This window comes from Sceloporus occidentalis, unplaced genomic scaffold, assembly GCF_023333645.1.
Source record: "Sceloporus occidentalis isolate IW3139 unplaced genomic scaffold, rSceOcc1.0.p SCAF_30, whole genome shotgun sequence".
In the NCBI taxonomy this organism is placed as follows: domain Eukaryota; kingdom Metazoa; phylum Chordata; class Lepidosauria; order Squamata; family Phrynosomatidae; genus Sceloporus; species Sceloporus occidentalis.
Genome location: NW_028317010.1, coordinates 3,671,938 through 3,783,794, shown reverse-complemented (window position 1 = coordinate 3,783,794; position 111,857 = coordinate 3,671,938). Strand labels below are relative to the sequence as shown.

Genomic DNA, 111,857 nt, shown 5'->3' with positions numbered 1-111,857 from the left:
CCTGCCAGTTATACACACAGATTCATGTAGCTGTGTCAATGACAATGATGGCAGTGTGATCTGTTTGATGATGTGTACTTACCCTATTTAAATATTTATGTTCACAAGCAGAATTCTACAGATATTATATTAATATTAAAATATGTATTATTTGTATTTACCAGATTAATTATGTAGTGATGCGTAAAATATAGACAGCACAAGAGGAACAGATACATATCCTAATATATAAAAAAATTAAGCATGTCTACATGAAGTGATAAAGAAATTGCTTTATCAAATAAAGTGACATCATAGTGCATATATTCAGACTCCATTGTGGTTCTGTATCGATATAGGGCTAGGTTAACTAGGAACTGAGTATTATAACAAAGGCACACAAATTGATAAACGTGTTCCTTTGTACTGAGGTGTGATCATTAAAAAAATTCCCTCTTATGTTTTAAATTTTGGTAAAAGTTAAAGAACTTGAAGATTTGGAAAAATTCCTGAAAGCCTCTACAGCTTTGACAAAAGAAGCAAAAGTAAAACATTTACAAGAAAAGTTTGACATTTAACATTAGTGGACTAGATCATAACAGTAAAGATGTGTTATGGCCATCTGTAGGTAAATGGGTTGCTGGAAAACAGCTGCCACCAGCACAGAAGGTTCAAAGTGGCCCCTGTATTGTGAACACCTCATGATTTGGTGGCACTACCGTACCGTATAGGTGCCAGCATTCCTGTAACTACTGTCTGGTGTCCTGTACTTCTTCCTATACATCTTCTATTTCACTTGCTTCAAGTATTTGTAGCGGTAGGGGCTTCAGTTTCGGTATAGCTGAGGAAGCAGGTGTTGGTTGTAGCAAAGTGAAAAAACTAAGGAGTGGCAATAGTTCGAGCTGATGTCAGATGCACCGTTGCTGCAACTAAGACACATTTTGCTACTTTTGTGATATTAAGTGGCTTACGTAAGGATGTTTGATATCATTTGGGTCTTAAAAACGTATGTGATTTCGTGTGATGCAGTTGGTGTCATGTTCAGATCTCCAAGAGCCTTTCAGAATGCGAGGACTAGCTAACAAATAAGATTGAATTAAGGGTACATGAACATGAAAAATAAATTATAAAGTTACTATTTATGTGACTTTTTTGGCATATATTACATACAATTTGCTCACAACCATAGGACAATAACAAAAGGATATGAGTGTAGTGGGAGTTCCCCTGGCCTGGCCCAGCTCATCAAGAGTAGAGGAGTTCAATCTGGAACCAAGTCATCTCAAATTCTTCCTCTAGTGTAGTATTCTATACTTTTACTTATGTTGTTTTTTAGTCTGGCAACTCAACCAGCTTAGTCTGGGTTCTGGTTCATGCTACGCTTCCAGAAGGTTCACTGACCTAAACTCAGTGTTAAAAATATGGGTTGGGGCAGATAGTAAAGGGAAGTATCTACGCTTGTTTGATAGTAGGACAGTATCATCAGCCCAGACAGACTTAATATATGGGTCTTTATTTCAGGTTTTCTTTGCCTTGTGTGACTGTCTGTAAATGCATTTCCAGTTATGTGCATGAGGCGCATTCTAAAAGATCTATTTGCCCTTTAAACTGATGAAGCACTTTGCCCCGGAATTCCCTTTTAAAAAGGATCATATTGTTCCTTCTTAATTGAGTCTTATATTCTGCTGTTGCAAATAATTATACTACAATATCTGATTTTCTGGTCAACTAAATCCTACAGCTACCCTCATTACAATAGCTTGGTACTGCTCAGAAAAGAAAAAAAAGTGTCAAAAGGCTTTGTTTGCAACAAGCATAAATTATCTTGCCCGTTTAAATTATTCTACTGTCCTCGGATTCAATGACAGAACATGGAAGGGTTCCAGAAAAAGGTCTCCAAATTATATGAGGTCTAGAGATGACGCTAGATCTCATTCTATGAATTTAGACAAACAAAATACAAACAGCTGGGAATTACTTGGATCTCAGGCTAGTGCCTGGTGGATCATACATAAGGCTCACACTTGAACTGTGAAATGTTATTCCTTCATCTACCTGCCACTCAAATGTGCCAAACTCACAACACATAAGAGTATAAACCAAGCATGGAAATGTCTCCCAGCAGTACACAGCAGTTTCCTTAATTTTATAATATTTTACCACTTTTACTGCTACCAAGATGTTATTAAGTTACGGATATCAATTGAAAAAAAATTCCTTTATTTTAGAAAATGAAAATGTTTTTCTCAAAACTTATGCTTTTTATTTATTGTTAGAATACACATCATTTATTAATACACAAAAATACAAAACCAATGTATTTCTATTTTACAGAATCAAACCAATAATTACCGTACATTAAAAGTACTATCAAATGTTGAATTACATTGGTCAGCAAATCTGAAACAGGATTTGTAGTTTTGGGGCCACCACAAAATATTAGATTTCTTTTATATAATTTACTTGCATCTCAATGTAACTTTTAGGGACTATAGAGTATGACATTCAGACAGCATGATTGATGTTCTTTTTATTCCTTTTCTGTGCACAGTAAGTGTGCTGTAGGTATAATACATTTTGGACTACCACAGGCCTTAATAGGCTTTTCTATGTAGACTCTTCCCAAAATGAAAAGTTGTGAACACTCCATCCCCCATTAAAAGCTGAGATATATTACAGTTTTCACAATCATTTACCATCTTTGTATTTGTTTTCAATTCTGACTTTCCTGGGTGATAAAAAAAGGCAGTGCTTACAAATCCAGTGCATACAAATTTATATATATGATTACAACCAAGTCTGCTAATTTCATTTCTATGATTAGTACATTTTCAGGTAAGTTGTTACTCTAGGTTACCTATGTTTGCCAGCATGTAGAAGTTAACAATGAAAAGAGATTTACATGGAGCCTCCAAACAACCATAGGCTGTACAGAGTCAGTATGCAAAAACATGATCATTGATGAGGATTTTTACCTTCACTGCTGATTGTCCGGTGATTTAAAGAACATGACCTGTTTCTGAGTGATCTTTAGCCTAATGGGAAAACGCATGTGGAATAATATTATCGCAGGTTCTTGTGGATCTTAGTTCCAAGTAACTCTGATCTTGCTGGTCTAGTCCATAGTGATGTACACTTGTCCAGTCCCCATCATTTCTGTATATCTCTGCTTCTGTAAGGATCCTGTCCAATGCCATGATGTAACTCAGTGCCATTTGAAGGGTCTCATATTTGGAGAGCTTCTTGTCTTCTCCCCATTGGGGAACAACTTTTCTTAAGCTGTCAAAAGCCGTATTGAGTCCTTGCATTCTTCTCCTTTCCCTGGCATTGGCAGCCAGACGCCTCTTGGTGGAACCCTCTACTCTGCCTGGCATGCACCTAAGTGGACATCCTTGAGTTAACTTGTCTTCTGAGTGGCACTCAGAGGATGAATCACCATCATGAATTGATGTGTCTGACTTCATGTCTGCGACAGACCAAGTTTATTTCCAAAATGAAATGACTGAGAGCAGAAACTGGGGGGCAATAAGGCAGGTGGATCCTCAACACATGCCAGCTGTGTCAAGATGCTTTTTCTCTATGTTCTAATCTTCCTTCAAAGTATTGTTTCCTGGGGTGGCGAAAGACAGCAACTGCAGAAGTCCTTTAAGAAGCAGAAGCTGCACTGGGTAGCAGAGCTGGGATCGCACATAAGACTGAGATGCAGATAAAACACCTTCAGGAAGCAGAGCAGGGTCCCTGACATCCTGCATTTATATAAGTAGGGATTATAAAGCCCAAACAGATGGTGACAGGTGGGCAGGCGTCCCTATGCTTGTATACCAACTCATTCCCACCCTGGGAACTAAATGCTGGGAATACAGGGGATCTGCTAATGTACAGCATGTATCTGATGTTATGTATTGCTGAAGCTGTCCAGCCAGTCCTCTGCCATCTGTGGCACTCATATCTGGCTGCAGAATAGTTAGTGTAATCTCATTAACAAACTAATTAACAGCACAACATACCACCCTGTAACCTTTCATCTCACAGCATTATGCTACAAATGTGAAGTTATTTTGTTAACCTACAGGACACTTATATAAGAAACCATGTAATGTCACTCTAACTGGGAATAACTGGGAATAACTTTAATTATAAAGCCACTGTATGAATATTGCATTTTGTATATAAGTAGGCTCCCATCTTTTCACACCTCTTAAACCTCTATAAAAACAAACTCATAACAGGAGATACTTGCAGAGAGAAAGCAAGTGTGACCAGTTAGTTGGTTAGTAAAAAGAAAGATAAATGAATGTGAATGAAAAGTATTTTCCAAGACATTGTCCCATTAAAGGTTTAAAATGTGTGTTCTGTAACTTGAAAGCAACTTTAATATTCATATGCAATAGCCACCAGTTACCCTTCTAACCTTCTAAATAGAAGATTTGTCTTAATCTGGCAATTCTAGTCTTGTCATACCCCCTTTGTATGTAATGTATGTATTGTAAGAAGTGCTGCATAAATTGTTGGTGCTATATAAATAAAAGATAACAATAATAATAATAATAATGATGTGTGTATGCCCCCATATGAATATATATATATATATATATATATATATATCATACAGAAGTAAATAAATCCATATTCTGATTAACATTCTATGCTACACAGGAAGGCAGCAGCATGTTTATACAAGGATCCATCTTTTGCCATTTGGAGCGCACATGTTTACAAAGCCATGATTCCTCTCCTTCTAACTTTTTTCTTCTAAGCGACTTTTTAATTTAATTGAGACATCAGGACAATTGTTGCTTAGTGTGACTCCCAAATATTAGGCTTTAGTAAACAGATCATTACCCCCAGAGAAGCCATGACATGTGAAATGAGGCTTGATAATCCCCAAACAATTGGATGCACTTGAGAAATAATTAACTCTAACATGACAGATGTTGAATTGAGGTCATTATTCTGCTGCTGGACCCTCGTGCACTGGAAGTTTTATTATAGTTTCATTAGATAAAACTGGATAATTTAGCATTTGCTTGGGGAGTAATTCCCAAAATGTAAATACCAATCATATAATATTAATATTTACCTGGATATGAATCATAATTTTAGCCATCACTGTATTGGAAATACCAGTATAGTAAACTATAGTTATATTTTGGATTTTATCTGCTACATGCTGATAATACAATATACTATATATATTAATGAAAACTTCCCAAAGTTAGCTCCAGTAAAATAGCCTGATAACCCAAATATTCCATTGGCATGCAGAGTTTCAAACTACACTCTCTGATTAGTTCTGATCCATATCAACAAGGAGTCACTATCAAGGGTTCCTTAAAAACAACTCCTGTAAAGTAGGCTACGTGTTAGGCTAAAACGTCTCTGTGATTATATGTGGACTTATTAAAAACATATTTAAAGCAAACTATTCCCTCTTTCCATTTGCAAACTTTGATAGATTTTCCCAGCCAATTGCAGCTTAGAAAGTATCCAGGAGATATAATTTTTATATCAATAAACTAATGGCATTAAAGATTCTTCCGATTCCGCATATAACCTAACATAGGCCTAGTCCATGTTCAAAATACAATTAAACTTTGGCTTTATTTGAAGTAATCGGTTATTTTTACAATTCACTTGGACAAGGGAAGTTTGGCATCATCAGGACCAGGGGCAACCCAGCCAGGCGGCCCATTAAAGCTGCAGATATAAATATAGTTGACAACATAAAGCCGTCAAAAAGGGGCTACCTAGAATCGGGATCCCATAAGAAGAACATGGAAAGGATCCAGACATGGTGCATACAATCATTGTTCATGTACACAAAAAAAGGCTTCTGATAGCAGACCAGTATGCTCAAATGAGAGCAGCCCAGTGGATAATTGCCCCTCTTCCCCTCCTTGGCAGTACTCCCTTGCACTTGAGATCATAAGAAAGCAAGCTTTACTCACCCCTTGGCCCTGCTGAAAGTCATGAATGCTTAGGCCTATAGCATCCATACAGATATAGTAAAATAACTTTACTCTTCCCCAATAAGACACAAAACGCAAATATGCAGGCAAGGGCTTGGCCACAGCTTTATTGAACACATTCACCGCCACGCCAACTTGAGGACATTAACCACCTGCCAGCTGATGGCTGATTTAGCAAATTTTTTTTTTTTTTGGAAGCCCGAGGTGCGTGCTCCTTTGGTGCCGCATTCTGTGCACAAGGCAGCAGAAGCCAGACTACGATACCGAGTTCCCTCACGGAGAACTCGGACAAATTCCAACCCCCCCCATGGGAGGGTCGGATCTTGAGTCTCACCCCGAAGAGTGAGACTCCTTGCTGGCTTTTTTGAAGAGAGGAAGGGGCCAGAAGGCTCCCAATCCTCCCCCAGCAAAGTCCAGGCTTCACTGCCTCTTAAAAAGAAAACAGTGTCCAAAACGTGGTTACAAATGCGTGTGCCGTAGAATTGTGAGGGCCAAGCCGTGAATTTCAAACCGTGAATTCAAAAAGGGGGGCAAATTAATCGTCACTCGTGTAAAACGAAGTGAATTAAATAAATTAAGAAAAATAATTTAGGGACAGGCCATTGCTGGCCTGCCGGATTCAAAAATAAAATCTTAACCCCAAGACCAGAAGGTACCTGGGGAAAAGGTAGTGCTGGTAGGCCGCCAGTGAGAACGTGCGCTCATCGTGTGCAGTGGCGTGCAATACCACACACGGTGACTCCAGCATTTCTGCCGGGGCAATTCCACCTCAGGCTCCATTTGCTATCCCGAACCCTAAGGCCAGAGGATCAGCATAGTCCCCCCCTTCCCAAAGGGGAACTACACTTGATCTTAGCCAAAAGGCTGATTTAGCACATGGGGCAGTAACACCCAACGAATACACCAAGAGCTTCAAACCAGTATTGCACCTCAGCCCACCCTGGCTTGGTCTCTACCAATTTCCACAGTTGCGGATACCATCTAGTCCTCTTAGGCGCTGGCAAGGTGACCACAAACCGCAGCTGTGACTAAACAGAATATTAATTCCATGTTAATCACCAGAGAAATTGAGGAGTAAGCCACTGCCATCTGACGACCAAGTTAGCCCGTCAGGCAGATACAACCATCCTATTCACCAAGAGGGCCACCACTGCCGCTGTTGTGGAAATACCAATATTAGTCTTCTTAGCAATCCATTCCGGGCGGGAGGGTGGCAAAGCTCCAGATCTTCTCCCCGCCTGATCCTGGTTTAAAAGGAAGTAAGAAAGAGCCACCACCGTTTATATACCTGCTTGATACAAAGAAAACATGACCAATGAATGAGGGGGACACAAAGCATTCCTGCATAGGCCAGCAGTCATATCCCTTTTCCCTATTGGTTCAGGGGGATCATCATTTTAGCTACAGTGTTGGGGGGTACTAAATACATTTTCAGTGATCAGGAGTTAACTACAATCCAAATGAAATGTCATTTCCAATATATGTTACATTAAAAATAATATATATTTTGTAGAATTAAAATGTAACCACAATTTCAACAAAAATACAGTAAGACCTGAAATAATACATAATTACATAAAAAACACTTTAATTAAATTATCGTAAGTCACGTAAACAGCTATTTGGGACTCATATTATTTATACATTATTTTACATAAAAGGAGATCTAGCGATGTAAATGACCCCCACATTTATAAACAAATATATATATTTTTGTTGAAAACAAATCTCCTGTTTGCCAAAAAGTAATTTTATTGACTATTTAAAATCATCCCATAAAAACGCTACATGAAAACTTAATTCTTTTAAGGTAATTAATAAATTTAGTACAAAAAGTGGGGAAAGGGGCAGATGAAATGATAGGCAGTACATATATCTGGAACATAAAAAGATTGGGCCAGTTTATTTTTAAGATATCATTTCGCTTTGAGACCTAGATCCAGATGGACCTTCTGCGAAATGTGAGAAAAAAGTCCTGCATACACCTGCGCAGGGCTCAGTGCTCCTATTTTCCCACGCTGATTACGGTAAGGAGATCAAGCCGGCGTGATAAGAACACATTCAAACGTGTCTATGTTAATAAGCTGATCATTTTTATCTGTTAACATGTGCTCAGCTGCTACATTTATTTTTTGCTATATCAGACAGAGTTTAGAAGCAAAAAAAAAAAGATTTTTTAGCAAGTCAGCGCTAACTAAATACACTTGTCACAGTAATTAACCATTTGCATGCCACATACTACTAGGAAGTGACCTGTTTCACAAAAACGCGAGTGTTCACTGTGGCGATTTATGGAAATTACTTTCGTTCACTCGAGAGTCACTTATTATACTGTAACATTCTGGGGGGGGGTTATATAGAACAATTATATATATATATCAAAGCGGTCGCACCACCATATAAAAGATGAGTTGTACGGTAATCGACATTATATTACGTTACATTTTATTTATAGAGCACCAGCAGATTCTGTAACGCTACTAGGACATGGGGGAGGGGAAATTAGCAATAGCATTAAAATTGACTATTTACAAAACTAATAATAACATTAGGACATAACGGTACAGAAGGAGAGAAGAGTCCTGCTTTTGCGATTAGAAGTTTAAAGGGTGAATGACTGGGTGAGGATGGTTTGATTGTAGTGCCGTTGTTATAGAGGCATTGAAGGTGGAGAGAATGAATGGTTTCTTTCCGGATGCGGGTTGTGGGTATTAAAAGGTTTCAATTATATGTGTCCCTGGACAGGTGGGTTTTTAGTAAGGTAGAAACAGTAAATGGTACAGTGACCTTTTGTGCTTTTATATTTATTGTTATTATTGTTGTTAATGTTTTATATAGCGCCATCAGATTCCACTCCTGGGTGGAAGTCATATTGTGTAAACCGTGTGCATACTGTATGTTGTAATTTTTTTTAAATACTCCATCTTTAAACAGAAATAGCCTATTTTGCCCTTTGCGGGTGACATTATATAGGGCAGTGATGGCAAACCTTATTGAGCCCAAGTGCCCAAACTGCAAACCAAAACGACTTATTTTTTTCAAAGTGCCAACACTGCAATTAAACCTGAATAACGAGGGGGCGTGGCCAGGGGAGGGCTGGCAGCCTAAGGCCTGGGGGGCAAGTCAAGTGAAGTGGCTCCGCCACCTCGCACTCACCTTTCACCCCTCACGCTGCTCCCATCACTATGCGGCCATCAGACTGCTGGAAAACTTATCTAAACGGCCGCTGGGTGCTGATGCCACCGGCCGGAGCTACTTTAATCCTTTTTTTTATTTATTTAATATGCCGGATCGGCTTGCCATATTAAAAATAAATAAATAAAGTATTAAAATAGCGCCGGCCGGCAGCATCAGCACCCAGCGGCCGTTTAGATTCGATTTCCAACAATCTGATGGCCGCATAGTGATGGGAGCAGCTTGAGGGGTGAAAGGTGAGTGCGAGGGGGCAGAGCTTTCACCCCTCACGCTGCTCCCATCAGAGAACTGTGGGAGATGTAGTCCGCGGGAGCCGACGCCATGACTACAGTGTATGACTGTAGTCATGGCGTGCCCACAGAGACGGCTCGGCGTGCCAACAGCGGCACGCGTGCCACGCGTTCGCCATCACTGATATAGGGCATTGCGCATGCTTGCACCATCCTGCCAAAAACTACTCACAGAATGGCTGTGCTTTTTAGTTGTCCATTTAATTGGCCAAGTCAGTGCTAGGAAATCCTAGAAATGAAACTGTTTTGTGTCCTTTTAAGGACCGGCAGTAAATTCCCCCGTTTGCCCTTTCTGCACTTAAATTTGGATGTTAAATAACATTGATGTTTAAAACCCCAAGATTATTGGTTCTGCAGCTGCATTTTAGTGATCAATATGTTGATTTCTCTTCAAAGGAGAAGAGATAGGCGCTATTGATCATCCTGTCTTTCATCCCAATTATTTATTTACTGTAGAAGTATTGAAATTCCATAGATAACAGAACCGCAAGCTTGTAGGCAATCTGTAGTGGAAATGTAAGTATAAAGCAATATCATTAATAATGCAGAACATTGCGAGTGGCCAAGTTTCTTCTTAAATATATTGCAGTGAGTAAATTGTGTTTTTTTAAATATTAAATTACAGATTTCACTTAGTTAATACAATATTAATGGTAACGTGGTCCTGGTTTGGAGTTGAAGACTAGCTGGGATGTAGCGTTTTGCATAGACTGGCTGGTGTAAACATACATTTTCAGATATCTATATGACTCTGCCTGTTAATCTGTGGCACATAGGTAGATAGATAGATAGATAGACAGACAGACAGACAGACAGATAGATAGATAGATAGATAGATAGATAGATAGATAGATAGATAGATAGATAGACAGACAGACAGATAGATAGATAGTTTAGGTTTATGATAGGGGGTCCAGAAATCGAAAGAATTGCCTATCAGCCAAGCTCATAATGTCAGAGCAATGGGACAGACTGGTTTATTGGCATGACACCTAGTTTTTGGTGTTCTCCTTCATGGACAGCCCTTGAGGTTCACGTGCTTAGGAGAACTATGCCTCTAGTGCCTCAAGGCATTAGCCTTGTTCTACACCATTGGCAACTACCCAGTTTGCCCATATGGTCAGTTGTGTTTGGACGCTGACTTCCGTTGTGGACCTCAAAGCTACAGTGTTGTTTTTGCCATGTGTATTGTAGCTCTTAGACTCATGCAAAACCCTTTGTGACTGAGATTTGAGATCTCAGTTTTTTCTGCAAGTTATCTTTAAAGTTAACATGGGCAGCTCCTACTTCTCCACCTGTACCAGTACGTCATATAATTGTTGTTTTTGTACTTAATTGCGTGAAAGTACTAGGTAATCTATTCTCAAAATAAAATGTATATATAAGAAAAATAATCAGATTATTATGATAAAATGGTTCATTTTATTAAAAATGTAATGTAATGTGGAACCTCCATTTGTCTAATGAAGATTTGTTAGTGGGAAGTGTTGGGATAAGCTGGCAAGCTTATCGAATATGTACTAATATGCAATAGATGACTGAAGATCTGATGAGCAAGGGAGATGACAGCTCCACACCCAAGCAACTCATTGATTGCTGGTTGTGCTGCTTACCATATGCTGTCTGGCCTGACGTAGTCACTGCCTCTTACCCTGTCTTTTTTATCATGTCCTTTTTACAGGTCCCGGTGGATATGGGTGGCTTCATTCTGTGCTTGCCCTGTAATGGGTGTCCATGCATGCTAATAAGTAAGAAAAATAATCCTTTAATGGATCTTAACTGTCACCTTCAATTAGTCTATTTCTTTACTTGAAATGGGTAAGTATGAAAAAATTAACCTCCATTATCATGATGGAAGCGAATAACTAAAATAATGGGTTGTCCAGTATAGATTTACCTTATATAGCAGATTAAAAAAATTTACAGTTTTTTTAATAGATGCTGTTCTTACACCTTCTACAACATGTAAAAGATGGACATAATCATACCTTGGGGTTTTTGCCCCAATTTCAGGGCGAAGGGGCAAATTCTCAGGGTGTCACACAGTCTGAAACTGACTCCTTCCTAATCTACACTGCTGTAATCATATATAAGACACCCAGTATGTTATGGATGATATTCCTGCTTTCAATGCTAGTGACTCAATTAAGGTTTCCATGAGGACCAGTATTAGACCAAAAGTATATGGACACCCCTCCTAATTATTGAATTTAGGTGATACGGCTATACCCATTGCTAACAGCTGTATAAAATCATAGGTGGCCATCTCCATAGAGAACATTGTCAGTAGAATGGGTCGTAGTGAAGAGCTCAGTGACTTTTAAACATGGCGATGCCATAGTTTGCCGCCTTTGCATTAAATTTCTGCCCTGATAGACCTGTCGTTGGTTCACTGTATGTTCTATTATTGTGAAGCGGAAGTATATAGGAGTAACAACAGATCAACCACGAAGCCATGGAGCGGGGCTGCTGAGTGTGTAGTGTGTAGCACTGAACAATCGCCTGTCCTCTGCATCACTCAATACACAGTTCCAAACTGCATCTGGAGAAAACATCAGTATAAACATTGTGTGTCGGGAGCTTCTTCTTCCATTAGACTTGTGCATTCGAATTGGCATGACAACGAGGCCAGACCCCCACAAATCCTTTGTTTTTAATCCCTGTTTTACTTTCCTTTTGTCATATACATATATATAAAAAAGTTTCTCCCTCTTTTTTTTCTCTTCTGCATCTGATTTGGCAGCTCTTATAACTTGCTTTGCTTATTTCTGCCTAATCTTATAGACCTGTCTATTTTCCTCACTTTGGGTATTTTTGTATTTACTAAAGGCTCACTTCTTGTTTTTTTTAAGATTTTGGCCACGTCTCCGGTGTACCACAGTTCTTCTTTTGCTCTTACTGACCAGCCTAATACAATTTTCTAATGCCTTCAATAATTCAACTTTTAAATAATCCCATTTCTCATGGACTCCATTTAAATGGCCCCAGTCTGATAGTGACTCTTTTACACATATTCTCATTTTAGAAAAGTCAGCTTTTCTAAAATCTAAAACTTTGTTTTTGTGTGGTGTCTCACTGTTCGTGTATTAAACCACACAGACTGATGATCACTAGATCCCAAACTTTCCCCTACAGTAATAACCGTGAATACTAATACTAATATGGCCTCCTTACTAGTTGGCTCCTCAACTACTTGTTTTAAAATTAATCCCAATAGGAAATTTAGAATATCTTCTTCCACTTCTTCTTCATCATCTATCATTTATTGTCTCCCTTCTGTGCTATCTTCAATCTGCTATCTTCAGGGACAAAACCGAGCAAGAACTTTCGCCAAAATGTCAGCACTTGCGGTGACATCCTCACCTTGATCCTCCAATTGTGGGAGACAATGTCACCACAAGCGCCGCCATATTCACCTGAGTTCAAGTAAGGGTAAATGACTGCGCTTATGGTGGATCAGGAAAAGGGCAATACTACAAGCGCTGGTATTTGGGTTCCCACCAGGTTATGTCCGTAGAGATGAGGACAGAGATAGCAGAATGAGGATAGCTTATTGAAGATAGAAAATTTGATGCAGAAAGATGCAGAAGGGGTCGGCAGAGAAGGTAGGGAAACATTTAGAGACCGTGAGAGAGAGTGAACGAGAATGAGAGTGTGAGTAAGAGTTAAAATGGGCACCGGGTAACAAATGTTGTCCGGGTACCCGAATTAAAAATGCTCCTGAATTTTCAGGTGTACCGAATGGGCAGGGAACAAAATTAATTGCCCGAAAAACAAAAGGGGCCAAAAACGAACCAAAAAATTGTCCGATTCTTTTTTGGTCCATTTGCACATGTCTAGTTTCCATGTCCAGACAGCTGCAGACATGCCAAAGATCAGTATTCACAATGCAAAGTGTTGGCTGGAGTGGTGTAAAGCACACTGGACTCTGGAGCAGTGTTCTCTCCTAGTTGGAAGTCGGATAGATGAATCTGAATCAAGGAGAATGCTACCTACCAGAATGCAGAGTGCCTGCTCTAAAGTTTGGTGAAAGAGAGCTGTTTGGGCCCCCTGGTTCCAGTGAAGGCTAATAATATTGCCGTAGCAAAGATATTTTAGAAAATTGTGTGCTTCCAACTTTGTGGCATCAGTTTGGGGAAGACACTTTCCTGTTCCAGCATGTCTGTGCCCCAGTGCACAAACCAAGGACTATGAAGACATGGTTCGATGAGTTTGGTGCGGAGGAACTCGAGTGGCCTGCACAGAGAGAATTATAATGTTTTGACTGAACCAGAAAAAATACCACAATCATTCTGCATACTTCAGCACCATTCCCTATTTTGCATATGGTTGCATCTGTAATTAGTGATCCTTCTGTACACATCTGCAATTAGCACAGTGGTGATTAATAAAATTACTCGCCAAGCTAATAGAACTGCAAAATAAGGTATAATTAATTTGCCATTAATAAATCATGGCTTAATTAAAAATTCTCTACCCAGCTTCCCACCTGAGCACTCATAATTTGTCTATGCTGGACATTAATTACTTATAATTTGGAGCAAAATACTAAAATAGATGTTTAAATATATATCAGTGACAACTGTTTTTTTCACATTTGAGGCAAAATACATAATGTAACGGGAACCAGGGGGACATCCCTAGATGGGTAGCCTCTGTGGTTTTTTTAGAGTACAGATGCTACTCCCAGGAAAAAGGGTCTCCCAAAGAACCGTTCCATCAGTCATGACACGACACACCAACCAGGGTGCAAGAGAACACTTTATTAGGACTTGACATGGTTTATATAGTATATCTCCATCTTAGCAATGGGAAAGAGAGCTAACTTAGACGGGAAACCCAAAAGGATTAACTAAATTAACACATAACATACTAGCAAAGGATAATGCAGATAACATCGGCTCCAGACTAATATCCTCACACATTCAACGATGGTGAATACATAACAGATGAAGACGGTGAGTCCATCTGAACACACATAGAAATGGAAGTGATGGTTAAAATATAAAATGTTACAGTCCCAAAAATATTACCAAAACAGGGGTAATTTCTACATAAAAATATATTCTGAACACGACAGAGACAATGGAGTAATATGAATTTATCAGAAACATTTACCAAAATGTGGATTCTGCTATCATGGTGTAAAAGGTATATTTGCTGTCTCTATGTATAGAAGATTCTGTAATATGACTTAATCAGCAGTAATATGTACAGGAGTAGCTGGAGATATCAAGCAAGTATTGACCCAAGGCTACTATGGAATTGTGTCTTGTGCTGGACACTGACATTTTGTCAAGTATGAAAGCCCATCATCTGAGACCCTCAGCAAGTTTGCCGTACTTAAGACTAATCAAATACTTTAGAGCAAAAAATAGCAAGAAGATCATGGGCATGAGACCCAACACAGTAGGTCCAAAATGGTACTCTTTAAATCTTGGTACTCAAGAAAATCTCACCTGGTTTGTATGCAATTTAAATCATTTTTATAATTTCTTCTATTTGCATCTTAATGGAGCATAATGTGGGTTGAGGTAGGCAATATCTCTGTGTTTTGAGCTTTGTTATATACCTTTTTATTATGAATGTAGCTGGATCACCGTTTTACATCACTTTGATGAATCCAGAAGTGTTCAATTTTAGATAAAGGCTGTTTCAACAAACAAACATTTAGATTTATTGAAGACATGCTGTTACCAGTTGATAACAATTCTACAGTGAAAAGCTGTAAAGTAATGACTGCCTTTTTTGCTTTTCACTAGTCCTTTCTCCTATTGTTTGTGGATACAGGTTGGACTTATCTGTTTTGAGTGTGTTCTCTTTGATAAAGGCATGAATGGGATTACTGGCAGTAAATTGGCCAATATATTTGGTATGGCTGTCACTAAACTGAGGGTGCTTATAATGAGTAATCATGGCCTGTTCCAGAGATTATGCAAAGACTCAAACATAACAGAAAGAACCACCAGATTTAATTATGGAGAATGAGTCTTGGTAAAAAAAAAACCAAAAAAACCTGTTTTCATCCTTCTACATGAACAATGTAAATAAAAAGCCAGCTTTTAATGGGCAGTAGTGCCTTATATATTATATATATTTTTGGTCATCTATTGTACCGTATTTCAGATACATCAATGGCTTGATTCTTATTTGGCAGGGCAGTGAATTAGAAGCCAGCAAATGTGTTTCTTTTCTTTTTTTTTGTTTAATGTCTGTTTATTGAAAAATGTTCACATTTGTCACAAATCACATAAACACATTGGTTGGAATGTTACAATAATTTATTATTATTATTACTAGTGTTACCCATTCGTAGTGAAATCAGGTTACCTCCCCATACATTTTCATCGACATATGTGTTTTTGCGAGCATGTATGGGAAAAAAATTATGTCAATGTGTACCAAAAAGATAATAATAAACATCAAAATAACATAAGCAATACAATAATGTATAAGAAATAAGAGGGGAGGCAAAATATCTCCACTAGCATAGTAGCGTGGTTCCAATGAACAAAGTTGTGTATTTCAGATGAAACTCTATTTCCGTTTATAGCACCTTTTACTCACGTCTCCTGGTATTTTAAGGTATTCCCCCCCCTTCAAAAAGGATGCCCAGAGAGCATCCATTTGGAAAGTTAGATGCACCATTACCTTGAAAGAATGCTATCAAATCCTTTGCTGAACGGATGGAATTTGCTTCTTTTCTTAACAATAATAAACATAATTAAAAAAATGTATTTATCTATAGTTTATTATTTGGATGTCACACTGGAGGGTGATGCTGCCACTGGCTAGATCACCACAGATGTGTACAGGAAGCCTTGGTCTCGTAACACCCAGCTTCATGCCAAATCTTGTCACCCTAACCATCGTTTTAGGGGTATTCCTAAATGGCAGTTCAGCCTTGTTACCAGAAACAAGCTAGAGACCTAATTGGAAGATTACAAAAAATGAGATTATCCACCCAATAATATCATTTTGGCCAACAGAGTGGTAGATCACATTATCTGTACCAAGCTACTTAGTGGTACATTTAGGAGTAAAAAATAGGCAACAATCATGTCCCATTTTCATTACCACCTATAGTTGGGAATTTGATGAGATTAACCATATAGTGAAGAAACATCCTCCGATGCTACTTGTGAATCCTTGTCTGCAAACCATTGTTAGTAATAGATGTAATTTCTTGGCTAAAAGAGTCAGAACGTTACGTACTCTCTTGTCTCCCAGTATGTTAACATCTACCATCAATAGCAAGCCTGTCCACCCGTGGTTGAGGGTAGTCGGTGACTTTAGGTGTGGCCATCGGGTTTGCATTTGCTGCAGTCACATTTCTGTGGGTAAACAATTTCCCCCCACGGTCACTGGAGCACAATTTGGCCTAAAAATATATGCTAATTGCTGCACTAAAAATATTGTTTACCCTATAACCTGCACTGTCTGTCGAATTCAATATGTTGGTTAGACTGGCAGACACTTTAAATGCAGAATACCAACTCTGCCATTGGCGGGCATTTTCAGTCCTAACAAGAAGGGTCAGGAGTGTTTGGGTGCAAAATCATTGAGTACGTTAGAACACCGATAAGCTTTGACTATTATGGCAATGAGAGGTCTACTAGATTTTTGTTTTGATGACAAGACAAGCCTAGGGCCTAAACTCTTGCATACTTTTTTGAGCCTTTAGTAGGTTTTATGTTACTTTCTATAAACTTATACATAACTGAGTATTTACTTTTATACCTGTTTGAAAAATGTTTAGTGGAATTGGACTCAAGTGTATTGGCTAGTATCATTTTATTTTGAGTAGGCTTGGATCATACATTGGATCTCACAACAGTACATACAATTTTTAGACCGAGAAAGTATATGGTTTAGTTTCTATCCTAACACTACACATGTAGCAAATGCAAATATATAACATTGACTCATTCTTTGGTTTGGTAGGGTCTCTATTGAGATCCCATTTTGTATAATACAATAACAATACTTTTTTTCTCATTTATTTGCTTTCAATTTATTACACACTGTGCAAGATTTCCATCTCAAGTTAGTGTTCTTTCATTTGTAATACATTTGTAATGTTTATGTATTTTTCATTTTTTTTATTTATGAAAAACAAATTTCTGCCTGCGTTTTTGAGTTTGAACAAACTATGCTATAGTTCTGTTTTCCAGGAGTATTTATTTCTTGGTGTTTCACATATGAGTAGGTCCAGTCTTTGGTAGCTCTGTGGGCCAATGCACAATTTAGGAATTCTAGAGCTGACAGCTAGTGACAGTATGTGTAACAGTATGATGCAATATTAGTGAAAACATTCACTACAGTGTTAGTAAGGAATCTGTGAAACTAAAATTTACTTAGGCTTACATAAATTAATACCATCTACTATGTAATGGTTATTGCAGAGTTCAAGGTTCAAGTAAAACAAGCAATATATACAAAACATAATAAAGTAAAATATTTTATGTCTAAATAGGTGTGCTGTAACTAATTTCCAAAAATTACATTTTTGCTTAAACTTTTACAAAGTAATTTCTTGTGCAGAACAATAAATGAACTTACTTTTTAGAATAGTTAAATAATGGCTCAATGATTAATTGGAAGACATTTGTATAGTGTGTTATTCGCCAAGGTACCTCATGAGACTTCAAAAGTTTACAACTTTAAAAAGTACTACATTGCAAAATTAAAATATGTAAAATCTGTATTGTGTTTAGAAACTCTGTTTCTCTTCCACATATTAGCATATTTTATATTCATTTTCCATTGTCTGCAGGTGACCCAAAGTGTCAGGTAAGGTAATAGAGTGTGAACTCCATGTTACTTCCCTGCAAGGAGATTTATTGGAGCAATAGGCAACCAAGTGGAGAGTGAGTTTAAATGTTGATAAATGTAAAGTTATGCATTTTGGCAAAATAAATGTGTAAATGACACCTTAAATGGGGTTGTGTTAGGGAAATCATTAAACAAAAAGGATTTGGGAATAATTGTAGACAATAAACTTAGCAATAATATATTGTGATGTATCAAGAGAGGTATTGAGTCACAAAAGGATAATCAATGGTAAGACCCGACCTTGAATATGCAGTACAAGTTTAGGCACCTGTTCTGAAGAAGGACATTATCAAGCTTGAAATGGTGCAAAGAAATGAAATGGCATATGATATTAATATAAAAAAACACACAAGACTATAACAGCCACTCTCTGATGACCTGTTCATTTATAAGATTATAAGACACTAAGGATGTGGAATTATTTACCTAAATATGTTGTGCTATCAAATTCTATAGATATCTTTAAGTATATTTTTGCAACCACAAAAAAATATGCAGGGATATAATTGTTCATAAAAACAGTCTTAGTTACAGCTTGTTGATCCAGTGAGATAACAGATTGCTGGTGGCATCAAGAAGGAAAGTCTTTAATTAGGGGTTTTTGCCCTCTTCTTGAATAGCAGCAAGGTTGAACTTGATGGACTTGTGTCTTTTCTTCATTCTGAAATACTATGTCACTATGCAGTTAGTTTTAAAAAAAACAACATCATTCTAGCCTCATTCTATGACATCATTCATCTCTTTACCTATATAGTGCTGATCACATTTCTAGGAAATTATTTTTCTATAAGATGTTATAAATAAATCACAAATCCACAAAATCTCAATGGACAAACCTCGCTAAAAATCTCCTGTCCTCAATTGGAACACTCATCACCGCATTTCAAACTGCCCATGGAAGCAATGTCTTTTGAGCCCGTACATGCACAGGCTTTGTCATTAAGGGGTTAAGAACTGTTCACCTTGAGTATCATCAAGCTGGTTTTCTTTGCCCAAGTAGCCACACACAAGGCTGACCACACCATGGAATACGTCAAGCATTAGTTTGGAGTAGTGTAAACCGTGCCATCATTTGACTCTGAAGAAGTAGAAATGCATTTTTGGTACAATTGGCAGAATCCATACCTCTTCTTCTATTTATACACACAAGGTAGAGTAAAGAAGGCATGCATATACACAAAAACCACAGGAAGGAAAATGAAAAGGCATAGTATATGAAAACTGTGCCTGACATATGAGGACATAAAATTAATTGCAGGAGCCAAGAACAAATTTATTTAACATTAGTACAGGAAAGCAATAACAGGAAAACCACAGCTAAAATGTTTGTGGCCAGCCTGCCACCGGTGCTGTTGGATTCAGGGAATACGCAATGTTAGTTGCTTGTTTAAATATCGGAAAGAGGCTGAAGACGTTTTCAAGGTCAGCGTCAAGGTGATACAACATCTCACATTTTATCAAATTAAAATTAGTAACATTGTAAGAGTTAAAGTCTTGAAACGAGAGCCAGGGTAAACTAACAGCCCAGAGCTTTCTACAGATAATGCACATTTAATGTGTGGTCAGAGTGTCTACTGAAAAACAATACATTAACATTCATTTATTAAAAACCTCAATTACTCATGTGACCTTTTGACAATATATGTTTATATTATTGTCATAGTCTTCTTTGTTGCGGAAATGCAATAGCGTATTCAAATTCACATGTATTATTTGTAAGAAATTGATGCAACACAACCAACAACGAACCACGGTACATACTTAATTAGCCACCAATGCTCAAAAAAGAATTGTAAATATGATACAATTGCAGAAAAATCTTTAGAGCAACGGTAGATTTAACCACTAAATGGACAAGCTAGAGTAGAGAGGGAGAAGAAGAGGGGAGTGAAATGTGTTAGAAGAATTCACAGGATTTAGCTTGAGAGCGAGGGTATACAGGGGAGAGCAGGACATTAATTGGTAAGAGTATTGATGGAATTTAAGTGAGTGAAGTAGAAGAAAGGAGTTAGAACATAGAACGATGGACAAAGAGAATGGTGAGAAATCGTTAATAAAGAGATTTGGAAAGGACATGGGGACAGAATGGTTAGATGGAAAAAATATTCATGATATATATATAAGAGAATCTAAAAGCATATGATCTGAGTTGCTTTATATGCTGATAATCATGAGGACCACACCTTGCCCCAGAAGCCAATTTTCTCCCCATGATGTACATACTTTACATTCATGCAAACACTTTACATTAATATAAGGTGGAGGGTAAGAAGAATAACCTTCTTGATCTGGGGATTTGTATGATCAAGAAATTTACATAATAATGGGGCTGTTTCATTATCAGGTATTAGCTACATTTAGATTGTTTTCAATAGCCAATGTTAATTTACTGATGATGTGATATACATTGTATAGTTGACAGAAGTAGATGACATTTTGCATGCATATACAACACTCAATTCATTATGTGAACAGCTGACATGTACGAATATATGTGTTCATTTTGCTAGCCTGCACAGATTTTACTTTGGCAAGACATTTTTTCCTAAACATTCCAAGATGGCAGAAAATGTCAGTTTCCATTTTACAATAACCTTTTCAGAACAAAAAATGTGCTGCTGCCTATGGAACACCTAGAGAAGTAAATAGAGTTATTGTATCAGCAAGATGTTTCAAAAATTCAAAAATAGTATTGCAGTAATAAAATGTACGTCTTGCCCAGATTGTATTAACTGTCACATTAAATCCTTTGTGGCCCTAAGCAGGCAGCTATGGACTCCCTGAAGGGACCCTGGGCCCTGTGCATCTTCCCGTTTGGTCCAACGATGACGAACGGTCTACCCTAATAACTTAGTTACCAGCAACAGTACAACTACCTACCAAATATTCGTTCAGCTAATTTGCTTCCTTACTCAGAGTATTTAGTGGAACACCCAGCACACTTGCTTCAGATTGGCTTTATTATAAAATGTAATGTATGGAAGTTTTACTTTACTGAGAGGTAAAGAAGTGGTAAGGGTTAATACGGTAAGGGAATTTAAACATGTGTAAGATAGGCATTTGGCTAGATATTCAGTGGAGACCAAACGACTAATTAACATTTGATTCTTGACATCAGGAATTAAACAGGCAGACTAGATGGGTTAAATGTTTCTTATCTGTAGTCAAATTCTACGTTTCTATATCATAGCATAGATTTATAGATAGATATGAGTTACTACATAGAAAGTACATCTCATCCATATATGACCTATGTAATAGTGAAAAAATAATTTTAAATATTAAATTTTTCTGCTGCTTTCATACATCCTATTAGCATAAATCATATACATTTGTTTTAATACTCTGTGTTTATATTTAGTAATTTAACACATTATGCAATCACAGTTTAAATTGATATCTCATTCATTGTCACTGGAAGTTGGCAGAGCAAAACACTGCCTGATAATTACTCAAAACTGTACAGATATTATGATGTAACTGAATACGATGAGGCGTATGCCATTCATTGCAATTACTATGTGAACAGTGAAAGCCAACCAGTCTCCCACAATTGGCTGCTCTGTCCTGGAGACAATATAACATGTCTGAATGACACTATATAAAGACCTGTGCACTCCCAGCACTGTCACATCGCTCTGTGTTAAGTGGTAAAGTACTTCCTCCGGTGCTAGAATATTTTTACCAGCTGAATATCTGACCTATTATCTGATCTATTATCAGAGAAGAAGGACATGAATCCTGCCAAACTTAGAAGCCGAACGGAAAATCGTTTTAAGCCTGAAGAAGAACAAGAAATGGATAATTTAGGGAAAAAAGCATGGGATAATCCAGCCTTTGATGGTTCTCCATCCCCACAGATAAAAGCAATCTACAATCCCAAAACCATCGTGGAGAATCCCTATGACAGTATGGATCATTTGGGGGATCCGCCGCCCTATCAAGAGGAACAAAAAAATAAAAGGTCAAATTTATGCGTAGAGTTCTTCGTCAACGTTGCCAGAGGCATAAGAGGTAAGAACAATATTGGACTTTCGTATATGATGTTTGTACCATAAATGTGAGCCAAGTGGAAACCGTGAGGTTGTTTGGAAAACTTTACATTTGAACATTTAGATTTTTTATTACATACAAACAACAAATGTTTGTTTTGACAAATCGGCCAGCAGCATACTAATATATTCCAGTAAAGAGGTCTGATAATATTAAGATAATATCAAGAAATACACCTTAATGTTTATAATATACATATATCTGTAATGCATAAAATTATATTTAGAATTTTAAATTTGCACAGAGGCTATATATATATATATAGATAGATATACGCTGAGTAAATTATTGGCGCTATATAAATAAAAGATTATATATATAATGGTGTACTTGAAATGACACAAGTTATACAGTGCACAAGAATAGGCAAGTGTTTGGATTATGAATCCTAAATCCTTTAGTGCATTCATAGTGTCTATGGTGTGTTAAAATGACTCTTAAACCTATTAACCAGTGCTTTTCACTATTTCACAAATTCATTTGGATATATTGATTCATTCTCAAAAGGCATAGCTTTGATTAAGATATAATAAATGACAACATGCGTAATAATATTATTTACATGATTCCATAAAAGTGATATCATACAACACAGCCTCTCAAACTTTTTCTGTTCATGAGCTATTTTAAAAAGGCATTGGACACCAAGGACAGTTTGAGTTGCGCTGCCAAGGAACACATCACTATTAATTGGAACCTGAATTCAAACTTGTGGTTAATCAATGTTGATATGTTTGACCAATGTAATCACTTAAATGTACTTTATTCAGAGGTTGATTGTGCCTTTTTATAAAACATAAGTTCTGCTCAGTGTATCACCCTGTGATTTGTTAAATGGATTTTGCAGAGAGTTTGGGTTCCATGGTGTTTGCCCTTTTGCTGGCATGCAGCTTCCCAGTTTTGATTTGGTTTCCTAATTCTGCTCACCATAGTGCAGCAATAAAAAGTCCTGGTATCTTATCGATTAAATTAAAATAAGTCCAAAAGTGCCATCTTGTAACACCTCCCTTTATACACATATCTAGATTGTAAGCTGGTTTGAGCAGGGCCCTCCTCATCTGTTGTCTCTGTAAGTCAAATTGTTATGTTATATACTACTTGTGTCCTGTCCACCCATTGTACAGCGCTACGGAATTTGATGGCGCTATATAAAACAATACATATTAATAATAATAACCTTCTAGGTACACAAGCCCCCCTTTAAGCTTCAGCCCTGGAGGGTAGGGGGGTACATTGGCGATCCGGTTTGCTCTATGACATCCGACTACTTTGGAGCACGTACATCTTTTTTTCTTCACACAGCGTTAGGGAAGCACAGGTAAACTCTGGCTTCAAGGAAGAAAAAGCAATAGAAGAGTCAGCCAAGAATTCCACAGAAATTTTCTGTTGTGGAAACTCAGATCTAAAGTGGAGTTTGTTGCATATTATATTATTACACAGTGGACTGTGAGAAAAAAACACAGGCAGTATTATTAATCATAAAGTCAGGCTGGTGTTCCATATACCAGCGTGTTTGGCCTTCTTAAGCAATTTCTGTATTAGCCGTGCAATTTGTAATAGTCAAAAGCAACACTATTACTTTCTATTTAAAGAAGGCATTTGGTATTTTTTTCTATTTAATGTATTTCAAAACTAAGTAAACTTCAAACCAAAACACCACACAGTATGAACCATGTCTTTCGTAACACACTCATGCTAATACTTTTGATGTCAAGCTTTTCGTTGCTTTTCATTTTTTTATTAATGATAAAAAGTACATTTCAAATGATCATATGTAGCAATTTATCGGAATGAGGTTTTTTTTAATCGAAATACTCAGAAGGGCATTGTCAGGGTTCCACCCTGCTAGCCTGGGCTATGTGATAATTATAACATTTTCATGTCTACCTGCAGCCACTAGTGGCAACCCTTCCCTTACTTGCCGAGCCACGAGTTTAGCCCTGCCCTCATATACCTGCTCTGCCTTTCAGTCTGGGCCTTTGCGTTGTTTGGCTTTGGTTCCTGCTTGGAGCTTAAGTTTTGTGTACTTTGTTCTTATCTCCTTTGTATGACCTTGGCTACGTTCATGATCCAGCTTCGTGTACCAGACCCTGGTGTGTCCCAGACTCTTCCTCCTGTCCAGCCGTGTGCAAGCCGTGTGCCCTGCCTGAGGGCTTCCAAGCCGTGTGTCCCACCTGAGGGCTTTCAAGCCGTGTGCCCTGCCTGAGGGCTTCCAAGCTGTGTGCCCTGCCAGTGGGCTTCCAGTCCTGTGCCCTGCCAGACCTTCTGTACCCCCTGTGCCTGTCTGTATCTACTTACCTACCTACCTACCTACCTACCAGTCATGATGCATCAAGGGGTACAGACAGAGCCCCTAGTATCCCCTGCAACTGGGCTCCTACCCGACCTGCTTGGCCAGGTCCTGACAGGCATATGGTTTTAGCAGAGAATTCTAAAACTTTTGGTGGAACAAAAAAATCTTTAAAATGAAAGAGTCATTTAGTGTTCTTCTAGTGGCTTCATGAGGGGCAAGTCTATCTATGGATGAAAGTGGGCTAGTCGCACCATGGACATAGTTAGCCATTGGGTGGACATGGCTAGGTATAATCAAGAGCAGAGAAAGCTCCAGATAGCATCTCCATCAGACTAATCCGTCCCAAAATTTTGAAGCATACTAACTCAACTAACAATCAAGGGGGGTGGTCTATTGCTCCCCTGGCCGATTCATCAAAAAGGGCTGGCCTGAAATGGACCACCCTGATTTGTGTCAGCCTGGTTGCAGAGGCAGGTTAGTGAAGGTCACGGAGTGAGGAAGTCTGTGAGAGAGAGTGTTAGACTGTGGTGTAAGAGCAAGTGTGGGTTTAAGACTGAGTTGTTAGTGTGTAAGAATCTGTGTTAGTGTTTGTGTTAGTTATGGAGGATGAGGGTCTTCTTGGCTTTACTTGTCCCCTGGCAAAAAAAGTGACAGCCCTTCCCTGCTAACTTACTTTATCTTGTACTTATTTGCACTATAAAGTGTGTCCACGAGGAAGGTAAAGAGGAGACAAGTGTAAAAATAGCTTCATAATCTTTGCATAGGTTCTTAAGTAAATACTAGTGGCAGAATAGAGAGTGATGTTTGTTTATACAGTAAAGCCACATGGTTTTGTCCCTGAAAAAGAAATAAAAGCTTTTGTGTCTGAAAGGAAATGATGCCTTCGTACATAAAGAGAATAAGAGCATTTGGATGTGATAGGGCATCCACGCCTATGCAGGCTCGTCAAGAGCTCATTGCATTATGCTGTGCAGTAGTCAACAGAGACGTGCCATACTTACTAAATATCAGGATAGGATAACACCCAGCTGTATTGTTACCAGAATAATTCAAACCAGGGCAATAATACATTGCTGGCACGAGTATGATGGGTACAGAGGACAGAGGGGAAAACTGTTTATGAGGGGCACTGCCCTGGGTATGGCTAAAGGCAGGTACAAGCCTTCATTATAATTATATATAATTGTCCCTTGAAAATATAATGTTGAATGTGCCTTAAAATACAATTAATGAACAAACACAACCTGTTTTAACTAGTAACACACAAATTATTGTATTGTTCTGATTCATATTGAATTCATAATTCAAACATTCACAGTGAGGGTAGGAAAAGTATAGGAACCCCTAGTAGACTAATGATTTCAACTAAAGCTTTTTTTTTTTTTTAAGTTTTGAGCATTTGTGGATGTGAACCATACCTTGCAAAAAAAAAAATCTCAGAAGACCTTTGATCAAGTATGATTGTAGATTTGCATAAACTTGCACTACGTATGGCGTAAAAAGGGCACTGCATACCAACATGTAAACATCCAACGGTGAAGTAGGATGAAGGGAGCATCATGTCTGCCAGCTGAAGCTCAGTAGAAGTTGGGTGAAGCAGCAGCACTTGTTAACTGCATCACCCAGTAAACAAGTAAAATAAAGTTCATCTCTTTGAGTGGTCCAGAGCCCAGACCTTAATCCATTAGAGATGGCGTGGAATTACCTCAAGAGAGTCATTTACAACAGACATCCAAGAATATGGTTGAGCTTAAGCAGTTCTGTTGGTTTAAAATCCCTTCTGAACATTGTACAGGTTGGATCCTCAGCTACCAGAAGCACTTGTTTACTGCTGCCAAACGAGGTTCGACCGGTTATTAAATCCAAGGGTTCACTTAATTTTTCACCAGCCATGTGAATTCTTGATCGATGTGATTGATTCTTGATCGATGATTCAACTAAAGACTAAAGATAGTAAAAGATTATTATTTGTTGTGTGCTATTAGTTTAAATAGATTGTGTTTGTTCATTATTGTAGATGAAGATCAGACCATATTTTGTAACAAATGTATACATAAATGCTGGTGATTTCAAAGGGTTCAGTTTTTTCTTGTCATTGTATTATGATGAACTTAGAAGACCTATATTTAGATCTATGTTCCTTTTAATGATATCAGCCACAAATGTTCATGAGTTTAATGACCTTCAGGCTGATTTGGCAACAAAAACAATGATAATTTAAAAAATGAATTAATTAAGTAAATATTCCGTGTTTGGATAGTACTATAGCGGCATATAACCTATTTTATATACATACAATTGTATCCAATTACAGTATCCACAGCTGACCTTTCAGGATCTACACGAGTCCAGATGTACAGAAAACCATCCAGGGAGGCATCATTATAGATCTTATAAAACAGAAAGTTGTCTAAATTTAGGTACCAAAATCCAAATATATATATATATATATGAAAGAAATTGATCACAGTGCATCTATATTATACCAAGAGTATGGAATAACACAGACAGCTATTCTTTTTAAGCTTAAGTTATTTAAACAAATCCTTGAGCAAGAGAAATAAAAGATATATCTATATATACACTATTTGGACAAAAGTAATGGGACAGCTGACCATTACACCAACAGGGACTTTTATGACATTTTATTGTCAATACATAGACAATAATATGAATTTGGTCCCTCTTTGGAGCTTCTCAGCCATGGAAACCCGTTCCATGAAGCTCCTGCTTCACAGTTTTTGTGCTGATATTAATACCAGTGCTAGTTTGGAACTCTTCAGCTATGGAATCAGCAAAGCCTCAGACCCCGCTCTGTGACCTTATGTGGTCTTCCGCTTCTCGGCTGAGCTGGTGCTGTTGGGATCTTGTGCAAAAAGCTAGATTTTTGACATGCTTCTGTAGTAACTCCAATGGAAGTGATTATAAGTGCTTTTTACCGATGGCATAATGCACAATTTACCTAAAACACTGGGTGTGTTGTGATGTAGTCAGAGGTCACATGACTTACTCCATGACCTTCATGAGGGATACAAGGAAACACAGATGCAGGTATAGGGTTTTTTCCTGCAAGCGCTCTCCACATTTTTGTTTTGACTAACTCTAACACAAAGCACCTAAAGCACCTGGACGTAGAGCCAAGTTAAAGAGTCATTTAGGTTTTTATCCATAGAAAGAGAGATATCTATACATCTAAATTGTCGTGATGGGACGTTATATGCCATGGAGAGTGGCTGAGGGTGCTGCCTGGGTGAAATGTAGAGCTGCACCAAACTTAAGTCCATAATTGATATTTCCTCAGAGGCTTTGGGTATCATAGTTGGGGCAGCCAACATGTTGGATGTTAGACAGTAGTGCTTGGAACTGTCCATTTTCTCCACCTTAAACCACCAGGGTCCTATGAAGTTCTTAGATACAATAACATGAGAGAAACATATAAAGAGAACATCAATAAAACATTTTTTAGTAGAATGCTGTACAAATAAAATTCTAATTCCCATGTCTTTCCTATTCTAGGCCTTTGGGGAACAACATTAACAGAGGATACAGCCGAAAACCGAGAACTTTATGTCAAGACAACACTGCGAGAGCTTATGGTTTATATAGTCTTCTTAGTGGACATCTGTCTCTGTAAGTCTGCATGATGACTTTTGAATAATATTTTCAATACAGTGCAATATGAATTTGGAATAAAGCTATAATTGTTATGGCAGATTAATTTGTGATGTTAGTTCCCAAGGTTTAATTCATCTGTTCTATTAGCCTAATTAGCAAACCACTGGTCATTATACTCTTCCGGTGTGAGATTAAATATAAAATGTAATCAACAAATAATCTAATACATTTTATATTTATTATCATTGCATATTACACTTTTTAAAAGATGTTCACAATTACCCTATATTTTCTGAAAAACTAATGTAAAAACAGTATTGTGAAAGTTTTAGGCAGCTATGAAAAAAAATGGTGGAAAGTAAGAATGCCTTGCGCTTGCACAAATTTAGGGATTTTGTGGGCATATCGATAGGTATTTGAATTATACTAACAAGTGCTAATGATCATCAATTTAATAAGTAGGTTAAAACACAATCCTTAAATGGAACAGAAACAGCTGTGTAGGGGGAATAAAACTGAGTGAGGGACAACCAAACTCACTAACAAGGTCAAAAGTCATACACGATGGCTAGGCTGAGCACAGCAACAGGACACAAGGTAGTTTTACTGGATCAGCAAGGTCTCTCCCAGGCAGAAATGTTAAGGCAGACAGAGTTTCCAGATGTCAAAGCTCTTTTGAAGAAGCAGAAAGAAACAGTCAATATTGAGCATCATAGATGCAGTGGTCAGCCAAGGAGACTTGCTCACTTCTCCTTGCAATCGGACTATGTCCAGCAGTGCCATCAGTTCAGCATTGGCAGAAAACAGTGGGACTCTGGTACACCATCTACTGTCCAGAGAAGTCTGCTCAGAATTGGTCTTTATGAAAGATCTGCGGTCAAAAAGTTATACCTCTGACATGGAAACCAGGCCAAACTACTCAATTTTTCACGGACACACAAGAACCGGGATTAAGAAAAAGGGCAGCAGGTGCTCTGGCCTGATGGATCAAAATGTGAAATATTTAGCTGTAGCAGAAGGCAGTTTGTTCATCGAAGGGCTGGAGAGCGGTACACGAATGAGTGCTTTCAGGCAACACTGAAGCTTGGTGGAGGTTCCTTGCAAATTTGGGGCTGAATTTCTGCAAATGGAGTTGTGGATTTAGCAAGAATTGTCTTCTCAATGCTAAGGAGTACAGGCAGATACTCCTCCATCATGTAATATCATCAGGGAGGCATCTGGATGGCCCCAAATGTATTCTGCAGAATGACAACGCAACCCAAACATGCAGCCAAAGTCATAAAGAACTATCTTTAGCGCAAGGAAGAACAAGTAGTCTTAGAAGTGATGGTATGCAACATCATTGAATCTATTTGGGATTAAATGAAGAGATAGAAGCAACTGGGGCTGCCTAAGTCCACAGAAGACAGGTGGTTAGTATTCCAAGATGTTTGGGACAACCTACCTACCAAGTTCCTTGAAAAAAAACCTGTGTACGAGTGTACCTAGAAGAATTGATGCAAAGGGCGGTCATACCAAATATTGATTTTATATTTTCTACTGTTCACTCAGTTTGCATTTTGTTGAGGATGAAATTAAACTATTGCCATGTCTATTTTTGAAAGCATTCTTACTTTACAGCATTTTTTCACACCTGCACAGTACTGAACATTTTCCAGTGACTAGATTCTCTGGTCTGTTCACAATCTGAGTAACATGTATCAATCATGTTTTATCCTGGAGTCTAATATCTAGGCTCTCCTATGTATATAACACTTTATGTATGATCATGACTAAAATCTGAAAGTCCTGTCATGCAAAGTTCCTGAGCACTGAAAAAAAAATTCCGGTTCTTTCTGGTTTGTATAACATTAATTTGTCATAAATGTTCCTAATAGTGTAATATCACAAAAGGACTTTTGAAAAGCTGACCATTTACAGAGGTAAAATACTTGCTGTACCAAAAAGACTGATTTTCTAGGGATAGAATTACATGGTTCCTTTTTGAATTTACAATGCTGTGTATTGTACAAACATTTTAAAGCAAGCATTATTGAATAAATGGGCTTACATGTTTTTGCTCTATTGTACAGACAAAGCACCTGTTTAACTCCTCGTGAATGGCTGACTTGACATTATGCAATATGTTTATCAGTTATATCAACTTTGCCACTAAACATTAAAAAGATGGCAGCTCCAACACTGAATCCACAGGGGCTGAAACGCCATGTTTATTTTGAAAACCATGGACCATTGAGCTTTTAGATGGCATTATAAATGTATTTTGACTGTTGGAGACAGATGGATATATTGTAAGACACAGATGATGAGAAGTTCACAAGAAGATGGTTTTAAGAATGTTAAGGTTTATACTGGGACTGCTTGAATATCCAGTGAAACTTTTACCGCCTATTAAATTTGTCATTTTTAAAGATTAATTCTAGATTGGCTGGCCATTATTATTATTGCCTTAATATTATGGCTATTTTGTTTGTAACCCTAGCTCCCAAAGCGCTCAATATGTATGTTTCTTAACAAGGCGCCTCTTTCCACATACATGATGATGACACCAGCAGCCTCACATGTTTTATCTGACATTGAGTCTCTCAAAGAAAATGTGAACGTGCAAAGGCTGTCTGCATAATAATTTACAGAAAAATAATAAAATCTGCAGGACCTTACACCCAACAAATCACCTAGGTTGAGTGATTCCCAAATGTAGTTGCCAATGTATTTCATTCTTGATTTGCTCATCAGTTTTGACCAGGCAGATTTTCTACCAAACAGATTTCTGATTTTACTTTCCATGGAAGTGGTAAAAAAAAAGTTTTCACTGCTTGGAGTGGTCGTTCCTTTTCAAAACTCTGTACTATTTCTGATCTACCATTACCTTCTTAAGGGCTAATAGGGGTGATATTCTTGCTGCCATCAGCAAGCTTGATAATCCTGCCTAGGTAACCCAAGCTTGCTCATGACTACAAGTGCACCACCCAAATAGCCCTTAAAAGGTCTCCTCTTCTGTTCATCCTTTCTATATTATACTGGGCTACCCCCTGATATTCTTAACCTATATCGGTTGGTTTTCTTCATGAAATTCCTCTTTTTGTTACCCCAAAAATCCTCTCTACCTCTCTGACCGTGTAGATAAATACTTTAAACAGGGTACAGGTTTAAATTCTCTGGAACCATTGAAATTCATGAAATTCTTAAAAAAGGATGGTAAACCATCAACAAGGGCGGGAAGATGAGATACTATGTGGTGGCTGTTCATCAGTAGTTGTGTGGCTATACAGGTTTTGCCCATATTTTATATTCTTTAGTTATTTAGGGTTAGGAGTTGTCCATCTTAGAGGTATTGTTGTTTTGTTCTCCTCTTTCTTATTCAAAGGCATGTGATGCTGTCTTGCTCTTAAGAACTTTTTGCAGTAAGCTGCTGTGAATTCCAGGAAAGAAATGTTTAAAGTTCTGCCCGATGGATTACATTTTCTATTTATGAAACTGAATTTCATTATCACGAAGTTCTATTTTTTTTGTGTGCATCCAGTAACATATGCTGCATAGGGAGTATAGGTTGATGGCAATTTTGGCTGCCATTGTGCTAGACAGGTCACAGGGCTAAACTCTGAACCTTGCCGGTAAGGATGAATGAATTGGGAATTCAGGAGTGTTCCTCGTCTTTTAAAGGTAAAAGTGAAGGAATAAATGCTGCACTCAAGGTAGCTGTGATGCATTTTAACATATTGGATGGATATCTGTAGGAAATATCACATCATTATTACTATAATTACATCATAATTGTATAATATTCCATAAATAATGTTTAATTGCATTTTAATGTGAGATTAGACAGCTATCTTTAATGGTCCCTTACGTGATTTTTGTGTGAAACAATGTGATTAATCTTAATTACAATGCAGCTATAGGAAATGAGCTTTTTAGAAATGCATAGTCACAATTTAGCAATGATGTATTTCAAGAGTAATAGTTATAGAACTTGTTGTTTACCCTGTTTTGTAACCTGGGAGATTTTAGTAAAAATACTTATATTGGAGATATATCCTGCATATTTGCCTAATGGTAGGCCTTTTTTATTTTAAGTCTCTAGTGGGGACCTATTTTTTTTCATCTAAGAACTTCCTCATCCTCAACAACCTTAATCTCCTTCCCCCTTTCTTCTTTCAAAGTAAGAACGCTTTCTTCATCCATCTCTACCTCTTAGCTCCCATTTATCATTTTCACAGATAGGGGAACAAAACAAACCCAGCCAGTTTCCCTTGTCTTAAGCAGGGCCAGTCCTTGACCAAACATAATTCCGAGTAAGAATCCCGTTCTATTGCTTCATACACCATGTCTAAATTCCAGGTGCTATATAGCATTTTTTGTGGGTGGCTTTTGGTGCCACGATGACCCAGGCATCCCAGGCAGCTACCTGACTCACTTGGCACTAAAATCAGCCCTGGCCTTAAGCAAAACCTTGACTGAATCAATTAGCTTGGTTTTCTTTCAGAACATTCTCAAAACACATTCTGGTTGTTATATACACAAAATAAATGAAAATAGCTTTACAGTTATGATCTGTTGATGTTAGCCTTGTGATTGAAGGTTATAATCTTTGACATTGCCTTGTTTATTGTCCTACTTTTATTATTTATTGAAGATGAATAAAAGAAAATGATCTGTTGATTATATATTGGCAGATCCAATGTATACTAAATAACAAAGCTGTATAAGCATTGCTAATTCTGGTTTACAACATATTGTATTTCTAGTGACTTATGGAATGACAAGCTCCAATACCTACTACTATACTAACGTCATGTCCAAACTGTTCCTGGACACACCAGCAGACAACGGAGTTACATTCAAAACTATCAGCAGCATGGCGGACTTTTGGTCGGTGAGTATAAATACAAAGCAATCAAAGACCTAGTCATCCAAAGTTATCCTGGAGCTAATACATGACTTGCAACACCATTCAACAATACTGATGTTCCGAACCAGTTAGAGGAAGGAAACCATCTAATTAATTAAAAAGTGCTTTCTGCAGCAGTTGCCGGCATGGCTCCTATGAATTTACTAACATTGTAGGATGGTGATATTGTTGTCTGTAAAATAATTTTACTTCTGATGGATTTGTAAAGGATCATGCTCAAGATTTTCACTTATATTGAATTCACAATTATCCAGACTTTATCTAAAGTACACATTTTTTGCCATATCCAGACTCATGGCTAAGAAGCAGCTTTTAATCATGTATTTTTTTCTGTACTCTGCATATGGCTTAGAAAGGGCTGGGGTTGATTACAATTTTTGGAGCCAGAAGCCTTGTTTAATTCTTTTGTTGTTGTATTTGACGTTATATATACATAGACATCGCATGTTGACAAATTGTCATCTCCCTAGCACTTGTCACAAAGCTTTTCTCTGCCTCCAAGACAGCCTTTTAACAGCCTGTAGATGTATTTACTGCAGTCTCCTCTGCGACATTACACAAAATAGTTTCAAGACTGCAATGCAGCAGAAACACAATTAAAAAGGAAAAAAGAATATCATGTATCCAGTTTTGTTGACACAATCATTTCTGGTAACTATATGATTTCGGGGAAATAGAGGGTATTTGAACTTGCAATACTAAGCCACATTTAAGCGATTCCTTGTTACAGCAGGAAAAGACTCAGGGGGGATAAACAGGACACGGTGGCATAATGCAGAAAAGATGCCCCCCAACACACCAACCTTTGTGCACCAAAAGTCCTAGGGGCCCCTAAGACCCTGCACCATATGGGCTGCAGTGATCTATGTGGCATCCATGTCCAGCAGCTGTTAAAGGGAAACCTCCACATGTTCCTAAAACATTCATGGGTACTTTCAATGTTTGGGGAAATAATCTTAAATATCTATTCAATGGAAAAGTGAGGGTGTATTGGTCCCCAGTCCACACATATGCGACCATTGTACAGCGCTACAGAATATGATGGCGCTATATAAAACAATAAATAATAATGGCGTTGCTGCCGTAGGAGACCTGTTGCCTGGTGTGAACTCTTTTGACTGTCCTGTTCATACAGCATAGCATCCATAAGTTGGTTGTTTATACTGGAGACATTTGTTTTTCGTCTGATATTTGTGGCTTTTTTTAATATAAAGTCATGTAACTGCTTAAAAATAAATTCTGTAAACTCTCTGTTTTATCTACAAAAAGGACATGGTCGTCAGAAAAATAAAACAGTGACCTTGTCTGTAAAATGTCATAAAAATATGGATTTTAGTAATATACGTATTCTCAGTTAACATAGTACTTGCAAGCAATTTTATTACAAAGAACACGCAGAAAGTATCGTAACATCAGGCAAATAATAAAAGATGAAAACGGCTGGACCATAAATACCATTTTACAAACATATATCAGGAAAATCCAACTATATAGACCAAAGCAATAATCATAAAAGACTAAACATTACACTAAAATAGTATTTGTCCTGACAAAGGTTACAGATCATTGATCTAGATTATAAAAATAGACCATTCTGTTATGTAGCATTTTCAGTTGTGTACATAATAGTGATGGCGCTTTAAAGCGTATTATACTAATCCCATGCTTTCTAGTATTCACAGGGTCCTTTACTTGGTGGTCTTTATTGGACCAAGTGGTACAACAACGCATCTTTAGACAATAGCCCCAATTCTTTTATCTACTATGAGAATCTTTTGCTTGGGGTTCCACGTCTGCGTCAGCTAAAGGTAGAGAACAACTCGTGCGTTGTACATAAAGACTTCCAAGAAGATATTACCGGATGCTATGATGTATACTCCAAAGACAAAGAGGACAAAAGCCCGTTTGGACTTTTTAACGGGACTGCGTAAGTACTGTACTTTCTTCTTCCACTGGAATAGAAGAACCGCATATTGTTTTAGTGGCATGTTTCACTTATTTGCACTATTTAATATAAGCTTCATATGGACAGACGGTAGCTCTCATGCTGTTAAATTATAGCCCTCACGAGTGTGTGGGGTTAGCTGAAAATACATAGTCAGTAATTATAATTGGGTATTTGTTCAATCAATAAAAGTTTGTGTGGGATTGCAGAAGATTTGGTAAATTAACTTTCCTCTTGAGATAATTCCTGCTTTGACTTTTTTCTTCTTTACCAGTTGGAACTACTTCACAGAGGACGAACTCGGAGGATCATCTCACTGGGGAAAAATAGCGACTTATAGTGGAGGAGGATATTATATAGATCTGGAACGTACCAAAAATGACAGTTTCAGGGAGCTACAGATTTTGAAAAGCAACCTCTGGTTAAATAGAGGAACACGTGCGGTCTTTGTTGACTTCTCAGTTTATAATGCCAACATCAACTTATTCTGTGTTTTAAGGTAAGTGGCTTACTTACTTTTTTTACACAAACGTATTAACCTTAATGCCGAATGGCAGTGACTCCAAAAGTAGATATAGGATATGCACGCTAACTTAAATATTCCAGTACAAAAAATGATTAACAAGGTGAATAGGCTAGCGGCACTGGCGACTCTAGAAACAATATATAGGGGGGGCACACAAGACACCACAGTCAAACTGGGGGCGCATTAATAATTTCCAAAAGTAATGTACTATGGAATTATACTTTTGTTATTGGGCTAAAATAATATCATTCAACATGGGAAGCCTGAAGCCACAATTGAGTGCGACTAATCCTTGAAATAAATATTATAACACAATAAATAACTTTTCCACTAAATGATTTCAAGTCACTACAACTTCAAGAGGGCATTTTATCTCTGGATAAATATAAATTAAATAATTCCTACTGAAAGTTAAGTGCCAGGAAACAGATGGCCAAACACACACACCAACACAGGCTCTGTCACACCGACACCCAGACACACACACCAGGACAGGCTCTGCCACACCGACAACCAAATACACACACCAGGACAGGCTCTGCCACACTGACAACTGAACACACACACCAGGACAGGCTCTGCCACACAGACACCCAGACACACACACCAGGACAGGCTCTGTCACACCGACAACCAAACACACACACACACCAGGACAGGCTCTGCCACACAGTCACCCACACACATCAGGACAGGCTCTGCCACACCCACACCCAAACACACACACACCAGGACAGGCTCTGACACACTGACACCCAAACACACACCCTAGGACAGGCTCTGCCACACTGACAACCGAACACACACACCAGGACAGGCTCTGCCACACCAACACCCAAACACACACCAGGACAGGCTCTGCCACACCAACACCAATACACACACACCCGAGGACATGCTCTGCTACACTGATAACCAAAACACACAAACAGCAGGACACAATCTACGTCACAGACGTTTACATCAGAATGGATTTTTCACACTGCATTGTCGTTTATACCCCCCTTAGTGTTTTTGCCCCTTGTGTATTGATGCCCCTGCTGCCCATATATATTAACATTAGCCCCAGTTGCCGATAGCAGGTATAGATCAACACATTAACACACAAACCAAGCTTTGCATGTATAGATCAACTGAAATTCACTTGTGATCTCAAATAAACAGAATCAGACATACAAATCCTGTATTTGCAGGTATACAATAATAATATATGAAATGTAGCATTGCAGGTATAGATCAAATAAATACATGGAAACAGCATTGCAGGTATTAATCAACTGAATAAGACATATTAACCCTGTATTTGCAGGTATACATAAATAATGTATGGAAACATAGCATAGCAGATATGGATCTACAGAATAACACACAAACCCAGCTTTGCAGGTATAGATCAATTGGAATTGCTGGCAGCATCAATACACAAGGGGGGCAGCTAGCTAGGTTTTGGCATGCACTGGCTGACTTGGCATGATAGGAGTGTGATTGCTAACAGCAATCAAAGTCCCATCATGCCTAGGTTCCAGCACTTACACATCCAACCAGTAAATGCTGGAACCTAGGCATGATGGGACTGTGATTGCTGTTAGCAATCACACTCCTATCATGCCAAGTCAGCCAGTACATGCTGGTACAGGGTGGCTGTAAGTAATGTGCAGACCCCATACTGCTGGCAGCATCAATACACAAGGGGGCACAGTCCCATCATGCCTAGGTTCCAGCATTTACTGGTTGGATGTGTAAGTGCTGGAACCTAGGCATGATGGGACTTTGATTGCTGTTAGTAATCACACTCCTATCATGCCAAGTCAGCCAGTACATGCTCGAGGTGCGGCCCGCGTAAGATCGGTTGCCCTGGCTGCCGATCTTATGTGGGCCGCACCTCGAGGTCTCGCGGGCCGCATTTGGCCCGCATGTTGGACGCCCCTGCCTTATCACTTTCTAACCCCCTCTCCCTCCCTTATCACTTTCTAACCCCCTCTTCCTCCCTTATCACTTTCTAACCCCCTCTCCCTCCCTTATCACTTTCTAACCCCCTCTCCCTCCCTTATCACTTTGTAACCCCCTCTCCCTACTCACTATCTACCCTCCCCCTTTGTAGTTGTCTCACCTTTAGGTCCAGCAACGGGAGCACGAGGCTTCTGTCTTCGTTCTCCGCTGCGGTGGCCGCTGCTTCACCGCTGAGCGCCGAAATATGACGTCATATTTCGGCGCTCAGGATGAAATGCTGGCACCGCGACGGAGGTAGAGGCTTCGTAGAGGAGAATGGGGGGCGCCGAGCGGTTGCTAGGCGCCCCTCTCTCTCCTCCGCTTAAAAAAAAAAAAAAGACGGGATTTAAAGTCGCATTGCGACTTTATTCCAAATTCGGCAGGGGGGCAACAGGGGGGGCAAGGATTAACCTAGGGGGGGCAATTGCCCCTCCTTGCCCCCCTGTAGCGACGCCACTGGCTAGCGGTGTGTCCTGTATGGGAATAAGCCACCTATATATAACACACTCTAAAAATATAAGAAGAGCCATTATGTATTAATGGTTTATTAATGCCAACATTTAAACCCTCATGGATTCTACATCTAGGCATACAGTATTCCTAACTAAGGCATTAGTACACTAAGGCCTTGCAACAAAACATAAACAAAAACATGGAACCTCAAATTCAGTTAGTAATTAGATATTAAAAATTAAAAAGTATCATGGAAGCATTAGATCAATCAATCAAGGACTTTCAAGGACCATCAGTTGTGACCTTTCACCTGCTCCCAAGCATCTTCCTGTCAACACAACTGCTCACCAGAATTTCACAGTACCCATATACAGTACCGTTCAAAAGTTTGGGGTCACCTAGATAATGGGCTCATTAAAATAACATCAGATGGATCAGAATTAAAATGAGACGTTGTTTACATCGTAAATGATTATTGTAGCTGGAATCGGCTGACTTTTTATGAAATATCTTCATAGGTGTACAGAAGCTCTTTTATCAACAACCATGACGCCTGTGTTCTAATGGCACATTGTGTTCGTTAATCCAAGTTTAAGAGACTGATTATTGGAAAAACATTTTGCAATTATGTTACACAGCTAGAAATTTCCTGGTTTTCCATTAAAACAGCTAAGTGACTCTAAAGCATTAAAAGGTAGAGTTTAGTATAAGCAGATAGATATCAATGATAACAAATATACACAGTTTAATTTTAAGGTACTCAAAATATGTTTTGTGAACTTCTGCAATGCTTTTTTTTTTAACTTTAGTAAACTTATTATGTGTTTTTCAGGCTTGTAGTAGAATTCCCTGCAACTGGTGGAGCAATACCCTCCTGGCAGATTCGCACCGTTAAGCTTATTCGATATGTCTGCGGATGGGACTATTTCATCATCGCATGTGAAATTATCTTCTGTGTGTTTATCTTTTACTATGTGGTGGAAGAGATGCTGGAATTAAGGATTCATAAATTCAGATATTTTACCAGTATTTGGAACATACTAGATGTCGTGGTTATACTGGTAAGGATACATCCCACATGCCTCTAAATAATTGTACAACATTCATATCTGGAAATTAAGGTTTTTATACACCTGTAAGTAATTGATACAATTATATTTAGCTTTCTCTTGTAGCCATTGCATTTCACATCTTTCGAACATTGGAGGTGAACAGGCTGATGGGAACACTGTTACAACTGCCTACCATATACGCAGATTTTGAATTCTTGGCTTTTTGGCAGACGCAATACAACAACATGAATGCCGTGAATCTCTTCTTCGCATGGATTAAGGTAAGTGTTCAACATGTGCCAAGCTAAAATATAATGAATATAATTGTAAGGCTTTTGAGCGTGTTTATATGAATTTATTTTCAGTTTTACCCCAAATGGTTGCAAACAGGTGTCAAAAAAAGAGTCACAGTTAACATGATCATCAGACAGGGGTGGGCTGGCCCAGGTGGCAGGTCAGACTGGCCCTTTGTGAACAATTTTGGACAAGCACAGGGAGGCAGGAATGCAGCGGGGTCACGTAAAGCAGCGTTATGTAATAGCGGGGCTGCACACACGGTGTGCCAGAGAGAAAGCTGCCAGTGAGGTAAGGGGGTTCTAAGAGGGAGCAAGTGAGTGAGGGGGAGGGAGTATGTATGTATGTATGTATGTATGAATGTTAGAATGAGAATGTTTGTATAAATGTGTGTGTGCAAAGAATAAATGTGCAAGCATAAATGCGTAATTGTGTGTTAGCATGCGTCTGTGGTGTGAGTATGAGCAAGTTTATGTTAGAGTAAGCATGTGTATGTGTGTTAGAATGAGAGTGTTAGTTTGTTTAAGTGTGTGTACATATGTGTCCCCGTGCGTATATTGGGGTGGCAAGGGGCCACTTGGCTTTACTTGCGCCTCAGGCTATAAGGTGGGTGCCAACCCTCCCCTGTCATGAGACTACATCACATATCTAGTTCCTTACTATAAAACATGCAAATCATGTAGACTGTGGTATTTCATGGTTACGTTCTATTGTATTAAATGGGTTCAATTATGTAAATGTTATGTAACACTCTCTTTTTTCTATCAAAGAGCATTTAATTATACACATATACACAATCAATACATGAAAAATGTTTTACTGTTATTTCTTCCAGATCTTCAAATACATTAGCTTCAATAAGACAATGACCCAGCTCTCTTCTACCCTTGCTCGTTGTGCAAAGGATATTTTGGGTTTTGCAATCATGTTCTTCATTGTATTTTTTGCCTATGCACAACTAGGATACCTTCTCTTTGGAACCCAAGTGGAAAACTTTAGCACCTTTGTAAAATGCATGTATGTATTTTTCTTTTTATTTGTAGAATGTATACCAAAGTATAGGGTCAAAGTTGGCATGGGGCATGACTTTCCTTGGGAAGCCCTTTAGCTCTGCCCCCTCTGCCTAAAATATTACAATTAAAGGTTGGGTCTGAAACAACAGGGAACCCATAAGCTAATGATTGTCAGTTTAATTAGTCTTAAATATATACTTTGGTCCAAACTGGTTCACAACTCTCCTGCACACGTCAAACCCATATCTATGTTTCCAAGAGCTAAATAAAACCTCCCAAGAAAATTGCAGTGTCTTTCTTAAAAGGCTTTGGAGGGATATTTATATAGAGGTTTGAGTCACACTTTAAAAAAATGGACTATTAATATGAACTGAGGAAAGGGTGAACAACATATGAAGATAGTAAATCTTGGTTTGGACAGATTCTTGTATACATTCAGGCTCACTCATACTCAAGAACATAATAAAATCAGGCTTGGGTAGATTCTGCCAGCAGAGAATACCAATTTAATAATAACATAAAAGTCAGACTCTTAGATTCTCAGACATGATAAAGAGATTGGGTACAGTTTGAGACATGATAAAGTTAGGCTCTTGTAACTTCTAAAGTTAAGCTCACGTCAATTCTGAGACCAGTAAGGCTTGGATAGGTTCTTATACACGCTTAAGTTAGGCTGGGGGGTGCAGTTTGTTTAGCGTGGGTCTCAATGGCATATAAGATGGTAATCAGATGTAATTTCTACTAGAGGACTTATGTGCCATTGACATGCTGAGATTGTAAACTCATCTGAGCAGGGCCCTCCTTATCTCTTGCTTCAGTAAGTCAAATTGTTATGTTATTCACTACTAGTTATGTTCTGTTTACCCATTGAACAGCACTGCAAAACATGATGGCACTATATAAAACAATAAATAATAATAATTTACTTGCTATTACTGGTATACAAATTAAAACCCTATATCTGATGTTTAAGCTAAGATTTTTCTTACTTTTGTTTTCTAGATTTACTCAGTTCCGAATTATCCTTGGGGATTTTGATTATGATGCCATTGACAATGCCAATAGGATATTAGGACCTATTTATTTTGTTACATATGTTTTCTTTGTCTTCTTTGTCTTATTGGTAAGTACTGTTAGCAATGTTAAATATTCACTTTTTATGCCGATCTTTGTATGTGTCCCAAATGCCTAGAACCGTATTTATGTTCTCGCGGAGAGGGTGTTGATGCCATGGTACGTTGTCACCATCTACAGGCCAAAAGTGGCACTACATCAGTTTGGCTCCTTTTATTTGATTCTAGGATGAGAGCCAATCACAGACATCTCACATATTTTCTAAACAGGGCTGCCTGTCTAGTGTTCTTGTGTCTGTGTGATGTCATGAAAGCCGGGTCTAACCCTATGGTCTAATGCATGGTACACTGTAGGCTGGGTAGTGAACATGAGCGCTGAGTATACACAATTGAATTGAAGTTAATGGCTTTTTTTAATATATGGTTAGAAACTCAAGAATATTTGTGTAATTGCACAATAATATCATGTTTTTGTCTTTTTTTAAACTAAGAATATGTTTTTGGCAATCATCAATGATACATATTCTGAAGTGAAAGAAGAGCTTTCAAACCAAAAGAATGAGTTGCAGTTTTCGGATATATTGAAACAGGTATGTGTTACAAATTTAGTAAATATGTACCCTTAGGATATATCCATGTCTGCTGCTTAACCATAGCTGATTGAAATACTGTCCATCCTTTTTTCATCCAAATCTGCTAATTCTAAATGTATCAGTTCTGTCCATCAGTTTTTCATCCAAATCTACAAATTTTAATTCTACCAGTTCTGAACCACTTTTTTGTTTATCCAATAATGGTCTGCAAAGCTCACGAAAACAGGGCCCTCTTCTCCTTTTCTTATTGTCAATTTTATTATTGTTGTTCATTTTCACTGTCTATTATTGTAATTGCTCCATGAAATCTGCTGATGATCTATGACTTAAATTTAACGTAATAATCATTTACTAAACACAAGGTCTTACGTTTGTAGGGCTACAGGAAGACATTAATGAAACTGAAACTGAAGAAAGAGCGCATATCGGATGTTCAGAAAGCTCTACAAAATGGCACAAAGGAACTTGAATTTGAAGAGTTTAAGAACAGTTTAAAAGAGTTAAGTATTGTGATTTGGTTGTCAACATTTCAGCCCAGTTTACTCCAAAGTCACTGGTGTAACTACAGGGGCTGCAGGGGCCCGTGCCTCTAGGGGGGGTGGTCAGTGCAAACCCCTTCTTCTTGTCTCCTTGTACCGGTTCAAAATTGTTTAGAAAGGGCCCTTCCTAGTCCACCGATCCAGGTCGGAAGGGCCCTTTCTAAACTATTTTGAACAATTGTAAACACAACCCAGGTTTATCCCCCCAAACAAGTTAAATATATGGGTAGCACAATTAATGGTACCATTTTAGTCACTTTAGTTACTTTGTGGACTCTTCAGTTCACCCCACAGGTTGTCTATGGGTCTCAAGTCAGGGGACCAGGATGGCCATGGTAGGACCTTGATTGTGTGGTCAGTAAACCATTTTTGTGTTCATTATGATGTTTTGGATCATCGTCCTGCTGGAAGATCCAACCACGGCCCATTTTAAACTTTTTGGTAGAGGCAGCCACGTGTTCATTTAATCTGTTTGTATGTGTTAGAATCCATGATGCCATGTATCCTAACAAAAAGTCCAGGTCCACTGGCAGAAAATGTCCCAAAACATTAAAAAGCCACCATCATATTTAACTGTGGGCATAAGCTAGTTTTCCATACGGCTACCTCTCAGTGTGCACCAAACACACCTCTGGTTTCATCTGACCATAGAACCCAATCTCATTTGAAGGTCCATTTCCATGCTGAAGGGGACATTTGGGGAAATGCTATGTTTCCAACTTTGTGGGAACAAGTTGGAGAAGGCCCTTTTCTATTCCAGCATTACTCTGCCCCAGCATACAAAGCAAGGTCCATAAAGACATGGTTGAATAAGTTTGGTGTGGAAGAACTTGACTGGTCCACACCGTGCCCTGACCTCAGCCCCATCGAACAACTTTGGGGTAAACTGGAAAGGAGATTGCGAGCCAGGCCTCCTCGTCCAACATCACAAATGCTCTACTGGATGAATGTGCAAAATTCCCCCAGAAACGCTCCAAAATCCTGTGGAAAGCCTTCCCAAAAGAATGGAAGATGTTATAGCTGCAAAGGGGTGACCAACTACAGTGGATATAAAAAAAAATCTACACCCCCTGTTAAAATGCCAGGTTCTAGTGATGTTAAAGAATGAGACAAGGATAAATCACGTCAGAACTTTTTCCACTTTTAATGTACTTCAAAAGACCATAAATCACAACTGCGCTGGAGCGATGCTTCATTAAGCAAGTCCTAACCCAAAGTGTTTACTGGAGAAACAATAGCTTCAGAATGAAACCATCTTTAAATTAAATAATAAAAATGCAATTGTTTGCTATGCATAACAAATTAAAAGGTATGTAAATCACTCATCACATTGAAACACAAGAATAACCACACACAGAACAGACCACCCTTTTTGTAGATCTAGAAACACGAATCCATTGTTTGTGTGGTTTTTGTTTTTAGAATGGGCCATGAAGACCATGAAATCACTGCAGCCTTTTCCAGATTTGACCAGGATGGAAATCGGATTCTTGACGAAGAAGAACAAAATAGAATGAGAAATATTTTGGAGGAAAGACGGGTATGATTATAATAGGGCTAACAGTATTGCAGATTAGTTTTAACATAGTAGCTTACAAAAAGAGTACAAATATTTGGAGCCCAGACAATCCACGTGTAAAACAACTATTCTTATTCAATGTGAACCAACTAGCATTTCACCACAGCCTTAAAAGGTGAAGTTTATTTTCAATTGTATATTGTAATAAAATAACACATTTTCTTTATCATGTTCTAAATGTACAGATGGCTCTGAATGCTGAAATTGAGAATCTGGGACGGTCATTCGGGAACAAGAGTTTAGAAGACGGGGTGAATTTAGCCAAATTCAAGGATAAGGTCTCTGCTAAAGCCAGTTGGGTCTCGCAAGAAGAATTCACAATGTATGTATCTTTAAAAAAAAATATCTACAGTTCTGAGAAAATAGACTTTCGAACTAAATGAGTCAGACACATATACGTGTGATATGTGAACAAGCTAGTTGAATAAATAACTATAACAATGAAATGTGAGGTTAACATTAGGGGGTACATAGTCTCCCTGATACCAATCCAGTGTTGCTTAACACAGACATACGCTGCATTGCACTACACAATAAACTAAGGTTTTCCGTTTAAGAATGGCTGTTTTTGTTTTTTTTTAAACATATTAAAGAAATGGTTAATGGTCTGAACAATTTAGATGGAGTCCAGGAGAAATGGGATTACTAGAAAGGTGTTTTACTGAATGCCTCAGGCATTGAATTAAACCTGTCAGTAAGTTAAAACGAATAAAAAACTAAAGGGTAGCATCAAGGACCTCTATGGAGATTTAGAATGAAGAAGAAAGGAGTAACTGCAAGGTATCAAAGCACCCAGAAGGGAAGAAAAAATAAAAAAAATAAAAAACCCAGAAAAATAGAGTTTGACTGCATATAAGAATCATTTGGCCCATTTTGTACTTTCTTTTTTCCTGCTGTAAAATCTCGAACCTTTATCAGCTTTTTAGATTCATGAGGTCATATGCTAGTAAAACTGACAGAACTATTTAACCAGTCACTATTGACAGAAGCAGATCTTGTTTTTAATGTGACAATAATAAAAATGTAGTATGAGTTGAGCTTTTAAGATAATTTCCCAATATTCTCCAATGTAATGTTCTCACATTTAATAATCGCAGTTAAATCAATGCACATCCATGATTGTCTTGCAGATTTCTAAAGCGTCTTCAGCAACTAGAACTGTCCATTGGAGGAATCATGAGAAAAATTGAATCTGTGGAACTGAAGTTAGAGACCATGGAAATGAACAAAACAAAACAGACAAATCTTGTGGATAGTAGACAGAACAATATTGTAAATGTAAGCAACAGAATTTTGTCTTGATTTTTATACAAACACCTCAAGGACAAGCATTTTAGTATGTGTACAAATATATATATATATATATATATATATATATCACACACACACACACACAGCAAATAAAGTTGATGCACTCAGCAGGTCTTCTTTTTATAAAATGTATTGACTTGGTGAAGGTCCCATTATATATATATATATATATATATATATATATATATATACACACATACACACACGCTATATTGACAAAAGTACTGACACCTGACCGTTACACCAACAGATTGCATTCTAAATACATAGGCACTAATGTGTAGTTGGTCCCCCTATTTGCAATCTCCATTCCAGTCCATCCCAAAGGCGTTGGCGGGGTTGAGGTCAGGGCTTTGTGTGGACCAGTCAAGTTTTCCACACCAAACACGTCATTGTGGACCTTGCTTTGTGTACTGGAGCAGTCATGTTGGAATAGAAAAATGTCTTTGCCAAACTGTTCCCACAAAGTTGGAAACATTATCCAAAATGCTAAAGCATTAACATTTCCCTTCACTGGAAGTAAGGGGCCTAACCCAAACCCAGTATTCCAATACCCAATAAGAGGTACGTCCCAATATTTTTGTCCATATAGTGCACAAAGCTAAGTACATAAAGACATGGTTGGATGATGGCGTCCATGAACTTGGGTGCTGCTTAGAGGCCAAATTAAACGAGACTATTGTAACTTGTCCATACAGACAAGAGTGATAACTTTTTTTTTTTGTCCCGGGTATGAAGGGGTGTTATTCATGCAGGGAAGAATTATAATCAAACCAATTGGGAAGAATAAAGTTTTCGTTAACCTGTTGATCTCTGTATTTTGTTTTTCCAAAGGAAGAAATTCTGCATCGCAATCTGGTTCCAATCGTGAAACCAGAGAAAGAAGGTTGGGAGTCAGCGTACAAGCCAAGAAACGTTACAGACCCATCTTTTAGGAACAGCAATGCCCTCTACCCAAATACAACTAGTGCAGACAATTCATTACATTTCTCTCAGAACTAAAACGCTTACTGTCTTAACGTGTATAATTTATAACTATCACCTTCAAAATGCTTAAAGAATGTAATTTTAAGTAAAGTCACAATGTAGTAGTTAAACTTAGGTACCAGCTAGTGAGATCCCCAGAAAAAAAAAGGCATTCCAGCATTTTTACAAAGTGAGTTAAAAAACAAAAACAAAAAAAAGCCACTGAATTTTCTATCCAAGAAATCCACATCGTATTTATTGTTTAACCGCACTTCTTATGGGCAGGGTAGAATATAGTGTGAAATATAATATATAATAAAACAATGTTAAAATACAGCGCTAGCTTTACAGAAGCTGTTCGGTACTAGTCGAAATTTTCTATTGTGGTAAAAAAGGTCCCTACAAGGCATTACTAAAGAGAAGGGAAGAAAACATGGAAATCTGGTTCCCTAAGGCAAGCCGCACATTATTTGCAGCTAAATCCACGCCTGTGACTTGTGCGATACCGCCAGCTGTGACCAACTTAAATACCAGTAGAGGTTCAATTTGTCTCAGTCAGCGTTTTAGAGAACCTTGTGATTTGTTCTGGATTTTAGATAAGATACAAAAGCAATATTAATATACATAGTGTATGTACATAGAATGTTTCTCAAACAAAAAATGAAATAAAAACTAAAATGAAGATTATATAATAGCGAATTACAATAAATCAAGTTGATGACATGATCACGGTTTGAGGCTTCGTGGATTTATTGGACTCCTGGGTTTCTTAGGGTTAAATCCCAAGTATCACTAGTACGACTCAAAGGGAAACTGTCTGAAACAAAAACATTTTGTAATGCCACTTACTGGGGCAGATCTAGCAGGGCAAACATTTCATAAACGGACTTGTGGCACCCTATGACACCGCCATGTTTAAAGCCACTGAGCTCTTCAGCGCAACCCATTCTACTGCCAATGTTTGTCTATGGAGATGGCCCCCTATGTGTCCACATATTTCTGGTCATAGTTTATTGCTGAAAATAATTTTCAATCTCATTGCAACATAGATTTAGGGAATAAACCCTAATTTGCGGCTTCATTGAGCAGAGGAACATCAATACAAGGGGAATAATAATAACTCAACATTTGGTAGTGTAGCAATTTACTTTTATACACCTTGTGCAGGCAAATGATTGGGATTTCCAGTCTCCCGAGCCTCTCTACATCTTAGAAGCATATTTGGGGAACGATTAGTGTCAGGTAAGCATGTAAACAAACATTTTATACATAATCAAAGACGTGTATAAATTCAAAAAAAACCAGTTTATTTTCTCTAAATTATTACAAAAAAAAACAATAGCTTATTACATTATAGAACTTTATTTTACCTGCACTTATAAAGACAGGGGATATCACATTATAAAAAACAGTGCTAATGTTAGTGTGCTGTAGTTAGAAATGTCAACTATAAAACCTGAGTGGCTGATGCAGCCATTCCAAAAAACAGGCGGTCGTCTAACCATCTCAAACATTGGTTAGACCTTAAACAACATCCTGCGTCATGTACAGGAAGATATTTGTGAGCAACAAAGGCTCTGTAGTAAAGGCTGGTGTATACGGCAGATTATATTGGCCGACTAAACATCCCGCAGGAACCTTGATAATGTGCCTGAAATCCATATGGGAATTACAACAGCCATCATGTGAGAGATGGCACACGCAGATGATATTCCCAATGTCAGAGCACCAAAGTTTCTGTAGGCAAGATCTGGCAGAATGATGCAGTATGGCTCCTTTGAGGTCAATATAAATTCAGTGACTTTCTGCTTCTGCTGAATCCAGCTAGAAGGCTATAATACTGAAATGAATGGGTGCCACAAGTGACTTGTAGCTTATTATATCTACCAAGTGAACTCACACCACTGACTAGTCAGTAAGCCTTGTGATTTGCAACGTTCACCATACCTAAATCATGGAAACACAATTTTGTCCTTTTCTGTTCAGGTAATTCATGTCAAAGGCTAACTGCATATTGCCCGTGTGAACAGCAACATAACGTCCGTCTCAGAGCCAACGTCGATGTCCAAAATGAGATGCACGGCTCAAAGAGATATCGACTAAACAAGACTCCAGCTCCAACTGATCTGTAGTAACGCGCACTGACATGGATTAGACGCCGGCACTCATCCAGGGAAATGTTCATGGGCTTTCGGTGGAAGATTAAAAATGTTCAAGTGTCAAGGAAACTCAATGCAGAGTGACGCGTATAATATATATAAGCAGCACAGATGAATGCGTTAATGGTAACGCCGCACACGAACATGCTAATGTTGAACAAATAGAATTACCAGCTTCGTTATTTGGTCTTGCACACTACAAACACAAGCAGCAAGACGGAATCCATAATTCGCGAATTTCAGCTACTTAAACATAAGAGCGATCAGCCAAACAAAATCCACAAGACGTACAGATCTCATACATGCTATACTCTGCCCACAGCACGATGAAGTATTATTATTAGTACTTGATAGGCTATGCCTATCTCTACAAGAAGAACTGCAGTGACTAAACACATATACAAACCTGAACAGGCAATATTATATATATATATATATATATATATATATATATAATATTGCTAATTATGCACTTCCATTGTATTTATTCTATTTTAAAAAGGATATGAGGTTATCGCTCTTGATAAAGGTTATCAGCTTCTCCAAAGACTCAAAGCGACAGAGAGTTGGAACGCAGCCCAACATGATCAGCTTGTGTTTGGCCCTCGTGAGAGCCACATTCAGCCTCCTCCAGTCTTTTAGTAAGTCACCCAGCTGCTTATAGGGAAAAAGGACCTGGTTAGCCTATGGACTACACATTTAAAGCACAAAAACCACTAGGAGGCATCGGCAATTAACTTACTCTTCCATCAATATTGCTTCTAACAAAGGACACCATGATGACACTCTTGTCTCTTCCTTGGTATTTGTCAACTGTATTCACTTCTACTCCACTGCAGGACAATGACGTCAAATAACTAGAAATTACTTTCAATTGCTGCCGGTAAGGAGCTATGATGCCAATGTCGGAGGGCTTGCAGCCAGCCTTTTCGGTGAAAACAAAATAGACATGACATACTAAGTAGAGCTTACCCATGTACAAATATTATTGTGCGTTATAACATTATGTTTGGTACAAAAAAAAACAAAAAACAACAATCTTAGGATCTCAAAGACTTTGATACAAGGATGATTGCAATATTTTTAAGGAATCATTGAATATACCTTTAGAAACAGGGACGTCAGGTGGAACACCAGCTTAGCTTCAATCCAGTTACTGACACCTCCCTTTTCTTCTGTTTCTAGAGCCGGGATCTAGAATATTGGAAATTATACATACATACATACACACAAAATTGTTTCCATTTAAGCTGAAAACAACTTTTATTCAACATTTACAGCCATTAAAAATACTCCTGATGTGCTGCGAATGGTTGAACTTAACTAATGCATTAATGAATGTATTATAGACAATAAAGGTACTTTCACATTGCTATAATTCAGACCTAAATAAGATGCGGACAAAGATCAAAACTAAATCTGAAGAACATGCCGGCCGCGTAGACAGAAAGAAGTCTTCAAGGGGTTTCGTAAATACCTTCCCTCTTAACTCTCTTAGTTGAAGCATTAAGAAAGTTAGGTGTGCTCTAGTAAACAAATGACACAAGACACATATTAAACGTACCTCCTCTGTATTTAGAAAGCAGACAGGATTGGTAGGCTCCAATACATTTTTAACCCATGACGATTCAAGACTCTCCTTAAATTCAAGTTCCAGCTTTAAAGTCTTCAAATGAGGCAGCTGAACTGTTGCTGTAGACACGCGATCAGAGGCACATTCTAGCCGTCCTTCATATACCAGATTATTGCTCAGAGCCATTATCTTGCTGAAGTGGACACAAATAGTAGTGGACGTGAATATTAACTCACCTTACCTGTGTACTTGTGCGAAGACACATCGTAAGTGATTACCTGTTCATGCGATACTGCACGGTCAACTCCACAACAGCATCTTGATTCTTCTCCAGTCTTTTAAACAAACTCTCACTCATCCCAAGGTCTCTGGTAACAGGCAAGTAAAGTTTAGAGGAGACAGACGGTCACAGTATAAAAAGGTCTACCAGAGCCACTAGAATACAATGCATGGGGATCAGATCTGACCTATAAATCATCAGTAGCACAATCCAAATAAGCATGGGCACCACTAAAGACAAGAGGGAGTTTTTTGGATTATTCAATGTCCCTAATTACTGCAGCAGAGACATTTGACTTAAGTTTATAATGTCAGACATAACATCTTTCAATGACTCTACACAGTTCAGCTTCTGTTTCGGCTATAAAGAGGGCTACAGTTAATGTTTCCACAAAGGTTAAATAGTGGTTAGATTAAAAATAGCATGTCATTTAATTAACCAGGGTTTTGCCATGGATATCAATAGCATCAGTATCAACATCAAAAACTACTTGCCAATTACTATTCAGAACAGGAGTTTTTATATTCTTTGTAATCCATATGCAATATAAGAGTTTTATTTCCTCCTACTTAAGCACAGTAGGATGAGAAAAGCCTTCTATCTACACTTGTCTGGGATGTCAACCTTTTCAGCATCCCCCAACAAAAAAAGAACAGACTGAAGGATTTGAGTAATAGATTAGATTTAAAATGTAATTTCCCGGATGAGTGCTTTTAACACATTTAATTTATCTTTAAAGCACGATATTGAAATATATACCGGGTCTCTCGTTGGCTTCGTGTGTCTGTAAGCATTTTAGGATTTTGGTCACCAAGTAGTCTACATCAAAGTTTCTTTGCCTGATCTAATCACCAATAAGCATAACTATATCACAACTAGCTCAAGTCATCTCTTTGCCCATTCGGTATACATCTCTGATTGACAAGGAGGGACAATGGTAATAAGACATTCAGTATCAAGATTGTGTTACTAGCTAGCAGGAAAGGTTATGAATCAAGAGGCGAAAGGTCACTAGTTCATCCAAAAGCAAGAAGAAAAAAAAATAAAAATCTTTTTTACTTATCCACTAGGTTTTCTTAGTCACATGCACACTGGTAGAAATATGCTAGTAGTGGATTGTAAATATTAGGTGTAAGAAGGGCATTTTAAAAGTCAAGATAAACATCCCCAATGGATCAATTCAGTCTAACACTTATAGCCCTGACCACGTTATTACCTTGCTTCGGAGCTCTGAACTAGGGGTGGAAGCTGTTGATGATCTCCCACTAAGACGAATCTGTCTGCAAAGAATAAGGGGCCAAGGCAAATCGGCTGACTAATCTGCGATGCTTCATCCACAATGCAAAAGTCAAATCGCCTCTGCGTGAACACTGGATGGTTGACGCCCATACAGGTTGTTGCAACCACAGGCTAAAAAGGAAGAAATCAGTTAAAGAAAATCATACAAAACAATGTTAAAATATTCTGTTAACTTACATATGATACAAATATGCGAGTTGAGAGACCCGTTTACAAACATTATTGTAATTAAACAGCTCTAAAATGATGGCCCAAAATGAGACATCTCGTAGCATAAAAACCATCTACTGTGACAAACCTTTGCAGCTTATCTTCACCCCAAGAACTTGCACGTTACCTGCGCAGATCAGGCTGATTAACGTACCTGACTGTTGTAGAGTTCTCGTAAGCCACTTAAAGATTTTATCGACCTGGCCTTGCATATTTCTTCTTCACCAAACTTCTGCACATCCGGGTGTATTTTTTGTGTCCGCCCTAAGCGCAAAAACCCCACTTGGAACTTTTTTAGCTTCAGCAGGATGTTATCAACCGCAGAATGCGTGTAACTAGTCAGAAGCACGCTGAAACCACACGCATAAAGAATTCGGACCTAGGAACAAAGGGCACAGTGGCGATTATACGGAACCACGTGTTATGAATGACAGTAACAGATCAAACCTAACGCTGCATTTGCTGCCTTGTGCCACCAGTAATACTGCGTTGTCCAAACACATTTACAGGGCAGATAAAGCCTGGACATAATGCAGAGAGAGCTCAGGCAGTTGAAGCTATATCACCCCACAAACTCCCCCTTTACTGAATAAAAAGGTAATGTTTGAGAAAAATAATATGGTATAACTCAAGTAAAATGTTTGTGCTGGTGCTTTAAAGTAAGATTCCAGTTATTTACCCCGACTTTCCGATACACCAAGTATGAAATATTAGTGTAATCATCTTACTAGAGTGCAGATTGTAGTGGTTTTGCCTGTCCCTGGCATCCCAACAATAAGAGTGTAATCTTTAGACAGTAGGACACGTTTCATGGCTTGCTTCTGAGGCTTATTGAGACCTGTAATTAAAATAAAAAGGTTACCAAAAGATGCATGTTTCATTGCATTAATTCAATGTTTTTATAAAAATAAATCAGTTCTAATAATGAGACAGATATAATAAGATTACCTTTTAATATATTGGCGACGGTGTCCTTTGCATTGTGAGGGAGAACAGAACTTAAATGCTGAACAAACTGAGGTCTGCTGAAGTCAATGACCAAATTCCTCAGCTTCTCGCTACACCATAAAAGTTGAAGAAAAAGTGATTTTGTTGTTTATTAAAACCAATGTTACTACATTATGAACATTCAAAGCAAACAACTGTATTAAACAATGAAGTACTTTGATTCCTAAGGGAACCTCATAGAGTCAATAAGAAATGGGGCTCTGTGACGGCAGGAAGTGGAGTGTAAGTCCAGAAGGGTGGAATAGAAAAACAAAGTCCCTAAAACCTCGTGGCTTGACTCGTCCACACACGGTTAGTTGCTGTGCCTGCTAACTAATCACAGGATATTAGAAAGCTAGTTATCTAGCATATGCCTTTAATGTAAAAATAGAGACACTTCCTGCTATTGGTCACAACAACCGTACCGACAAACAGTGCCGTATACGTATTCCAAATATGTTTAGTGGCACATCAATATTTTGATGACATCCAACGCACTTACCTTGCAGCAGAATTTTCCATCAGCTTTGACAAATTTCCCAGGTGGGCATCTAAGCCACCTCCTCCTTCTTCATGATCCAGTCTAAATAATGTATCCTCGGGAAGCTTCGCTAAATTCCTAGGAAAACCCATACAAAATCAAGTTATAGCAAAAAATAATAATTTGAAGGGAAAAATACTGTACTGCCAGGAATACGTCCAGATTTATTGAATAGAAAACCAATGTACAGCCTGTAATAGGAGGCCGGCGCATCAATGTATCAGACACTACTGGAAAATCTTTCGGTTTTGGCAAAAAGCAGCAAGAACATCGCCTCCTACATTTTAGCTTTTAATCTCATCATAAATGCTGATAACGTAATAAAGCAACGGCAAGAACTTCTCCACAACCTCAAATATAAATTGATGAAACGTCTTGGAAACCTACCTGTCCAAAATGCAGGTAATGCTATCGGTGCTCACTTCCCGGATGTAGCCAGCACACAATGCAAGCAACCGACTCTCTTCTCCGCTTACTACGACTCTGTCCCCAGATATCAAGTTAGTTCTGGGAATTGTATCGGTTTTGCGTTGAAAGCAGTGCAAGTACTGTCCATCAGAGAAAGGCTGCACGGTACCGGTCCTTAAAAGATTTCCAATACACTGTCCATCCTCCTCTCTGAAAACCCAAACAAATGACATTTAAATGAGAAAATGTATTACAACGTACATTCCATGTAACACTATTTTAAAACATAACTATTTTTTTTTTTGAAGAAAGAGAAACCTAGGAGGGAGTATACATATGAGTCTGCCAGATAGCCTAGTCAAAACAGAATGCTAGTATCATCAATGTGCTCTAACAGGGAACACTTCTTATAGGATTAATAAAAATATAAAAATAAATAAAAATATCACATATTATCGACTGTACTTTCCCGACAGAAGAAGCCAATGAGCACCAGCACATTTGTACAGTATGAAAACGTGATCGGCCATTCCTTCTGCAAGATGTAAATGCCGACACCTGCCAGAAGAAGTGATTGATCCCCCTGCAGGCTGATCACGTGCTTTGCAAAGCTATGGAGCCATGCTTTCTGATCACAGTGTGATCAGCACAGGAGAGATAAGTGGGAGCCATGAAATCACTAGACTCTGTAAAGGGGGAATATTGCAGAAAAAAGACAAATATATTTATTACACACAGAGTATATCTTGTGGGAAGAGAGAGAAACATTGTGTCTCACTCTCTTCCCTTCAATCTCCCCCGCACGGATTACAGTGATCAGCAAGCAGCCTTGCTGATCACAATGTGTGCCATCAGCTAGCAGGGGGAGCAAACAGAGATTCCAGCAGGGTCTAGACAGACCCTGCTGAGCCTCGCCTGTCCTCCAGTGACCTTCCAGTAGGTTTTCTTATATAATACTATTGTCCCCTGGAAATATTACTGCCGGCAAGTACCCAACCACTTACACCGATGAACATACCTTTCAGATGCCGACATCAACCAAATATTGCGGCGTCCCATTTTAGATTCCTTTAAATGTGCCTCTAAAGAGCACATGAGGTACCAGAGACTGAAATATTGAAGATGAGATTCTTTCAAGTGTTCAGTCTCCTTCTCAATGACTGGGATCATTTCAGAAGGGACAGAGCAAGTTTCATTTTGTTGTTCCACAGACCTATCCAAAAACAATAATACATAAAAATTCTGCCAACAAACATTAAGCTTAACAGTATGAAACAAGCACTTCTTCGGAGATACCTCTGGTTCAATGGGTAATAAATGACCACCACCTTTAGACTATTACAGGGATAAACATTTATGATACAGAACAAAATGCCAGCGACTTGGCTATACCTGTTGGTAAAGGCAATAATTTGAACCAAACATTACATTTTTATCTAGGCCATATGGAAAGTTAATACATGCAGTTGGTTTATGTAAACTGAAACATGGGCCACAATTTACCTGCTGTAAAGGGCACAGTTCCTCTGTTGTGAGCAAAATTTGCAGGCTTGTCTATCAGCGATTACTGGAGGTAGAGAGGCTAGTTTAATTTCCTTACTTCCATTATCTGATCTGCGTATGACATTTGTAAGGTAAAAGGACAGTCCATTTCTAATCTTCAAGAGTTCTGTAAACAAAAAAAGCAACAAGAATTGTGTTTTCTCTAAACCTTTACAACCGAGTACTTCTACATTCAACATGAATTAGAAGATCCCAACAGACAAGCCTTTTATTTTCTCTAAAAGACATTCTATTTTGTATGGATCCCAATGCATTTTATACTGCATGCCAATTGGTTAATTCTTCAGTTATTGGGGGTAACACAATTAGACTTTTAGGAGTCCTCCCCTGGCTCCCGCTACTGAAACCAGTAATAGTAATAAGGAAGCATTACTTCTTGCACACGGTCAGTAGGACTTTCACCGAGGTCAACAGAGCTTAGCAGCAGTCAATCGCATGCATGATAGCAAAACACCAATGCTTGATAGCATACAAGCGATCGAGCCTGTGCCCCCCACTGACTAGGACGGGGGTGCATGCAAGTTTACACACAAATATTAGCCACTTTCAATAGAGGCAGCTGGGGTAGGAGCCTAATGAAACGGTCACATTCTCCAACACCAATAACTAAAGAATTCATGCAGGAAAAGTGGACTCCAATATGCATCTAACGTGCAGATAGTGCTGCAGGGCTCCTTTAAGAAAGGAAGGAAAACACCCAGTAAGTGTAAGGTTCCTAGATATTCTAGGATTCTTGTTTTAGGGTAACGGTAACTCAGATATAGTATGGTAGGATGACAATGAGTCCCCATCACTAAGGGTCTATCCCCTGAGTGAAGTCATCATACCACTGCTAATGAGGCTTCTCTTTTTTTATACATTATGTGCGGTCAACTCAAGAAGCTCCACTGGTCGAAAGTCTACATAAGTACAATCTAACAAATACAGACAAAATGTTTACACATGTAGTAAAATGATCCATGTAAAAATTTCAACAGTTAAGAAATGCGTTTAAGGGTCATGTGGACAATACCCATACAGGACTGGACAGGGGAAGAGAAGTGGCCCTGGCGTTTTAAGGCCAGCAGCTACTTAATTATGTACACTAGGACACCATTGTCATTAAAACACACAAAAAAGAAAAAGTATAACACACTATGCTGATTGGAGGATTCCAGCTCTAGAACTCTGGCTACTCTGTACATTACTAAATCTTTCACAGAAAATAAAGTGCCATTCCCCTCATTTGGAAGCATTGCACAAACTCATCCCCCAATAGGTTACCTCTTCTATCCAGATGGTTTCCAGGCACTGCATACATAGTTCCTGTTTTCAGATACAACAGTAAACCAGCTTCCGGGTCTTCTCTCCTCTGCTGACTTAGTAAAGTGTACAAAACCACCTACGTAAAAATAAATAAATATTGCATAGATAAATCTCGCTCAATTGTATACCGGTGGAGAACTAAAAAAAAAAATAGTATAATAGTCTAAAAACTGTTTCACCTAGAAGGCATTTAGAGATCAAACAGATAGAAGCCTAATAGTCATCGTCTTGGCAATGTAGAAAAAAAAACAAAACCTTATTAAAATAAAATTTAAGAATGTGATACTGTTACTCAAATCATGAAATACTGGGATGCAGACTTTAAGGAGGGATGTAGGAGGATTCCATCTAGAGAAGAGACATCTGAGGTCTTGAAAGCTTTTGTAACATGCCATCTTTTTGTATGTTGGCCCGATAAAAACAAATAATAAAAAAAATCTATCAACTCTAAAGACTCATTACCTTCAGATACCACCATATCCATTTTCCTATCCCAGGTTAACCTGGATACAGCGGATTTTATTGTTTTTTCCCTTTGCCTTTCTCTGACTCAACATTTGCTCGTTGTGAGCAGCACAAGTAATGTGGCAATGCGGCCTCCTGCCGAAGGCTTTACAGGAAAGTTGCACAGTAGCAGCAGTGAATTAATTGGGGGGGGGGGTTTATATACAGGACAAGAAATCAATCATAAGATTTTCCATCTTTAGCACTCTCTACATCAGACACTGACACTCACATAGACGGCCCAGGGTTATCTTTCTGTACATCTAGATATAAAAGTGCAGACACTTTCAAGCGAACTAGATTAACAAGCCTATTCCCAACATTTCTGTCAGTTAATTAAGGTGAAGACCAATATTTAATGTTGTATATATGGAAACACCAGAGGCTCTCTTTGAGATCACATACATACTGCTTTCCTCTCCATCATCAAATCAGCAACGTTGTGTTTTTCAAAATATTAGTTGCCGATTACCCTAATTAAGTTAACTAATCATAGTTTGCCAGCATATGCAAATTAAATAAGTGACCACGTCAGATATATTTTCTCAGCAATCAATAAAGCAAACAGAGCGTTTTAGTGAAATGTGTGAAGTGTAACCGTTGCTGTATTAGCTTACTAGCAGCTTCCCCTGACATGTATCATTTGGACCTCTGTTTGGCAGAGCCTTGCCAACTGAGTATATCCATGTAACATTAATATACTCTGCCATAACTCAGTTGAACATTCTTATACTCCAAGTTAACCATTTCTTTTAGACCATCAGATCTAAAAACCCACCTGACTTCTGTGTTCAATGGAGTTTGACTCCTTGCCGGTTTTCAGTTCCAGAGGCATGGTTTTAAAATAACTTTTGGATTTCTGATGAATTTTAACTTTAGCCGTTACATCAATTTTTCCCTTCAAGCCAAACCTCGGGGACCAAATATTTTCCTCTATGTCCAAAAACTCTGCCACTTGTTTGTCACTTGTCACGTGCCTTTGCTCTTCGGATTTTGATCTGAAATAAAACAGTAAAACATTTTATTAGAGGCAGTGCAATACTACTGCAAATGTAAAATAAAAAAAAGGCACCTCACAATGAGAAAATCAGCAAATTAAGGCCTTACAGTTTATATTTGCCTTGAGCTGGAGGAATCATGCAATCATCGGCCCACTTAATGAACGACGGCAGGTATTCTTGCACTTCATCCATAATTTCAGCTTGATTTAAACTTAACTGATACCTGGAGACAGAAGACAAATGTATAATGGACAGATTAGCAGTAGAATGTCAAACTGCATCAAAGTGAATTAGGTATATAATATGGTCTCTAAATATAATCGTTAAGTTCTCAAAAAGGTATTTGGCCACTTAATCCAGCAGAGCCTGATGGGTACATTTTGGTGCATGAAGTACAGAGTTAAACAGTCTGCCTCGATGTGTGCTTTAATAAATAATTCAGGTCAAGAGGAACATTCTTAGAAGCAAGGATCGTAAAATAAGAAATTACCGTATATATTGTTAAATCATTTTTCAGAAATACTAATTTACATAATCACCAAAGGAAGCGATGAACAGAAAACTAGCAAAATACAAGGATGGCAAGCGCTACAGTAGGCCGACGCTGTGTCTCCATTACCTCTATTACGGAGGAACAAGGAAGCAGAGTATGAGATGAATGTCACAGGGAAGAGAAGTCTCTGAAGTCCCCGTGTAGCAGGTGCTGACCTGCTGAGCCTCTCAAGACTTATTGTTCCAGCAAGTATCCCAACATAATTTTATAGCAACTAGGGCTGCAACTAACGATTATTTTCATAATCGATTAGTTGGCCGATTATTTTTTCGATTAATCGGATAAAAAAATGAATGTAAATTTTTCATTTATTTAAAATAATTTAACAAATTGTTAAATACAAACATCAGAATAAAAAAAAACTTTGATAAAATACATTTCTTGTCTTTATTTCCCAACCAGCCCCCCCCAATTTATGCACGTTTGAGCCCAGGCTTGCCACGCTGCCTCCCACATATGCCACGCCACGCTGCCCCCCACATATGCCACTCCACGCTGCCTCCCACATATACCACTCCACGCTGCCTCCCACATATACCACTCCACGCTGCCCCCCACATATACCACTCCACGCTGCCCCCCACATATACCACTCCACGCTGCCTCCCACATATTCCACTCCACGCTGCCCCCCACATATACCACTCCACGCTGCCTCCCACATATACCACTCCACGCTGCCTCCCACATATGCCACGCCACGCTGCCTCCCACATATGCCACTCCACGCTGCCTCCCACATATGCCACTCCACGCTGCCTCCCACATATGCCATGCTGCCTCCCACATATGCCACGCTGCCTCCCACATGTGCCACGCTGCCTCCCACATATACCACTCCACTCTGCCTCCCACATATGCCACGCTGCCTCCCACATATACCATTCCACGCTGCCTCCCACATATACCATTCCACGCTGCCTCCCACATATGCCACTGCACGCTGCCTCCCACATATGCCACTCCACCCCCACATATGCCACTGTGCCTGATACGCCTTATACCCCCTGATACACCACTCCATCCTCCCCAGACATGCCACACTACCTCCCAGACATGCCACGCTGCCCTCCCCACATATGCCACTCCAGTCTACCCCCAGATATGCCACTGTGGCCCCAGATATGCCTTATACACCCTGATACACCACTCCGTCCTCCCCAGACATGACACACTGCCCTCCCCACATATGCCTTATATACCGTATATGCCTTATACCCCCGGATATGTCTCTCCGTCCTCCCCTGATATGCCTTATACCCCCCAGATATCTCATGGTGCCCTCATAGAGTCACAGACCCGTTCACATCACACTGACATCATACTTTTTTAAATAAGTACTGGGTTAATCTTCACTGCCCCCAGGATTTAGATTCCCCTTAGTTTGGCCCCCCTTTATCTCTAACTGCACCTTAAGTTAACTTTATTAAATTAATCAAATTAACCCTCAGTCCTCATCATTAAATTAACCCTAAACACCCCATTAACCATAACTACCCCTAAATTAACTCTAAATACCCCATCAAAACAACTACCCTAAATTAACCCTAAACACCCCATTAACCATAACTGCCCCTAAATTAACCCTAAACACCCCATTAACCATAACTGCCCCTAAATTAACCCTAAACACCCCATTAACCACAGCATCCCCTAAATTAACCCTAAAGACCCTGTCAACCACAACAGCCCCTAAATTAACCTTAAACATACCATTAACCACAACTGCCTCAAATTAACCTCAAACACCCCATTAACCACAGCTGCTCCTAAATTAACCCTAAACACCCCATTAACCATAGCTGCCCCTAAACACCCCATTAACCATAACTTCCCCTAAATTAACCCTAAACACCCCATTAACCATAACTGCCCCTAAATTAACTCCCACTTACCCTAACTTTCAGCAGCCCAAATATTAATTTTATACTTACAGTTAGATGAGTGTCACAGCCATGTGGTTCTGGCCTTCTGGGAGAAGGAAGGGGGCGGGGCCAGTTGTCACAGTGATTACAGGGAGGGGCTGGTAAGTAGGAGCTGCTGCTGTGAGTCAGACTAAACGGATTATATAATGAGGGGTATTTTTCAGAGCGTTTGCTCTGAAAAAACCCTCATTTTATAATCGATAATAATCGATTCAACTAATCGATAATGAAATTCGTCGGCAACGAATTTCATTATCGATTATTATCGATTTTATCGATTAGTTGTTGCAGCCCTAATAGCAACATACAGATAATTTATAGGCGATGCCACTTACATCTCTTTCAAATATTTTGGGCCATGCACTGCCTGAAGGGCAAGCTCTTGCAACATTTCTTGGGTAAACCCCTGTGTCGTCGCTCTTTGGAAAATATCATGCAGCATTGTGCCTATCAGCATCTGACGAGATCCTTTATCACAAACCTAGAAAGAAGAAAAAAGAAAACATACAAAAAGTGTGAAGAAAAACGCAATCTAAACTGTTGTGTCATTGGCCAGCATAATACTCAGCATAATACTCACCTTGAATTTTTCGCTTAAGACTGATCTTCGCAAACACCTAATTGCATTTGCTATACTGGTGCCAGACACAAGCATGTCAGGGTACAAAATAATATATCCTGAGTCTCTGTTTATAGTCCAAGTATTGTCCTGCACACAACTTCCTTCCAAGTGAATAATATCTCCAGGGTTTATTTGAAGAGTTACCCTAAAAACATGGAAAAGGGTATATAAAATAAATGGCATCATTTTGCAATCAGATCTATGGAAAATACTACCCCTTATCACTATTTCAAATAGGAGGGGACTCTTGCTCAGCTCGTGGCAGCAGGTGGAGTGAGGTTACACGACCTCGTCGTATGTATGTTAGAGTGAAAGTGTATGTAGAAGTGTGTGACCATCAATATGTATGTGTAAGCGTGTTTCAGCTTGAATGTTTGTGTGTCAGTGCACATGCAAGTTGCAAGGGGCCAATACGGTTTACATACCTTCACCTGCCCCTGGGCCAGCCCTTCCTTGATTTCAAATCAAGGAAATAATAAAGTTATAAAATGGTGAATTCAAACATGCCTTTTATTATTCATTAAAAGCTCATTATCTAGGTTATGACCCATTACCAATCATCCTTAAGAATACAGAGCTCGGTGTCGCTGCCCTCCTGTGATACTGTAATAGTCAGGTGTTTCTCTTCCGCCTTCGGTCCATACACTTCCTTAACATCCAGAACGCAGTATCTGTTGTTGAGGCCTCTGCATAATTTACTCCACGGGATAGTAATTTTTGGGTATCTGCAATACACAAAGTTTTGTAATCCTAGCACTTGGATTGACAGTAATTTAGGTACTCTCCCATAAATGAAAGAATCCCAGTGGTTTGATATGCTACCCATTATAAAGTTTAACCTTTTAACTTGTGGATAAAAGGATAATCCACGATTATATATACAGTGGCAATTTATAATATATAAATTTGTTTTAAATTAAGATCCGATTTTCATCTAAAACTACAATAAGGAACAAACTCAATCCATTTAAACTAATCAAATTATTGTATGGTCCTTATCCTTATTGAATGCATCATTCAAACATTCACAGTGTGGGTTAGAAAAGATATGGTGACCCCTAGGCTAAATACTTCAAGAAAAGCTGATTGGAGTCAGGAGTTAACAAACCTGAAGTCCCACCAATAAAACGGGATTACAGGTGTATTTTGGAGCCACTTTGACCTATAAATTAAACATGCAAGCAATTGATCAAGGTATCTAAAGGGTTCTCTTCATATTTTTTCATTGAGATTATACACATATACACACACTGGCCACTTTATTAGCTACACCTTGCTAGTATCATTCTTCATGCCATACTTTCTACAAGGTGCTGGAAACATTCCTCAGAGATTTTGGTCCATACGGACATGATGGCATCACACAGTTGCTGCAGATTTGTTGACTACACATTAGGGATGCACCGATACATCAGCGGCCGAAAGATATCAGCCGATATCAGAGTGCGAACAACACAGAGGGAAGCAGCAGGACCTCTGCGAGTGAGACATCTGCAGTTCAGTTAAGGGGGTGGCGGAGGGTGTATGAACAAGTATGCGTGATTAAGGGAATGAATTAGTAAATAAATGAGTGTGTGTGTGTGTCTGTCTGTGTAATAGCATAGACGTGTAGGGGGGGGGGGGGGTAGCATGGCATAGGGAGGCTGTAATCAGCCAGCCAGTACATGCCGGAACCTTGGCATGATAGGAGTGTGCTTGCCATTAATCATATATAATATTGTTATTTAATTTTTTCTGTCCATTTTTGGTGTTACTTGCTTTTAATAAGAGTGTGGTTAACACAAAAAATGGACAGAAAAAAAACCCAAACACACACATATATGAGATTGTTAACGGTAATCACACTCCTATCATGCCCAAGCAACCAGTATTATTATTATTTTTTTTTTTTATATAGGTGTGTTGGGGGGGATCATTTTTGGTTTCAGCCAAGCGAATGCTGAATTTTCGGTTTCGGTCCAGAATTTTCATTTCGGTGCATCCCTACTACACATCCATGATGCGAATCTCCCTTTCCACCATATCCCAAAGGTGCTGTATTGGATTGATAAGATTGGTACACTGTGGCCATGAAGGGATGGTCAGCAACAATACTCAGGTAGGCTGTCACGTTTAAATGATGCTCAATTGGTACTAAGGGGCCCAAAGTGTGCCAAGAAAATGTCCCCCACACAATTATACCATCTGCCTGAACCGTTAGATGGATCCATGCTTTTATGTTGTTTATGCCAAAGTCTGGCCCTGCCATCTGAATGTTGCAGCTGAAATTGAGACTCATCAGACCAGGCAACGTTCTTCCAGTCTTCCATTGTCCAATTTTGGTGAGTCTGTGTGAATTGTAGCCTCAGTTTCCTGTTCTTAGCTGACAGGAGTGGCACCCGGTGTGGTCTTCTCCTGCTGTAGCCCATCTGCTTCAAGATTTGACGTGTTATGCATTCAGAGATGGTATTCTGCACACCTTGATTGTAATGAGTGGTTATTTGAGTTACTGTTGCCTTTCTGTCATCTTGAACCAGTCTGCCCATTCTCCTCTGACTTCAACAAGGGATTTTCATCCACACAACTGCGGCTCACAGGATAATTTCTCTTTTTCGGACCACTCTCTGTAAACCCTAGAGATGGTTGGCCATGTGAAAAACAACCATGCCACATTCAAAGTCACTTAAATCCCCTTTCTTTCCCATTCTGATGCTCGGTTTGAACTTCAGCAAGTTGTTTTGACCACATCCACATGCTTAAATGCATTGAGTTGCTGTCATGTGATTGGCTGATTTGAACAGGTGTGCCTAATAAAGTGGCATATATATATGTATATATATATAATGACAAGAAGTGTCCTTTAACTGGGTAAATTAATAAAAACACACACACACACACACACACACACATAAAAGGTCAACAGCAGTTTCAGTAACTAAGTGCCTTCAAATATTATAATGTGCACTTTGCACAGGAGTAAATGTGGAGCATGCAATACATGCGAGTATTTGAATGTTTTGGTGCACACTTGTATGTCACAGGATGTTTTAAGCTTTACTAAACAGATGGATTGGTAATTTTATATATATATATATTCTATAACCCGACATGTACTCGTACACCGGTCACATACACCTCTGTGGCTGCGGGGTTACCTGTGTTTCGGCTTTTGTTCGGCCTCATTAAAACTCGTCTCCATCATCATTTCCAGCCATTCATCCTCTGCTGGAGGGGGCGGCTCATTACCCGGAAGCTCCATGCTGACAGTCACCGGCACGCAGCCTGTACACGCTCTATACCGCGATTCATTACCCGCCTATTCATAGGTCCCGCTTTGACGGGACGGCAACTCGTATGGAACAAACCTAGCAAAATGCGGGAAAGTAGGAGAAGCAACACGAGAAACAGCCTATCAGTCGCTGGGTGTTAATGTATTTACCAGTCCCATGGCAGGGGACGCAGTAACCGTTGTCCGTTGATTCTGTGAGATCAGAACGTTTAATCGGTGAGTGAATCACATCTTTGTACTGTATTGAGACGGCAGGAAAGCCACGCCTCCCTGTCACTCATCCACTCATTAAGCAGTGTGACCATTCCTGATACCTATTACCGGGTGCTCTTCCAGTCTCTGGCTGTAAAGCAAAGTGTGGTAAAACAGCATTCATACCCTGACCTGCCCTATCTGCATTGCAATAAACATACAGAATTAACTCCAGGAAACATATATTGTGGTGCCAGGTATCTAATGGAAACGTATTTACAGAATTCACGTGTGATATATTGTGTATGCATTATGCATGTGTGAAATATACATTCCATTACTGTCTCTTTTCTGTCTTTGTGCAACATAGAGTGTAATATATAGAGTGTAACATATAGCATGTTCCTAGCACAGAGCGTATGAGAAACACAGAATTTGATGGCGGAGAGAGCTATCCAGTCTGTCCATTTCTTCTGATGTAAATACTAAATCTTTAACCAGCCCAATCTTGTCTTAGAATGAGGATAGCCATATGCCTATCCCATACGTGTTTAAACTCTCTCACCGTATGAACCTCTACCATGTCTGCTGGGAGTCCGTTCCATGAATCCACCACCCCAGTTAGTAAAATGAGAAGAGAATGCAAACTGTAATAGCCTATTGGGCACAGGTGTGATAATCAAGGAGGCGAGCGGCACGGGTTGACTTACTTGTTATCAGGTAGAGACAGATTGAATGGTTGACCTATTGGTTGAGATAGAGATCTATTGCCATAAGCATTAAGTAATGATTATATATATATTACACATACATTCTTAAAGGTTCCTTACCTATATACAAATGTATATTAACAGCCAAAAGCATTTGACTGGTTTCATATATTTAACCATTTCGTATTGGGGTTTCCTTGTGCGCCACCCGCCCCTGCAGGGTGTAAATCCCCCGTCTTACACTTCATAGCGGCTTCTCTTGCCTCCGTTGTATACTATTACCTGCCTCCTCCTTGCCCCCCCTCCATTCTACAAGCCAACAATCCCCAACATTCTAGCGCAGCCGTATCAGACAAAACAAATGCATTGGGAGAATCAGGGGGTATCTAGAGTATTTGGCACCCCCCCCCCCCCCACACACACACAAAAAATGTATGTTGGCAAGAATGTTTATTTCACAAATTTGTCAAATGTATGTAAACTAGAAAAAAAAACTAGAAATCAACCACACACACACACACCAGGAACCAGCTCTCAATGTACACACCCCGTGGTGTCTGACGGAGAACGAAGAGCAAGTCCCATGATTATAGTCACCTTCTCCTTTATGCGCCAATAGAGAGGTTAGGTTTTATCGAGGCATACAACACACACTGGTTGGTTTTGTGATGGCTTTAATAACCTTTCTTGGCTTAGTGAACATTTAATTATAATTCAATTCATTTAAAAAGTACAATATTGCACGCAAGGAATTTGTTTAAAAAAAAAAATAATTTAGACCTCTACAAAAAGCTAAAAGGAAAAACCACTGCAAAATTAAGATGAGAAGAAATATTCAAACCCAACAGGAATCAAGACATCTGTGTATAAGAAACAAGAAGTGCACAATATATACAGATATATAGATAGAAAAGTAGAAAGGCTATTGTTCAGCGCTCTTCCAAAATATTTATACCAGTTTACTGTGACATTAAACATTTCTAATTGTAAATTTATCAGAATAAAATGTATCTCTAGTGCAGTATTGTATATTTCTATATCGTGAACGTTCCTCAGGCTAAGAGGTAGTGACAAAAATATGGAAAACACAAGAAAAATGGGCCTGAGATAAAGAAAAAAAAAATTCAATTTAAAGTAGGTGAAATATATAAATTATACAGCTTGGGTTGAAAAAAACAAACAAAGATACATTGTGGTTATTTTATAAAGATCCATTCTGATGTAAAGTTGCCATAATGGGAATTTCTCACCAGAATTGCCTATTATCGGATAAAAATAAATTACATTTTCTTTTACATTGTCAAAGCTTTATTTCCTTAGTTATTAAAACCTAAGCTTTTTACAATACATGCAAGTCATTTTCTTAAATAATGAAAATGACATTGTCGTGCCAAGGCAAGCCTATCCAGCTGGCTACCTGTATTTGAACAGTGGACACAAGAGACATTTGTTGCCCTGTGGCTACCTGAGAATACCATAGCATATATAGAGTAATACTGCCAAAACAAGGGCGCAAGTGCTTCGAGCGTTGGGAAAGTAAGATCCGACCTTTGCTTTCTCAAAGTATGGGGTTTTTTTATGCCAATATGACAGTTTATTATACAAACAAGTCTTCAAAAGCAATTATCCCGGTTATAAAGAGATATTTAAAATGACATTTACAAGCACCTCTGATAATGGTTATCGCTGTTCAGCAACATGCGCTGTTTATAAGGAGGAGTCCTTAATGAAAAGGTAGGATGCATCCAGTCGCCACAGCTGAAGTCTCAATAGAATCAGTTCAAGCAATAAACAGTGTGACCGTGCTGCTGGTGGAGTTTCCCCGTACACACAGGCACACATATGTATACACACAGGCACACATATGTATACACACTTACACATACTCACCCACACACCATCCTACACTCATGCATACACTCTCATTCTAACCAATATACATACACATTTATTCATACTCTCCCCCACCATCATTTCTGTCTAGCGCCCGCTTTCACAGTGGGATCATGTACCCTCATGTTAACGTGACCCTGATGGATTCCTGTCTCCCCAGGCCTGCCCAAAATTGTTTACAAAAGGGCCAGTATGACCTGAACCGTCCTGGTCCCAATCTGACAGGACATTCGTAAACAATCTTGGACCGGCCCAGAGAGCAATTGGCCTCCTGCCCCCGGGACAGTCTGCTCCTGCAGACAATTAGCACTATTATCTATTATGCTTAGCTTTCCGACAAATTTACAAAGCAAATAAGTGAGACATAAACACCCCCCCCCCCCCCCCAAGTTATCCAAAAATACATATAAAATATTGTTGTCGATTTCATTAACACCGCTTGATCCCTGGCTCTAAATAGGTTAAACAATGCAATTATAATTTAAATTACTCCGTAATTGCTTCACCACTAATAGGATATGAAACAATATTGCCACGAATTATGTAATGCATTATAAATGTGGCTAGATTAAATTAAACGAGACTCGCTGTTAAGTAAATCAACATATGGTGCGTATAAGGCGCCGATCTGACCAAGTTGGTGGTTCTCTCTCACATACTTCAATTTGGAAGTCGGAGAGAACTCCCACCGTTCACCTTGTTTCACACACATGTATTGTCAGTGGGGTACGTAGCAGTGCGCAGGTTTAAATTACTTAAAGCAGAAGTGCAGTAAAGAGTACATTTAACAAGGGACCCAGGGTACCTGCACAAAACAGACAAAAAGGTACTTTGAGACTTTTTGCAACAAATATTATATACATATGCCCTACAACCATAGGACAATAAAACGATATAAGATAACGGGAGTGCTCCTTTAATCATACTTGGAAGGAAGCAATGGTTAAAGGTTGAGAGATCCCGCTCCATCAATGCACTTTGATGCATACCCCACTAAATCTACTTTCTGGCCCAGTGGAAGCAGCTATGCTGTTCTATTCCTAAATATACACACTGATGTTTCTGAAGATCTACATTAGTTCTGTCGTTTTGCTTCCAAATAAAAGAATCGGAAGCGAGAAAGCTCTCTATGCATGTGAAGAACTACTATATAAAGATATTACCAGATGCAGCCATGCTGAATTAATCTACGGTACTCGGAGAAATCGGTAATTAAACTTGTAGCAGAAAACAGAGCAGACAATGAATTCTAGTTGCAACAACAATAAATCAGCTAAGCTTTTCGATGTTTGTCTTAGGATATTACTATTTTTAAAACCAAGTATAAATATGATTATACATAACTTTTATAGATGCTAAAAAAATAAATTTTTACATTCTATATATAGTTGAAACTAGATTGTGTTAGCTTAAATCGGACTTGTTCAAGAATCTGAAGAACCCCAGTAAGGGAAAACTCTTTCAAGGTGTTGACATCCAAGGTATGGATTACCTTTACCTTGGCCACCTTTACAAACAAAATGACATAGTACCAGAGCCAAATGGTTTACTGTACAAACTAAACAGGTTACTAGTTTAAGTATAGTATCTGTCTCATAAATTCATAAGTTGTAAAAGCCACGGCTTGCGAAGGAATGCATCGGATGTAATTGAGAGACAAGCCACGATATAGCCCTCTCCTTATCCCATGTTCTTTGCAAACATACTTTAGAGTCTGAAGCATGGTCCTAAAAACAAAGTGGAGGAAAATGCCCAATTAAAATACTTTAACACTTTAATTCTCCTTAATGTACTACCCTTTAAGCAGACAATTCACAAAGAAGCCTGGAGATTCCCCCAATTCAGCAATCTGATGAAGTGGTCAATACATGCAACATAAGGTACAGCCAGGCCAAGTTTAGCTACTCAGTGGGGTTTAGTTAGGACAAAAAAAAGCTATCAATAAAAAAATTAAAAATAAATAAAGTTTTGGCACTGCCCTTTTTTTAATTAAGCTTGAAAACATGGTCTTGAAGACAAGAGAAGAGGAAGGTGAAAGGGAAATCACAAAATATAAGGGGAGGGAGGCATTGCATAAATGTAAAAATGCATAAACCTGGTGATAATTATTTGGTCCTTTTAAGGCGACTAATTTTAGGTACCAATATTTTGACTGTTCTCTGCATATATACGTTACTAATATTGCATATACTCATACGCATTTCAGGCTTACCGACACTTTTCAGAATCTGGCAGTATTGCTGCTAACTGCATACGGCGTCTGGTTACGTCCAGCGGATAGCTACAATTTAAAATTAGATCGGTGTCATCAAACATCATTAAAGTAAAAGTTATTTTTTTCTGCAGTGCACTACCTAATCGTAAAAAACTTCAAACAACGTTAGTATTTAGGGAGCGGAACAATCCTGATCTCTGTGGTGTTGTGGGAATTAAGTTAATATCGAGCTTCACTTCATAAAAGATAAGTATTGCCAAATACATCCAAATTTAAAGGATTTATAATAGGATTAGCTATTAATGGGTCCACTTAGAGAATTCTTTAATGATTGATTGACTGTATGTTCAAAGTTCATTGGTAAACCTCTGCAGCAATGATCCGCAAAATATCTTATGGAAAACAAGAAAATAAATGGATGGCATTTGGGTAGACTCATGAGCTCCCATAGTACAGCGCTGCAGAATGATGGCACTGTATAAAATCAATTAAAAATCATAATTACAAGAGCAGGCTTTACCATCACCATGAAATACCTTTCAGTCAATTATTGGAAAACATATGGAGAAATACTATTAATGATGCACATAAAGCGTGAAATACAATTAAACTGAAGTGCTCCCAATGCATCAAACAATAAATAAATAAAAAAATAGAACTCACGAGATGGTCTGTGCGATCGCGCCTGCCATACCACCGCACAATAAGCTTGCATGCGTCTTCAAAACCAAAACATCTGGGTTATCCAAGCTTGGCTTTCCCAGTATGTCTGGTGCATGCCGAAGCCCATTAGTCTTCAAGGTCTCAAAAGTGAAGAATGAAAATCCTAAAGAAGAGGGGGAAAAAAAATGAACTAAAACCAACATTGATATTTAATTATAAGATAAGGCATTTCCACTTCCAAGTCCCCATGTACAACACACGTACACTGCTCTCCCTTGTGGAGACCAGCCCCGCTGCTGCCTATCTTCATGAATTTAACTGGGAGAAAGCATAGGGTGCCGGATTCATGATGGCAACCCTCCAAAACCCTGGGCGCCAGGGAGCAGTTTCTAGTGACCATGGTGACCGGGGTTTGACAAGTAGCCCATCAGGATGTACAGGCATATCCTGACTTTGCTGCAGCGGCGGGGACATCTCCATGCCACTACTCCAGAGATCAGGCTGCCTATTGACAGCCCGGACTCTCCCGTTGACAGAAAGAACATCCCCGGCTTCCTTCCAACTGATTGCGTGTAACGTTACTCGCTGCGAGCGCCGGTACACCATCATTCAAGGAAAGCCAGATCAGGCGGCCCCTTTTGGTAGGTGTCTCTGCTGACACGCACCGGACGTTCACTTAAGGACAGGAGTGAAGTATTTTAATAAAGAGTCCACCGAGTTAAAAAAATCACTACTAAACCTCATAAGTCAATAGTATCAAGAAATATGTAATAATGGGTAATATGTAAAGCATGGATCTGTGGGGTATGACAGTAACGAGGATATGCAGCTGAACATAAAACTTACAGAATAGAAGAAAATTTAAGCAAGATTGCAAAGATATGATTTTAGGATAGGGTTTTTTTGTTTTTATGATAATTTATGTATTCCCATTTTTTAAAAAAAAGGCCCTTCTACTTCTGAACAAAATGATGATTTGTGCGAGTTTATCAAAAATGGAAAAAGGAAGTTATGGTTTAACAAATATGGTAAAAAGGACAAAATATTTTGGTCCTTTAGTTATGAAAACCCCCTGGACCAAGGAGGTTAACAAGTAGGCTTCTCGGCATATTAAGACCAATGTAATTACTTAAGTTTCTTGCGAGCCTTACCTGCGTAGGGGGCCATTCCTACAATGGTAGGAACTAGACCTCTGTAAAACCCAGGGAGCCCTCCTTCCTGGTAAAAACAACAAGAAAAGGCAATTTACATACATAAAAAAAAGCACCGCTTAATAGGATTCATAAAAACACAGTTTTAATTCGGTACTTTTATCTTCTTTTGTGTATATTACTCCTAACGACTTAACGAAGAAAGACTGTCAGGAAGAAACTCAATATGGGTTACGTACGGAAAGTGATTCTGGTCCCAGGCTTGGAAAGTGGTCTTATCGCCATAACAACACCAATCAGAAGGATCATTTCATCCGCTGCCATTTTCACAGTTTTTTAGCATTACCTTTTATACGTAACCAATTCTATAAAATGTTACTTATTACAGCCAAGCTTCTGTTTTTCATATTGATGTATACTTTAAAGGTCACTATCTCACAGAAGTGACCTAATTAAAGCTAGAATATTCTTTTCCATAACTTAAATGGGAGGACTCGTCCAATAAAAAAAGTTAAAGTGCTTTTAATAGCTTCAACTATAAACATAAAAGCATGAAGGTCACCTAGTAAGGTATGTTGTACAGGTTGAGTATTCCTTATCTGAAATGCTTGGGACCTGAAGTATTTCTGGTAACGTATCCGTCTTCTCACACGTGTCTACTCGGTCGGTCAGGCTTCTCCCTGCGGACCCAGGGTGCTTCTGGTCTGTTGTTCAAGCTTCCTCAGGGTCCAGAAAATGGAGCGCAAGTGCTCTGGCGAAACCTGAACGGACCAGAAACGTGCTGGGATTGTGAGGAGTAGCCTGAACAACGGACCAGGAGGTGAGGAAAGGATCTAACGGCCACAGGATGGTCAGACATCTCATTCCTGCCTCCCCCCTTATCTGAATTTATGCTATCTGAAAAACAATTTGGGGTAAGGCATTTTTAGATAAGGGATACTCAGTCTGTACTGCGATGCGGGCTTCTTGCAAAGGAGTGAAGACTTCTGTAAAAGTTATTAAAAAAGTCTACCTTTGTGTATATTATTTTGAAGGCATGAATAATGCCGTTATATCGGTGTTCTCCTGTCACTTGAAACGCAAGACGTGCTCTGACCATGTCCAAAGGGTACGTGAAAATCACTGCTGTCATACCTGGAATATAAACACAATTATAGGTTATTTAAAGCAAATGTATCAGCACGTGATCATATTCTAGAAGGTTTACAAATGTATTATTACTAGTATATATATTTTTTTTATTCTACATAACAGTGCAGCTGCATATTAGACATCTTTAAGTATTCTAATTCTGTTATTCTTGGCCTAATCTACATAGACAAACAGCCTCAGGCCCAGACTGGTCCAGTGGGCCACTGGTGGACAGCGCCATATCCTCACCTGATCTGCTGCTCTAGCGGCAGATTAGGTGGCACGGCACACAGCCACTGTCTGGATGCTATGCAAGCAAAAAAGTATCCCGTGGCCATAAATATCCAGCCGTCAGCAGCACTTATGTCATCAGGCTGGCCTTAAAGTGGCAGGGGCGCCCCACCATCGCCAGTCCGGCCCTGAACACCCTGACTCCTTTATCATACTGTCTGTGATAAACAATGGAACAATTCCGTTTTAATCAACCATCCAGACATTCTGACCAATGAAAGTCTAAGGCAGAATGGACTACTTTGGTACTGCCATAAAGCAGCAGCTCAGTGTGGTGACTGAAGAAGGAAAAGTACCCAAAATATCACATGACTGACAATGGCAGCCTTCAGGTCTGAAGATAAAAACCCTATACAGTAAATAAGCCAAAGTAATGTTGCTTACTGAATAAAATGAGCAATACATACACAAAAAAATAAAATATACCGGTATATAGGATTATTTATAAAAAAAACAAAACTGTGGTTTCAACTCACTGAACTCCCCTTGCATTATAAAAGCACTCTCTCTTTGTGCATCGCTCACATCTCACAGATTAAATCTGATTTATAGAGGGCCTTTCAAGATCTTCTAGTTGCTGAAGCTCTCTGCATTTTGGTATAATATGAGGGCAGGAAATAATGCTGCTCCTGCCCAAACATGCCATAGCTCTCAGATCCCATAAGGTATAAAACCAATGTCAGACAACTATACTACATATTTATTACAATTAGATCCATGACTTTTATTTGTCAAAATACATTTAAAACTGCGATGGGGGGGGAGAGTTGCCCTTCAGTGGTGATTGACAACCAAATCATATATGAATAGCTGTAGGACACCAAGGTGCTGACACTAAAACCTGCCATTTAAAGAAAAAAAGGGGATGATTTAAATTGCGCATGTTCATGTAGCATTACCTGCCATTGATCCAGCCAATAATCTGTGCACATGCTCAGATTTTCCAATTCTCTTGCGTATTAACTGGAAAAAAATTACATTTGTAATAAATACATATACATACCTCCCAACATTTCAAATGGCCAAAAAGGGACAATTCTGGTCTGGGCGTGGCTCAGGGTGTGGTCATGGGTGTGGCTCATGGGGCAGGGCTTTACCACACCCTGTAAGGGACTTTTACTCTTACTCTTATCTGCATAGAAATATGCATGATGTATACATTTCTACTGTTTATTTATCTATATATCGATGTGACTTGTAGGGCACCGTGATATATTCATACCCAGGAAACATTCTAAGCTTCTAGAAAACAGGGACACTAGTCCAAAAGATGCACAGTCCCTCGAAAATAGGGACACTTGGGAGGTATGCAAAAGTGACGCTGTAAAGAGAACCAAAGATTCACAAATTTGAATTTGTCTTTATAATAAATAATGGAATCACAAGACTGACCATCAATGGTAGGGAGTCAAGAGAAACCTGCTGCTATGTATTCATGTAGCCAGGACATAGCTGCAGAATTGTGTCTAACCTGTGATTTTAACACAAGCAGGTTGATGATTCGAACGTCATTTATTTAAAAAATAAATAAAAGTCAAACTTTTGGAGGTTAGCGGAATTACCGTTGTTAAATTAAGCCTTTAACATAATGATTCTAAATGCCTATTATACTCTAACCCATTTCAGAAAGCACAGCTTCCTGATTCTGGCACTTCTGCTCCATGTTGATATTATTAGGTAAGAGCAGATCACGAGCCAAAAAACTAAGATATAGTCAACATAAAAAGGAGAAAGAAGATGGAGGGGGAAGCCAATGTATATAATTCTGTACAAACAATCAGGTTCATACGTTTATGACGGGAGTTTCTTGATACTTTTTTTTATGGTGAAGCTATTTTTTTTTTTGTATAGTTGCATGATTTCATAAAGAAGGTGACCTTGATGTTCAGTAAATAAACAGTCGGTAAAAAAAAAAACCTGAGGCAAATAGATTTAATAGAAAAATGTAATAAAAAATCATATAGAAAAAGCATTCCACATAGTTTTTTGTCTTGTATTATGTGATAATAGTAATTTGAATATTGTATGAAATATCATTAGAAGCAAAATAACATATTTACCTAAAGTAAATTATTAAAGAGGACTTACTAGATACCAATAATTCACATACCTGTAAAACCAAACAACATGAGCCATTTGTTGCTTCACAGAGCAGATCATCCTACAGATCTCCAAAGTGTAAAATATATATATATATATATATATATATATATCTCTATCTATCTATCTGATTCTGCAAGGATTTGGAACACTGGATAGAGCAGCTGCTGTATAAGCCCTGAGAATAGGGCAGGCTAAGGATTCAGACCAAGAATGGGGGATCCATCAATTCTCTCACTCATGTATCTATCCCACGTTACATGCCGAGTGTATTCAACACAAGGAAAAGAATATTGCATGAAACTACGAAGTAAAGATTTAGTTGGACTAAATAAATCCTGTTGCCCACATTAGACAGGAATTATACAAAAAGCCGCTTTCACCATCATCCAAACTCCTGGTCTAAAATTTGATTATTTTTTATTTATTTTTTTTGTTTTGTTTTTTTGCAACAAACTGCATTGGTGTTGGCCAAATTTCAGAATGTATATTTATAATCAATTAAACAAAAGAACTGCAAGCTCCAAGCCTGTGGGGCTCTTTGGCCCCTGCTGCAAAGCCTGTATATTCTAACCAAAGTTATATTAAATAGAGCAAGAGCAATACGAGCATGGAAGAAGGTCGAGACTTGGACGTGAGCTGCAGCCAGTCCTGGGCAGATACAGCTAGACAGTGCTCAAGGCAAAATTAATAGAGACTACATTTAAAGACAGATAGCAGTAAAAAAAAAAAACAAACAAACAAAAAAAAAAAACCAAAAAAAACACAATACACAACAACGTGTGAAGTAGTCACATTTCCCTTGTTTTAGGACAGTGAATGTTTACATGCACAATATAGCACAGTTTGTACATTCACTCCTGTGTCCCAGGAAGCATCCTGAATAAAGTCTATTAAAGTACTTTGTAGGTACTTTCATATGCATTCACTAAACCTAAAAGATAAAAAGACTTTATCTTCAGGAGAAGCTGCAGCACAATGCTTCCTCTGTGGTTTCACATGGCAGCTTCATGCAATCAATCAGTGGCAAGAAAGAGCTCCCATCGCAAAATAGGTGCACTTTCTGCACATGCGCACAGAAGCCACCCCACTCCTGGAACCCCCACTAACCCACCGCTGGAGCTGACTGCTAGTGAGATGTGTTTCCTCCATGCATTTCCAAGGGACCACAAAGTTTTCATACGTATTAAATTGCTTATGATGGCTGAAGTGTCCCTTAAAGCTCTAAGTTTAGCATCTGTACTGCACACAAACGCATAATTATACCTGGTGTTTTATGGGGTTATTTTTTAAAAAAAAATTCAATGGAACCAATTAAAATAATGGTGCATGTACTACCATGGTAGTTATTCACAGAGGTAAAAAGCAAACAAAGCTCGAGGAGACGGAGCAGTCAGCGCGAATACATACCTTTTTGTACTTGTCAAACGCCATGAACTGGATAGCACCGTAAGGAAATATCCTGACCATCATTGCCCCATTTCCTTTATACAGCCCAATAAAACCTTCCTTCTTCCTGACTGCAAATACTGTGGACAGCACCCCTATAAAAAGAACATAGGAGAAGAGAGAAAAGAGGAGAGTGTGAGCTTATTACAAAATGTAATGCGATATTAGATGTAGTTACAAAAAATTTGATTTAAAACCATGAACCATCCATTGCAACTTCGTAGGACTAAATTTAGTGGGGGGGGGGGGATAAAACACAAAGCTAAAACAATTGGAGGTAAAAAAAAAAATGTAAACAATGTTTTAAAACAAACAACTATATGGCTGCTATACCTAGGCCTGAATAAGCCATTAGGAATAAAGGACAGAGGGCTCTGCTGTGTTGGTTCATATTTGTTAAGCGCACAGCATGTCTAGTTTTATCAGGGCCAAATGCTAACCGGCAGGATGACTCGGGCCGACCAGCTATGGGTGGTGGAAGCAAAGTGGGGTCACATAATATTCTATTACGAGATCCCACAATGGCAGCAGGACGCAAGACAGGCTCTGTGTATGTGTAAGAAAGAGTGCGTGCGTGCAAGCGTGCGTAATGATGCCAGCTCTCTGCTGCAAATGCTTGTCCCTACTACTTACCCAAGTGTCTGTAATGGATGTTCTGAGCTTGAAGCAAAATCTTAATCCTGTCTAAAGGCGCTATGGTTGTTTTTGCACAACAGCTTGCAACACCTAATAAAACACAAGTACGACATATGTTTTAGTAAACGGATCATATATATTCCCATCCTTGGACAATATCTTTAAACTACGCATGCACTACTTATAATCACAAAATCTATTCCCCTAAAAAGGTCATCTATACATTTTTTCCATGGATTTATACAGTGGGCTGAACTGTAAAATTCAAGCATTTGAGAAAAGCGTTAGGACCACCTTATGGAAGAATTACAATTTCACCTATACTTTTCCAAACACGGTCTTATGACTTAACAATAATGTTTGCGCTGAATTACCTCCCGCTACGAACGAACGCAGCCAGTAGTAGTCCCTATAGCCTGCTTTAGGAATTCCAGTACTGGACGTGGTGATGGTAGCTTCAGAAGTCATCTTCTAAGTCAGGGAGGGATGATTTCTCTAGAAGAGCTGTGAAGGAAAGGAACACCATGTAAAACAAATGCTATTTCAGTATGAAAGCAGTTTCATGCCAGCTTAAACACAGATGTACTCATTTTAATAACGCTGTCAATCAACCTTCAGTGAAGAGTAGAAAAATGATTGATCCAAATGAAAATGAATAAGTATATTTAACAAACTGGCATCCTTTTACTTTTAGGTGCATTTGACATGTTCTTCATCCGCTGCATCTTGCCATCTTACACCTGCAATGCCTTGGGCCAAGTATAAAGGGTGCAGCCAGGGCCGGCCCAAGGCAAAATGCCGCCCCCCCCCCTTATCTACCCTTCCTCTCCTCCCCCCCCCCCCCCCTTGTACTTACCTTTCAGCAGTCCTGCGCCGGCACTCAGCATTACAAGCCGGCACCGAGACCGAACAGGGAGACTCGCCGCAGAGGAGAGAGCGAGGGGCGGCGAGCGGGTACTGACAGCTTGGTAAGCGAAAACCACTCGGCGCCCCTTTCTCTCTCTTTCGCTTAAAAAAAAAAAAAAAAAAAAGGGCTTGGGGCGGCAAAGTTCCGCCCCTTCAAAAGTGCGGCCTGGAGCAGTTACCCCACTCGGCTCCATTGTCGGGCCGGCCCTGGGTGCAGCCATAAAGAACCCTTTGCAAGATTTGTGTACGTAATCAAAAATGCACTAAAGCTGTTAAACGAGGCCAAGGCTCTGATCCCCCTTCCTTTGGGGAACGGGTCGCGAGGGTGGAGAGCGTGCGGGTTCTCGAGGAGTTGGTGGCCAGAGATGCGGGTTGCGGGGAAAGACACGGGAGGACGTGGTTTTATTGGTCCCGTTATGTGGCCGATCCTTCGACGCAGGCCCTTTTATATTAAAATCTTTTGTTCCTTGGGAACGTCGTGCCTTCTTTTGTTTGCGTCACCATGCTGTAACCATTTGTGTTTTTGTTTTCCAATTCATACATATTGGACTTACTGTGGCTTTTTATCTCTCTGTGTGCAGCCAATTTGCACAAACAGGACACGACACTGGAAACCTCACCCTTATCTGCCCCGGTTTTCTCTGATAAGGATGACATAAGGCAGGGGCCAGGGTTAAAAAGAAACACTTGTTACCCAATTACCTTGGCTTTAGGTAACAATTACTCCGTTAAAAGTATTTACAAAAGCTTGTCATGCTACCTTAACACAAAACGGTTTAGGGGGGGCCTACACATTGTGCCGTAATGTTACCAATCTGAAAGGTTACTGTATCTGGCATCCCTCCATCACATTAAGATTGGTGCCATGTTTGCGTACGTTCAATCGGTCGGAATTGAGCAACAGCAAGTGCTCAGATTTGGACTGTGACCTGGATCTGCCCAAGAATACATTTGCTATGTTAAAAAAACTTATCTTTATATTTTGGGTTGTCTCCCCAATGTTTATAGAATTACACGACCACATTAACATAAGTAAAAACTAAATATCGCATGTAAAATATCACATAATATTTTACCACTTATTTTGAGGAGAATAAATCTATAGAGCGAGTCAACCCAAAAAATAAATACATGGTTTTTCTAACATCCAGTCCCCGAGATCTTAGGGTTTGCGATGTCACTTTAAATAGACTTTGGCGATATACAATCACGTCTTTGCTTATAAAACCGCACTATTTTTCACTTCTTTATGGCTTGAATAAGACCCCTGTGTAGGATCGAAACATTGTCACTTACGGTGAACTAAAGGACACTACATTATGGAGTGCTGAGTGATAATCGTTACTTCTTGAAACTCTGTAACCGGATATACCGGTAGGAGTCCTACTACGGCACCCAGATTGTGAATGCTGCCCGACATTACTCGTTTACGTTGTTTCGCGTGGATGTCACCAACATAGATACAGCGGTCACAAAGAACTTGGTGCCCTCCTTCAAGGTTCAATAAGTGCGGTTCAGCTGTTCTATTTATACAGTTCATCTAAATGTAGCAGACAAATCTCACTTGTCCAGGTCAATTTGAAAAGAAAATACTGTTTCTTTTTACAAAACACATTTCAAGATCTTTACCCATTGTACAGCACTACAGAATTGGATGGCGCTATATAAAATTATAATAATAGCATAACTCTGAAAGACCTGCATTGATCAACCTGTGAGCGTTGGTGGACATTCAGAGCTCTCTCCCTGTTGTTCTAGAAGTCATCAGTGGACTTCCTTTACTACCAGAAGGACTCTTATTTCCGAGACGCTGCTCCAGCGACATGAGACTTAATTCAATGTCTAAAATCTGGATTTTTGCTGAAAATGAAGACGAAATCAGAGGTAATAGCTGCGTTTGCACTCGCTGAGTTGGTGGCTTGACACACAATCCTCGGGAGAGACGCAGTTCCTACTTGTAGAGACTGAACTATGTAATTGGCCTCGTGGGCTTTTAACATCCAACCGCGATACCAGCAACACAGAAAACATGTGTAAAAAATAAGGCACTTTTCACTGCTTAAAGTGTCAACCACAAAAAATCTCATTGTTCTCGTTCTCATTTTTTTTCCAACTTTACCGCTAGAGAAGCCCCCACAGGGCAAAATGCGTCAGGTGCATTGCTGCTCAATTTAGATTCCCGACACAGGTTTTTCTCAATTTTACTTAGGTTTGCAAATTATATATAATTTGATCAGCTTGTGTTTTTGTGATCTTAACCTGATATTTTTATAATTTACAAATAAATTGTATTTAACATGGACCTTGTCCTTTTTTCCCTTTTCTATCCTGGTCTGCATCCCACCCCAGCTGATTATATAAAATCATAGCTACAAGCAGGCAAATAAACAGAAGACAAATCCAAAAAAAGTGACCGATAACTGCTTAAAATGCACATCCCAAGTGTAATTACAGCGTACGCAGTTTCCACATCTAGACCATTTTATTTACGTTAACGCCAACTGTTGCCACAGCAGAAGCTCACTAGAATCAGTAGCATGACTACAAATAATATATCTGTTGGCAATGCCCCCCCCCCCATATTATTTATCTGATTTGTCAACTATTAAGATCTGGATGAAAGATGTTTGCAAAGTACTGATGGGTCAATAAATCAAACCCTTGGTGACCTGTCAGATGGGTTAATTGAAGGTCATATGACTTAGGAATGAAGTTATTTTTCACACATTTAGTTCAGGAATTCAGGTTGATTTGCCAATCTCTATTGAAGTTTATTACTTAAACACACACATTGTGTATATATATATATATATATATATATATATATATATATATATATATATATACACACACACATTATATATAAATAAAAAACTCACATGATCACAAAACCATTACCACCTCATTTCCTTGAGAAGGGGCCAAGGGTAGGCAAGGACTGGGTACTAGGATACGTGATGGTACAATACCATACCACGGAGCATACAGTATATTTATTATGCAAATTAGATCCGTCTTTTAAAATAAAGTGAAAGCAGAAAATGAGAATATCCTAGTTAATAAGTTATATTTCATACATTTACATATCAGCACGCCAAGTTCCACATCCAGTGATCCGCTTTAGCAGATCCCTTATATACATATTATTAATAATTCATATCTACCTCTGCCTATGACATAAGCTACGTATGTAAATGAAGGCACATACCCGTAGCCCCTGTAACGTACGGTACACGCATAACGGCTTCCTATCGGCACAATAACTTGTAATTGTCACGGACAGTGTATTTATTCATTCATTCATAAATAAAACCTATAAGCCATTTCATATCATGCACATGTCTTACCCGGAGCCTGCAATAGCGATAGGCAGGAAATGACGAGGCCAGCGGTATTCTGTGTCCTTATGGGGCACTGACCCGGCACAGCTGATCTTAAAGTGACAGCACCGGAAGCGGGTCACCTCGGTATACGCTGCCTTATTTCAGATAGTGGGCTGCATTACTCAGGCGGTAGTTAAGCCCAACTTCTCATTGCAGACCATAAAGCTCAACATTCATATGCTATATGTTTCCAACGGGGTAAACTGTGTGGACGGCCGCCGTACTTTGCGAAAGTCTAGCACCTCTGACAGATACAAAGATGGCCGCCACATCATCCATACGCTATGGTAAGCGTCGAGAGACGATGTGACGTAAAATATGCGACTGGTCATCTGATACGGTACTAGGGGCTCGTGGTTTTGAAGTGGGGATGTAAACACGGAAGTAACCTCTGTCAGGTGCGATAAATAGCCGGTATATATATATATGTATATTTCTTCTGTGGAGCGTGTGCTACGCGGAATCGTGTAATGTTTCTTCTTGGCTCTGGGTTTTTTTTTTACATTAATTACAGTCCATGAGCAGATTCCTATATTCTCTGCTGTCATTTAATGATATCTGCACTTTTTAAAACATTGGCTTTAGTATGAGTGACGTAAAGGGGAGCTGTCCCTGCCACTGAATAAGGCAGACCAGATGGGCCAAGTGGCTCTTACCTGCTGTCATATTCTGTGGTTCTAAGACCCAGAACAACAGATCGGGGGTCCTACTGAGCTAAACATACTGTACCTAAGCCTGTCTTTGTTTCATACCCTTTTATCAAATTACACTAACTCAGATTTTCACTATATCATGACTAATGTATGGAAGCTTTTCACAGTGTCATGACTGATGTATGGAAATATGTATTTTATGTAAACGTCTACGCCTCCAGTTCATATGCGCTCCAAGCGTATCCTTCAGTGGTGGCAGGGCTGAGGATAAAGGCAGCCATCTGTGCCCGTGGTACACTAGGCTAATGTTGCACCAGCTTGACTGAAGGACTGAAGCAAAACAGCTCTGCTGAGAAGTACGGCTTAGCTTTTATAGAGGTCAATTTTAGGAACAGACCTGTGAAAAAAATGACTCTCTTTGTTATGATATGCACTACTTGTTATGTCCTCTTTCCCCCAGTGTACAACATGGTGAATTATGATGGCGCCAAATCAGTAAATAATGACATCACTTTCTTTTAAACCAAACGTCGTAAATAAGTCCCCCCTAACAAAGCTGCTCTTGACAAAGTGACATGTTGTATATCTGTGGAAATTCATATACATGAAGGTTTTTTTAAATTTCAATGTGACACAGGGACACCAAAAATGTATTATTATTTTTTATTATTATTTTCAATTCATTGTAACGGTTATATTAACTTATTCACAGATTATCATTATCAGACCAACGGAGCGCCTCCTGGCATCGCTTGAAACTATGGCTGAAATAGGTGGACCAGAGAAACCACCTTCAGATGAACAACCGGCCCTACCTACTACATCTCAGCCTGCTGCATCTCAAGGTTAGCTAGTTTCTGGTTAAATGCCATCAATCTACACTTTGCTGCTGATACCACCAGAAAGAAAACCACTGTGAAATAAGAATATTTGTTGTTTAAGATTTTGTTTTGCCATCATAACAGATGCTTTCCAGTACAGTATTAATGAGGAAGGACATATTAACACGTTGTTAGTGTGATGCTGCAAAGTTGTCCTGTTCACAATTTTGAGTATTTGCTCTTTTCCGTCCTTACCCTAATGCCCCCTCCCCATGTTGCTTCACTTTTTGGCCTAAACTTGTATAAAGGCATATAGACTGAGCAGAATTAATTTAATTAGTGGAACAAAATTAAATATGTGTTCTAATAATATACTTTATCACGCCGCTTAAGTCCATAAAAATTTCTTCCAGCTCATAACCACTTGGTTCTTCAGTCACTTGCCAATCACTGTTTAAAATGTTATTTATGACTTCATTGTCATTACGGTCTTCTTCAGTGTTAACCGGGTACAAGAGTTCCACATCATTGTGACTAGTACACACACAGTTTTGTTTTCCTGTCCAATTTGCTTTCCTCTTGTATTTAGCACCCGCCATGCTTATTATCAAGGTCCCATAGAAACAAGGAATGCTTTGCATGAATATGATGCACCCATGCAACAGGGCTGTTCATTGCCTGTCTCGTATGACTGTTAAACTACAGAGAAAGCAGGCAAATCATGTTGGGAGCTGAAGGCCAACAACAGCCAGGAGACATAAACCAGCTCTTTCTCATCCACCTTGACTTTTTCTTGTATTACAGTATTTCCCTTCTTGTTTTTATCTCTTCCGTAGGTTTTTGCTTGCAAAAAAAGCTAAATAGTCTAACTAGGAACATTTTCCGTTAAATATTTCCAGAACACGTGACATCAAAAAGCTTTCTACAATAGTTTGGTCAGTTTTATGCATATTTAAGGAACCTATATCCTGAGTATATTGTGGTAACCATAGTAAAACATGATATAACCCGACTTCAGATTCTATTGCCATGAAACCAAATGAATTCATAGGTTGATTAGGCTATATGTTCATACACCGTTTAGTGTCTTATATGTAAATGCCACTGAATTAATCAAAAAGTGTGTTTACATTGTCAATTTTAGAAGACGCAACAGTTGAAACAGCAGAAGAAGCTGTTGAACCACCAGAAGCGGATATCAATGAGCTATGTAGAGACATGTTCAGTAAAATGTCCTGTTATCTCACAGGAGAACTCATAAGTGAGTATAACCTTTCTTGCACCTTTGCCACATAATTTTAGGAACTGGAATGGATGGATGTGCTTGATTTCATTATATTGCTTAGGGAATCCTAACAAGTCTTCTGTGTACGGTCTAGATCTGTCTAAATCTGGGTTCTCCACCTGGAATTTAATGGTCTATAGTATGTACATTGATCTAGTCACATCATAGTTGTACTTGCGAAGGTGTTGTAAGCAATTGTTACCAGGGGATTGCGTCAGAAGATGTAAATCCAGAAAAATTCAACATATAAGTGAATTTTTCATTTATATGCAAATGATAAGACGTTTTTAACTGTTTACTGTAATCAAATCAATACAATAACTTAGACAGCTATGTTGGGAAGTATATGTTAATTATCTTGCGTCTTTTCTGGTGGTGTTAACTCTGAAAGAGGTTGTATCGACTTGGGGTTTAGCGATGTTAATCAGATCCGGGTTTTTGAATAGAATGTGTCCTTTGCCGTGTACGAGGCATTGCAATCTTGTAGTTTACATACCGCATTTCAGGTATTCATTCAAATCTCCAGTTCTCTTGCAGGAAAAGGTCACCTTTTTAACAAAGCAGCATATGCGTACAAAGGGATTTTGGGGCAGAGTTTGGGATGTTGTGTTATCGCCATAGCAACTAATATAATGGTCCAATCAGCAAGGTGGTTTTATTACTTGCTATCATGACGAGACCATTTTTTTCAGGTTTGTAAAGCCATGAACAACAACTCCGAGTATAATATAAACCAGAACAAAACATCCGGTGGTTAAAAGCAATGTGTTGTAGAACGCTGTGGTGATCTTTTGCTGTAATGGAAACTAACACCTGTATTTCTTTAAAGGTGCAGTTCCTATTATGCAGAATGTAACACTTGTGTAGGCAAATCACGATAAGAAATAATATTATTATTATTATCTTTTATTTATATAGCGCCAACAATTTACGCAGCTCTTCTTACAATTCATATATATTTAAGGGGTCTGACAAGACAAGAATTGACAGACGAAGACAAACCGATACATTAGGTGGAGAGAAATATCTTGCCAGTTGCCATTTAATTCCCTACCCATTCCCGGAAATAATTCCTCAATTGTGTAAAATGTTGCCTCACTAATCATGATGTACTGTGCGATAGTTTTAGGCAGGCGTGACAAAATGCAAATGCACTGTGAACAGAAGACAAATCTAAATCAATCAATCACCCTTTTCAAAACAGCATCAATTCTTTTAGGCACTTTTGCCCGAAGTCAGGGATTTTGTTGGCATACAGTTAGGTTATAATTAAACAATTAGACCAGACATGTGCTAATGGTCATCAATACTTAATTTGAATATTAACACCACTATGGTCAGGTGGTAGCTGTGATTAATAAAACATTGAACATTTGGTGAAATTAAACATTCTGTAACTTTGTTGCATTATTTATACAAAAGCTAGATACCTGTCATAGAGATAGCACACAAAGTCCAACATGTATAATATTTATTTTTCCAGCCACCAGTGAAGACTACAAACTCTTGGAAAATATGAACAAATTAACCTCTTTGAAGTACATGGAAATGAAAGACATTGCAGCAAATATTAGTCGAAATCTCAAGGATTTGAACAAAAAATGTGAGTATACTAGAAGCTAAAGCAATATCCGGACAACTGCATGTGAACAATTTGCGATTTCTGAACACTGATGGATGTCAGAAGTATTTCACCGTTGGTTTACAAACCTGGCTATATACTCCTTCTACACCTTTTCTAAGATTATTGCAAAATAGGTTGAGACCAATATGATATTAGCTTCCTTATCTACAGTTAGTCCATTTCAAAACAGTAGAACAGTAGAATGTATACAAATGCATATTAACCAAAGGCTTTTGTAGTTTTGGCTCTGATTATTAAAGAGTGGCAAAAACAAAATAAAGATTGCAAAATATTTTAATTTCTAGTCCATTAGCCCTTCCAGCTTCAAACTGGGAATGACTGAACATGAAAAGAATACGGATATGATAGAGATCATGCGGGGTGTATTAATAGAGGGTAATTCCGTTGCAAAGTTTCATGAACAGTCTGTCTCTACAGTAACAAATGCAATGGTGTAATCATCAGAACAGGTTGCTATGGTGTTTATAAAGGAATCTAATATTATTTACTGCTTTTTTTTTTTATGCCCGTCTCAACAGTATGATTCTCGTGGAGGCCTAGATAAATGTATATGACCTAGACTAGATCATCATATAACACGCCGCAAATCCCATACAAGGTTGTGTCTGAAGGCAATGACATCATGAACATGACCTAAAGTATTCCTAAATTATTTCAAAATTCAATAAAATGTGGTTAATAATGAAATTCGTCAGATATATTCCGTCTTTTAAATGTTATTTGTTTACAGCACACATAAACGTGTTCACTATTTTACAGATGCAAGTCTCCAGCCGTATCTGGAACAAATAAATCAGATCGAAGAACAAGTTGCTTCACTGGAAAACGCGGCATACAAACTAGATGCTTATTCGAAGCGGTTAGGTGGGTACATTACCTGTAGCTATTTTTATATTGTATGGTATAATAGAAAATTGGAATTTTTCCTAATCATTTTCTTTTCTCCTACAGAGGCCAAGTTCAAGAAACTAGAGAAGCGGTGAAAGACGGCTTCTGGAACTGCACTTGTTTCAATGAATGATATTCAACTTATTAACGACTCTGCAATGCTTTTTATTATGTATGAATAAATATAGGCTTATTGACAATAATCAAGTGACTCTGCGATTGGTTTATCATAGATATATATTTTGTTAGGAAAGTAGTTCAAATAAAGACAAAACTTTTTTTCTTTTAGGTTATAAATAGCCTATATACAGTATTGGTCTGAAAACAACTATACATTGTCCATGGCATGTCATTCTTACTGGACATACTTGCTTTCAATTTAAATTTTGTAGCCTAAAACCGAAGGACATTTATATGTTCAAATCAATATGGTTACTTAAGGAACAGTAAGTCAATTACATCCGCATTCTCCTTGTTTCTATGTTAGATCTGTATGAAGCTTAAAGGGACACTCGAGGCATCATATACACATTAATGCATATGCTGGCTGAGAGGTCATTTTAATTGACATGGTGCCCCCACATGGAAATACATGGGGGGGATTTTGCAGCCAATCAGTGGCGAGAATTATCTGACAACCGAGGAGACAGGGAGCTGCAGCTTTTCCCCAAGTTAAGTGGTTGTATTATTTTTTTTTTAACCTTTTAAAGATTGCAAATTGTACTCAAAGTGCTTTAATATGCATTTTTCTTTGGTATGGCTTTCAGGGACATCAAACAGTCACTTTAATCACGGTCTCTCCATGTGATATCCTGTTAAGATGTTACGCAGGCTACAATGACTGGGTGTGAATTATTTGCTCTCAATTCCTGCGCCCGGATATTGCTTGGTGTTGCCCGCTAGTAAAATGGCAGCAGCCAGTAACCCAGTCAAGCGCTGCATCTAATCGATGTGTAAAATCAATGGGGAAATGGTATTTCCAATTACCAAATTTACACGCAATACTATTTATGTTAATACAATTTTTATATATGAACGCCTTACATTGCTATGGATTTGTTCAGTAGTGATTATTGTTATCATGAGTTACGCGTTTATTAAACAACTAAAACCATTACATGGTCAGAAATCCCTTCACAGCCAGTAACAAACATGAAGAAAACAGGAACTTGCGAATATTGTCCCTTAGGCATACGTCATTTCCTCTCTGGCGTTCCCGCCCTGGCATCGTATCCCGAGGTTCCAAAGCACCTTTGCCGCTACGCTGCAGTGACGCCATCACGTCGCATGCGTTGGAACCCACGAGTTGTGTATGAAAGGAGTCGCCGCTAAACGCTCAGTCTTTAACACCTTACCCGTACTGTGTGTCCGAAATCCAGGTAAGTAGAGCCCCGCGGCAGAGCGAAGCGACCGGGATATTCGCGGAGCTGCTGGCGATACGTATTTTAGTCAGAGAGCGGCAAAACCGCCTGTATATTGCGGCCTGGTGGCGTATGCTTCGGTCGCCATTTTGTATGAGCTTCTGGCCTAATTGTACTTATTAGGCCCGGCGAAACGCTTCACTCAATGCGCGGTATCTTTTAGGCCCTGTTTAGGTACGTCGGCCTTAATCAGCTTATAGGTGGGTCGCTTCGATGTGTATAACCCCGACCAGGCATGCCGTGGAGCAGAGTCCACGCGCTGCAGGTGTTGCGCCTTGTGTGTTTCCCCAACGTTTAGCTCTAGAACGTATACCTTTTGTTAAGCCTGAGCTTTAAATCGGTTCGAAGGGAGGAATAGCAGCTCACCCTGCGAGCTGTGCATGCAATGCGGTCCGGGCGCGTTCAAACACCGTAACGTAGAATTGTAACAGGTTTGTTGTGTCCGGTGCGTTAATACCCCTCCAGTTTTGGCGGTTGATATGATTTGGAAGCTTTCCGCCTTGTTACGTTTACCGGATCTGTGTATTGCCTCAATCGTATTTAAAAAAACCATATTACTTGGCAAAATACATTGTTGTGATTACCAAGGTAGCCTTGGCAACATGTAACGGGGGAATTGCGAACCAGAAGAAAACGTAGATGGCATCCGTTTCCATGAGGGCGAGTCCCCTATCTGCCACCTCTTGGTGTGTTTTGCCCACACTACCCTGAGCTGGGCAGGCCATTGGAACAAAATAGCCGCTATAGAGGCTGACTTCATTTAAAAAGTTTTTTTTTAATTAGTTTTGAAAGGTGATCAGCAGGGTTAAACCAATGTGTCATGTGATAGGGGTACTTTTACAATGATGAACCCGGACCCCTTTTTACCCTCATATTATTGGGGATTATAAATGTTTTCTAGCGTTGAGGGTTTGCAGCAGCGATAGGACAGGATATATCTTATTAGTACACCCCGATTTCATATACAGTATACACACTCTTTACTGATCCTTTACATGTGGTTTGTCTGTCATTTGTTTGGGGTTTTATCTGCTCCCAATAATAAAATGGATGAGTGTTTACCTTTTCCCTTCACAGAAATAAAAGAATGTCTGATGAATACATTGTAAGGGTTCGCGGCTTACCTTGGTCTTGCACACGAGAGGAAGTTCTTGAGTTTTTTTCAGGTAAGTTTTACCTGAAAAACTTTTTACTGCAGTGTTTTTTTGCTGGATTCATATAATTGCAAGTGTTAAAATATTGGGTATTTTGTAGAGACTAAGCGAACATACTGCAGGGCAGCTATTGGATTCCTCATTCCCAGAGGATGTTGGGAATCTTTGTAATTTACATAGGTTTTGAAGCTGCAATGCATTATAGAAATATTTTATTTTTTTTAAATTCACGCAGTACCAATCCTTGTTTGAAATATTTGTATTTAAATCTTTTGTCTGCAAATCTCCTTTTAAAACTGTAGAATGCAGCATTGTTGAGGGCGTTGGTGGTATTCATTTCACCACTTCCAAAGAAGGAAGGCCCAGCGGTGAGGCCTTTATTATGTTGGAGTCCGAAGATGATCTCAAAAAAGCTTTGGAGAAAGACAGAAAATACATGGGACACAGATACATTGAAGGTAACTTGTCGCTTCGTGCTGTGTAGCATTTTTAACTTCCTTATACTTCATATGTTAATATTAACAATTTGACGGTGTTTTGCAGTATTCAAGTCAAACAACACAGAAATGGAGTGGGTTTTAAAACACAACAGTGCAGGCGATGTTGATAGCGCCTCTGACGGGACCGTGCGGCTTCGTGGGCTGCCATTTGGGTGCAGCAAGGAGGAAATTGTACAGTTCTTCTCAGGTATATTTAGGCTCAAAATTTCTGTCCTACTTATGTTTACAACATGCCAATGCCATTTTTTTCATGATTAGTAGGCTTTGTTTTATAAATGCAAGTGGGATTGGGGCCTAAAATATGTGGATCTAGTATTGAGAATGTAGTTAAAGTAGTGAATGTTTTAAATGCGGGGAAGTTGTGGGGTGGCGGGTGAAGTTATGCAATTTATTCTTTGTTCCGGCTAGTAGGTGATGGGAATCTTTAAAGTTGTCAGTATTGATGAGTTGGGAATGTTTCAGCCTTTAACACTGTTCCCCTTGATGGGGTTATTTGTCCTTGGGTTAAAGGGTTGAGAATCGTGCCAAATGGGATAACATTGACGGTCGACTACCAGGGGAGAAGCACAGGGGAGGCCTTCGTGCAGTTTGCTTCAAAGGAGATAGCAGAAAATGCTCTGGGGAAACACAAGGAAAGAATAGGGCACAGGTGGGGATGGACAGACTGGGATGGTGATTCTGTCTTTTATTTTTGGGCTCCATATTGGTGGGTGGAGGGTATGTTTTTAAACTGCCTGTTTCCTCGTCAACGAAAACAATGCAATGTGGAATTTACTTTGTCTTCGAATGCTTTCTTTGGGGATTGCTTTTTTATTTTCTTTCTTCAAATTGTTAAAACTGCATAATATAATTTGTACCGTCTTTCTGTAAAGTGTGTAAATAAGACTTTTATGATTTTTGTATTACGCATAGTTCCTGACAGTCTCCCTTTGAAACTTTCATGTAGATATATTGAGATCTTTAAAAGTAGTCGAAGCGAAATCCGCACATCTTATGATCCTCCAAGGAGAGTAATGGGTCAGCGTCCTGGACCTTATGACAGACCAATGGGAGGCCGCGGAGCGTACTATGGTGCTGGACGTGGCAATATTTATGATCGTATGCGTGGAGGAGGTGGTGGATATGGTGGTGGTATGTATACATGTTGTAAGAAAAATACAATACTGCATATTGCTGTTAAAATGTAATAATTAAGGCCTCGCTTCCTCTGTGCCCATGAAGGAATACTTGCACTTGGTGTAAAGTGTTCTGAATTGCATAGATGTGTCTGTATCAAACTACAAATACAGATGACCTTAAAATACAGCTTTCGTGAATATAAACTGATGACTGTAAAGATGAAAAAGTGTTAATGGCTTCTAAAATGCTCACCTGGGTGACCTGTATTTCTTTTTCAGGTTACGGTGGTTTTGATGATTTTGGTGGTTATAACAACTATGGCTATGGCACAGATGGTTTTGACGATAGACTCAGAGAGAGTAGAGGTGAGTGTTATCGCCTCTCAACCTTTCTTTTGTTCTAATCTGAGGTACTTCCTCAAAAGTTAACTATGTGGAAATGTCTTGTGCAAATGTAGGGTTTTTGTTTAATATCCTAGGTATTCCGCAAGCTTACAGTGCTGGTGATGCAACTACAGGCTTTCATAGTGGGCACTTTGTTCATATGAGAGGACTACCCTTCCGTGCCACAGAAAGTGACATTGTTAATGTAGGTATCTGAAATCTTCATTAATTGTGCTATATATATAGGTGTTTTCTCACATGAACATGGTACGAAGCATTTACAAGAACATGCAATTTTTTTGCTATATAACAGGCTTAAACATGGCTCTCAAATATTAATTTTTTTTACGCAGTTCTTCTCCCCACTGGCTCCAATCAGAGTTCACATAGACATTGGAGCAGACGGAAGAGCGACAGGAGAAGCTGACGTAGAATTTGCAACGCATGAGGACGCAGTAGCAGCTATGTCTAAAGACAAAAATAACATGCGTAAGTTCTAGCATCAATGCTCCATTTCATAATTACAAGTACTTAAATTTATTGTTGTGTGTGTGTGTGGTTAAAATCTGTGTTTGATTTATTTTTCAGAGCATAGATATATTGAATTGTTCCTCAATTCAACAGCAGGCGGTGGGACAGGAATGGGGTGTTACAGCAGGGAAGCACTGGGTAAGTGTCATGCCCCGTAGTGTTTCTAGTACAGCCAATCCGCAGTTGTTACTAACAAAATATGCATTATTTTTTTTTTTTTCTAATGTCCACAGATAACACTGGCTATGGTGCAGTTGGTAGAATGGGCATGACCGGCAACTACAGTGGTTGTTATGCAAATCCTGATGGTTTAGGTGGCTATGGTAAGTATAAAACTGTAATTTGTTAGATTCGCTTTAGAGAACGATAGTGTATCTTAGGCGTTATGGCATGGGTTGTGGGTGCAGTCAGCTCAGGTGTTTAAATGAGGCCTGTTCAGAACTCCAGAAGTTCTGTGTGACTGTCTGATCAAAGCATCATGAAATATGCTTTTCTTTGCAGGTAGGGGCAATACTGGAAACAGTGGGGGCTACTATGGGCAGCACGATAGCATGAGTGCAGCTGGATGGCGTGGAATGTACTAGTAAAGATTTCATTTGACTAGAGAAAATTGAAGAATTCAGTTTCTTAGTTAATCTTTTTGTGTTGAGCTGTTTGTATGGACTTGAGAAAAATGTTCTTAAATTTTTAGTGAGCAAAGTACAGTGAACATTGTTACCTGTAGGCTTTAATTTGTTCAAATGCAAAAGTTGACTTTGAATAAATTTTTATTATCCAAATATGTGTCTCTTTATGCCTATAAACTAAGCTAAGGGACAGGCTTGTGCGGAGAACAGGATAATGCCGAGCGAGCATGCAGCTTTAGTAGGACTTTTTTTTTTTTTTTTTTTTTTTTTGTCTGACTCGGATTAAGTTTCAGTTTCTTTTGCAGAAACTCTGTGACTGTCACATGAAGATGAACCCCCCTCCCTTATTCATGCCTGAGGCTGTTCCACAAAGGATGTGGGGTTTGCAGTTTTAATGAAGTTACCAACTATTTTTTATTTCTCTTTTGTTGCCAATATTTGTTCTGGCTTTCAAACCAAGTGTCACTCAATCTTACCACACTTGGTTAAAAAAAATATCTACACTATGTAATTGCGTTATCAAAAATTATATCAATGTTGTGACTGGCATTCTTAACCTGAAAATTATAACACAACATAACCTACTGGACAAAGTATTTTGTACAGATTTTATTATTTTTTTTTTTTACATGTTCACTTTTAGAAAACTTGTACAGATTTGCTCTACAAAATGAAATTTGGCATGAACTACTAGTGGTGCTTTTTATTTAAGTGAAGACTTTATCATAAAATGCTTAAATCTGGCTATTTATTATGTAGCCAGCCACTGTGTACACATCACTCTTCTCAATGTAATGGGTTACTGCATGCTTCAGTTCAATTATGGGCCTATGAAATGTTGGGTATTTATATCGTGATTCCGCGTACACCACCAACAATTCATGTATCTTGGTAACATCTGATATGGTAGATGACACTTCCAAGTAAGGTTTAGTCAGTTAACCCTACTTCATTATCTTACCCACTTTAGTCCATATTACCCAAAACTCTCCCCAGTGAACAGTGGCCCTCTTCCTGGATGGGCTTAACTAAAGAAACTTTGCTGTTGCATCTGGTCATAGTCAGGAATACCTGTCTCTTTGGTGTGTGACAGAATAGGCTTCAGAGGTATGTAAAGTTCTATTTTTTTTTTCACATTTATACATGTTGCACCATGTCAAAGTGGTCACCTCATAATGGTGACAGACACCTGAAGGGTCAGCTTCATGTTTAAAATTAAGTCTCTTAGTAAGCAGTGGTTTTCACCAGTCTCCATGGTACTCCGATGGCCTAGGTTTTAAACTCACTGTTGGTAAAAAGAAAGATTGGCAATTAGTGCCAACTTAGCTAGTCAAAGTCTAACGATCAATGACGTGCCAGACATGTCATCTGTCATTACCTGTTTTTCCGTGTCTCTGCAAGAGATTTTGCTTCCTGCAAGATTTTCCAGACCCAGATGTGGTTAGTAAAATATAATATTTAAAACAGTTTTAAATAAAAGTTTGGTAACGTTTAAAAACAATTATGCAGTGAAGTCACAGCAGAGGAACCATACAGTTCCAATAAAATGTGTTAAATGTTTAACTTAGATTGCAAGTGCTAAAATTAGCACTGTTGTCTCAGAAATCCTGGCATGGAAGAGTTGAAATACTAGCATTTAAAATACCCATTGAGTGTCTAGTTTTTATTTAAAAAAAATAAAAATGTATGGTTTGATGGGTTAAAGTGAATTGGTTGTGTTCCAATATGTTCTAAAAAGGGTGCTGACTGGGTAGTATCACTGTACTCAGGGGTTGTTGCTGAACAAAACGCACACAAAACATGACTACCACAAACTGACATTAGCGTATGTAATGAGTTAAAACACCACTATTTTAAATACTATTGTGAATTGAACTAGACAGTTTAACCAGTGTCCCAAATAGGACATGGGGAAAGAAGGACCAGATGTCGGCTCCAAGTTGAAGAAAAATGCGCACTTACCTCCCAAAACAACCTGGCAAATCCATGCGTTGGGAGTATCACGGTACGCGGGAGATGTTGCTGAACGCATATTGGAGTGTTTGACAGTGACATACACCAGGAGCTTCAAATTTATACCTGAATTACAGTAACTACCACAAAGGTTGGTAGTAGAATTAGTGTATGGAAAGTGTTAAAATAGCATTTGGAATGTCTTCAAAAATATATGGCTTGGGTGTAAATTGAATTGGCCAGTCTTTACAATGTCCCAAATATCACATGGGGCTGAATGACCAGAAATTTTAAAGAAAAATGGTTTTGAAATAGCAAAATGCTACTTGTACTTATTGCCCCATAACTTAAAAAAAAAAAAAAACTGGGTATTTCTAAACTCGGGACAAACAGAATCTATTAAGCGGGTTTTTAGCTTTTGTAGATGAGATTTTTCAAATAAGAGTTTTTCTTTGTTTCTTCTTTTACATTTTTCACCTTAGTTTATCACTTTTTAAAATAGTAAAGTAGATATGATCAAAAAAAATGGTATCCGAAAAAAAGAAAGCCCTTCTTGGGGAAAAAAACCTTATATAGGACTTGCAGGTACGGTTAATGAAAGAAAAAAGAAAATTACAGCTAAACACAAGCAAAAAACTTTAAAACTGCCTTGGCAGTGAAAGAACAGCCCAGTCCTTAAGGGCTTAAAGGGAAACAGTCACCACCACTTATAAATACTCCCAAATACACTAAACGGCACACTCGCAGCAATAACTTGGAGGATGTACCGCTGCCTAACGGTATCAGCAGCAATGGTTTAGCTACTCTAGTTTTGTTGAACTCGTATTGGAGATACTTGTGCTGCAACTTAGGAAGCTTTTGGAAATCACCCTTTTAAAAATAATTTGCAAACAGGTAGTGTATGTGTCTCGATTCATCTAGCCTTTACTCTGTGACTATATTTCAAGATACATACGTAGAATTTGGGTATATTTTTATTACGCTATGTAGGTCTATCTGCTAAGGACCAAGAGGTGATAATTTCCGAGATATGTCACAGGGTATTCTGTAAACCAGGATATCCAGCTGCTAAAGACAATACTTTGACAGCTCAGGTCTCAGGATTGATTTGATGGGACCTTCAACTACCCAACTTCAACTGAAGATGCTTGGTTTAAAAGGGACTATTTAATGGCAGATGGAAACTATAACAATTTCCTTTAAGGCCATCTCAGCTTTTTAGCCTGGCTGAACCACTCTGCTTGGTTAAGAATAATCATAAATTCAAAAAACATGAAGTTACGGTGGATGAAGTACCATTTCCCGTTCATGGGTGGTGGTTTTGTTTATGATCAGTCATACATAGGAGGACCGAAGGAGTCTGTACCTAGTTTAACCTCAAGTGCCAAGCCATTCAGAGTTTAGTACTTTTTCCAGACATAACGCTTTACTTGGAAGGAAAGGAAAACTTTGATCATCAATATATATCTTTATTAGTGTGTATTAAAGACTCTCCGCTACTTGGTCTGGCATTCCATCGGAAGAAGAAACATTTGAGGTCCCAAAACCTTAAGTAACTTACATCTTTTTCTATATAGGCCTAATAAAAGGTATCATATCTGATAAATAAATCTTCTTTTAACATGGCATGAATGTGCAGCGCTAAACAGAAAAACTCAAAAATTAAAACACAACTGTCCCAAAGCTCTTTGTTACCATCATAATGGGAATCGGCTTACGGTTCATCGTCAATTTCCATTCTCAGAAGCCACCAGCTCTTCATTTTCTCTTCTCACGTCTCTGTTTCGCAAGACGTCTTTTGTAATCTTCCATAAAAGTAAACCGATCTTGGAAAAAATAAAAAAAAAAGAAAGAAAAAAAAACAAGGACATACGTACAATGGGCAAAGGAAAAATAATCTAAAAAAAGAAAACTACGTAGAATTTGAAAAATATCTTTTACTACCACCTGGAAATATACAACTCAAATTGTTTAAACTTGCCGTTAATTATATGGCATATATATAAGTACCTAACATCCGTGAATAATATATGTGCTTTTTATTATGTTTAGGAAAAATCATGAGATTTCATATTTATTTCAATGCCAATTAGTGGCAAACTAGATATCACCTGTGCTCATAAATTGTGCTGTATATAGATAAATAATGTTAGAAAGATATATCTTTAATCAGTTTATATTGTGGGGCAGGGTCTGTTCCAGCACCCTTTATATAGGACATAGTAATGCTTCTGGTCTTATACATCAGATCTTTATCACTGTATTGGTGAAGTAAACAAATCACGAAAGGAAAACACAAAAAAGGGTAAATTAACAAAAAAAAGAGGGGGAAAGAAAAATGTCATTGTTATTTAACACAGCTGAATATTCAGGTGAATATGTTTAATGATGCAACCAAAAGTTCTAGATTCTTAAAAAAAAAAACTCTTACACAACATATAATACCATTCTTATTTTTATTATTATTTATTATTAATATTATTATTTTTAATCCCACTTGATTAAATGAGATTCCGCACACGTCTCAGAAAATCCTCGACTAATCTCTAGAATGCATTTTGAAGCGCAGTATAGAAATGACCTAAAGTGACACATAGACATGGAGGGAATATGTGTGCCCCCCCCAATACCTGAAATACACATTGAAATATTTGTTTGGCAGGTTACAAGAATCTCTGCCAACTTCTCACCCATAAGCTGCACAGTATTCTGATTTAAAATGTAAAGCAGGTCTTGTCATCCTTTCATTTACTGATAATGGACTCTAGAAAATATTCTTCTAAAGGACAGCTAGATCGGCTAAACTTCAGGAAACCCCTTTAGCAGCAAAGTAATAATCTAATAATTTCCTACGTCGAAAAACCTACCTGTGTCCCAGATGGGTTCTGGCAGTCAGCTGACTGTGTTTTTCTCCCGATCTATCGATAACATTACTTCCTTTGATGTCTTCTTCAGAACGCTTCCAGAAAGAAAAAAATTATTAAATCCAAATATTTTACATTACATTTGTAAATTAAATAGTACTGTTGTAACAGAATATAACTGTATCTGTTTGAAACAGCTGAATCTGGATAAAAAAATAGAAATTAATAATCAAGATATACTGAGTGCATTATAAACCTTAAAAACAGATTGCAGGATGGCAATATGGGCAATATGCTGTAGTATTCTGGACTGCTAACAAGTCAGGTTTTAAGGACATAGAATATTATTACTATTATTATCTTTTATTTATATAGCGCCTTTACGCAGCGCTTAATACAATACATATATTCAAGGGGTATGACAAGACGAGAATGAACTGACTGAGAAGGTCCGAGCAGTAAAGGTGTTGCCTAACGTTGCCGCTATGATTTTTCCTTGGCTTTAAATACACTTTTTGTTTGTACTTTAATAGAGCTGATCATCTAACTATATAATATTCTGATAATATATCCGCTTGAATGAAGTATCAATCACTGTGTACATTTAGTGCATTCTGGTACTGGCCAAGGCCTGAGGTGATGGGTCTGGGGGGAAGACAGACCCTCAGTCTCAAAACCGGGTGCAGATCAGGCACCCTGGTTCGCCGCTTACTTAATGGACGGTTGGGGAGATCCCATTTACACTGTGTCGACTCCGATACCTGCATTTTTTGGTACATCTCATGTTTTATTGCCTTTACTTCTTCTAGTTGTTCTTTCAATCCAAAGAGGGTATCTTGTTTCTCGTGAATGTCTTTCTCTAGCAACTTCATTGCAAGTTCAATTTCATGTTGCATTTCCAAAGGTTCAAGTTCGCTTTCTGCACCCTGTAAAAGAGAACAAACAAGTAAATTAAACATTTCCAAAAAAGTACTTAAGAAACAGTAACACTCATCTTCCCCAATCATTAGCAAAAAATCCTTATCTCTAATACAGCATCTTTTACACTTCAAGTAATTAGCCCATAGTCCGCAATACAAGAATGAAGTGACAAGGTACTCCTTAGCACCAAAAACCACTGAAATACCTTTTTTGATGAAATATGATCTTTTTAGCTCTTTGTTTTATCTTACCGTACCCTCAGGGCCAACCAAAAAATAAAATAAAAATATATTGTGAAACATAATGATGTACCCAAAACGGGCCTTGGATTGAACCCATCCCCCATACTTAAGGTAGGTAGGTTGAGATGGTTTGTTTAACGCACTCCCTCTCCATCCAACTGGATAGGAAAGGAGGGAGAGACACAGAATGGGGTTTGTGCTCCTCCAAAGGGTTAATGCTGCCAAAACCCCATCCTAATGGTCAAAGAATGGGGGGGCACAGAAATTCCTTTGGTGTTTCTCTGGTTTTTAACCTCCATCCAACCAGGTAAGTGGTGACCTCTGTTAGTTTTTATAAGCGTCAAGCTTTTTATTTTATTTTTATGCCACTTTTCCTTGGGCTGAAGATGAGGACTCCGGGGCATCAATGATTGTTGCTGGTTGGCCCCTAAAAGGTGATATTTGCATGTCAACTATCATTAAACAAGATTAATGAATCCACAAGTGGCTTTTTCAGCTTAACTCATCTACAGTAGAGTGTATGTCCGTCGACTGTTGTTTATGTGCGAACACTCACTGTTTAGTGAATAGACTTGAAAATCCCACATTCCAAATTATTTCTATTCTCATTGTTACACTAATGTAAATACATGATAGGCATGAAAATAGCTTTACAAAGACACAGCATGGGTTTAAACAGCCTCTAGTGATATAGGCATATGCTGTGTCTACTAGACAACTCCCGACAATACTCTCGCAGACAGTAGTATTCCAAAGCAATATTCACAGAACGCCCTGGAAAATGGGAAAATGTCATGAAGTGTCCTAGCCAGGCTGGAAATTATAAATCTGAATAACTGAATGGACTATTAAGTAATATTAACACAAGTAACCCATGGTTTCTCATTGCTATGTTTAATTGCTCCCCGTTAAATAAATGCCAGAATGTGGATCATTGTGATTGATGAACTGTCAATAGCATGAGCTGTGCCTGACCCTGAAGCCAAATGCAAGCCGAAATGGATTGACCCAACACATAAGAAAAGCCTTCACAATTATATGTAAAGAGCTGTGTGAAGACCAAAACACTGAAGAGGAGGAAGTGTCTGAGCCAGAGGGCCACCCCAGCTGTATATCCATACTCATCCAACTGACATATAGCCAGGCATTTAAGCGAAGCCCTCGTTCTGCCTAATACATAGTATCAATCCCTTTTCCTGGGAAATAGGGAACTTACATGCTGCATCTGCGACTCTTCATGATCTTGTGAACAAGCTTCAGTGTACATTTCACCCGGGCCAAGTCTTGATTGTCTGTACAATTGTTCAGCCTCAATGCTGGCTTTGGTAGCCTTCAAAAATGTAAAGTCACAAATCTTATTATTCTGTCAAGCTAAAGATTTTTTGTGTATATTTTTTCTGAATCTGATAAAACGTTAAGCGATGTATGATTTAGCTCTATTTACAAACAGGTTTCCTTTCATACAGTTTCTTTACATGCACATTCACTGATTATAGGTTGAACTTGATGGACTTTGGTCTTTTTTCAACCTTATGAACTATGTAATACACCTGTTGGGTGCTACCCTAGGTCTGGCCCAGGGCATCCTCCCTTAGCTGCCCCAGGTATTATTTCCACATTTGTCATGCCCTTTGCTAAGCGTTATATCCCGTCCTCCTCCTCATTAGGACATGTGGTAAAGCAGACAATAAAGGGTTACAGTCCTCCAGAGTGTAAATGGGCCAGATTACAGATCTCCCATGTAACTGGCCCATGGAGGAACCTGATTGCCCAACAGGGCCGTCTGTACCTGGATAAGGTCGCTTACTTCTGGACCTACCAGCCTAGACCCGTATATATCGATGAACAAACTCCCTTAGGTTTTGTGCTTTTAAGAGTATCTATTTGTGCCACTTTCACAGATTGACTTGTGAAACATAAATATATGATTATTTTGCAAATTTATTTCAAGTATATACCTGCAGTTGTTGGTGAGCCCTCATTAAAATCAATGCATTTTCATTCCTTAACTGATGATTTTCCTCTTGAAGTTTAATAATGTTATTCTTCGCTATTGCCAACTAAAAGTATAAAATCCGGAAATAAGCATATGAACATAAGTACACATACAAAGAATTTCAGGCAGAAATGCATATACCGTATTTCCCCATGTATAAGACGCACCTTTTTAAAAAAATGCGGGGTCTAAAAACTGGGTGCGTCTTATATAGTGGTTGTAGATTGTAGATTGCAGTTACTACTTACAGTCCCTCCCTGCAGTCACTCTGATGATTGGCCCCGACCCTTTCTTCCCAGTCCCTCCCTGCAGTCACACTGACGAATGGCCCCACCCGCTTGCTTATAGCATCCACACTGCTCAGCAACTCATCTGAGTATAAAATTAATATTTGGGATGCTGAAAGTTAGGGGAGGTGGGGGGCAGTTTAGGGGCAGTTATGGTTAATGGGGTCTTTAGGGTTAATTTAGGGGCAGTTAATGGATGGGAGTGATGACGGTGTTTAGGGTTCATTTAGGGGGAGTTATGGTTCATGGGGTGTTTAGGGTTAATTTAGGGGCAGTTAATGGATGGGAGTGATGAGGGTGATGAGGATGAATTTTTAGATGAATAAAACTTGAGTTCAATAACTTTATGTGATACATTTTTTTTCAAATTTCGAGCCCCAAAATTAAGGTGCGTCTTATACATGGGAAAATACGGTAATCTATAAACATGGTCAGCATGCAACAAAACAACTGCAGGGATTTCATCATTCAAAATACAAAAAGTACAGGTCTAGTTTGTATTCCCAAAATAAAGAAGTTTGTTGTGACAATGTAATTTTTTTCTCCAGGGAGCAAATAACCCTCGGGGCAGATTTGTATTGCATTAAATTAATCTAAAAAGTGGAGCAGATTTAAGACATTTTCATTAATAGACTCTAAATACAATTCCCAACTTAAAACTTCCATTTTTCCCCCCAGGCGGTAATTGATTTATTTATTGTGGACAGCAATTTGAGTGCAACCACTCTAAAGGGACTCCCTAAAGGGACCAAAGGTGACCCAGTTGATCTTTATATTATAGTATATACTAACAATTTCTTTTTTTTTTTTTACAAAATACTTGCAACTAGGATGACCACCTTGGCCAATATTTCAATCTTATTATAAGCCCAATTTATATTTGACACATTTTGGCATACAAAAAAGAATAAAAAAGCATAAAAAGGACAGTACCTCCTCAATCAGTTTTGTGTTGGACTTTTCCAAGGTATCAATTCGCGTATGGAGACCACCCACAGTAGCGCTAAAATAAAGAGGAGTATAAAATAGCACACCAAAAAAAAAATAAAACACGTCTTCCCAGGCCAAAACAGTAGCCAAATCTGTTATCTAGATGCGTAGTGCATGCTAAACTGAATTGACAATTATTTTTTTAGGTTACATTGAGGCAGGCAGCGTTAGCAGATTTCACTTTCACTATGAGTAAAATATGGTGTAGAGATACAATAATATCAGTGTATAGATTTACACAATTTGGCACTGACATTCTATTGTCCCAAGTGTAAATAGTTTAACAATTTAAAAAGCACACAGAAAATAGGCAACCAAATACTAAAAAAAATGTCAGTTATTTATTATGACCATCCTGAAAACCACCGATTTTGGTGATGTAACATTGTGAGCAATCTATCATATTCCAGCACAGACATAGATCACCAACATGGTCAAAATTAGCTATTGAAGCTACTAAACAGTTCTAATAAGACATTATTAGTTCAAGAAACAAAATACATAAGGGTAGAACCTCCTAAAAGCAGTATGTTTATCCCACTCATGGAATTCAATTTATTTTTCCCTAATGTGATTTATAAAAGTTTATCTTAAGTACTGATTTTATTGTTTTAATCCATTACACAAATATTTAATGATGGATTTAGAATAAGGATGCAATTGGTACAGTTACTACTTACTTCAGTTGTCTGTTGAGTTCTTCAACGTAGTTCTTCTGGTCCAAAATTGCAGAAATTTGTACACTCCTAGAACAGAAAAATATTATTGGACATTAAGCCAAAAGATCGAGCGACTATAACACTAACGGTAGATAATATTGAGATGGTTAACTGGGTGTTGCTAAAGTTTGTCAGCGGTTCGATTATTCTATATTGTGCTGGTACGGTTAATGCAAGTGTTTTTCTTTTTTTGGTGCCTGTTTCTTTTATTATGTCCACTGCTTCATATCTAACTCAGACTTATGCTGTCCGCAACATACGGTAAACATTTTATTATTAAAATAAAAGGAATTTGCATCAGCATTAGTACTAGGGAGATAAACTGTACAAAAACACTATTTTCTAATTTTAATATATAATCACAGCAACAAAATGTAAAAGAAAAATAGTATCTACCTTCCTTCCTTGGAAATATCATCTTCTTCTGATTTAAGATATATGGAAAAATCAATTACTCCAACCTAAAAATAAAAAATTTATAATTTTGATAATTATACACAATTTTGAGCGCTATTTCCAAAAATGCATCCAACCCAGATGCATTTCCAAAAGCATCACCACTGTCCCCAACTGGACACCTGTTGCCTACCCTTGAGGTCTTAAAATATATGTGTTATTACAGCACAAGATGTCTCAATGCACAGAACAAGCATATACATCTTAGGCTTTTCTAAAGTGCCAATATTTCTCTCATAAAGCAAAAGAAACTTACTTGTGCATCCAAGTCTTCTCCTTTCACACAAAGGTTAGCATCAATGACATTCAATCCAACCAAGAGGCCAACAATAACCGTGCCTTCTTCCTCCATCATTACGGCATAATTTTCATAAAATTCACTATTGAAAAAAATAGAGTGAAGTAAATAAAGCAAATGTTTTTATAATATATATATTGGTTAACTAATTAAAGGTAGACAGTTGGTATAATTTTTTTTATTTAATTCATTTAATACATTTTTATTCAAACTTATATTTATTAGCATTGGTTTGATATTTTGTATTCTGGTTCCCTGCAGCAAACAGCAAAATGCTTCTGGGGATTCTTGCTAAAGCCCTCTATTGTATATATATAAAAAAAACATCACTTGCAACACTGAAATACTGAGTTACAAACCTCAGGAGATCCCTGCGCAAAATTAGGCAACGCAGATAATCTGCTAGCCTTTTCTGCATCATTGACAATCTCAACCAAGCTCTGGCACGGCCAAGTGGTGTTCTACAAAGAAACAAGATGATAACAGTGTCAGGTATGTACTAATGCTAGCAGTTGGATAAGAATCCTCTGAAGTTACCATTTGGTAGCATATGAAGTGCCATAGGTACATTGTTATGGATACAAAAGCCAAATCTGGGTTAAAATAATGCATATATCTATTTAGGATTATATGAATGCTGCTACCAGATTTATCTCGCTTCCATCGCTTTACTAACAGCTCTGCCCTCTGTCAGTCTCTTCACTGGCTGCCTGTGCGCTTCTTTTTAAAATCCTTACTTTCAAAGCCCTTCACAGCGGTTCCCCTCCCTACATCTCTAAATACACTCCTAACCGGTCTCTCCGTTCATTCAACCATCTCCTTCTATCCTCTCCTCTGATTTCTAGCTCTCGTACACGCTTAAAAGATCTCTCAAGGGCTGCCCCATCCTCTCGAATGCCCTTCCCCGGCTTGTCTGCCTTTCTCCCTGCCTTCGGTCCTTCAAAAAATCCCTCAAGACCCACTACTTTATGGACATCATGGACAAACGGGTAGCCACGACGGCTCATGTGTTTCTCAAGGTCCTATGGTGGGTGTCTATACAGACAAAAGGCCACTACAGTTTTGCTTCATTGGTAAAATGAAAGAATATATTATTTTTTCCATACATTTTACACAAATCATATATTAACATATTTGTTCTTTAAACTATACCACTGTCAGCAAATAAATATACCTTAGTCCCGGTAAGTCTCTTACACTAGCAGCAACTTCTTCTGCTTCAGGACACAATTTCTCCACAATCTCCAGAGGTCCCCATATTGTTTTGTTACAACTAAGAAATGATTTTCGCACTGAAAAAATATATGTATAAAATTCTTGTCATTTCTTTATTCCACTTGCAATGGCTTCTTATCTAAACACATATGGGGTTTATTCACTAAAGGGAAAACTTGATAGGAGAATTTGCAGAAGAGTTCCTTACTTCGCTATACATTATGAAGGGCCAACCCCAGTTAGCTTCCACTGCAGGGAAAGCTTGACTGGCCCTGTATAATGTATTTACAGATAAATCAGCGAGAATGCTTTAGTCTCCTTATACGTTGAATTAATCATTATATAGGGCCAGCTCACCCCTTCTTACAGAAGAAGTTTGTGAGTGTTGGCCCTTCATAATAAATGGTTAAATTCCCTTTAGTGAATAAACGCCAGTCCTAGATTCCCACTATGTTCGCAGACTGGCAAGTTTCAGCTTGGGAAAAGCTTGACCACATTTCCTGACGTAAGCATATAAATAGTGATTTAACCCCTTCATTACAAAGCCTGTACATGTACTTGCTCACAATGTATTGTTTTTAATGGGTTTAAGGACAACTCACTATCCTTAAGGGGTTAAGATCTGGTAACCAGATGGTTATACATGGAAATGGACATTAAATATAACCTATAGCTATGAACGTGACAAAAAGCTAACTGCTACTGATCTATTCCAGAACATCATAAACCATATTAATATTAAAATAATTTTCAATCTTATAAAACGCCACCAATATTCTATCGTTTTTTTACATCCTTTCTCGAAGTGATGATATAAGCACATTACCCCATCGTATGTTTATGCATAAAAGATGCCACATTTTTATTAAATATTAAGGTGCTAAACACATAATCCCGCACCAATACAGATGGTATATACCTTTAAGGCCATGCTTGAGGCAATGTTCCATAACAACAAAGAACTGCTGTAATGGAGGGTAATCTGTGTCTAGGGTACGGCCGAAGCCCAAAGCTGATTCAATGAGTCCTTTTATACTGAGCTTTGCCATGTTCAGCAAATTTGCCCGTTCAACCACAGCTGGGTCTCTCGCAGCTGGAAAGCAAAGCAACGGCGTTTAAAATGCAGCATAAACCTTCTGCATATTAAAGTAGGTAAATCTAACTGTACTAGATATATACACACAGTATATACATATCTCTAGATAGATAGATAGATAGATAATTAAAGGTGGCTTTAAGAGGAATGCTACGAGCAGGCGAATTAAGTGTACCTAAGTATGCTTCCTGCTTTCAGTGGAGGCAGACGGGGGGTGCAATGTTATGAGGACAAAGTGCATGGTTTGTGCTATTCATGCTGCATTCAGGCAGATACAGTTTTTGTGAATTATGGAGCTGTCTGTAGAGACATCACAAAAGGGAAGAGCATTCCTTGATCAATGTCCTCAGAGAATGGTCATCAAGGTTAGTCGATGTGCTGCCCTCCCCCCGTCCCCGGCTCATAATAACATCGTAACATCAACAGCCTTAATGTAACTGGCTGCGTTGGGTAAGTGAAAAATGGATGAATGCTAGTCTTTTAGTCACGTAGATTGGATATTTATAAAGCATTAGGCTGTTTTCTATCACAGATAAAACCAAAACAGGAAAATATATAATTGGACATTGTTAATTTCTGGATGCTAAGTATTTGGTTTTATTTCCTAAAACTCGGTGTTAGCTGTTTAAAAAAAACAGATATTCTGGAATTCTGTCAGACGGTTTATTAGAACGCGGGGAAACCATTTTACAAACCTGGCTGAGACACGACAGCTGCCGTAATGTGGGACACCCAGCTTGCCGGGCTTCTCTGTGCTCCATACTGGGCCATGGTGTTGGAGGGTGGCGAGGATGCTTCTGCACCGTAACCTGTAATTCATATAATTGCACATTTACAGACCAAAGACCACCACCAAGACAATGACACTAGCCTTCTAAACTGGGGCTTTTAACCCCCCGGGGATTATAGATGTAGCTGTCAATGTTCAGCTGGGAAGGGCTTATATGTGGGCCAATGCATTTCACGCACGGCTGATTTCAATACATAGCTTTGCAGCACTTAAAGGTCTTTTCTGCTTCTTAGTGAAGCAGGACGATCCTGAGAAGTAAATATTCCTCACATTACATCTACACCTTTAGGTTATGACCGCTTGTTCGAACATTTCTCCTCCTTCAAAATAAACTTCCCTGCTGCACTTTGCTAAATGCCTCCTTTGTGTATAGGAATGTTTAAAACGATAAGATGAATGAATAAGTGCATGTGGGAGAATGATGTCATATCATGAAAACAGGACACTTTATCTTTGTAATAAAAAAATCTGGTTGGTTTGTGCTCTATTTATCACACCTTTCAGATTTGATCTGAATGAACCTCATACCTCTGAGCAAGCCCAAGTTCGTCTTAAACATGGGGTTGCCTAGGTTACCGTTGCTAACCGGGTTACCTCTCCCTCAGATCTTCCGCTAGAAAGCAGATGGCCGCGCCCTTACATCCTAAACTCCACCGAGTGTTTTCTGCGGGGGGGGGGGGTATCATTAATATAAGGGTATCCTTTAAGATACCCTTATATTCATTTTATGGAACATAGATTCAAGTAATCCTAGACATAGGATAGTATAGTATTAGAAGGTCCCGTGTTCTCTTAACATATGGCACAGCCTGGACGTCCATTGACCTCCCCCTCCCCCCATAAGCCAAAAGTCTTCCGGGGCACCCTACCTTAGTTCACACAGCTGGCTATCAGTCGCCACCTTCCTGCTGCTAGTTGGGAGTTCGCCCAGAGATTGTATAAACTGCGCATGCGCTCAACCCAGCCACAGCCGCCCATTGCTCATTCTGCGCAGCTTCAAGAATAGCGGACGTGCGCATTAGAACGAGATTACCCAGTGATTCCAACGTGATGTCTGGGAAATGGGCTGCTGTCCAGGGTGCTGAAGGAACGAATCGATCTCTTTCCTGCGGGATAACTGTTTGCGTGCCGGGGCTGGACAGACACAATAGCAGCTGAACACGAATGTGACATGTATCAGGGAATGTGTGTTCGTATGAGGTGTGTGACATGTATATATTTGGGGCAAAAAACTGTACTGTATCATCCTGGCTGGGGATTATTTGCTAAAATAAAATATACCAGGCCAGGCTGTTCACCCCTCAAGTATTGATATGTACTAAAGTTTCATGAATGGCGAATGACCACCTAGCCAAAGCGTTTTTCTCTGGATCCTGGCTATATGATATGTATATATACAGTGAAGGAAAAATAAAAATGCTGATTTTGTATGTTTGCCCACTGACAAAGACATGATCAGTCTATAATTTTAATGGTAGGTTTATTTGAATGGATTTGATGGATCCATCCTGCCTTGTTTCAATGGTTCAGACTGGTGGTGTAATGGTGTGGGGGACATTTTCTTGGCACACTTTGTGCCCCTTAGTACCAATTAAGCATCGTTTAAACGAGACAGCCTACCTGGGGTGTAACTAGAAACCACAGGGCCATGGTGCGAAAATTGTCCCTGGGCACCGCAACTCCACAAGCAACATATCCCACAGCACCACCTTTGCCTCCAAACAGCTTGCCTGGGCCACCTTTGCCCCAAGCATCTTGTCAGTGTCCCCAGACAGGCTGTCTGTTACATCCCTGCCCTCTAAACAATCTGCCTATTCTGCCTCTGCCTCTAAACACCCTACAAGTGGCACCTCTTCTCCTAAACAGCCTGCCTGTGCAATCTCTGGTCCCTAAGCAGCCTGCATGTGCCACCTCTGCCCCTTAAACAACCTGCCTATTCTACCTCTGCTTCTAATGACCCTACATGAGCTACCTCTTCTCCTAAACAGCCTGCTTGTGCCATATCTGCCCCTAAACAGCCTGCTTGTGCCATATATGCCCCTAAACAGCCTGCCTGTGCCATCTCTGGTCCCTAAACAGCCTGCATGTGCCACCTCTGGCCCTTTAAACAGCCTCCTTGTGCCACCTCTGGCCCTTTAAACAGCCTCCTTGTGCCACATCTGTCCCTTAAACAGCCTGCCAGTGCCACCCCTCCCCTTAAACAGCCTACCTGTGACAATTCACTCACTCACTCATCCTCCTGCACCTCCTTACATCACCAGCAGATTTCGCTGGTCCAGGGGCAGGCTGGTGTCTGATGTCTATGTGGCTCGACAGCCACCCAACGTGGGCATGCACACTGTTTGTGGAAATTCTCTTTTCCTGACCAGGGGAAGCGGGAACCTGATGAGTGGCACCCAGGGCTGACCCCTTACCACAAGCACGCCACAGATAACTGCCATATGAAGCTTGTAACATGCTTACCGGCTTATAGGTTTGTCTTGCCCTTTGTGGGATATTTAATTAATGCTAGTCACATTTTGTAAGATTTACATGTTTGCTACTTAAAGTAACAATAAAGCTGAGCTGATGTGTTGAACTAGATTGACACTTTTCATTTGCAAAATACACATTATTATTTCTACAGCTCTGGAGATAAATATCTGTTGCACTTCTAAAGCATCCAAGAGGCTCAGTGGCCCTGACAAATCTGATAGTAATACATTGAGAGGTGTATCCACAAAACCAAGAGATGAGTTCACAATTTCAGCACACCAACTTCACTTAAAGGGCTAACCATGAGCTTTAAGTAAGCTAGCCCTGCATAATTCACTCATTTACAAGAGAACCATTAAAGGGACATTGCAGCCATCACATGCACTATATCACATATGATAACTATGATGGCTCCCCTGCAAATGCCCTGGTGCATTATATACTTACCTCCAGTGAGCTCCAGCGCTGGCTCAGCTAGTACTGGTAGGGATCTAGCAAGATCCACCAGTGTGCATGTCTTGTAAGTTCTCCCATTGATTTCAGTAGTAGACCGTCCCTGCCATTTATTGGCTTCTTACTATGGCAATTTTTTTCAGATTGAATTAATGCATTTGAAAGTACTTACAAAGTACAGTTATATGCATAAATTATTCAGGAGTGTATCTTATTAATGCATTAATGGCAGCCAGCTCAGCCTTAAAGCCCTGGTTTAGTGAATACACCTCTAAGCGTGTATGTGAGTTAAGCTTGCTTCTTGCTTCTGAGTTAAGTCTTGGATGCAATGCATAGTTCTTGCTTCATCTTCAAAGTATGAATTATGTGGCCTGATCTCAGACCGAAAACAACTTTTTTAGACATATAAATGAGCCTCCTGCATGCAGAGGGTTACATAGCAACATTTCGGTTTCATTTTGCAGTGCTGTATAGATCAGGCTCATTTGTAGGATTAAATGTAGATACTGATGACCATGGAGATGGAAAAAAACTCCTAAATTAATTACAAGATGGGTTTTATGTCTATAAATGAAAATGTAGTGTGCAAGGGCAGCTAGATGTAGGGTTCATTGACATTTAGCAGCAAGTGAAATGTGACGAAAGCTAAACCCAAAAAGTGTTGGTTCCAGAACACTGGTAGCATTGTATACGTTCATAAAAACACACATTTATTTACTGTCCCTGACAGTCATACTAAAGATGAATGCATATTAAAGTACTTGGTGAATACTTTAATATGTTTCTAATAAAATAAAAATATATTCTCTTACTCGAAGTAGAAGCTGCATATCTGGAGCGGCAGCCACACACCTCCTCCATGGCCACTCGCCACTCACTGGCTGCTCAAAGAAGTCAGTAAGTGGCGTGAAAGCTCTCTCGTTGAAATCAATGGGTTTGCAGAGCCAGCATTGGAGATGACTGGCTGTAAGTATATCACGTACAAGCAGAAAATAGCTGGGAGGAGGCAGACAAAGCGGCAAATAATGTGACACTTCCTATATCCTTTTTTTTTTGCAGTCTGCTGATATTATATGCTTTTCCTAATTTTGGGAATATATTTAGCTCACATGCTTATTTCTAATCTTCACATTTACATCCCAGGTCTATTCAGATAGTATGAGAGACATTGCTCAAGTCTAAGGGACACTTGACCAACAAAGTTAGTGCATACATATTGCAGGATGGGCTGACATGCCGCTGCGCATGCATACTACTTCAGTAGAAGCTGCCGGGGAAGGAAAATATGATGGCAGTCTAATTTTCTAATTTGTGCAAATCTGATACAATACAAAATTCTATTTTTAAAGTGCTTTGCAGTGAATTTTATATGTTGGAGAGCTAGACGCGATAACTTTATTAATCTTGGTGCAACTGAATGTTTTGATCCATAACCAAATATTCAAACAGACGATTCTTTTACAGTCATTACTATACCTTCCGAAAAGGCATTGCCAATTGCATTTGTCAAATAACTATTAAATGCTTTTAAAAATTGTTTTTTATGAGGTAAGTATCTAATTTGTGACATGGTGTAGGTGTAAGACAGGAAAAGGAAGCGTTTCTATGGTAACAAAGGTAAATGTGCCAAGTCTTTGTAGAAACGTTCCTTCATTCCAAAATTAGGTTTGCTATGCGTCCGGGTTTAAATTTAACAGTCCTTGGGTACTCTTTACAGGTTAACATGCTTTACAGATGCTGGCCCTAATTAATCATTGTATTTATTTAATTAATACGGCGTGCGTGTGATCTTCAGTGCCCAAGGGCCGTCTTCTCCTTCTCTGCCCGCATGTCTTAACATACGTTAGTGTCATTATCGGTTGTAAATATAACGGCATTCCTCGTGTGCCAGATCACCAACCTCTACTCTTGACTAGTAGATGGAAAATCTACAGGATTTTGACTTACAAGCCTAAAAAAAATGAAATAAAGCACAAAAAAGAAGTAACACACATTGGAAAAGTTTATTAAATTGATAAATAACATTAGTGATCCTATGCTGGCAAAGATGCTTTTTTCCCGACTTGAACATTTGTTAGCCATTGCTTTGTATTAGACATTAAAAACTGAAATTCACACTTATCTCAACACATTCAATCACAGTGCAACATAATATTTATATCAAAGTGTTCAAACCTTCTATTCTTGGATGCTGCAATACAATGCGGCACAACCAAGAGGGTTTGTCAGAACTAAAGCAGTTGAGTTTTCTTCCAGACATTAAAAACATAACATACTTGTGGAATAGATACATACGATTAACACAACACTATTCATACTAGCAATGAATGACGCCTCTGGCACTAGATTCAACCGATCCGACCCAGACCCACAGGGTAGTTATTGTATCCAAGACCTGTAATTAACACGTAATCAACTAATTGACTGTGAAACACAAGTGGAGACTTTGGATTTTCTTTCTTTAACTTATACATTCTATGTTCTATTTGTATATGCTGTATGAGATAATTTCTTTATAATTATTCCATAGAATAACATGGGCAGAAGAGCCTTCAACCAATTCGGTTTTATTGGATTTCCTATGAAAAGGATTGATCTAAAAAATGAAACTGTAGCCTGGAGTTGGACAGCCCTGTTTTCTATGTCCTCTAGACCGTCTTTAAATTTATTATCCTTTAATTTAA

The 111,857-nt window shown here is 38.8% G+C and overlaps 7 protein-coding genes across 9 annotated transcripts; 3 read left to right on the top strand and 4 right to left on the bottom strand.

Moving 5' to 3' along the window:
- Nucleotides 1-3,014: 3,014 nt before the first annotated feature.
- Nucleotides 3,015-3,443, bottom strand: LOC149298927 (transcription factor Atoh7-b-like). Its single transcript, XM_089486780.1, has one exon. It carries the CDS (start codon nt 3,441-3,443, stop codon nt 3,015-3,017), a length of 429 nt encoding a protein of 142 aa, XP_089342906.1.
- An 18,559-nt stretch (nt 3,444-22,002) lies between these two features.
- On the top strand, nt 22,003-46,510 carry LOC149298926 (polycystin-2-like protein 1). The gene is made up of 15 exons (XM_089486779.1): nt 22,003-22,282; nt 28,131-28,244; nt 32,978-33,105; nt 34,815-35,068; nt 35,361-35,585; nt 38,887-39,115; nt 39,217-39,387; nt 40,236-40,417; nt 41,416-41,536; nt 41,978-42,076; nt 42,457-42,578; nt 44,041-44,158; nt 44,383-44,519; nt 45,328-45,475; nt 46,343-46,510. Exons 1-15 carry the CDS (start codon nt 22,003-22,005, stop codon nt 46,508-46,510), a joined length of 2,496 nt encoding a protein of 831 aa, XP_089342905.1.
- A 2,129-nt stretch (nt 46,511-48,639) lies between these two features.
- On the bottom strand, nt 48,640-64,642 carry LOC149298925 (DNA replication ATP-dependent helicase/nuclease DNA2-like). The gene is made up of 21 exons (XM_089486778.1): nt 64,539-64,642; nt 61,959-62,129; nt 61,363-61,549; nt 61,118-61,263; nt 58,411-58,527; nt 58,082-58,301; nt 56,758-56,875; nt 55,435-55,600; nt 54,950-55,144; nt 53,911-54,141; nt 53,485-53,601; nt 52,944-53,053; nt 52,724-52,833; nt 52,150-52,374; nt 51,703-51,896; nt 50,485-50,574; nt 50,198-50,399; nt 49,738-49,827; nt 49,376-49,558; nt 49,141-49,287; nt 48,640-48,684 (listed from the first exon to the last, which is right to left on the bottom strand). The coding sequence occupies exons 1-21, from the start codon at nt 64,640-64,642 to the stop codon at nt 48,640-48,642; spliced, it is 3,168 nt and encodes a 1,055-aa protein (XP_089342904.1).
- A 4,395-nt stretch (nt 64,643-69,037) lies between these two features.
- Nucleotides 69,038-76,491, bottom strand: LOC149298924 (mitochondrial coenzyme A transporter SLC25A16-like). The gene is made up of 7 exons (XM_089486939.1): nt 76,429-76,491; nt 73,818-73,881; nt 72,509-72,630; nt 71,497-71,563; nt 70,346-70,508; nt 69,680-69,748; nt 69,038-69,194 (listed from the first exon to the last, which is right to left on the bottom strand). Exons 1-7 carry the CDS (start codon nt 76,489-76,491, stop codon nt 69,038-69,040), a joined length of 705 nt encoding a protein of 234 aa, XP_089343065.1.
- Nucleotides 76,492-82,805: 6,314 nt separating this feature from the next.
- Nucleotides 82,806-86,779, top strand: LOC149298923 (biogenesis of lysosome-related organelles complex 1 subunit 2-like). The gene is made up of 5 exons (XM_089486967.1): nt 82,806-82,890; nt 84,011-84,127; nt 85,635-85,754; nt 86,556-86,660; nt 86,748-86,779. Exons 1-5 carry the CDS (start codon nt 82,806-82,808, stop codon nt 86,777-86,779), a joined length of 459 nt encoding a protein of 152 aa, XP_089343093.1.
- Nucleotides 86,780-89,192: 2,413 nt separating this feature from the next.
- LOC149298922 (heterogeneous nuclear ribonucleoprotein H3-like) lies at nt 89,193-92,376 on the top strand. 3 transcript variants are annotated; one of them, XM_089487001.1, is made up of 11 exons: nt 89,193-89,271; nt 89,562-89,717; nt 89,803-89,946; nt 90,270-90,408; nt 90,706-90,890; nt 91,157-91,243; nt 91,357-91,466; nt 91,615-91,750; nt 91,850-91,930; nt 92,026-92,115; nt 92,294-92,376. In XM_089487001.1, exons 1-11 carry the CDS (start codon nt 89,193-89,195, stop codon nt 92,374-92,376), a joined length of 1,290 nt encoding a protein of 429 aa, XP_089343127.1. The 3 variants fall into 3 exon arrangements, with proteins under 3 accessions (XP_089343127.1, XP_089343130.1, XP_089343131.1); XM_089487004.1 differs by lacking the exons at nt 89,193-89,271; nt 89,562-89,717 and having other exon boundaries at nt 89,826-89,946; nt 90,706-90,872; XM_089487005.1 differs by lacking the exons at nt 89,193-89,271; nt 89,562-89,717; nt 90,270-90,408; nt 90,706-90,890 and having other exon boundaries at nt 89,826-89,946.
- Nucleotides 92,377-96,520: 4,144 nt separating this feature from the next.
- LOC149298921 (RUN and FYVE domain-containing protein 2-like) lies at nt 96,521-106,226 on the bottom strand. Its single transcript, XM_089486777.1, has 13 exons — nt 106,151-106,226; nt 105,279-105,452; nt 104,319-104,436; nt 103,504-103,605; nt 103,103-103,226; nt 102,787-102,851; nt 102,352-102,417; nt 101,615-101,684; nt 100,357-100,458; nt 99,615-99,728; nt 97,997-98,161; nt 97,239-97,330; nt 96,521-96,629 (listed from the first exon to the last, which is right to left on the bottom strand). Exons 1-13 carry the CDS (start codon nt 106,224-106,226, stop codon nt 96,521-96,523), a joined length of 1,377 nt encoding a protein of 458 aa, XP_089342903.1.
- Between the last annotated feature and the right edge of the window lie 5,631 nt (nt 106,227-111,857).

Coding starts and splice junctions, on each gene's coding strand:
- LOC149298921 (XM_089486777.1), bottom strand. CDS start 106,226: ATGGCCCAGTATGGAGCACAGAGAAGCCCGGCAAGCTGGGTGTCCCAC. Junction 105,453..106,150: donor AGCTGTCGTGTCTCAGCCAG/GTTTGTAAAATG, acceptor TTTGCTTTCCAG/CTGCGAGAGACCCAGCTGTG. Junction 103,606..104,318: donor AGAGACTTACCGGGACTAAG/GTATATTTATTT, acceptor GTTTCTTTGTAG/AACACCACTTGGCCGTGCCA.
- LOC149298922 (XM_089487001.1), top strand. CDS start 89,193: ATGTCTGATGAATACATTGTAAGGGTTCGCGGCTTACCTTGGTCTTGC. Junction 89,272..89,561: donor AGTTCTTGAGTTTTTTTCAG/GTAAGTTTTACC, acceptor TTAAAACTGTAG/AATGCAGCATTGTTGAGGGC. Junction 91,751..91,849: donor TAAAGACAAAAATAACATGC/GTAAGTTCTAGC, acceptor TTTATTTTTCAG/AGCATAGATATATTGAATTG.
- LOC149298924 (XM_089486939.1), bottom strand. CDS start 76,491: ATGATGGTCAGGATATTTCCTTACGGTGCTATCCAGTTCATGGCGTTT. Junction 69,749..70,345: donor GCGATCGCACAGACCATCTC/GTGAGTTCTATT, acceptor TTTAAATTGTAG/CTATCCGCTGGACGTAACCA. Junction 69,195..69,679: donor CCAGATTCTGAAAAGTGTCG/GTAAGCCTGAAA, acceptor CTTTGTTTTTAG/GACCATGCTTCAGACTCTAA.
- LOC149298923 (XM_089486967.1), top strand. CDS start 82,806: ATGGCTGAAATAGGTGGACCAGAGAAACCACCTTCAGATGAACAACCG. Junction 84,128..85,634: donor TCTCACAGGAGAACTCATAA/GTGAGTATAACC, acceptor TTATTTTTCCAG/CCACCAGTGAAGACTACAAA. Junction 85,755..86,555: donor CAAGGATTTGAACAAAAAAT/GTGAGTATACTA, acceptor ACTATTTTACAG/ATGCAAGTCTCCAGCCGTAT.
- LOC149298926 (XM_089486779.1), top strand. CDS start 22,003: ATGAATCCTGCCAAACTTAGAAGCCGAACGGAAAATCGTTTTAAGCCT. Junction 44,159..44,382: donor ATATTTTGGAGGAAAGACGG/GTATGATTATAA, acceptor CTAAATGTACAG/ATGGCTCTGAATGCTGAAAT. Junction 45,476..46,342: donor GACAGAACAATATTGTAAAT/GTAAGCAACAGA, acceptor GTTTTTCCAAAG/GAAGAAATTCTGCATCGCAA.
- LOC149298925 (XM_089486778.1), bottom strand. CDS start 64,642: ATGGAGCTTCCGGGTAATGAGCCGCCCCCTCCAGCAGAGGATGAATGG. Junction 61,264..61,362: donor TCTTAAGCGAAAAATTCAAG/GTGAGTATTATG, acceptor TCTTCTTTCTAG/GTTTGTGATAAAGGATCTCG. Junction 56,876..58,081: donor CCATTGAACACAGAAGTCAG/GTGGGTTTTTAG, acceptor ATTTTTACGTAG/GTGGTTTTGTACACTTTACT.
- LOC149298927 (XM_089486780.1), bottom strand. CDS start 3,443: ATGAAGTCAGACACATCAATTCATGATGGTGATTCATCCTCTGAGTGC.